General features: G+C 45.7%; 1 protein-coding gene across 1 annotated transcript; it reads left to right on the top strand.

The window, feature by feature from the left end:
- Positions 1 to 40,559: 40,559 nt before the first annotated feature.
- LOC144769486 (protein NDNF-like) lies at positions 40,560 to 116,138 on the top strand. Its single transcript, XM_078653613.1, has 4 exons — positions 40,560 to 40,831; positions 62,582 to 62,808; positions 103,103 to 103,227; positions 114,302 to 116,138. The coding sequence occupies exons 2-4, from the start codon at positions 62,618 to 62,620 to the stop codon at positions 115,711 to 115,713; spliced, it is 1,728 nt and encodes a 575-aa protein (XP_078509739.1). The 5' UTR covers positions 40,560 to 40,831; positions 62,582 to 62,617; the 3' UTR covers positions 115,714 to 116,138.
- The last annotated feature ends 28,041 nt before the right edge of the window (positions 116,139 to 144,179 follow it).

The following is a 144,179-nucleotide window of genomic DNA, read 5'->3' as shown; positions in this document are numbered from 1 at the left end:
GCTGATGAGCCGAGCGGCCCGCACGGATTTGAGCCTGTGACCACGGGGTGTAACACAGATCTTTGCAAGTAGGTACACATATTAATGCAGAAGGAAGCAAAAAGGGTGACTGACAAATGGATTGAGAAGGGGGCAGCAGAATGTGGGGTGCTGGTGGCTGTGCAGTGGAAGAAGCGACGGAAGGGAGGAGAGGTGAGAAAGGTGCTGCATTGGACAAAAGCACGGAGAGAGAAAGTTATTAGCCAGCGAGGGAATGACGGAGCCAAGAGAAGGCGAAGGGGGAAGTCACAGTAATGACTGAAGGTGAGGAGTGACTGCCCTGGCATGAGAGGAGCAGTTTTAACCCCAGTTCACCCCATCCCACCCAGGTTGGCCAGTATTCATGTAGTCCCTGCGTCTTGTACAGTGCCACATGCCACCTCAAGACAGCTCACAGCACTTTATTTCTATTAGTTTTGCTGGGAGTATTTATAGTGACCAGAGGTACCACTTCTTTAAAGTATACTAATGCCCGCGGCTTCTAAGCCCTATACAAGCTAACATCGAGAGGCTTTCATCAGAGGAAGAGAAAACAACAGAGTAATGTTCAGGACTTAACAGTAGCCCCATCCATTTCTGAAAAAGAGTGCCTTCCCCTTCTTCCTTTCTCGCATCACGCAGTTTTCCTCGCGCTGCCTATAACTCCTCTCTGCACTGTCCCAGACAATCCTCTGCCCCCCAATACATTTCACCCTGCTGCCCCTCCCCTCTTCTGTTGCTTCACTCCCTGCTAGTTTGTCTCACAGCCATTCTCACATACATGCCACTCTGCACCATTCCAACAAAAGTGACAAGTGCCTTGAAGCCTTCAGGGAGCATAAGGTACACCAAACAACTCCTCTACCAGAGAAAAGTACATTGAAGCTGCCTGCAGAGGGGCATGCAGAGAAAGCACTAGGCAGTCATACAAGTGGCAGAAAGTGCTATAAACATGCTGATATGAAACGGCGAATGACTCCGACGAGCACACAAGAGCGCCATGAAGCAGTTTCCTCACATTTTGCATTACAGAGAACCGATCTAACTGGGGTCGACGCCATGTTGGGAAGAAAGAAAGTTTTCAGTCTTGGTCTTACTTTTGACAGCCTCATATATTTGATACCTTCATGCATCTTGCTCTTTCCATCTCATCCGAACCTCTAGCGCTTGGAGGTGTCCTTTATCTGGCATAAAGCACTGCACAGATCACCCGCATAACACAACGACAGTCTTGGATTGCTTCCGTTCTAAATTAAGATATCTTGGGGTCAACACTAGCAGAAAAGTAAGTCGATCTCAGGCGCGATCTTAGCATGTCAGAACGAGAAGTAGTCGACAGTGGCTGAAGGGAAAAAGATTGAGACTGAAGGGTGGGGGGGATGAGAGATGGGGGTTAGGGGGCTGTGGGAGTGTGTAAGTGAAGGGCTGAAAGGGAGGACCCAGAAGGGAAAGAAAAAAGTGCTGAAGTGAGGAGAGTAAAGAAAGGGGAGGGGGAGGGAGGCGACGGAGAGCCAAGGGTTGAAAGAACAAGAAAATAAAGCGCAGTGAAAGCAAATCATGCAGCAAATCGTAATTAAATAAACAAGCGAGGTCCTCAGCGAGACCTAAAAAGCTGTTGCCACACCATGCCACACCATTGTGGGAATGAAAAAGAAAGTGCTCACTGAGTAATTAGAAGACACTGTGTCACGCCGCGGAGGGCCAAAAGTGGACAAGCAGTAACCAGGAGGGACTAAGAAGCCTCCTTTTCAATCGTAAGCCAGCGTTTAGCATGAAGAATGATGCCAGCAAATGAAAAAGATGGGCGGGGTTTCTGGAAGCATCTGAAACCGTATTAATTCCAAGAAGCCCTGGCATGGCGAGAGCAGCGCATGCGCGCTGCTAACGCTAAGTGAGACCTAAAAAATGGAGGTAAGGACTTAAAATAAAAGCCCATAGGAACTAATGTTAAATTAAAATAACCTATTTTCATTTTTTAAACATATATATATATTTAATTTAATCTTAAGACTGTATATATAAATACAACATAATTATTATTTTATTACAAAATGAGTTAATAACCAGCTTTAAATTTAATAATCAATGCAAGTTTAATTTAAAAAAGTATTTATTTATTTTAAAATAATTCTATACATAACTTTTAATAATTTATACTGCAGAGTAAATATATATAAATGTTATACTTTATGTAGTTGTTTAATTTAAATGTAAACAACATGTTTAAATTAATGTATTCAAAATCAATATATATTTATTTCAAAATCAATTTAATAATAACTAGTTTTAAAACCATTTGTTCTACATGTGAAATTGAAATTTCTAATTAATTTACATTCATATTTATCTTTAAAACATTGTTACTATATTTTTACATTTTAATAAACTTTTAACGTTTTTCCTATACTTTACCATGAGGTCCAGCTTAGAAGTCAGCCTGGGTTTTCAGAATTCCAGGATGGTACCTTTACATTCATAATTAGGCTCCAACCCTTGGATTCAGTGAATGGGGACATGTAAGTCAAACGCATTTGAGTAATTTTACACTAGTAAGTAGAGAATAGACAAAAGTAGTAAGGTTGCTCATAAGTGTAAGAGTAAAGTTACACATGTAGATTTGCTCATATATGTTTACTTGTGTGACTACCCCTTTTCTCAGAAAAATCTCACGCTTTAACTCTCTCGACGATTTATTGATACTTGTTTAATGCATTGCATCAGACACCCATATCTGCCTACAGACATTCACCCACATATGATCAGCCACCCACTCGTAATGAGACACCAGTCACCCACACAAACGGACATCCATGTATACCACTGACACCTATGTATTCTACCAGACATCTGTGCATGTTTCCAAAAACTCATGTCCCCATCCTGAGACCCATTCATACTCAGATGCATAATCATAAACTAATGTACACAATTAGAAATCCATTACAACATCATACACTCAGGAAAAATAAGAGAGCCATGCAGTCATACATCTGCGTTCAGACACTCTTGCATGATATCAGACTCTCATGAATGCCACAAAATACCAAGTACTCCATCAGACACCGGCACCCATAATCACACACCCTTGCTCAACAGGCACTTATGCACAAAGACTGACATGTGTACTATATAGCACCCAGACACACCACACGACTTGACACCCAGAAGACCCATCAGAAACACATTTCCCCACTCCCATGCATCCCATCAGAACCCCCATTTAAGCAAAGAGACGCCCTTACACAGAGTCTGCCATGCAAACAGTCAGACCTTCCCACACACCCGCAAATAGTCACAAATGGTATGCAACAGTTATACATACCATCACATAGGGGCAGATATCTGTACTAAAGTGCAATATGGAAATAAACACATGAAACGAAATATGGTCATATCTGTACTATAATAATGTATACAAAATATACAATTGATACGTTGTGACTAAAGAATAGAATATGCTGTAAACAATAATAAAACCTAATACAAATTTGTGAATAAAAATCTTGAGCGCGAGACAGCTCAATACATCTAAAGACATCCATACACACTATCAGACCCACAGACAATATAAGCCAAACATGCATGTCATTTAAGAAGCACACATCATCGCACACCCATGCATGTGATCAGAAACCCATGCATGATATCAAACATCCATGAATTACCATGATAACGACATCAGTAGATTGAACAGCGGACACCAAAGTACATCACCAAACACCTTTGCAGGGAGGGTGGATGGAGAGGCATGAAGTAAGGGTAGAATGGTGGAAAGAAAGGCTGGGTTGAATGTTGTTCTGGAGGCAGGCTCTGTGGCCGGGAGTGTCGCGTATTGGCTGGCCCAAATGAATCAATGGAGTCGGAGCTAGTGGTTATGCATCCATCTTTATTCCCTGCCAGGATGTAACTGGCTTACAATCTAATGGGAGTTCCTGTTCCTGTTACCGCCGCTTCTGCTTCCTGCTTGCCTGCTCTGTCCCTAGGCAGAGTCAGGCATGACGACACGACATCTCCCCCTTTTGTACAAAGTCCTGCTGCTTCTTACATTTCTTCAACGAGTCGTCTGGGCCTTCTCACTTGACGTCTGGGACGGACCTCTCGGTCTGGCGTTTGGCTGCGTCGATTGGGGCCGTTGATGATTCTAGGAGAGCTATGACAATGGGGGTCATTGCTATCACTTTGACTGGCGGGGTCACTCGATGTTTGACCCGAGGATGTCTCTCGACTGTTTGAAGTAGTGTATCTCTTGAAGTGCGATATATTTCTTGTTATTTGTTTGTGATCAGCTTTTGCTGTAATCATTGTGCCTTTCCTTTTGTGAACCTGCTATGGAATGTCCAGGTATCGGCTATCTGCTTTTGTTCGCCGGTCACCTCGTACTATGACCCAGTCTCCTTCCTGGATGTCGACGTCTTTGGCGTGTCGGCGTCGGTCTGCGTATGTTTTCATTTTCTGTTTCTTTTTCTTGTCGATTTCAACTAGCGTGTTGTGATCAATGGTGATGGTCCGTGGTTGGGACGTCGTGCTTATTGTGGGTAATCGCGTTCTGGGCGCTCTTCACAGCATTATCGTGGCTGGGCATTGATTTGTGGTGTTGTGCGGAGTGGTCCGGTAAGCCCTCAGCACTTCATTCAGGGTTTGTTGAATGTCTCTGCGTGTTAGTTCCGCTTGCTGGATCGCCCTTTTTAGCGTCCCCATGAATCGCTCCACCATGCCATTGGCTTGTGGCCATAGGGGAGTGATTTTCTGGTGTTTAAAATCGAAGTGTTTCGCGAAATCTGTGAATTCATGGCCGTTGAACGGGGGTCCATTGTCGGATTTGACTCTTGAAGGGACGCCCCATGCTGCGAAGATGTCATCTAGTATGGGGATGACTGCTGTTGCCCTGGTGGATGGTATCATGTGTGCGAAAGGAAATCTTGAGTACTCGTCCATGACGACCATGATGTACTGTCCTGACTGCAGTGGTCCAAAGAAGTCAACTGCGATTTGTTACCACACTCCGTCCGGGAGTTCGGACATTTGAAGTGGAGTAGGGGGTTCTTCGCGACTAACCAGTTGGCAAGTCATGCAGTCTTTTAGGGTTGACTCTACCATCAAGTCGAGAGACGGGAACCAGACTCGTTCTCTCAAGGTCTTCTTCGTGGCGTTTATGCCTCTGTGGCCTTCGTGAGCCAGGTTGATAATTCCCTGGCGTAGTTTACGTGGGATCACAATTCTCCCCCCTCTCAGGAGAAGTCCATTGTCACTGATGGAGAGTTCATCATGAATGCGTTGAAAGGCCGTGAGGTCACTGAGGTGTACTTCCGAGTCTTGAGGTGTAGTTTTGACGTGTCGCCAGGAGTTCGCACGTATGTGGGTCATGACTGCTTGAATGAGCGGGTCCGAGGCAGATGCTTCCTGAATGGCCTCTAGGGGAACCGTGGGAGGACACGCTGCATCGATGACGAAATGAATGTAGTCATCCGCTAGTGATTGGGCAGGCGTGGCACTGGGTAAGGGATGCCGAGACATATAATCAGCTGGATTCTCAGCCTTGCCAGGCTTGTGGACAATCGTGTAAATGTAGTCTTGAAGGCGCAGCCCCCACCGCTCAATACGCGGCGGCATCTTGGCGTTGGGGTTGCCAAATATGGTGATCAATGCTTGGTGGTCAGTAATGATGGTGAAATGTTTACCATACACAAACAGGTGAAAGTGCTCACACGCCCATACTACGGCCAAGCTTTCTTTTTCCGGCTGGGAGTAGGCTTTCTCCGTGTCCGTGAGGCTGCGGCTGGCGTATGCGATGATGTGGCGTTGATCAGAGTGTTCACGATATTGGGCTAGGATGGCGCCCAAGCCCACCGGACTGGCGTCAACGGTGATCTCTGTTCTCTTGTTTGTGTCAAAATAGGCAAGGTTGATGGCTGAGCCAACGGCCTGTTTGATCTCCATGAAAGCTCGTTCACATGCTTGTGACCACTCGAAAGGCTGACCTTGACGCGTTAGTTCTCGAAGTGGGTAGCTGATGGTGGCGTAGTCACGGATGTAGCGTGCGCAGTAGCTCGCCATTCCGAGGAAAGAGCGGAGGTCACTCACGTCTCGGGGTGTCGGGGTGTCGGCGAGCGCGGCTACCTTGTCAGGGTCTGGTTTCATTCCTTCACTTGAGAAGGTGTGTCCGTAGAATTTTAGGGTGTTTTTGTGGAACTCGCACTTGGTGGCGTTTAGCGTCAGGTTTGCTTGCAGTAGGGCGTGGCACACCCTGTCCAGTGCGGTGTCGTGTTCAATCCAATCCTTACCAAATACTAGTATATCGTCACTGTAGTTGAAGGAGTTTGGAATTCTTTGAATGATTCTTCGGATGGTTTCTTGGAAGATTTCGGCGGCTGATGAAATGCCGAAATTTAAGCGTTTATAACGGAACAGGCCTTGGTGTGTGGTAAATGTTGTAATGTACCTTGATTGTTCATGAAGTTCTAATTGGTGATATCCTTTGTTAAGGTCAAGTTTGGAAAATATTGTGGCGCCATTGAGTCTTGTGATCATGTCACTTATGTGTGGTCCCGGGTGGCGTTCTCGCTCGATGGCGGTGTTGGGTGCACGCATGTCCACACATAACCTGACTTTGTTGTCCTGGCCTTTCTTCGGGACTACTACAACTGGGGATATCCAGGGGGTGGGTCCCGATGTGCGTTCAATAATGTCCGTTTGTAGAAGGTCTTGGAGCTCGTCATCAACAGCTTGTTGTAGGTGAAAGGGCACCTTTCTGTGATGCTGGGCAACAGGTGTCACACTTTCGTCGATGTGTAACTTCACCTTGAAGTGGTTTAATTTTCCCAGGCCCTTGAAGAGTTTTGGGAATTTTGCCACGATGTCAGGGGCATCTTCAGTCATGTATAGCAGTTCCACTAGTTTTAGTCTTTCAGCTGTTGGCAAGCTGAGCAGGCAGTCGGCAACATCAGGCCCCTCTACCACATGGACACATGCTTGAATTTTCCTGTCTTTGAAAGTTAGTGTGGTGGGAAACCGACCTAGACATGATAAGGGTTTCCGAGACATCCATGTGAATATACGAACCGCCGCTGGCTCCAGTTTGGGTCGAGTTTTCATGTTGTAGTATTCCAGTGCGCAGATATAATTTAGCGACGCTCCTGAGTCCAGGACAAACTTTGCTGGGTGATCCCCAATCATGATGTCTAGCTTGGGGTATCGTTTCAAGCGGTCTGGGTCAGCCACCATGCAAATGTATTCATCACTGTCTTGCGACACAGCTGTGTGTGACGATGAGTCGCTGGATGAGGATCTGCGCTCTCGACGTGAGCTTGTTGTATGATGTCGAGAGTAGCGTGTGCTTGTGGATCGGCTTCGCGGTTGATATGAGCTTGTTGATTGGTCGCTTGATCTCGAGGAGCTGGAGGAGTGTCTCTCTCTTCTCGTTACGGCACGTGCGTGATGTCGGGTGCTGGATCGCGGGGCGGGAGACTGGCGTGTTGATTGTCTAGCTTGGCAGGCTACCTCAAAGTGGTTATCTTTCCCGCATCGATGACATCGCTGGCCAATTGCTGGGCATTGTCCCGAGTGAGGGTATTCTTGGCCACATCGGTAGCACGCAGGTGTGGATCTGGTGGACTTGGTGTGTCGTGATTCTCGTCTGGGTGACGTTCTCCGGGAGTTGTGATGGTGTTTGCTCGCCCTGTGTTTGCTCGCCACGGGTCGAGTGGTCTTGCGTGCTTGTACCCGGAGGGCGTGGTCTTTGTGATGAGGTTTGTGAGTTTCTATTCGCTTGGCATGATCTTCAGCTTGATCATTAATTCTCGTTAGTTCTTCAATTTGTTCTAGGGTGTACGATTTTTTTAGGAGTCCCCTGCGTAGTGATTCAGATCGGCATCCGTCGATGATGCGAAGTCGCAGTGCGTCTTCCGTCTTGAAGTTTTCGAAGTCGCAGTGCCGCGTCATTCTTTTGACACGCGTGATGAAGTCGCCCATGCATTCTCCTTTTTCTTGGGTGGCTAGGTTGAATACATAGCGTTCATAATCAACGTTGCGCTTGTGTAGGAAGCGTCTATCCAGGGCAGCTTTCACTTCGTCATACGTGGCGGTTGCTGCATCGGGCATTTCTTTAATTATTTGTGCTATCTCTTGGCCTGCTAGATTCCGCAGTGCCACCAGCTTACGTTTGGAGTCTTGTACCAGAGAGCCCTCCATGTAATCTTCAAAATCCTCGCTCCAAGTCTTCCACGCGGGTCCCATGGTGTTGCCAGGCGTCAGCACCAGCGGCTGTGGTTGTCGCATGAAGGGTGCTCCCACGGACGCTGCTTGATGCATCATGGTTGCGTTGGTTTGTGTTGGTGGACCCCCGCCTGTAGAGGAGCTGGGAGGATCGGTGTCAGACATGTGTTATTTATGAGAGGTTGCACTGCTTAGGGTACTTCTTGCTTCTAGGTGTGGTGAGGGTTCGTGTTCCCGCACTTTGTTTCAGTTTTTATGGTGTGTAGGGGCTGTGCCTGACTTCAAGATGGCCGCCGTGTTTGAGACGTGGGTTGTGTAGGGGCCGGCGCCTGACTTAAAGATGGCCGCCCGATGGGACACTGTCCTCTTAGTCTCTCTATCCACACGCTGCCACGCGCTTGCCTTGTTTAAGCTTCGTTTTGCAGCGGGACTCACCCTCGCATCAGTTTCTTCCCTTCGCGAGTGAGCGGGACCGTCGCGTCCACCGCGGCGGTGCTAGCGCGGGACCTGCGCGTCCACTGCGGCGCTGCTCGGCTCTTCGCTCGTTCGGCGCTGCGCGAGCACTCCGCTCGCTTTGTGCATCTGTAGGGGCAGCGCGATGTTGTCAGGCCAGGGTAGAGCTCTTGACAGTCGCTGGTGCCTGTTCTGCGTTCGTCGGTTTCACGCCCATTTTCTTTTTTTTCTTAGGCTGCCACCAGGAGGACTGCGGACTCGTCGTTGGGCTGCATAGTCAGCTGGGCTGCGCGACTTTGTTTGGGGTAAACAGATCCCACCCTCGTCGCCATTGTCGCGTATTGGCTGGCCCAAATGAATCAATGGAGTCGGAGCTAGTGGTTATGCATCCATCTTTATTCCCTGCCAGGATGTAACTGGCTTACAATCTAATGGGAGTTCCTGTTCCTGTTACCGCCGCTTCTGCTTCCTGCTTGCCTGCTCTGTCCCTAGGCAGAGTCAGGCATGACGACACGACAGGGAGGTAATGGGATTGTATTGGTGAGATACTGGTAGAGGATGTGGGATGTTGCAGGGTCAGCGCTACTACTAGTTAATGGCTAATGAAGGAAAAGGTTCAGAGGAGAGTAGAGGCTTGTGAACGGTGCTTCCTCACTGCGAGCAAGATACAATTTGTAGTAACGTTTTCCACAAATTCTGGTTTGAAACACTATGGACATCCTGCCCAGAAAGTGTTACTGATCTCAGGTTCAGAGTTTTCAGCCACCCGCCTATGGTTGCAATGCAATGGTACCCCTTATTGGAGCCTGTGCTCTCAAGAGATAAGGATAGCAAATCCTCAGTACCTCAGCAGCCAGCAACTCTTCCAATGCTAGCGAAATGAACACGGCTGCAGTCTGCCTGTACATTCCAGGCAGCCACGTGTGTTTTCTAGATATGTAGAAGACGTTTGGATAAAAGTTTCAGTATTCTTATAAATGCCCGACTTTAAGCTCCTGTAAAGACATGGGGCAGATTTACAAGTCCCTTGCGTCACTTTTGCATCACTTATACCATGTTAAAAGTGAAGCAAAAGTGGCGGAAGGGGCTTGTAAATCTTCCCCATGGTATTTCCCTCCTTCTCTCCTAGAGATCCAATGATTTATCTTCTATTTCATATATCGGCATCTCTCACAAGCCCTGTAGCGATCGCAGACTCCAGTTGCTGTACAGACAGATGGATGTGGACAGTCAGACTTCTTGGACAAGTCTATGTGAAGACAATTACGGATCTAGCACAATAGAGACGTGTCTTTGGCAGGATGTATATTGCTGTTTAAAAGCAAAGCTCTTTCCTAGTGGGATTATCGATTTTGCAAAAAGGTTTAGAACACATCAATGCAGAACTAGAAAAATATTTGATCCTACAATTTGTTTTTATTTGTGTTATCTGCTGGACAGAATCATATAACACATACCCTGAACATTTTTAGGAGGTCCATGGATATCAGAGGTTACTAGGCTAAAACTGTGCCAATCAGAGACATTTCCTGATGGTGTCCTTGGTATTAATCCAACTTCTGGACCTAAAACTAAGCCCCAAGTACACACTTTTGCACTTGACCCTCAGGGTAATGAAATTGAGCAGGCCGCGTCTTAGCATATAATCAGGGAGCTGGAGTCGGGCTAGAGACTCAGCCCTTAACAAGTTACCCATCACAAGTCATTAATTCAGTGCCCCGACAATGGCTGTTTTTTTTTAAAGTATCTTATTCAAGGACACACAATGTAATAAAGTACATAACATCTCAGCAGTAAATACATTATATTGACTCGTTCTGACTGCTAGTACCATTACATCTCAGTGCATAGAGAACTATTCTGTTCCTGAGGGACAAACCTCCTAGGGTATCTGTTTGTAACAGTCCTTAACCAGTCACTGAAGAACCACCCACAGAATGTTTGGTAGCCAGAGAGACTGTAAGGGGAATACTGCCTGGGGCGCAGGTCAACAGGTCTCAGGATTACCTCCCCGTTAGTTGCAGTCAACCTCCTCCCACTCAGTTCATCTCCTGTCTTTCCACAGTAACTTATTCATTGCCTCATTTAGGGGCATATAATCAAGCGACAGCGATAATTATCCCTGGCAGCGCTTACCGTGAATTTTCCTATTGCAGTGTATCGCTGGAATATATCACCATGCTAGTGCTGTATTAACAACGCTTAGCACAATGGTGATTAATATTCCAGTGATATCGGGGGAAATGGGCCAACATCGCTGGAAAACCAGTGATGTTGCAAGCAAAATGGCGATAACCTTGCTGATACGACCCTGTGGTCATATCAGCATAATCCACCCCCAATGTCATGTATACCTAAGTCTGGATTTTAGCAGACGTTAACATTTAGTGATAATGACTTGTTAGGGCAATTTCTTCTTTTATGACTACGCCGGCCAGGCCATTGTAAATATCACGAAGCTTCCTTTGTGATAATTTGTCATGAAGTTTTGTCAGGCACGCCTACTTATCATCTCATTAGCGAAGCGAAGTTAGGCGTGCTGGAAACGGGCGCTAAGTCAAGGAAACACGCGCTAGCGTGTCCTTGTTGATAAAGCAATAATGTTATCGCCGCCTTTTGCCTGAAAATGGACGCTAAAGCTGCGATAAGTTTATCGCCAGCCCTTGATAATATGCCCCTTAGTACTTGTTGCATTTAGCGCTACTGAAATTGAAAGAATAGATCTCCTTTAAGAGATTTACTCAGAAAATATAACCATTTGTACCACTTACTGCTGTTGGAGTGTCGGTCAGGTTTTCATTGTAGGGGTCTGCAGTATTAAACTGTTTCCACAAAGACTATGACAGGCTCCTACCAACAAGATAATTTACTCAAAAATATCCATTGGTGATGACTCCCTCAGCAACAACAAAGAAATATGGCAACTTTTTTAAGGCCTGATCCCACTACAAGTTAGAAGCAACTTTGAGATAGCGCACAACATAGATGACAACCTGGGAGTGGCAGATGGCCTGAGACTACCATGTAAAATATGGATTTAATGAAGGAAACGCAGGGAGGCTCTGCTGCTACATCACTATTCTAAACACAAACTCTTTGCCAGCTTGCCTGATTAGTCAACAGAGAAACAAACAATTGCAGTCATAGTCTCAGTAAACTCCAAGCTGCGAAGTGGGCAATGTGACAGCAGAAATAAACAAGCATTTACAATGCAATAGGTCTCACATTATTAAAGTTTGAGCTATTGGCATTGTAAATGACAATGCCTTTTATTCATTTGCATCGGTGCGTAAACAAGCACTTTGTACTTATAGTCCATGCTTATGAGAAGCAAGACTGGCAGTCTCTTTTACTGCCAGCCTTGCTCATCGTTAGCAAGGACTATACATTCAAAGTGCGTGTTTATGCACCAATTGCAGGTTTTAAAAACAAATGAATAAAAGGCATTATCATTTACAATGCCAATAGCTCAAACTCTTGCAAATGCGAGACCTATTGCATTGCACATGCTTGTTTCATCTGCTGTTCATGCTGTACAACATGAACAAAAACATTGGTATAGCCAGCATGTCTCTAAGGCACTACCTACTTACTGTCTTTGCTAGTGCTTTTTTTTTTGCTCACCAGTCTCGCTCATTGGCCACAGCAATTCCTGATTGAAAGACCGTGTAATTTTCTCACCTCACTCAAAGCAAAGCACACAGTGCACATTGTACATTAGGAAAGAGAACTAATTTGAAATAAAAGGACTTTGGGGATGAGTTGGTGGATGGATGCGTGAGTAGGTAAGGATGAGAGAATGAATAGGTGGACGGACAGGTGAAAGGTTTGCAGAGTAAATGGAAATCTGAGATGATGGATGAAATTTACTGATGGATAGGTAAGTGAAAGGATGGATGCATTCATGCATGCATAGATAATGAATGCTTGAATAGGTGGATGGTGAAAGATTGAATGATGGATAAAAGAATGAACGGATGACAGAATATTAACGTGCCTGTGGATAAAAACGCTGTATATTGTACAATTCTGCAAGTTTCCTTTGTACATTCCCGAAGGCTGGTGTTTATCAGGGTCTTATAGAGCCAAGCACAACCACAACTGCAAAAATTAAGAAAGATGGCACAATTACCCTTGAAAAGTGCAGAGTTGTGCTCTCACACTTGCACAGTCAAGTATTCCCCCCAGAGCACTCCCTCAACTGCTAAATGCTTGAGAGCGGTGCTTAATTTGTGAAAGAATGAGTGTTTGGGCCAAAAGCTCTTCCCAGAAGCCTGCGACCAGTGTTTTTAAGCAGTGAATCTCAAGGCTGCGTGCTCTGAAATCCACCTTAACGCCCTTTAATGCACTACCAGACACTCCCTTCCCCTTTATAGATCATTGCAGGTTCCTGCTTTCTCCCGTAATGACTTTCTTTTGCCCTGCTCTTCCTCTGCGTTCGGATTTGTTTATGTGGGAAAATAAGTGCCAGTCCCCAAAAATGAGTGACAGTTCCTCACACCAGCAACCACCAGATCAAATTAAGCAGTGCCTGAGTCAACCTACCAACCTTAGATACATACAGAGGAGGCAGGCACCAAGGCCATATAATCAGATTGTGTCAATCATGGCTGATTTTGAAAGTCCCTACTGCTGCCTTGTTCTCTTCCAGAATCTGAGCAGGAAGTGAACAGACTTGAGAGCCCCTCTAAGCATTGGGAACCATTTCCTGTTGAAGCAGAGTGGGTTTAACACTGGCTCTTACTTTTATAAACTACAGGGCCGTTCTTACCCTTCAAATCTCCAATAGTTAAAAAAATGGAAATACATTTGCAACTTTGTCTGTGACAGATTTTGCTCTAGCACAGCGCAATTTATATTCGCTTCTGTGTTGACCAGAAGTTACCAAAAGGTTTCAACTTGTGGTAATTTCCTGCACAAAAGAATATAAAGAGTGAGGTATTGACACGTAAAATAGTTACAAAGAACATACAGCAAATGCTCTGAATGAGTACATAAAATGAAAAACTATGGGGCATATTATCAAGGGGGTTTATCTCTGCTTTTTTGGCTTTAAAAGCCAAGAAAGCGGAGATAAAATTATCTCCCTATTACCAAGCTGTCGCTAACACCAGTTAGCGACAGCTAATAGGAGATAGCGACCATCTTGGGCCCCGCTTTGCATGTCAGTGATATTTATCACTAATGACATGCAAAGTGGGCGTGCCAAGAAGTTAGCGACTGGAAACAGTCGCTAACATTGCTATCTCCTATTACCAACTTTTGGAGATATTCGCGCTAAGCGCGAATATCTCCAAAAGCTAACACCTGCCCTGAGCAGTTCTTAGCCATGTTATCCAATGGGAGGTGAATAACATGGCTAAGAGCATTTGCTCGATAATGCATGAATATCGCTGACTTTTCAGCGATATTCATGCATTGCGGCCGTTTTTTATCGCATTTGCGATAAACCTTGCTAATAGCAAGGTTTATCTGCGATAAAAATCGCCGATTTGCGGCGATAATTTTTGTCTCTAAACAAGTTAGAGACAAAAATTATCTCTATTGGTTGGTAATATGCCCCATTGTTTTCAGCTACCTAGAGTATATGAAATGCAGACTGGAGGACTGCATGCAGAGTCACCCTGGCAGCAAAGACTAACAGGACACTGGACGCTGGCAGGCTCACTGTTTTTCATGAATGTCAGCAGCAAGACGCTGGTGGGATACCTGCTGTTAATAAAATGACAGCGAGACTGTGTGCTACAGGTTGTGTAAAACAAAAGCAAGGAGCTGCCACCATATTAATAGAATAAAGTGAGGTGTACGGCGGTGTAGCAAATAGAAACACAGGCGAATTCTTAGAGATGGACATATCCACGGTCTCACACACACACACACACACATAGCACTCACAAGGAGTGCAGGCACGCACACACACAGGCGCGTTCTTAGAGACACACATTTCCCCGGTCACACACAGCACTCACAAGGAGTACAGAGACAAGGAGTGCTGGGGCACACGCACACACACAGGCGCATTCTCGGAGACGCACATTCCCATGGTCTCACACACACATGCACAGGCGTTGTGCTCCAGGCCGTGCCGCAGAGCAGTATACTGCACTCTCCACCCTCCCTGACATGGGCGTGTCCCCCGGTGGCGGCTCTCTTCACTTCCACTAATGGGCCGTGAAATCTGCATTGTCCGCACACAGAAGGCGGGGGTCACAAGCTTTCATCACAGAGGACAACTTCCCCTCTCTGTGGAACAGCCTGAGCTTTGCTTAACAGATTAACCCGGAGGGGGCACAAATGAAACAGTCCCCTCCCACCCTGCCTCACCAGCCCCGGAGGTGAAGGGTCACCCTATAAACACCAAGGAACATGTGATGGGTCCCGGACGAAGAGGGCAGACGGGGAGATGGGGGAGTGTGCGATGGGGGGGCAGCCGGTGGGGGGATGGACAGGATTCAGGGTGAACAATACCCGCCCTCAGGTGTGCCAATCTCCCTTTGGGATCAGGACCCTCGCACCAACAGAAATAGACAGAAACCACTTTATTCCTCAAGCTTTCGTTGCAGTGTGGTCTGCCCTTGTGCTGCCCGTTGTAACACTGGCTGTCAAGCACGGCATTTCAGGACCGTATGTCTCCCACAACTGATGCAAAACGAGCCAATATCCAGATCAATTATAATTTTGTAACAAAAATACAAATATTAAGAACATTAACAAATAATAGGCGAGATGGAAGTACCTATGTAAAGTGTGTAAAGACATGTGAATAATATATTCATTTTATTGACAGCTGCAATAACTTATTGCGCTTCCGTGCAAAGGTTGAAGTATCCAAAAACGAACGCCACTTACGCTCCTTATGAAAACAAGCGGCACTTCAAGCGATCGCGAAAGCGATCGCTATTGTAAAAGAAAAAAATGCACGCAAGTGGTGCGCGCGCATGCGCCACTGCGAAGCAAATGTTTTCAATTATCGCGCCTGTGTCTGGGCACAATAATTAAAAACATTTGGGCTTGTGGTGCGCGTAACAGACACCAATAGGCCATGGGCGGAGCTACGCGACCGCCTATTGCCTATTGCGTGTTCTGTTACAAAACAACACGCACTACAAGCCCAATCAAAATGGACCATAGGAAATGAACACGCACGAACGTGTGCATTTCCTAGGTCCATTTTGAAAACCCGGACAAAAGGACTCTTGCTGCGCAGCACTGCTGTGCAGTGCAACGCAGGGCGTGAACCCTAAAAATACTCATAAATTAGAGTATATGAAATAATTTGGAATGTGTTGGATGTGTACGTCTGGGGGAAGCCCTGGGACAAATGACTGAAGTTGCGTAGAGGGCCTTATTTAGAGTTTGGGACATGGGTTACTCCTTCAGAACATCTTCTGAGAGAGGCATTGCTTCAGCATAAGCCTGTATTCCCAGACTAATGCTTATGCAGTAACTCTTTCAGAACTGCTAAGGGCATCTGCTTACATGAATTCAGGAAGCAATGCTCACTCAAAAGCTGCACCAAGTAAGAATGCGTCTGTAGAAGCAGAAAGTCACTGAACATGCTCCTTCCCTTCCCCGAGAAGGCACGCTGGCAAAAAAATGAAACATCCAACACGGGAGCGATTTGGCACACACTTAGGAAAACTGCAAAACCGGTGACATCGTACCCAAATGAAGAACAAGCAGGCCCGAAGAAGTCATCTCAGGTGGGCGTAACACATTGGCTGTCTTTGCTGTATCGTTTGGATTTCTGTATTTAACAAGAAAAATAAAAAGAACTGGAACAGTTTTGGAATTTGTATGGGACTTGTCTTTGTGAAAAATTTGAATGTGGTGCACCACTATTTGTTTTATTATTATGCTTTAACCATAGGTTTGCAGCTTGGGGCAGCAGGTGCTCAAAGTGAGTGCACACAGATACATATTGGACTATTAGTATTAATTTGGATTAGGACAAGGGGGAGGTGCTTTGATCGCTGGTCCGCTGCTCAGTTTTTCTTTTGTTGTATTAGATATATATTTTGGTTATAAAAAACAGAGGCAATTTGTCACTCAGATGGAAACATTTGGAAGAGTTTTCCAGGGGCTCCTCCTTATAATTTATTTCCTAGGTCTGAGGTTTTGGTGTATTACAAGGATGTTAAAGATAAAGGCTTGATGACTGAAACAAGTGCTATTAGTAGGGTGTGGTGAGTTAAGAGGCAGTTAGAGCTGATCACTGGGTCCAATGTATGACCTGCCTTATCAACATGTTCAGCAGCTTTTGCATTAAGTGCAAGTTTTCCAAATTATTAAGAGAATGCTCTGCCACTTTGAATTCTTACATTAAAACAAAATAGTGAGGTCTATTTGTAAATACTCAGGTGGGCTATCAATGCAGTTAGTAGACTGTGAAATGTTCATCAGGGCGATGGAAGTCTTCAAGTCCTGAACCAGGAGAATGTCTCCACTGGATGAGTTTCACAATGCAGGGGGCTCTTCTATAGTGATCTTCTCGAGCCATGTAAGCACAGACGCTGTGTTTCACTGTGATAATCCTATGCATTCTGGGCACTGTGGTCTTGGCTTGCTTTCAGTGACATAATTAGACTAACACACCTGATAGGATTGAGTTGTAACTGAAAAGTCCAGGACAGGAAACATAGTGTTCTTGATGACGCAGAGTAAATCAGACGACACAGCTTTATGGTCTGTTTATTGGGATGAATTATAGCCACATCGTGCCCGTGACAGGGACGCAGGAAAGTATGAATAGTTGTCAAGCAAGCTTCCATGAGGTAGAAAATAACAACAGTGATATAATTTCATGTTCAAAAATAAAATGATGTAAATACGACCTATGCTCAACTGCAGGTGCACTTGTCACTTTGAGGAAGGTGTTACGTTTATATTAATGATTTTAAGGTTTTTGGAGTCATAGAGATGTGAGCTGGTTGTTGAGCAGGCAGCACAAGTCTTAATTTTGATGACATATTTGTTTAGGTAAGAAGGGCTGGAGTCGGTCACAGCTGGGTACCCCATACTAAATCAAACATGAATGGGTGCAAACAAGATCGCTTACGTGTGACACTGTGTGCCAGTGTTATGCGCTTATGTACTATAATTAATAAGGGCCTAGCTTTTTCTAAATGCTCCATGCCCTAATGGGGAGAATCATCTACCGGAGGGCTGCAAGCAGGAACCTCCCATCAAACAAGAGACAAGATGCAAAAGAGTGGCAGAGTAAGCTTACAAGATATGATGCCGTGGCTTACACAACTTGCAACATGAAATTGTACTTTATAAATTAATCATTACCTCCTCATCTACCTCGCTTGAATTCATTGAAATGTGAGGCATTTCCACCTCCACACACGCCATCAGTCAGCATAAAGCTTTACCCCATAAAGTACCGCCCCACCACATCCTTTTTCACTGTGGCTTGCAGACATATCATCAGTAGTCTGCATGGCAGCGACTGCAGCAGTGTTTCTTAATTTCTCTGGAGCAGTCTGCAAGCATCACATCGCCAGGGGCCTACTCGCGCTGTGGCAGCAACATGGTGATCATAAAGTCTGCCGGAACAGCAGTACCTCTTCCTCTGGCAATTATGTGAGGTGGAAGGAAATTCCACTGCTACTCAAACATATATATTTGTTTTTTTTACAAAGTTTTATATAGCGCGATCTTGACCCGAATTGGGTATCAGAGCGCTTTACATAGCACCAATTGTATTACATGAGGACACAATCATTTTTGTTAGGCATAGGGAGATTATGTGATTTGCCCAGAATCACAAGATGTTCAGCGTCATTGTCGAGACTCGAACCCAGTTCCCAGACTCGAGATCGACCACCCTAGCCCTTAGGCCAACTCTTCTCCCAGTCTGAGGCTTGGGCCCTAATCAGTCCCAGATCATGCAGAGAGCCTGTTTCCACGGTATGGCAGAACTCCTTTAGTTGCTCCATGTTGCTAAATAAAAAAGCTAAGGAATTGCAGTGGAAGGAGGTAGGTCTGCCCACCTTTCTGCTATTTCTGCAAAAGACGTATGTCTTTTTTTTTTTTTTTTGACGTAAGACTTTATTTACATCTGCTAATTTTACACAGCATTTGCCTACAACCCGGAGGCCGGCTGCCAAACTTTTGATACTTTTCTAGAAAATACAGTTTCATCTAGCCGTCCATTTATGATGCAAAGCAATTTAACGATCTTACAGCAGATAACCGTACAAATCTTATGCATAATCCAAGTCCATCTTACTTTTTTATGTTAAAACCTTAACTCAACTTATGACTCGATAGATCCAGTAGGCCACAGACACTACAGCACTCCCAGTTCTAGACTCTACAGCGGCAAGCTAATCTCAGCACTTCTTTCGCGTCTCACAGTCTTCAGGAGAAGACGTATGTCTTTGAGAAATTGGAGGAGGTTATTCCTCATGATAGCAATGTGGATACCATCCCAGCTCCCTTGATTGGCCATACTTGGGTGAACCCAGAAAACTGTTCCACTGTGGATACAGGGAACAGAAAGGTAGATAGCAGCTTGATGAAATTCTTTGAAGCCAATAATCTGGTCATCTATGCTGGTACTTACATGCCTTTTGCTTCTCAATCTCATGTCAGGTTTTTCATGTCTTTGACAGTGGCAATCCAGGAGGGTACAGATTGTTCTGATTTCCTGGTACAGATGGAATAGGATGCAAAAACGTTGGCTGATGCCTTCTGAGACATTTTGAGACCTGCTTTGCTGGCTTCAGTGGTTGGGGTGCTGGCCAACGGGAATAATATGGCTGAGGGAATGGACACAGACTTTTCAGGGAAATCTGCCCGGTTGAAGATTCACTTTGAGGCAGGGAATTGTTTGGAGATCAACTGGATTGCATGATCACTAAATCTTTCAAGGATAGGAAGTATACTTTGCCCTACAAAGGAGTCTCATCATGTTCCTTGAATGAATGAATGAAGGAGCTTTTATAAAGCGCGTGGTTACCCGAGGGCATCCCAGCGCTGTGACACCATTTAAACTGTGAGGAGATCAAGGAAAGAAAAACGTTTTCAGTAGTTTTCTGAACTTGAGGTAGTCAGGTTCAGAACGTATGTGGAGGGGGAGGCTGTTTCAAAGTCTGGATGCATTGTATGTAAACAGTCGGCCTCCACTGCGTGAACGTTTGATCTTGGGAACCAAGATTAAACCTTTGTTCGTAGATCTAAGGACTCTATTGGGTACATAAGGTTGGATCCATGGGTGGATCAGTGATGAGCCCTTTCCAAAGAGTGACTTAAAGGTGATACACAGAACCTTAAATCAAATTCTTTCCTGGACAGGGAGCCAATGCAGGGTAGCAAGAGCGGGTTTTGCAGAGGAGCGTCTAGAAATGTTCAGCAGCATATGAGCTGCACAATTCTGTACTGTTTGGAGTTTTTGGTGGTGGCCTGGGGGCCCCCAGGTACAAAGCATTAGCATAGGCCAGTTGTGATAGAATAAGGGCTTGGACTAGCAGCGGTCTAGCAGCAAAAGGTAGCAGGGGGAGTATCCTTCTAATCATTCTTAAAAGGCCATAACAACTAGCTGCCACTATGTGTGATTGTTCCTTAAAATCAAGGCTGAAATCAAGCCAGCCCCCTAGACTTTTGATTTGTTTGTTTGGGACGGGGGGGAGCTATGCAGCTAGGCCATAGGTGAGGTAGTTTAGAGGAGCCAAATATTAAGGCTGTTGGACATGGAGCCCCAAAAAGGTACGATACCTTTCATGGCGTCTGTGATCTGTTGCAAATTTATATCTGTCTGATCTATATCGTCTGTGTTAATAACCCTTCTAACTCGGGGCAGGTATGCACTCCTACACTGCAATCGATGGTCCTTTTGGTAATTCGAGGCTGCTATATACACCGGGGGAAGAAGAAAAGAGAGATAGCCTATACCTGAACACCCACTAGGAAGCCAAACATAAGCTTGGGATCCACAAACAAAATAGAAATTATATGGTGGGAGCAAAGGCAGGCTACTAATCGTACTCAGTGTATATGTGTAATTACAATTACTCTCTCCAACTTTCACCTTCACAATTCCCTAAACACAGAAATCAACTGTTGTGTTGACTATTGGCACTGGCATCGCTTTATACTTAGTAATATTGCGTGTTTGGAAAGATCAGAAATATTCAGTGGCATTGGACCCTTGGAAATCTAACATTTCATTTCAAAGCCATGTTTCGTTCTTTACCTTCTCATATACATTCATACAAGCTGTTGGAGACAATGTACCAGGGGTCCCTTGTTCTTTTAACCCCGTGGGAGTAAACCCTTGATGGAAACGTACATGTTCTACCACAGTGCGAGTCAGCAGATGTCATATTTATAGCAGAGAATTAAAGTGATAATGCACCATAGTAAACACCTCAAACCACCCCTCACAACTTCCGATATAGGATAATGGCATCAATAATAAAATATCACTCTTATGTGTAACTGAGGGGAGCAATCTACGGATCCAGCAATTAGTAGCATTTGACGTATCATGGGCCTGATGCAACATTTGTAAAAATACTTTGTCGGTGTAAGTTTCTAGATGTTCTCCTTTGTGAGGGGCCAAAGTAAAAAAACATGTGTTCAGGGGGGACGGGTGTTGTCCCAATCAAAGAGCGTACAGGGTATTTTTCTTCCAAGAACCAAGATATCCCTAATACAAACATGAATGCAATTTCAATTATTGCTGCGAAAACTATTTTACTTTTTGTGGACCAACCCCGCTCTGGGCGCGGAGGTGCAAATGGTTGTTCTTCCTCAGTAATGGGACGACCAAACGGATACATTGTGTAACCAGAGAAAAAGGAATGCAACATGACTAATAGCAAAAGGCAAGAGTTCCCAGTGTCTGTTAGAGCCTCACTGGCAGACTCCTATTGTTCATCAACGCTGGCGCTTTTGAGCACCGGCGGTGGAGCTGTTTGATCCTGGCTCTTAAAGAAATCCCACGTCGCCCAGGATACCGTACCCCCTCCAGGGAAGCATGTTCGGTCTATCCTGTCCAATGTCCGAACGATGCACCAATTTTGCCTTTCCCTAAACTACTGCCAGTACCATGGGCAAGGTACACTCTGACTTGCGGAGTCCATCCCTACTAATCTGACTTCTCCTTTGGTACACTGTTACTCGGTCGGAGGCAAAAATTGTACCTGGCTACTCCAGGCACAGAGTGGATAGTAAAAAGGGTCTCAGACATAGAGGGGCCAGTAGAAGGGGGCTCTTGACTTGCCTTGGTCTCTGGGGGCACTGATGCATTTAGAACCTCATCGTTCTCAGCCTCTGCTCGGTTCCACATAAGCTTGGCATCCGAAAAGGGGATAGATCGTGGGACTTGCTCCCACTCCAAGTCCCCGATTCCTTCATTGACCCACTGATCATAGGGTAAGGGGAGAGGATCTCTGAGGCAATGCTGAAAATGAATACAATTCTTTCGGCCGGTGACTTTGACTACTGTGCGTGTGTTGCAAGGAGCACCTGGACCGGCCCCTTCCACCTCGCCTCCAAGTTCTTCTTTCTCTGAAAATTGCGGATTAACACGTAGTCATAGGGCCGAATGTCATGTCCTGGCCTTGCAAGTACTGGCGGAGGAGAATCCTGGATCTATTGGTGAATAGAACGCAAACTTTTAGTCAACTCATACAGATAGTCCACCAACAGAGGATATTTAATTTCTGAGAACAGACGAGGACGCGGGATGCCCCAGACATTTGCGGGCGCCCAAACACGACCTCATAGGGTAACAGTCCTGCTCTAGAATGTGCTTTTGTTCGTGTGGACAAAAGGGCTAATGGTAAAGAATCTGGCCACTGCTACCCTGTGCTGTCCTGAATCTTTGTCAATTTAAGTTTGAGAGTACCATTGCACTTCTCAACCAAACCTACGGACTTGGGGTGATTTTCAGCATTACATTTTTGTCTGATATCTAGTCCCTCACAAACTAACTGGATGACTCTCGTGTTAAAGTGACTTCCGTTATCACTCCAAATCAAACATGGCAAGCCGAAGCAAGGAAATAACTCCTTCAGAAGTACTTTTGCAGTCGCTATGGCTGTATTTGTTTTTTTTGGTGGGGTAAGCCTCAACCCATTTACTGAATGCACAAACAACCACTAACACATATTTCAAATTGTTGACTTGGTCCATTTCTATGAAATCAATCTGAAGGACCTCAAAATGGAAAGTGGGAGGTGTAAAATTACCAGGTGGTGTAGGGGTACCTTTACCTTGATTGTGCATCATACACACCCTACAATATTTGACTAAATGAACTGCGGTCTTGGGGATTTTGCCATACAGGGCCTAAAAACTTACAAATACCTTTATAACTGATATGAGCTGGACCGTGTGCGATGGTGACTACGGGAAGAACATATGCATCTAGTAACATCCATCTCTGTTTCCCTGACTTACCAGTCCAACACCCCTCCTCGTCCAAACGTGCTGTGCTTTCCTGCCATGTTGCTAAGTCTTCAATTTTTGCCTCACTCTGTATCTCCTTGACATTTTCCAGCGTATCCTCAAACATGGTGACCTCGGGCACCCACCTAGCTGGACCTTCTACAAACATCCTTTTCATCTTTGTTCAGGCTGTCTCCTTGGCTGTCTGGTCTGAAAAGGCGTTCCCCTTATCCACATCATTAGTAATTTTCTTGTGGGAGCTGCACTTCACTATCGCTAATTTCTTGGGGAGCGTCAAAGCTGACAAAAGCCTGTGTATAAGGGGTCATGCTGGATCTTCATCCCATGGGAAGTGAGAAACCCTCTCTCTGCCCTGAGCCGTCTAAAATTATGGGTAACCCTGTAGGCATACTGACTGTCAGTATAGATATTGACAGCCAGTCCCTCACTTAACTCACAGGGTCGAATAAGGGCAACTAGCTCTGCAGCTTGGGGCAACTGATAGGGAAATCGTGACATCTCAACTACCGTGTGTAGTGTTGTGATTGTGTATTGAGCTGTTGTAGTGCCATCTGATAACTTAAAACAAGAGCCATCAATATATAGTTCCCCTTGAGGGTCAGATCTAGGAACATCAGTCAAGTCTACCTGTCCTTTCGTCTCTTCCTCCATTTGGAAGATATAATCATGTATGACAATTTCTTCACTTTCAGAAGGGAGGAGTAGCAACGTGGCTGGGTTCAGAGTGCCACAGCTTTTGATTGTGACGTGGTGCAGAGAGAGCTAGCTCATAACCACTCAGACGTGCACTGGTGAGGTGCTGTGGCTTTGTCTTATTCAAAAGGGTATCCACAGCAATGAGCACAGTGACTGTGAGGTCAGCATCAAGTACGAACCCAGCCGATTGTCTTATTGAGATGGCCACAGCCACGACTGCTCTTAGACAGCTCAGGAGAGCTCTTGCGACAGGGTCAAGAATACAGAAAAATAAGCATACAGCCATTGCTTACCTCCAAAGGCTTTAGTTAAAACAAAGCATACAACCACAACCAGCCATCTTGTGTACGTACAGCACGAACGGCTTCATATAATCAGGCGTACAAAGCACAGATGCAGAGCAAAGCACAACTTGTAATTGCTCAAAAGACTGCTGGCATTCAAGCGTCCAAGGCAAGGGTTCATGCACATCTTTAGTGGTTAAAGCTAGCAGTGGCTTTGTTAGTAACGAGTAGTTAGGGAGCCATTGGCGACAATGGGGAGTAATGCCAATGAAAGCACGCCCCTCCCTCTGAGTTTTGGAGATAGGCATTTTAACAATGGTACTGATGCATTCGGGAGTCAATCGCCTACCCTCCTTCGACAGTAGGTGACATAAGTAGGTGACCTCTTGATGACAATATTGTAATTTGGAAAGGGACACTTTATGTCGGTGTTGAGCCAAATGCAGCAATATTTTATTCGTACTGTCTTTGCAACCCTTTCCAGTATCGGAAGCAATGAGAAGGTCGTCTACATATTGGAGTAATACATTACCTGAGGGAAGCATAAGGGAGTCCAATTGGGCTTTTAAAGCTTGACTATATATACCAGGGCTCTCAGTATAGCCCTGAGGAGCTCAACAGAATCTAAAGCTCCTACCAGCTAGTGTAAAACCGAACAGGTACCTGCTGTCTGGGTCTATTGGAAGGCTAAAAAATGCTTTTTTGAGATCAATGACAGAAAAGTTCATTGTCAGTAGAAGGAATCATCATCAAGAGAGCAGTAATGTCAGGAACCACCAGAAACTGGGGAACTACTATCTTGTTAACCCCAAGCAAGTCAATCACAAAGTGATAAACATCAACATTATCATCAGAGGAACCCGAAGGTGCCCTCTTAAGAATAGGGAGGATAGGAGTATTACACACATTACCTGTTGTCTCTTCAATCACTCCAGACTTAATCAAATCCTGTATTATTTACAACAAGGCTCGCTCCTGTGCTTGCGGTATTTTATACTGGGGAATAAAAGGCAAAATAGCATTGTCTTTAACATTGATCAAGGCAGCGGGTATCTGCAACAGTCCTACGTCCGTGTCACCCATTGCCCACAACGTGTGCGGCACATCTTTAAATTCAACAGGAAGGGGCGTGTCTTTGGACAGGCACTGTTTGGTGCTTGTTACATTTGGACCCATTGTCATATAAACACCTTCCGGGGAACAATAAATGGTATCATGCAACTTCTTTAATAAATCCAAGCATATAAAATTTTCTCCGCAATTAGATGTCAACAAAAATGGTGAAACCACTGTCAAAGAACCTATAGTCAGTGTAAGAGGCTTGGAGTTGGGGCTTACAACCGGTACACCAGAAAAGCCTACCAAAACATTATTATGGCCAGACAGAGTCGCCCCGGGGACCAGTGAGCGGGAAATAGAGCTATTCATTGCACCTGTATCCACTAAAAATTCCTTAGCCGTGCCATTCAAATCTGCTGTAACATAAGGACCGCACTGATCTACAGGTGTCTGAATTGGTCTCTCACTCCGTCCCTGGCTGTCCTAACTGTGGGACATCCCTGTCACCTCATCCATATCATAGTCATCGTGATAGTACTAACCACCCCTGTTGCCATCAAAGTAGTTACTGTTTGGACGATCCTGTGAGGCCGCACAAGGCTAGGTTCAGTCCTGTCCACTAGAACCTTGTCCTCTAGGGGCAGCGACTTTCTGCAAAAACACTGGATACTCGCTATGCCAGCGTCCCTCCTCCTTACAATACGCACATTGGTTTGGCCCTACAGGAGTAGCATTCCAGCTGGTCCGCCGAAGCTGCCGGTCCAAACCACCTCGTCCTCTACCATTCTACCTAGAAGTCTGCTGCAACAACACCTTCGTCTTCAATTCCTTATTCTATTTTTCCACCTTCTCCTTCTCCTCGTTCTCCCTCTGCTCATAATACTGCGCCACACTCAATATTTACAGTAGGGGAGGAAGTAGTCCAGGTACTCTCCGAAGCCTGCAACCTAGTCGCAATCTCATGAAGCAAGTTTGTAACAAACCTATTGACAAACAATTGGACGCCTCCCTCCACTGAAAAATCATGTCCGCTGAAATAAAAAATACCCCTTCAAAACAAATTAAAAAGTCAGATACACTCTCATCTTTCTTCTGATGACATGCAGTTAACTCTTCTCGGTGGAATGAGAGAGTGCATATACGTAATAATTCGACCAGGCAAAGCTAGTATCTCGGACTTTGGCTTCTCACCCAGACTTCCTTTCTTGGTCCCATTCTTTAATCTGATCCCAGGTACCTCTCAATTCCACAACGTGGTCCTCTGTGTGTACCTGCCTCCAGATATCAACAGGCACCAGTAAACCAAAGAACATTTAAATATTCTCGAGCATCATCACTGTCAATGAAGCAGCCTCAGTCAATTCTTTATAATATGCAGTGGGATTTTTCATAGGGTCAGGTAGCTGAGTCTTAAGGGGCAAAACATCAATCCTTTTCCATGGAGTATAAACCCATTGGAACCAGGCTTCCACCCATGGCCTGGTAACAGTATCATGCTGATCCCGCAGCTCAGGTGTTTCAGGGTGATACATGGGATGCATCTCCCTCCCCGGAAACTGGGATACCGTCTTCAGATTCTTTTCAAGCAGTCTATTTTGATACGCAACCAGTGTCGTGACATTACCAAAAACCTCACCAGGTGCCATACCAGAAGCATGTACATGATACTTAATATCATAAATAATTTGGGGTGCTACATTATTGAAACACTGCTCCGAGAGTCCAATCAAAGGCACCGACATGTGCTTGAGGGCATGCTGCTGCACAAACGGCTCATAATCTTTCATCCCACTCCACACATTTTCCACACTATAAATGGGGTTACGAGCCCACTGCTTGATTAGCCAACTTTTTCTCAGATTCCCCCACATAAGATCGTATCAACATCCATCCAAACCCGTCCTTGAATTTCGTCCAGTCCCTATGCTCAGGACCATGTACTGGTGTCTCAAGATTCTGTAACATCGGGGGATAGGGGAAAACAGTGGGAGTGATAACAGAGGTGCCGGGCAATAACGTCGTTGCTGGGTGGGTCGTGGGCATAAGAGTTGGTGAATGGGATGTCGAAGCAATAGGTGTTGCCAAAGTGTTAACAGTCGAAGTTGCCACAGACGGCGATGACAAAGACAGGACAGGAGGTGCCGTGGCCAAGGCAGACGGAGCAACAGTAGCAGAGACAGAAACAACAGACAGAAGAACCGGGTAGCTGGGGCTGTGGGGGAAGTACGGGATGTACCCTCTACAGGGCATACGGAGGTGGGGGTCGAGCATTCAACAATTCCTCCACAAAAGTATAATTCTCTTCTCGGGCAACATAAGACTTTTCACATTGCAATCTGAACTTCCTATCGGTACACTCTATTACCTTTTCTATTTTCTCTCTATCATGCGCTATGGCTTTCTGAGTCAATGCCTGCATTCTACCCTTCCAGTCCTCTTTCTCTGCTTTCATTTGTCTCTTTTTAGCTTCCTTCTGCCTGGTTCTGAGGGAATCAAACATCGACTGCCTACACGTTTTTCCTTTAGAAAATTAATTTTCTGTTCATCAAAACTGCCCGTCAATGGCCACTGCAACTCGGCATTGTCCCTCGTATATTTGTGCAATAATGTACTAAACATAAGAAGGCTAAGGCCATGTTTCACATACATGTCATAATTTGGGGTGGCTTCCGGAGGCGCAGGCTGACTTTCTTCCAATCGAGCGTCAGCTGAACAACAACGACAGAGCACAGAAACAGGCTAAAACACAGCATTTTCAAAAGAAAACAAGTTCACTATTCATACTAAGCAGATATTTGCAAATACTTTTATCAAAATCCGTTCTCAAATTTATCAAATACAAATCAAAATGGTACCATGTTCATAAAGAACTCAAACAAATTCAAGCGCTTCTCCAAAGACGGTCCTCATACCGTGTCAAATACAAATCAAAATGGTGCCATATCCACAAAGGACCAAAGCAAACTCACCTAGTGCACACAGGTCAAACAAGTTTATTCTCCACTGCTGACTCTTCTGACCAAACGTTCAGATTCAAGGGATTCGCTGTTCAGGACACCAGTAGGGATGATCACTAGACGAGGCGGCGCCCGGTCAAACAGACAGAGCAGCTGCGAGTACAAGACTCTCTTGTGCAGGGATCCCCTGTCCGCCCGTCCGACCCAACATGGCTCCGACCTCTTCACCCGTCCGGGGGCAAGGATGGGTCACTCGATGGAGTCCCTGTTTGGGTGCCAACTGAAGGATGTGACCCAATTACGGCCTCCCAGATCACTCGTGACCACCTATCGTACTTCTTCACAAATAAAGAGTCGGTCAGACAGTAGAGAATACAAACCAAAGATATTTATTAGAAATAGACTTGAGTGCAGTCTATTCTGACCACCCTCCTTAGATTGATGCAGAGGGACTGACCCTCGCCTACATGATAACATATAATGTAGATCTTCAGAATAACTAAAGACACTTGCAGACTGGAAATTTCCAGTTGGTAGCTGGTGAACAAAGGAGCTACAGAAGGATGGGTTGCAATTGTGCGACCGGGCACATGCTATCTCAGCGTCAAGGTTACTCTGCCTGAACCCGCTGCTCTAAGGGTGGGAACAGGCCTCTCTAGTGAGAAAGGTATGTGATGACAAAAGCAGTCTATTCATTAGCACAGCGAAGCTTAACCTTGGAGACATACAAACAAAATATCGCAGCTGCTTTCTGCTGAGGCAGACAGAGTGAGACAGAAGCTAGTTTTGATCATGGCTCAAAATGGCAGCTGAATACAAAATGGTGCAGCGAATGCTAACTTAAGACATGCAGTGCATAAAGAATTCGGCTAAAACATTTCTATCCCAACACTCTGGTAGCATATCTTCATCAGGATAGGATCTTTGTTCAACCTAGATGACTGGATGGTTCATTCTTCGAGTGGTCTAACAGGTTCTCTTACAGAAAGAGTACTGTTGGTTGCAGGGGAGCATGAGTTTCTAGTAAACCTGAACAAGACTCAGCTGTGGCCCTCACAGGATCAAGTATTCATTGTAACAATATTCCACTCAGATTTAGGATTGATGACCCTCCAAGACAAGAGAGTTCAAAAGATTCAGGGTCACATAACAAGGCTTCAGTCAATCAGTTCTCCTACTGTGGCAGACTGGTCACAGGTACTGGGTGATCCTGCCATAACAATTATTTTAGTACCTTTTCCGTAGTCCCAGATTCCGATATTTCAACAGATTGTTCAGGAGCTGCAGTTGTGGTTGAACTCTCAAAATCTATTGAAGAGTGCTCTGTTATCTCCACTCGTGCTGTTAATCATATCACCACATTCCAGCTCTTTGGTGGGAGTCCAGAATGGCCAGATTCAGGACCTTTAGACTTAAGTTCCAAAGCTGCTGTCATCCAAATGGAGAGAGTTGGAAGCTTTTCATTTGGCCCCTTGACCTTGTCCACCCTATTAATTGACATTTCAATTCTTATCAGGATGGATAATATGACAGGAAAATCATCTAGCAGCGCAAGCAAAAGCATTTTCTTTTTCAATTATTATAGATCAGATATTAAAATGGGTGGAGCAAGATGTGATGGCAGTTAAGCAATTCGGTCCATCTTCCCAAGATTTTTGTCCATACCCACAGATTTTTATTCAGATTTCTCACTCTCTTTTGAGACTTTACTGTGCAAGGGTAATGGAGAAGAGCGTTTAGTGGTTGCACTTACTTATCCTTGGATCAGGGATCGTCTATATGCTTTTCCATCCTGCCTTCTGATACTTAAATTCTTGATCAGAGTGAAGGATCAGGAGTCTTCTGTGATTCTTATTGCACCTCCTTGACCCTGCTCCTGCTGGTATTCTCTCCTGATATCAAGGAAATCTGTCAGGCAATGGTTCTTCCAATTTACCCTAGCTCCACTGGCCTTTGCCCTCTCCAACTCAACACCCGAGGCTGACACCTTAGAGGTTGAGAGGCACTGAGCCGAAGAAAAAGGGCATTTCTGATCTTTTAGCTTTGACTATTCATTCTTCCAGGAGGTCATCTATATGGAAATAATACACTAAGCATTAGGGTACTTTCAGCAAATGATATTTGTCAAGGGATTTAAACCCTCAGGAAGAGTATTTAGTACAGATCCTTTCTTTTCTTCAAGATGGGTTTATGTTGGGACTAAATGTTTCCACATTCAAAATCCAGTAGGCAGCCGTAAGGGCATTCAGAGATTCCTGGGACCATTTGTCGGGAAAGCAAGGTTTAGTCCAGTGGTTGTTCAGGCATTTTAATAGCCTGACACCTTCTGTAGAACCTTTGCTTCCTTCCGGTGATCTCCTTATTGTCTTGGAGGGTCTTAAGAATCCTCCTTTTGAACCACTAAAGCTGGTGGATATTAGGTTTCTAACTCTAGCTGGTTGCCATAGCTTCCACCGGAAGGCAAGGGGAATTGAGCTCTGTGTCTGATACAAAAGGGGGTGGTGATGGACGGAGCATCTGAACCAATCAAACACTCACACCCAGTCAAAAGATCTGGGTTTGATCCATCACCGTTCTTTAGCCCACTCTGCCACCCCAGTTCAGACATGGCTATATGCAAATCAGTCTGACCCTGTGCCTCATGGGAACAGTCCAGCCCGAACTGCCAAGCCATGCCTTCCCTGGACCGGAAACAAGCTTCCGGGGACCGGTTTCTGGCATTACAGCCGTCTTCAGCCCGGCTCGCTTGAATCCAGTGGCAAAGTGAGCAAGGGACTCACGTCTGAGCATACCCTGCCACACTTATGGTGGCCAAAGCGGTACAAAAGGGGGTAGTGATGGACGGAGCATATGAACCAATCAAACACTCACATCCAGTCAAAAGATCTGGGTTTGATCCATCACCGTTCTTTAGCCCACTCTGCCACCCCAGTTCAGACATGGCTATATGCAAATCAGTCTGACCCTGTGCCTCATGGGAACAGTCCAGCCCGAACTGCCAAGCCATGCCTTCCCTGGACCGGAAACAAGCTTCCGAGGACCGGTTTCTGGCGGTGGAGGCACAGCAGTGTGAGGTAGGTGGTGTGGAGGTAGTATATTTTAACCAAGCGGAGCCTCCCAGATGGCGGCCAAAGCGTCCCAGATGAAGTGATTGTTTTGGGGCCATCAGCATGTCTCTCCAATCGTCATCCTCCAAGGACCCAAGCCATCCTTCCCATCTGTCTCTGAGCCGGAGTAGCGTGTTGGGGGTGTTGTTTGTAAGGGAGTGATAGATACAGCAGATCCCTCTCTTCACCAGGTTGCCAGTCATGATCTGGGCTTCGGACAGGCTATATTCGGGTAAGGAGGTGCCCACCGAGATGTGAGAGTGAAGGGCGTGGTGCAGCTTCAGATAGCGATAAAGCTGTGAATTGTGGAGGGAGTACCGGTGTTGCAAGTCCTGAAAGTGCATAAGTGGTCCCCTCCCCAGACATCCCCCATCTGTGAAATCCCAATGAGATCCCATGCTTTAAAGCCAGATAATTTGGCAACCTCACGGAGTCAAACGCCCCGACAAAGTGGGGTATATTGAGTCAGTTTGCCCGACCAGTGGGTGTGCCGCAGAGAAGCCCGCCATGCCAAAAGCACCCCATGTGTGACCTCGGGTAGGGTTCTGGGAATGGTGTTCCCATACAGCATCCCCTGGATGTTGTGCAGATCTAGGGCGTGCAGTTCCAGTCAGTATGCCGGATCTGACCAACCACCATTGAACCAGTCTTGCAATGTAAGGAGCCGAGTAGCTAAATAATAAAGGTACAGATTTGTCATCCCCAGGCCGCCATCAAAGGGCGGGATCTGGCATTGGGTGAGGGCCAAATGGGGCCTCTGACCCCCCACAGGACCTTGATGGCCAAGCAGTCCATTTCCCTGAACCACGACCATGAGAAGGATAGGGGCGTATTATTTTATTTATTTTGAAGGTTTTATATAGCGCGAACAAGACTCTTGCGAGTAACAGAGCGCTTCACAGGTCATACGTGGAAAGAACAAAATAACATCACACGATCTAAGAGAAAACAGTAATACAAAGCAAATAGTAGCATAGATTAAGCTGCTCGAAGGTCAAACTATGGAGCGTAGACAACAGGATACACAACAATACAGAAAAACAGTTATAGAGTTCATGTGAATTTAGCCATGAGGATCGCTTTCACTTCTATTTTGAATGTGGCAGAGGAAGGGTTCATTCTTGTCTCAATAGGCAAAGCTTTCAGATCCTAGGAGCCATACCAGAGAAGGATCGGTAATAGGTTTTTTTCTTAGCAAATCATTGGGGTTTTAGCAGAAGAGTCTTGGCACTCCTTGAGGCTTTGCTGCCCGCAGAGAGCACTAGTTTCTGAGCTAGATAGAGTAGGGCGTTGTGGTAGAGGGTCTTGTGCGTCATACAAGCTATTTTGAGATGGATTCTGGCTTCAAATGGTAGTCAGTTGAGGGCTCTCAAGTCTGGGGATATGTGGGAGTTTCTCTTGGAGCCTGTGATGAGTCTTGCAGCTGAGTTGATTGTGGCTTTTAGCGGTGCTGTCGATGTCCTTGGGAGGCCGCATAAGGTTACCGCCCCATATTCCACGCGAGGGATTACAAGAGCTTGAACTGCTTGTTTGAAATCGTGTGCGGGCAGAAAGGGTTTCAGTTTTTGTATGGTCTTCAGGTGGAAGTTAGCTCCTTTGGTTGAGGCGCTGATATGTTTCTGCATGGGTAGGTTACTGTCAAGTGTTACCCCTAGCGATTTTGTTGAGTCCACAATGAGAGGTTAACCATTGAGGGCTGTTAAGTGTTTCATCCACTCCAGGATAGTGGGAGTTTTGTTAGGGGAAGCGATTAAGAGGAATTCCGTTTTGAGGGAGTTTAGTTTCAAATGGTTTTCGGCCAACCATGTTTGGATTTTTTTGTAGGGTGGAGTGGAGCGATTTGATGTCATCAAGTGAGTGGATCTTGATGTGGATTTGGGTGTCGTCTCCATACATGTGGAAGTGAATCTTGGCGAGGTTGAGAAGATTGATAAGTGGTTCCATAAAAATGTTGAAAAGGGTGGGAGAGAGGGAGGAGCCTTGCAGAACTCCTAAAGTGACTGGCATGGGGTTGGACAGGGATCGGTTGACCTTGAAACTTTGTGATTTATTATGGAGGAAAGAGGCGAACCATTTAAATACTGTTCCAGACATTCCCATTCTGTGCTTCAAGAGATCAAGCAGGTTGCCGTGTTTGACGGTATCAAAGGCTGAAGACAAGTAAAGTAGGATTAGTAGACAGGCTTTGTTTCGGTCTAGTATTTTTAGGGCATCGTCTAATACATGAGTCATGGCTGATTCAGTGCTGTGACATGCTCTGAGACCTGATTGGAATTGTTTAAGTAGGTTGAAATGATCAATGGGGTTGTTCAGCTGAATGTTAACCCATTTTTCCAGGAGTTTGGCAAGCATAGGAATGTTAGAGATCGGACAATAGTTATTTGGGTCCGAGGGGTCAGCAGTTGGTTTCTTAAGGATAGGCAAGACCTGACCTGATTTCAAGCTGTCTGGGATGGATCCTTGAAGGAGGGACGTATTAATGATCTTAGTCCAGAGTGGTAGTAACAGAGGAATGAAGTCTTTTAGGTTATTTGCCGGGAGCGGGTCTATGAAGTGATTGGAAGGTTTCAAGGAGGTTAGCGTCTTTAAAATGGTATCTTCACTGTAGGTGTTGAAGTGGGACCAAGTAGCATTGTTTTTTAGTTTAAATTTCGGGAGGTCGTAAGCTTCAGCACCAGCCCGGGGCAGTGAAGGGTTCTTTACCAGGTCTGAGATGGATTGAAGGTCTTTGAGTAGATCTGATTAAATGGACTCCGTCCTAGAGGCGAAGAAGGAGGCAAATTCTTCACAATTGGGTAGAGAGAGTGGTAAGGCATTAGGGAGATTTGGTAGGCTCTTGGTCAGGGCTTTGATGAGTTCAAATCGTTTTTTTGGGGCGGTTCTTGGCTTGGTCAAGAACCAGGGCAGAATCATCATTTTAAATCTGGCTATTCTGCCCATAGGATTCAGCTGCGGCGCCTGCCATTTGAGGAGATCAGCCCAGGCCTTTTTCACTAGCGAGGTTACATTGAGCGACCAGGCAAGGTCTGGGAGGAGGGCGATCCAGATCCCAAAGTATTTGAAGGACTGCCGTCAAAGGGGTATCGTAGACTGCCAATCAAAGCACTCTCGAGAGAGATGAAGGGGGACCAGGGCGGACTTAGAAGTGTTCAGGCGGAGGCCGGAGACTCAACGCCTGGAGACACAGGGGTCCTGATTGCACTGGCTCCGTTAGAAATAGCAAAATGTTGTCCGCGTAAAGAGCGATTTTGTCCTCCTCCAGGCCGGGCCATTTCCACCGCATAATTTGCTCATCCAACCGGATAAGGCAGGCAAAGGGCTCCATCGCCAAAGCAGAGAGGAGGGGCGAGAGGGGGCATCCCTGCCTCGTTCCCCTCCTGATGGGGAAGGGCTGCGACAGAGCTCCATTAACCAGTACTGGGGCTTGCTGCATACAATATAGCATCTTTACCAGTTTGCAGAAGGAGGCCCCAAATCCCATTTCCATCAACACCGCTTCCAGGTAGTGCCAGTCCACTGAATCAAAAGCTTTCTCGAAATCAATGAGAAGAAAGGACAGGAATGGGGTCAGTTGTTGGTGGTTTGCTAGGGCAAGGGGGAGACATCTGAGGCAGTGTCTGGTGCCCCGAGAGGGCATAAAGCAGCACTGGTCATGGTGGACCAGTTTGGCCAGTTACAGTCGTACGTGGTTGGCTAAGATGGAGGTAAACACCTTGAGCTCCCAGTTGATGAGGGAGATGGGGCGATAGTCGGAGCAGCGCTTCGAGGGAGGCTGAGATTTAGGGATCACCACAATGGTGGTCATATCAGTTTCAGAGCGGAACAAGCCCTTGTCAGTCGCCTCATGATACATCTCCAGAAGGTGGGGAACCAGCGTGTCATGGTAGATCGCATAAACCTCCTGCGGGAGTCTGTCAGGCCCCGGGGTCTTACCAGAAGCCATACAAGATATGGCTTTGTTGACCTCCTCATGAGTGATTGGTAGGTCCAGCGCCTCTGCCTCAGGCTCACTGAACTGTGGAAGAGGGATCCGTTCTCGATGAAGTCGCTCCGAGAGTGAGAGAGTGGGAGGCTGTGCAGAGCATAGGGTAGCATAGTATGCTGTGAAGCATTGGGCCACTGCACTGGGGATCGTTGAACCGCTCCATCTGGGGCTATTACCTCAGGAATTATGCGGTTGGCCATTGGGTAGGTGGCTGGCCAGTGAAGGAGCTTCCCATTTTTGTCTCCCCACCCATAGACTCATGCTACAGAGGATCTTCACAGCAGCTTGGCAGCCTCCAGGAAGGTCTGCTTAATATCATCCCTCAGAAATGCCAGTCTCCTATCCTGGGCTTCGGTCTCTCCTCCCGGGAATTGGCTTTCAATGAGGACGGCTTGAGCTTCTAGGAGTGTAAGCCGGGAATCTTGTGCAGTTCGTTTGAGTTTGAGCTGGCCCTTGGTGAAGCCATAAATGGCAGCCTTATCAGCCTCCCACAGGGTGCCAGGGGAGGGGACAGTGCCCTGGTTAGTGATAAAGTAGTGGCGGAGCTCACCGCCCACGGAGTCTCTAAATTCTTTATCCTGGAGAAACCAGGCGTTTAGCTTCCAGATCAGACGCAAAGTCTCCGGGAGGCCACCCACTCGCTTCGCCACAGGGGAGTGGCCAGATATACCTCTGGAGAGGATGGTGATATCCTGAATTTCCCGACAATTCAGGGCCGGCATGAAAACGTTGTCAAGGTGTGCAGGTGTGTGGTGGGATGCCAAGGCATGGGTATAGCGTTGGGCCATCGGATGCCAAAGTCTCCAGGCATCACAGACCCCCAGGGCGGCAGCCCAATTCAATAAGAGATTAGAATAAGTGATTCTAGAGGTTGAGGGTGCCTTGGCGGTATCAAAGTCAGGCTTCATAACTGCGTTGAAGTCCCCCCCAATGATGGCCATACCTGGGGGTAGGGTGGCAACCAGTGCGGCAACTTTCTTAAGTGTGGGGGCCATCAGCGAAGGTGGGGAGTATACGGCTAGCAGGTTCAGGGTCCGGTCTCCTATGGTCCCTTCCAAGGCAACAATGCTATCCTGAGGGTCATCAGTAACCTTGCGCAAGATGAATGGGAGGGCGTGGTGTACCAGGACCACCACACCTCTCGACCCCCGATTAAAGCCGGAGTGCCAAACTCCGCTATAGCCATATCTCGCCAAGAAGGAGCAGTTATTGCCTACAAGGTGGGTTTCTTGGAGCAGCAATATGTCAACAGTGTGACGTTGTGCATATCGCAGGACTGCTGTGTGCTTGACCCTGTCTAACAGTCCATTAGCATTCCAGGTCATTATATGGAGCGACGCCCTCCCGTCACGGTTGTCAGTCATGGGAGTATGAGCGTAGGATGAGACACCTATAGCGGGTGTCAGGTGCGGGTGAAGTGTTCCGCCTGTGTGAGGTAGTGGGTGTATCTCTACAGTGCTGGTCGTGTATGCCTTCGCCATGTTGCTAGAGAGGAATGCTAGTGTAGTGAACAAAGTGTGCGAACAAAAAACAGGGACAACGGCCCCCTTCCCCAAGCCTCCCCCCTCCCTATACTTCGGGAAACGGAAGCATCTGTCGACCCTAACAGAAGAGAACTTGAAAAGACACCAAACTAAAATGCTTGGGAACGGGGAATCGTGGCGAACCCCTCCTCATTGCAGGATGTTCTGTGATAGAGTACATCAAGAGGGATAAATGATGCCGAACTTAAATACAGTACCATGAACCAAGGGGATTGTTGCAATTGGTAGGCTAGTGTGGGTACAAGGTGGACCTGTGAGAAGGGTCGTGCTCCGGGATAGATCTGTGTCCGCTAGGTCCGGCAGTGACGGTCGGGGTGAAGTGCCCCCTGGGTCTGAGCGGTTGGAAGAGCCAGAATGATGTAGGGTGAGAAGATCAGTCTGGGGTGCTCCGGATGTTGGAAGTCGAGAGGGACCCAGCAGTGAGTCTGATCAGGCCCATCTCGGGCCTCGTCTCCTGCGTGAGTGGGTGCGCTGCGGGCGCAGCCCAGGGAGGCCCTGGCAGACACCCCCGGTGTGGTCTCCGGGGGATGGGCTCCGGGTGCTGAGCCGCAAAGGGCGCTCTTCCGTCAGCCACGTCCAGACCTCCTCAGGGGATTCGAAGTAAAGGGTGTGGTTTTGGAACACCACCCGGAGACGGGTCGGAAAAAGAAGCCTGTATTGGATGTTGTGGGCATGCAGCTTTTGTTTGACTTCTCCAAAAGAGCGTCGTTGGCCCTGAACTTCCCGGATATAGTCAGAAAAAATCATGATTGTCTGGCTTTGATATTTGAGGTGCTGCTTCTTGCATGCTTCAGCCAGGATGGAGTCCGGATCCATGAAGTTGAGGATCCGCACTATTATAGGCCTGTGGAGCGCACCCCGTGGCGATCTGGGGGCAAGAGATCGGTGAGCCCATTCGATGGCAAACCAGGGGGAGAGGGAGTCTTCGATCATCCATGAGAGCAGCCAGCGTTCAATGAAGTCAGACGTACAGCTCTTCTCCGAACCCTCCAGAAACCCCGCCAGGCGGGGGTTATTCTGCCTTGACGTGTTCTCTGCATCTTCGGCCCCTCTATGTAGCTAATCAGTATGGGTCTGAAGGCGGGAGGCTTGGGTTTTAAGTTGTTGGACATCATCCTCCACCGTGGAGATGCGGGATTTGGTTTCTTTGATTCGGGCCGTAGCATTGCTGAGGTTTTGACTGATAAGAGTCATGTCAACCCGGACTTCTTCAATCTTGCCCTCCACCGAGGATTGGGAGGTGCGGATGGCATGAAGGATAGTGGTCAGGTCTGTAGTGGTAGGAGCATCATTCCCCGCAGTGGCTCCTGTCGCACCGAGCTCTGTGATCATATATTGGTCCATTTTAGTTTGTGTGGCGGGGGTCTTCGGTGCCCCGTCTCTCCCCATGATCGCCGCTCAGCAGGTGAAGCCGGAACATCGAAAATTTCTAGCTCGAATGAGGAGGAAGTGGAGGGCGTTTGGGCCAGCAGCCAAGGCTTACCTCAAGGCAGGAGGAGAGGAGACGGCCAGGTCAGCAGTTGCGGTCTTCCTCCCACTGCTTCAGACCGCCAGAGGAGATGCAGGGTCCCAGGATCACACAGAACGCTGACGGTCCAGGGCTCTCAGCAGATCCAGCCACCACGCAGCTCTGGCGCTGGTGCTGGATTCGGTGAGGGCCGCCATTTTAGGCCCACGCCGGGTTGGAGCTCTGAGACAGGGTCCGCCGCGGCACCAAGAGGTCATCAGCACCACTTCCAGGTTTGGATCGGGAGCTCTGGGCAGCCTGGCAGCAGGATTGAAGGATGAGTTCTCATCGATAGTGGCTTATTAGGGAGCAGATGACGGAGTGGTCTGAGTGCTTCTAAAGTGCGACCCCCATTTTGACACTCCGGCCACACCCCCATTGTACAGCTCTTTATTCTCAAAGCACAAGATACATTTTGATAAACACCAATGAGTTGGCCAAACAATAAGTATGGATAAATACAGACGGAAATGTTAAAAAAATAAATGCCATAAAAGTGGTGGCCCTAAAAAATGGATTTCAATTATGTTTTTGGTTCAAATGTTGTTTGCTGTTTGGAATAATTATGAGGATGGCTTGACGCATATTAAAAATCTGAGCATTCAATTACAGTTCTCCTGGTTAATCTTGGGTAGATCTCACATTGTAATAAATTCCAGGGATGAAGAGGTAGTGCTTTAATTACCACCAGTAATTGCATTAATCTGAGTCCTTCCCTCACTTGAATTCATTATTTCATTTCCTTTTATCTCAATGCCAACTGATTGATCTTTGGCTTGACACAAACAGGATGTTGTGAGGGGCATAACTTTTGGGCAAAAGTTTGTGCTGATTGGTGGTGTCTGTGGAGATATGACTGCCTCACATTGTAATTAATTAAAGCTAGGGAAGGACTCACAGTAATGCAATTACCAGTAAGTAATTGAAGCCTTCTTAGCAGCTAAATTGACCTTTGTAAGAGTGCAGCAAATATTTAATTAGCCTATGAGACACCCCTGGTGGAGCCTTCTCCAGCGTCATTGCTGCACTATTTATAGCCATCAAGTGTCCCGCTGCAATGTGTCATGCAAGTCTTAGCATTTTATGAAGTTTATTTATATATTGTTATTTTTAAGACCATACCTGCAATGGTAATAAAAGCTACAATTCCCGTACAAAGGATATTTTCCGAAAATGAAAGGATTGGTTCAAAGAATCACACTGGACATGAGAGCACTTGGCCCCCATTTTGCACAAGTGTTATTGTTGTGGTTAAGAAGGTCTTTTTCATACTCCTAATTGCATGATCAAATGAAGGTAAATGTCAGCCTGTACACATCACTGTCATCAGGATGCCTACATTTGAGATTAATCTATTAAGGCCCATCATGTGATGAAGAGTCCCTTTTTACCAATAAGCATCTTGAGGCTTAAAGGCCCATACTTATAATGGGGAAAGTGAAACTACAATTTCCTTGATACTTAGGGCATTTGGTTGAACAGCCTGGAAATACTAAACATTGCCCTTAGGGCATGGGTGGCATCTGGCAGCTGGCGGCACAAGCAACCATGTGGCCTGGCTGTGCATCACCGGTTAATCCATACCTGCCAATTCACACGGTGCCAACATGTGGCACAGGATATCGGCTCCCATCACACGGTCTCACCGGTGAGGAGCAGATATAACACAGTGGTGAGGAAAACGAGCAGAAACCATTGTAAATAGTGGTTTTTGCGCTCGTTTTCTGAGGTTTTGAACTGCCGACGTCCAGTAAAGGGCGTGTAAAACGCCCAGAATATGGCACCAACCTCGGCAAACATTTTATTTTTATTTTTTGGGAGGAGGGGGCTTGGGGGCAGGGTTTAAAAGTGCCTACTAGGTACTTCAAGGCACGAGGCCCCGCTGCCTTGGTGAGATTGTTCTTCAAGTTGGCAGGTATGTATATCCTTTGTGGGTGGGGAAGGGAGGGGCGGCAGGGACATTGCGGGTGGGTGAGCGTCAGGGAAATTGAGAAGTTTTCTAATGTGTCCCATCGAAAGGCAGGGCTGGTTGGGGATGGGTGAGCCAACTGCCAGTCCTGGTCTGACGTGTTACTGACTCTCTGCCAGCCCCACTGCCCTCTCGGAGACTCTGGTCTGTTCGGAAAACCTCCCAACGTCCCTGTAGTGGAATGTCCTGGTGCCCGAGCCGAGAGAGAGAGCGAGAGAGAGAGAGAGAGGCCGGGCGGTGTGCCACACTGAAGGGTCAGCAAACAAACAATTCTGCCGGAGAGGCGGAATCTCTGCAGAGAGAGCATGTTTCTGTTTTTATCTCACGCAAACATGGTCAGGAGGCAACTTTCCCTGCTCTCGTGCGAGGCTGCAGGTGTGTCTGTTGTGTGCGCGCGCCTGGGTGCGGCTCTGTACTGCAGAGTGTCACGGTGCACGGGCCCCGCCCCCGGTACTGGTGCCACCTGGGCTATTAGAAGCTGGTTCCTAGGCACGGGTCCGGACTGCGGACAAGAGGGAGCCCTCTCTCTTTGCATGGCAGGGCCCGCCACAGGCACAGCACTCGAGCACACCTGGGAGAAAGACACACTCACGGCCTGCCAAGAATTTCCATAGCAGGTGAGAAAGCATTTCTGCACTTTGTCGCTCTGCACGATATTTCTGTTGCATGTTGGTACCGGTTCCAAATGACATTAGTACCGTTTCGCTAGAGCTTGTAGCTATAATTGGCATTTGTAGTTAACCAGGTGAATTTCTCTTTTCACAATATTTTGCAATTCTGTGAAAAGTTGAAATGATGACACATACCAAGAGACCAGATAGATCGTTTTATAAATCAACGAACCCTCCATAAACCTTTCCAGAGTAAGAGTTAGTTTAAGAGAACAGCGAGTCACAATTCAACATAAAGAGGAATACATTAAATGCGTGATACAGCATTAACAATCACAATCGCCTTAAGCCAGTTAGTAATGCAGATAAGATCACACCCATGGATACATGAACCCAAAGGTCGATTTGCACGAAAAGACAGTGAAGAAATGAACAAGAAAGGAGCTACAAACATGAAAAGAAAGCAGTAGGGAAGAGGCACGCGTATTACCAATATATCAACAGTAACTGTGTCATGGGCTCTAGTGCAAGGAATTAAATAGGCAATAATCAGCGTTCAGGCGTCTGGGCCCCAGTGCCACTGCACCTGCTGCACCAATGGAAGCTACGTCCCTGTATATTAGTAAGGATATGAACCTTCCAGTCACATAGTCCACAAGTCAGCCCATGTCGCTTTGATTTCATCTCCACAGTTAAAGATGCTGAACAGTGGCTTTTCCAAAGTGGCTAAGGCCTTAATTTGAGAAATCCATTCTTCAGTGGAGAGCCTTTCTCAATTTCCATTTCTTAAAGGGGCCAAGCAGTGGAAAAGAAAATTATCTCTTTATCCAGTCCATTTGATTGCGCCTTCAACAATCCCTGACTTCACCTTACTAGATCCCGCTAAAGGACACACCCTATCCCCATCTGGTATTTCCTTATTCAGTTCTAATTGCCAAACTATGCTCCAAACTCAAAGTGTTCGTATTTATATGCGGCTACCATGAATAGTTGTCCCCAGAATGGAGAATAACACGTGGATCTTTTTTTTTGCGGGTCAAAATCCCCATGGTCTATCCCTATTCAATGGACAAATATGCTTTCATTTATCACCTCTGAGGATGCAAATGAAAGCAGGGGTCGAGGGTGGACAGGGCATGCGGGCACAGCAGGGCGAATTCCTAGACCGGAACACTGTTCCGCCCAACACATATTTGTAGTCTTAATCTAAATGTTTCATTGCTGGTCTACTGCACAAACGTAGATGAGTTTATTTGCTCATATAGAATTCGTTTCATAAAATGATCCGCACTCAGATGCCAACAGGACACGTGCCACAAATGTACCTTTCTGTAATTCATGTTTTGGCCATCTGAAGTACTAAGAATGTTGAGCTTGCAAGCCTACATTTATAAGGTGAATTGAGAGTACAAGTCCAACATTGCTCCTGGTGTTACCTACAACAAGGGACCCGATTCAGCAGGCGTGGCTTAGACAACTGGACATAATACTCAATATGTTTCCTCTGAAACTGGACACAACGCTCCTGGTGTCACTCCCAGAGCTGAAAATAATCCTGAAAATGTCACCTCTTAAACTAGACACCATTCTCAACATTTGGCTTCAACAAGTGACACATTGCTCATTATCTGGTATCCAGTTGATGTAATACTCCAGATGTAGCCACTAGAACTGGATACAATATTTCAGATGTGGGCTCCACAATATGACACCACGTTCTGGGTGATTCCTTCAGAACAAGACACATTCCTTTAAATGTTAGGTTAGAGTGATTTGCAGAGCACGTGTCCTGGCATTAGTACGGTCTCAGCGTACTCTCCGAGTGTACGTTCAGCCCTAGCCTCCTGCGTTACTTCTCAGACCACAGTTGTATTTCTGTGTTTTTTAGCTGGATCATCAGCAGTGTGTGGGGCTAATATGATGTCAATGTGTACGTATTTGGTTTTGTGTATATTGAAAGCGGTTAGTGGTGTTTGATGTGTGTGTGTTGCAGGGGATCTTTGCCAATTTGAGTATGCGCCATGTGCCATGTGCCACTCTTGGTATGTGCCCTGCCAGGCTTGAAGAAGGTATCTTAGGTAACTGGGTGTATGGTGCCTTGGTAGGTTTCTGCAGTATCCCTTCTTCCACAACTGTAGAGTACTGGTTAAGTGCTGATTTAGCCTATTTTCTGTTAACTTAGAGTTTTACATTGTTTTGCGGCGAGTAAAGTGCTGTTGTGAACTCAATGATATCCAGCGTATAGTGCGTCTTTGAGTATGCTGAATGTTTATAAATTATTCTGTTTCATGCTTTTTGTTGGAAGTTGGTATAATTTGTTGTTATGAGTGATACTGTAGTGAGCTCAATGAAATCGATATACAACTGCATGGAATATCAGAACTCTGCTGGATGTGTGGTTGGTGTTTTGTATAATGGGTTCTACTAGATGTTGTGTATTCTTTTCTAGTGAAATGTTTTGTTGTATGCACAGTAACTTCAAAATATAGGTGCCCTCACGTATTGCCTGTTCGAGCTCAATTTACTTTACAATGTGTTTTTTAGCCCTGTAGTACAGTTGTGTGGCGCTGTAAGGTGGCAGCACCCTTCCTAGTTATATTATTGAATGAGATGCTATAAGTTACCTTAAAGCAATATACACTTTATATGCAAAATGAATTTACAGACTTGTGTGTTCTTGACTTATTAATCCATGCTGCTCTTTGGCGTGATGGACTTCTGTAAATGAGAGCAACAGAAGGTACTGGTATCTCTTGATTACTTCACTCTCTATTTGTTTCTGTAGAAGTGACAGGATATCTCTATAAGTGCCTAGAAACCTTCGGTCATTTGCTGGACAATGGAAGACACACACACAGGACAACATTTCTTCAGAGCCGCAGTAAAGAGACCTAAAATAATTCCTCAGCTGGCTCCATTGATTGGATATCTCTTTAATCTTTCCCTGGAAGAAGGTTATGTTCCATCTGAATGGAAAGCAGCTCAGATAATGCCTATTCAGAAAAACACGAAGGTTCCCTTGACTGAGTTGACCAATCTCCGGCCTATTTCACTTCTGCCTTTCTTGAGTAAATTACTAGAGAGGCATGTCAACAAACACCTCTCTAGTCATGTCGAATTGTCAGGCAACCTAGACCCCTCTCAATCGGGTTTTAGGCCTAAGTATAGCACTGAATCAGCTTTGCTAGTGGTCACAGATAACATCAGAATGACCCTAGACAAAGGACATTCAATGATTCTGGTGCTATTAGATCTATCCGCCGCATTTGACACCATCTCCCATCAGATATTACTCAGAAGGCTAAAAGAAGTAGGATTAAGAGATTCTGCCTTCCGCTGGTTGGCAAGTTTTTTATCTGGCCGTACTCAGACAGTGAATCTAGGCTCGTATCGTTCGGTATCCACTGAACTTACCAAGGGAGTCCTACAGGGCTCTTGCTTGAGCCCTACTTTATTTAATATCTACGTGGCTCACTTGGCAAATGTTCTAAGGAAATTTGAGTTTATTCCAATATCCTATGCGGACGACACGCAGCTTCTCTTTCCATTTGACAAATTAACTCCAGCTATCCAGGAGACCTTCTCTTCAGGCATGAACGCTATATCGCAATGGATGAGAAACAATTTTCTCCTGTGTAATGTTGGGAAGACCGAACTTCTTCTTTTTGGAGATGCCCCCAGGTTCTCCCAACTGGTGGCCCATTAATCTTGGTAAACCTCCCATTCCCCAAAATTCAGTCAAAAATCTGGTAGTCCGGCTAGATCAGGCCCTCACTCTTAAAGAACATGTAGCCCAGACAGCTGGAATTTGCTTCAACACTCTGGGTCTATTGCGACGTGTCTTTCCTCTTCTTCCAGACTTTGTAAGAAAGACACTGACCCAAGCTCTTATACTGAGCCGCTTAGACTACTGCAATAGTCTATTGCTCTCGGCTAATGAAGCATCAATTAATAAACTGCAGGTGATTCAGAACACGGCGGCGTGCCAGGTCCTGAATATGCCACCAAGATCTCCCTCTCGCCCCCTTCTTCTCAAACTCCACTGGCTACCAATTCGCCAGCGGATACAATTTAAGACCTGCTGTATCATTCATAAAGCACTGCTTAACCTTGGCCCTGGTTATTTGGCAGAAAAATGTATTCCTTATTATCCCTCAAGATCTTTGAGGTCTAGTACCCATCCCCTTTTGGCAATTCCTAGAATTAGGAGAGCGAAACTAGGAGGAAAAAATCTATCCTACCTCGGACCAAAATACTGGAATGACCTTCCCCTCTCTTTAAGAGAATGTCCTAATCACTTGGCTTTTAGGAAACTGCTAAAAACCACTCTGTTCTGTTTTTAATAAAATATCCTACATCCTCCGCTGCACAGTTATGACGTTTCCATAAAAGCGCAGAGATACTCCTCGGAGTCGATTCTGGCGCTATACAAACCCTCAAATAAATAAATAAAATAAGTTTTTATCCTTATCCATTACAAAATGCATGAAACACTTGCTTCCTAATACTATTAATAAAGCAAGACACCTAGGATTGTTGGTGTCAAGTGTTTGAAATAAAGCTGTGCTTTTTGAAAGGGCCTAGCCGGTTATCACGGCACTTTGCACTACCAGGCAATAGAGTCCTTTGGAAGGCAGTGAGCAGTCTAAGTGCAGACCTGCCAAAATGAGAAACTGTTTTAACCTCTGAGTTTAGATGTGGCGCCTTAGAAGAGGCATGACTGAGGATGAGAGCAGGGCTCTCAGCCCATTATAGCCTCGTATAAGTTGGAGGGACACTGGTGTTGGCATGGCCTGGGGATGGGGGCAGAGCTTAAAAGTTTTGCAGGTTGAGCTGCTTTGGAGAAACATGGGAAAGGGCGGGGTGTGACTGGGTGTCTCCCCCTACTTGAGCCAAAACAAAATGCTTCTCAACTGAAGCTACCACTATGTGTGTTAAGGGAAAATTGTAAAATGCAGTAGAAGCCCGTCCCCTGCCACAGTAAGGGGGTGGGCTGGGAGTGGGGAGGTGGGGATGAAGGAGGTGGGAAGGGTTCAGGGACAAAAAAAAAAAATAATAACAAAAAACACTTACCTTAACGCTGCTGTCCCCGCATCAGCTCTTTCTGCTTCTGGCTCTGGGCACAGGCTCCCAGCCTGCCCAGCGGCCAATCCTGAAGCTGTTCTCGCATGAGAGCAGCTTCAGGATTGGCCTGAGCACCAGCAACTTGCGCTCCCAGGCAGACTGGGAGTCTGTGCCTGCTCTGTCCAGCCCCAGCAACGCAGCTCGGGCTGGAGAGAGCTTCACTGCGCCGGAGGTGTTTGGCCGGCTTGAGACGGCCGGCCAAACACGTCATGGGCAGTGAAGGGTGTGCCCACCTCTCCCCTACCTGTAGTCCTCCCCTGGACCCGCCCCCAAGTCTCGTCAGAGTCTTGAGGGTGGGTCCAGGGAATTAAAATAAAATGATTTATCATCGTTTTATTTGCTGGTGGTGGCGGGGAGCAGCGCTCCTCTGCCCTAATGGCGCAGCCGCCACTGGTGAAATCCAGTGGTTTAAGTACCTCAAAACCACCCCACACAGCCTGAAAACACACTCAGTGAAAGGGTTTCCAGCTCACAAGGTGTTCACCATGTGATATTGACTCTTCACCGTATGACCGTGTGAAATGAGCCCATATTGTGAGACACACGGTGGCAATGTGTGGGTTGGCATGTGTGTAAATGGTACTTTACTCCCCTGTCACCAACGTTTATGATGTAGGTCAGTCAATAATGCCCCTCCTCCCATGTGTTCACACAAACAGCAGCTGGAGTGTTATAAAAATAAGTATTTATACTCCATGAGGTGAATGTGTTGACTGATGGCCCGCCAGTGATTCATCTGCCCCAGTACACAGTAAACACCCACTTTCCCAACTAAGCAGGCAGCGACAGAATAAAAACAGTCTTCAAAGAGAGACAGAGCACAGACCTTTCACAGTTATTTACAGATTAGCAACAAAAGGACTTAGTAAACAAGTGCACAAGTGACTGTTTGCCATTCTGAAGGCTGCAGGGATGGAAAGGTCAAAGGTCATTTGAAAATGTTATAAAGCAGACATGTTTGGGAACCAAGTCAGAACAATGCCATCAGTTCCAGAGAAAGGGCCCTCACGGTGACATCTGCAATAAAGGGTGTGCTTAGGACATACAACTGAGGAAAATTGCTCACTACTGGAAAGGGAAGGCTGATTCTGGAAGTCCAGAGACCCCCATCCCCGAAGTAGTTGCAGGGTCTCGTAGTCAGGGAGCTGGTTGTACAGACTCCCTGTGTCAGTCTCCTCTCCTGTCTCCTAGTGCTCTTCTCATGCTTATGGGGGCTTCTTGTGCAGCCCCTCTGCTAACAGCCAGCCACCCTCCAGCCCACACTCCCAAGTTCAAGAGCAAACTAGCTATCTTGCAGGGCACTTGAGGTGACAGCAGAGTCCAAATACCCCCCCCCCCATCTGGTCCTAAGGGGGCATAAGGAGGCCCCTGTCCCTGGAGAGAGCCATCTAGCCATATGCAGAGCTCCTGCACCCACCCAGAAGTGTAGCCATGGAAATGAGCAGATGCTCCTCTGTGGTCTCTCAAAAACAAGCTCTGGGGCAGCTTCTGCCTTCCACAGGTTTGGAGCCAAGCTGATTAGCAGGGTAATAGAGAGGGCAGGTCAGGTGTAAGCTACATCTACTTAAGACCCGACGTAAGACCCCTTTAAAGTTAAACAAGTTTCTGGGCACATCCCGGCCCCAGACCATTCTGTCAAGAAAGGAAGTTTTCAGCCTACACCCAGGGCCCTTTGTCCACTCTCTGGGAGCAATTCACATTTCACTACACGGAAGCGACCAACAGTCATGTGAAACTGAACGCTGGCAGAAAGGCCTTTTAGTTTTAGGCAAGAACATTACAACTTTCTAAAAGTGTAATTTACAAAATAGTAAATTGCAATCTGACTTAACCATTAAATTGGATCAAAAGCAAAACAGTCTGGCACAATATATGGGCAGAACACACTGCAACATTGAGCCAACAAATTAATATGGAAAGCAGAACCAAAAGGTCTGGCTAGCTATATAAGCCCATGCCAAGTTCGGAAAATATTTCACATGTACACATGAAACAAATATGATAACATGTCTTTAAATTCAAAAACTTATATTTCTTCAATATGTAGAAGTGTTTCTCTTTACTATATAAGATTGTATAAAAAGTAGAACATTCTACAACATGGGTGCTCGCAAACATTTTCCCAGGGGCCAAAACGTTTTGTCTTTGGTGTGACCGAGGGCCGCATTGATGCCAGCAGGGTGGCGGTCAGGGAGAAGGGGTAAAGTGGGTGTAGGGGATGCAAAGAATGTAGATCTAGTGCCTCAACTGAAAAATGTGAAACCAGAAAACCCACTTGATCAAATCGTGTAATTCTGGGGAATTGCTTTATTTCACTTGCCCTCCTTTTACTTCATTATCACATATTAAAGGACCTTAAAATATATGACTTCAAGATGTGCACTGTACAAAATCTTCTCCTGTGGTTGATTTAATAAACTATAATGTTGTCCACGTATATAGCAAACCCGGCCACCCGAAGTGTGCACACAACTACTGACTTGCCTCTTAGTTCACTATTGGCTGTGTTGTCAGGGTGGGGGACAGCATGAATACTTCTAAATCCATGATTGAAAGCTATACTTTTTTTAATACTTCTCAATGCACTGATATGAATGTGATGTGCTAAAGTACCACGGTTCTGCATGTTAATGAAATACACATTTTGAATTTGAACAGAATTTATCTGCATTTTTACACATTTCTTGCAAGATATCTTTAAATATATGACGTTACAACTCGGTCGTTAGACCGCGGTACGTTACATCTCAGTTATTACACCCCAAGTCCTTACAACAGCGCTGGAGGGCGCTGGACTTAGGAATAGTATTATTTATTATTGCAACTCCAGTCTATGTAACAGTAGGGAAGGTGTTGGAATAGTAAATCATTCTATTCCTTAGTGTATAGAGCCATCCAGCGCAAGTCGTAGTAATAACTTGCATTGTAATGACCGCGATGTAAACATACTGCGGTGTAACGACCATGTTGTAAAGGTCGTTTGCCGTTCCTAGAGTTAAGTTCTGCAGGACACCCTAGCTGCTTCCTTTTCTATCTTCAACTAAATTGTATATTAATGCATGACGTGTATTTTACATATTTTAATGTTTTTGCTGAGTAGAGTAAACAGCAGCCTGTTGCCGCTGTTGACAGGGTGGCCAGATTTAAACGTCAGGAGGGCCTTATGCGACCCCCGAGCTGTACTTTGAGTATCACTGTTCTACAACAAGAGAGAACACAAGATACTATCAGTTAACATTGGTTTGATTTTCTTAGTTATTTGAAGCCGATCACAACAGAAGATACTATTCAAACTGAAACTGGATGTAAGAAATATAGACTTGACATCAAGTTTAACTGATGAGCCCTCCCAGCCTGTTCACTTCCCTCATCACAGAAAATTGTGGGCTCAAGGAAGGTGAATTGTGGGTGCTGTAGACCTTGTTATACGGTGCCATGTAGTTGCACTCTCAGGCCTGGTAGCTGTCTGCATTGCAACCTTTAAGTGCTTCTCCCCGTTTCTACACCAATCATTGTATTGTAACATTTATACAGAGCTTCATACCCGGATGTGGAATGCTGAAGAGCACTTTCACTAAGGTAGCATGTTACACTGTGGGGGAGTGTAGGCTTGGCAGTGTGTTGTACTCGTTGTGATCCTCTGTGGGATGTGTTTTAGTATTGTACGCGAGCAACTAGAGAGGTCCTCTTATCTTGTCTAGGAGTATATTCCCTAGCACTGTGATGGAGGAGAAGTTGTGTGAGATAGGCACACAGTTCTAAGGGTACCATGTATAGGGCTAAGTTTACAAAGTTATAGGTACAAGAACAATAATACAGGATACAAGGATAAGAGTAAAGGTTATGTATACAGGGCTAAAGGTACAAAGTTATGGATATAGGTTTCGACATACAGGGTTCTGGGTGCAGGGCTAAGGATGCAAAGCTACGTCTGTGGGTGCAGGGTTATGGGTACAGGACGATGGTCAAAGCGTATATGGCTAGGGCTACAGGGCTAAAGGTGCATGGTTATTATTATTATGCGTTATGCGTTCTTATATAGCGCTCGATTACCCGTAGGCATCTCGGCGCTTGCCTTGGGAACCCGTCCTGGCTTTATCCCTGTGAGATACCCATACTGGGCATCCCCAAGGTGAAAGCCAGGCATCCCGCCGCGGAGGGGCCGTAGTGGAGATTAAGCAGGCTGATGCCCAGAGCTGCAGAGTGTGAACCCATGATTCGAGTAGGCACCGAAACGAGAATTATCGAGTCCGTGGATATTTGGGCTCAAGACCCTGCCGCGTCGGGAATTGAACCCTGGTCCCGGGTCTGACCTCTGCTTCAGGGTCTACCTCCTCTAACCAGTGAGCCACACTTCTCCACTGGATACAGGTTAAGGGTAAAGGTTATGGAAATGGGGCTATGGCTACAGGGTGCGGGGTATGGGTATGGAGTTAATGGTACAGGGCCCATTGCACAGGATAAAGTGTTATGTTTACAAGTAAAATAATGCAGACTAGAAGATACTGTAGTGAGGGCAGGGCCTTGTTTGCACACATTGCTATGTTAGCATAAGCTTATTAGAAGGTTAAACACCATTTTATTCTTTTGCTGCTTTTGCATACAACACTGCATATAACTATTGTTGTAAGTTAGGCTATGTGAATGTCTTCACATGAGATTGGTTTGTTTTTAACAATCCCTAGACTTACATCGTGACCCTAGTCTGCGCAGTGAGTGCTAAAGCCTCCAAGGTTATCATAACAATGTATCTGTTGTTCGGGCTGATCGGCTCATATTTTAGACATAACATGCAGACAGCTGCATATAACGAAGATTCTGGTGCCTTTAATAGTGCACTGTAGGCATGATTTCAGGCACTTGGAAGAAATCCATTTCCCAGAGAGAAAGCGCTTTTGCAGATCCTGATGTGATTCACTTCTGATGATCTTGGCGGTATGGGGTCCCCTATACAAGCCTAAGAGACCTTCTATATTTTATAAAACATAGTTCCTAGCTAGGGAGGGTGGCATACTAGGCACTATAAGTCCTGTTTCCACTATCATTCTAATATGATTTCTTCTTTTGTGTTTTATGGAATTGTAACAATGCTGACCATAATATTTCTAATCATATGTCTGCTTGTGTTAGCAAAAATACTGCATCTTAGAGCATAACGTTAAAATAAACCTTTTAACCTTTCCCGTGTCTCTTTTTACTCCTGTTGTGGACTGGTATGAGAATAACAAACGAAAGAGTGTTCTTGATTGCCACCATTCCATGTTCTGGTTGCCTAATCATTGGTACCTTTGCTGTAGGACGAAGAGCTAATGAGGCACAGATGCTAGTCAGTTAGGGGTTCTAGGTACTAAGGTGAGTTTTTGGGTCCACCACAATTCACTGAGGTCCTGGGTCTCTGTGCACATTCTGTGTAGGAGCAGAATCCCTGCAACATGGCGCACCTAACGTAGTGGTCTTATTTTGAGACTCTCGAGTAGTGCTTATATCAGTCCATGACTCCCTCACTATTGTTTCCAGTTGACAGTAGTGACGGATAAACCTACCTATAGTTAAACAGGTCATTGATAACTTAAAGCGGTTTTCAGTGAATTACCACCCAGTTGTGCTACATTACTTTGCATTGTTCTTGTTCTTTTCCTGGTCTTTGTGGCTGACGTTGACATCCCACAACATAGTAGGGTGGCCGTCCGCAATCATTTGCAGACGTATGGCATCACTGTGGATGTCTTGGCGGTTGTTTTTGTGGTGAGTGCTGCAGCAGCAACCCCATTTGAGTGCTTCTACTCATGGGTTACCTTTCCTGCGGTAGACGCAGGTTTCGGTTTGTTTCACGTTTACACTCCCACAGCCATGCCTCTACTACACCCCGTATAGGACTCTGGAGGTCCCTATTAATGCTTGGCAGCATCGCATTTGGTTTGATGGTGCCCTTCCCCAATCTTTAACGGCAGTTCGGTTGGGCCCTTTGTCTATTCCAGGGGCCACATGGCTGGTTTTGGCAGGTTACACACCACATCCGCGTTATAACACAGTCACAATTGAGGAGTTGCGTGTGCTCTATACCTCTTTGGTTAGAGTGCACCAGGCTCTAGTTCAATATGTGACCCGCAACGTCCAGGTGGGGGCAACTGGTGCTGCGACACGTCCAGTTGGACCGGCAGGGATTAAAATGAATCCTGTCATGGTTAATACGGTTATGGGCAAGCGCCCCCAAGAGAAGGATGATATGCCTTTTTGGATTGCTGAGAAATTTGACCAACTGGAAGCGGTATTTCCTAACATGACTCCTGTTGAAAACCACAGGATTCTCACCATTAGTTTTCAGGAAGACTTAATACCGGAGGTGCCCGATTGTGAAACCTGGGGCAAGATTTTTGCGACAGTCTATGCTAAGTGCTTCGCCACTCCTTCCATGGCTGTCTTACCCTCCATCATTAACCATTTCCAAGATGAACACGGAGCGGAGGCGGCTGTTGAATTGGGAATGAGACTCATGGGAGTGTTTGACGTAGTTTCCGATCTCATTCTTGCTAATGTCAAGGGAGATGCGGTGAGTTTCCAGGTGTCGAATGCTTTACAAGATGTCCCCGAGGCCGATAAACCCCGTCAGTTACCGAAAATTATTACAGCGGCATATAAGACCATTGGCCATAATAGTTTGGGTGTTAAGCCTTTTGCCAAAGCAGTGCAGAAGCAAACTCAGGCGGCGAAATCTGACAAACATGACCGCCTCAATGTTCCTAAGCAGAATTGGAATAAAAATAAAAAACAGGGGAATAGCAACAGAAACAGGGGTCCCGTCCTGCATCACCAATACCTGAGTCTACTGAGCGCACATATGATTAGCGCGACCGCACTACTATTAAGTCACCTGATCGTTTTTAGATTCATGATCAATGTTCTCCTAGCTCTTTGCAGGATACATCGGTCTCACCCACAGGACGGGGGCAGAGGTAGGGGTGCCCGACAAAGTCTTGAGCAGCCCCGCAAGACAGACGGTAAAGGCAAGCAGGACGACTCTTCACATCAAAGACCCCAGTTTCAGAAAAAGAAAGTTGCAGCTTTAACAGCGAGATATGCCACGGATAGTGAGAACACAGCTTCGGAACCTGACTTGGGTGCTGACGCTGCTAGACAGCGCAGTGGCAATTACCATAGTGGAGGAAGCGTTTCGTCAGCTTCTGAAGGTGACAGCAACTGACATGTTCATTGCTGTTGAGACAGCTGATACTAGAGTGGCGCTCCCTTAAAGACTTTATGAAATAGTCCTTTTAATTGAAGGTGACATACAACGTACTATAAAAGAGGTATTTTGGGAGAATCTAACAGCTACCTATGACATTTTGTGGGGGGATGTTGACTGGACCCCACCTTTTGTTTTAGCTGCTCCGCAAGGGGAGGAGGTAATCCTCCCTAGTTTCGCACACACTGTGCCTAGGGAGCAGGATCTGCATTTTGCAGAAGAGTGGGCCAAGGTGCTTGCACCGGCTTTCTACCGTACTCACTGTGGATGGGACAAATTTTCTCCCCAACATGAGATACCATTGTGGTCTATGCCACAGCCCCAACCTCAATATCCCATGCGGCGTGAAGCGAAAGCTCCCATGGCAGAAATCCTTCAACAATTGGAATATCAAGGTGTAATTAAAACCTGTGTGCCAATGATGAATAATCCTCTTTTTACTGTGACCAAGCCAGATGGCTCGTACCGTTTGGTATTGGAATACCGGCATTTAAACTCCCATTATCGGACCTGCGCGGTACAGAATACTCACAGTTCTGCCCTTGTGGATAGTCTTGTGCTAAAAGGTTTAAGACCACACTTGACATATCCAATGGCTTTTTTGGCCATAATCTGTCCTCTATTAGTAGTCAATGGACAGCTTTCACCTGTGGCGGCAAACAGAGACAGTTCCGAAGATTAGCTATGGGCTACAAGAACAGTCCTGGCGTCTTTGCCGCCCGCATAGTCTCTCTTTTGGAGGGACACGACCCAGATGCATGTTCGTATGTGGATGAAATTTATCTCACAGACGACGAATTATGGCCGCATCTGTGTCGCATTGACCACATATTTTGTATGTTTGCGGACTACGGTTACAAATTTAACTTTGCAAAATCACACATTGCAGAGTATACTGTGTTGTTCTTGGGCTATGAGCTCAACAATGAAGGTTGAGGTTTAGCACCTCACTTCCTGCAGAAATGCGCACAGCTGCGTGCTCCAACAACTCTGAAAAAACTACCATCTTTGCTGAGTTTTTTAAACTTCGGGCGTACTTACATTCCTGAATATGCCCAGCGTATCAAGCCTCTTTACGCTTTGGTACAACCTACTTTCAACAAATCGTGCTGGCTGCCTGCACATTCAGCCATCTTGCAATCTTTGCAGGCTGATCTTCTAAAATCTAAATTCTTACTGGCTCGTGATAACCACACCCACCTGGTGATAACAATTGTACCTGGGGCGGTGGGTTTCACGTACCTGACTTTTAATGAGGGTGACACAGTCTCTATTGCTTACAAGTCACACTTGTACACTTTGACTGAAATGCGTTTTTCCACTGTGGAAAAAGTTTTGACAGCAGTGCAGATGGCGATTCTGAAGGAACAGGCACTATCGCAGGGGAAACGTTTGTTGGTTGTTACACCGTATCCTGCCTTGGAGGCAGTGACGAAAACCAGTATACCGAATCCAAAAGCTTTGCACCCTCGGTGGATACAATGGGCCACATCTTTCACGCCTCCGGATGTCACTTTCATTTTGTATCCCTCTTTGCAATCTCAGGAGTCCTTGCAGTTTGAATTTGTTCATCCGGCTCCTCTGACCATGCGCCCGCTGGAGGATGTTCATTGTATCATGTACACTGACGATTCGGCGCAACCGGCGATGGATTCAAAACATGCGTATTCTTTGGCCTGCGCAATAGTGGTTGGTACTATGGTGAATGGAGAGTTGAAGTCCGATGTTGTGCATACACAGACATTAGGGAACTGCACCGCCCAATTGGCAGAGCTACGTGCTCTGGTGCTCACACTGGAGTACGCTGATCCTAGTGTGACTACTCTGATTGTAAGTGACTCTTACTACTGTGTTCAGTCTTACAATGACAATTTATTCTTTTGGGCTGAAAATGAATATCGTGATTCCAAAGGTAGCACAATAAAACACAAAATGCTCTGGGTTCGAGTGGCTGAGCTTAAAGAAAGGCTGCCACTCGTGTTTGTGATTCATACTCTTGGTCATCAGCGCATCGGAGTTCACGCTTTTGGCAAAAGTCTTGCTGACGAAACAGCAAAGACAGCAGTAGCGACATATGTAGTTGCAGCAGGTACACGTTCCAAAAGTAAGATTGATGATGAGATCTTGGCAGCTATTGCCGCAACAGAGAAGGGAAGTAATTACCCTAGAGGTTTCCCTTACAAATACTCTTATCATTTAAGTCCTGATAAAGTTCCCTATGTGAGAATTAACGATGTTGGTGACAGATTGTTTCCCAACGTGTACCGCAGTTCCGGGTCGAGTAGATGTGGATGTCTTTGGGGGCGGCAAGGAGGGCGGTCTCGGTCCTGTGTTTGCGGCGGAATCCAGACTGGGAAGGGTCAAGGATGGCGTTTTCTTCGATGAAGGTGGTCAGCAGGGCGTTGACAAATGTCTTGGTGACTTTGCCTGCGAAGGGAAGGAGCGAGATGGGCCGGTAGGTTTTTCAGGCCCGTTGGGCCAGCCGAGGGTTTTTTGAGGAGGGGCTTGACCTCAGTCCACTTCCAGTCATTGGGGAAAATACCAGATCGAAGGAGGCGTTGATAGTGTGGCGTAGTCAGGTGCTACGGTGGCGGTGGCACTGTGGAATATGTGCGGCAGGCAGGGAACCGCGGGGGCCCCTGAGTAGGGGCTCTTCATGGTAGTGGTGGTATTTTCAGTGGTGACTGGTATCCAGGTGTTGATGGTGGGCTGGCTGTCATTGCTGGAGGGGAGGGTGGTCTCTGGAGTCTTTTCACTGAAGTTGTCATAGAGGGCCTTGACTTTCAGGTGGAAGTAGGAGCCAAGCTTGTTGCAGAGATCCTGCGATGGCATGATGTCCGTGGCTTCGCTGTGAGGTTTGGTGAACTGCTGGATGATGTTAAAAAGTTCCTTTGAGTTGCTGGCGTTGGTGAACATTTTGTTCCGGATGAAGGTCCTTTTGGTGGCTCTTATGTGTTGGTGGTATTCTGTCATGGCGTTCTTGTAGGTGGTCTGATCTTCAGTGGTTTTGCTGTTTCTCCAACGTTTTTCTAGGCGTCTGCAGGAGTTTCTGGCTTCTTGGAGGTTAGTGGTGAACCAGGCGGTCCTCAAGGGGCTTTGTCCGTCGGGGTTGTGAGGGGTGAAAGCTTGTCTGCGTAGCTAGTGATCCAGCGGTGTAGTTCCTGGGCTGCAGAGTTGGCAGAGGTCGTGGTCGTAGGTGAGGGTGGAGTTGAGGTGCCCCTCTGTGACCTTGCTCCAATTCCTTCATGGTGGGCGTGGGGGGGGCTTGTGTACGGTGGTGGTGTTGAAAGAAAAGTGCACGCAGTGGTGGTCTGTCCAGAGGGTCTGCAAGGTGTGGTTAAAGTGGATGTTAGTCACTTCTGCGAAGATGGGGTTGTGGATGTGTCCCGCCTTGTGGGTGGAGGTGGTGACGAGCTGCTTTAATCCAAGGTTGGCAAGGTTGTCCAGGAGGGCGGTGGAGTCAAGGTCGCTGCGATTGTCTGGGTGGAATTTCAGGTCTCCGATGAGTATGTAGTCCATCGAGGCGATGAAGTGGAGAGCGATGAGGTTGGCAATGGTGGTGTTGAAAGAAGCGCAAGGTCCGTGGGGTCTGTAAGCGAGGGTGCCGCAAAGGGTGGTTCTGGAGCTTATCTGGATCTGGAAGTGAAGGCGTTAAGTGTTGGAAAGGGGGTCTCTCGTGCTGGAGGTGGAGATTCAGAGGGAGCTCTTATGTGCAATGGGGAGTCCTCCCCCTTACTCTTAACATAAACCCAAACATTAAAATGCAATAATCAGACATAAATAGATACGTATGGTGCACAAGGTTGACAAGACTTGACTGATATGTCAATTTCCCGGCCTCCTACAACCTTGTAGATTCTACTTATTCTTCACCTCTGAATTTGCTTCTGATACTGTGAAGCAGCCATTCTGTGGTGTGTATATAGTGCTGAAGAAAACAGCAAATTATGTAATGAACTGCAAATCAGAGGTCTTCAGAGAGTAGGCTAGGCTGGAAATAGTTTAGGGTTATTAAGTTGATGTCAGCACCAGAGAAACAGGGCTGAATCCCATTGAAATGTACAACCTGTATAAGGCTGCATCCAGCAAAGCATAAACGTGTACAAACATGCACGTCAGACTTTAGAGCACTACAGAACCATATGAATGGTGAAAAGGCACTAGGCAAATGCTACTAACATGCATAACATCTCAGGATAAAAGGTGGACCTGTTTTATTTTGTCAATTCCAGCTACACTTTCAAATCTGGTCCATAATGCCATAGTTGGGTGTGTTATATTTACACACAGTGGGGCTGCTGATAATTTCTTTCTGTAAGTAAATAACCACACCTTACAATGCGGCAGTCAAAGAATGAGTGAGTGTTTCTGAAGGATACACTTTGACGTTAATCAGGAATAAGAAATCATCATCTCACAAAGTGACAGATTGCCTACACTTCACAAAATACAGTTCACTGAATATTAACAGCAGAAATGTTTAGTCTGACCAATTAAAACTGCACAGGTTTTCCAAGGATTGTGATCTGTGCTGGCATTATTTTATTATTTGCCCATATCAGTATACCATTGAAGAATAGCTAATTATAGTCCATTTCGCCTTTGATGGCATATAGCAGCTACAGCATTGACTGGAAACTATGGAAATATTACTGTCTCACTATGTATGCCACACAAATGTACTGGTGGGCGGAAAAGCTTTCTTCTACATCATTATGCTTTTCATGAAAAATAGTGGCATTACTCTTGCAGGTTCTGCACATAAAATGGATCAAAGAAGGCGTTCTTCCCATTTATTGATTTAATTACAGCACAACATCAGGTGCGTTATCATACTAAACTCAGTGTACGGAGACATGCTCCAACATGCATATGTTGCAATGTCCCAGTGGGCAGACTGAAAACATACCTTTAGTCAGCAATGGGGCAGGAGAGACTTTTTGGATCTGCAATAATAAACATTTCATGAGCACATTGTCCTACCACAGACGGACTTTGGATCAATTGGCAAAAACGGTTGTCTCCTTGAAATATCTTCGCAAAAACCGGTTCTAATCTGCTTATTGAAATCTGCTGGAGCTGCATTTTAGGTGTGACTGCATTCTATCCCTTTTCCACAGATCACTTTCAGTAGCCTATAAAATATCTAATCCACCAAACCCAGATTGACCTAATCATATTAGGTCTGTCCAATGTTTAAAACACAGGGGCAGATTTACAAGCCCCTTGCGCCGCTTTTACGCTGCCGTTGCGTCACTTTTGTGATGCAGCGGCGGCGCAAAAGCTGCGCCATGGTGCGGGGTATTTACAATGTGACGCATCTCCCAGATGCGTCACGTTGTAAAGCCCTGCGCCAGAAGAGGCGTACCATCGCATGGGGAGGCGTTCCGGCGCAGGAACGCCTCCCAAAAGTGGCTGAGTGAGATCTACAAGATTTCACTCAGTCACTTTTGGGCACATGCTGCGTCAAAACCCTGTGCCTGCTTGAAGCAGGCGCAAGGATTGACGCAGCATTGTGCACATAGTGCCCCCATGATCACTGCTGGAGCTGCGTCGCACTTGCAATGCAACTCCAGCAATGCGCCGCTTTTACGTGGCGCATCTGTGCCGCTTTTGCCCCATGGTGCGCCGCATTGTAAATGCAGCGCATCAAGGGTGGCGGAGCTGCGGCGCACAATTACTGGCGCATCCCTGCTGATATGCAGGGATGCGCCAGTAATTGTAAATCTGCCCCACAGTTTCTTACCACCATACTGGCTCTGTGGATTACTGCCCTCACTGCTTAAAGTGTTAGTACTGCCCCAAACATTTCAAGTGTTATCCCCCCAACCCCAAAGTTCAGGTCTAGTTGTGCTCCTGACTATGTCTGTGGATGTGCTCCATGTGAAAGAGTCGAACACTGTCACTCACAGTGAAGTTAGCCAGGGTCTGACGTGGGCAGGCCAATAGCTCTATGCCCAATGCTGAAAAGGACAGAAGGAAATTGTGAATGATTGGATAGCAGGCCAGTAAAAGGAGAGTAAGCAATTATATTTCCAAAACAAAAGGTCAACTAATGACCCAAATGGGAAACCAACATGAGGAGCAAGATAATGACAGGAACGACAGATTTAGAAAATAAAATAATTTAAACAAAAAAAGAATGAAAGAGAAAAATAAGCAGCAAGGCGCTCATGCAGAGATATAGATGCCTATAGATGACTAGAATAAAGGTGCAAAGAAAACAGAAGATTAATAAATAAACACTCTGTGCTACAGACTAAAACGTGAGTCACAGGCCACCTGAAAGTACTGCACCTAGTACAGATGGATTAAGGTACCTACTGCAGAGACTTAGAAACCTATTAACTACAGGTTCAAATCCTAGTGAGCTACATCAGCGGGCTTAGACAGATAGTGTAGAGGTCTGTATGTCAACATGAGCTCTGCAAAAGCAAATTATTACTTTCAAAAGAGGAAGCTAAAAACCCTTGAAACATTTACACTTAATATGCTAGGTAAGGTCGTCGCAGTGCCGGCTTTAGGGCAGTAGGACAGATGCCTCCACACCTGGTGCCAAGGTCATGGGGAGATACTTCTGCATGACAGACTGAGCTGAGATAGGGACAGTCTGGAGAGATCTTTGATTGCACTTTTGTTTTTCGGGGGTTAATTAAGGGGACATGATAACTTTCCTGCTTAATGCACCTGAGGGAGAGATTTGCCATTTGTCTAGTCAAAATGTAAAACATTTTTTTTATTGTTTATGAATAATTAAAACCATTACAAAAATACACTCTGAAAAAACATTTTTGATTGATTACACTTTTCAATCAATGCTCTTGTAAAATTATCTGTTATAAAAAGTGCTGGAATGTTCGAGTAGGGCAGAGTTCCCGGAGTGGCAGTTTTCCTCTAGATCGTCAGAGTCTGTGCACAGATTGCATTGCAGGAAGGTTGAATTTTTTGTTGTTTTTAGTTTCACACAGGATTACACCGAGCCTTGCGTAGATGCCACTAGTTTCAAGAACTAGACTAACTTCCCATTTAGCTGCGGGTCACTTGGGTTGACGCAATCAAGCACTGCTTGTCTCGGGTCCTTATGCCTCGTTCGTTAAAGAGGCTTTTTCTGAGGTCTGCCCTTTCCTCTTTTAGATTAGTGCAGGAGCATGTTATATGTTCGATGTCTTCGTTTCCTTCTCCGCATAGCCTGCATAATTTCCCGCTGTTCTTTCTCAACCACGGTGGAACTTGTGGAATAACAGATAGGATTCCTAACCTGTGTTTTAAAAAGGATTCTTGTCGAACATTTGACTCAGGATATAGTTGCATAGGGGTTAATTCTCCTGCGGCAAAGCAGAACATGTGACATGCGGATTAGTATTTTATTTAGACCAATTTGTGGGTTATTGCTTTTGTCAGAGATATTTCTATTACTTTGAGTTCATGATGTAGCACATTGAGCTATGAAATGGCATAAAATTGCTGCAAGCAAATTGAAAGACATAGGTTTAGAACTGTATTGTTTTTCTGCTCAACCTTCCATTGTTATGCGAGTGCTAAAAAGGGTTCCTTAGACTAATAATACAATTTTATTAGTTTGATACCCCAATCATTGTGTTACATTGATAGGGTGGATTTAAAAACACGTTCTGCCTGATTTGCATTACAAAAGTTATGAAAACCTAGGGCAAAGTTTCATTTTGAGGCCTAATTTCCAGAGCAGAGTGTGGTAAAGTGGCACAGAGTGGAGTAGAGTGTCGTAGAATAGAGTGGCATAGAGTGGAGTAAGTTGTTGAAGCGTGGAGTGGCATAGAGTGGAGTGACGTGGAGTGGAGGGGCATAGAGTGGAGTGATGTAGACTGGAGTGTTGTAAATTGCTATAGAGTGGAATAGAGTGTCACAGAGTGGAGTGTTGTAGAGTATCTTGGCATAGAGTGTTTTGTTGTACAGTGGAGGAGCAAAGAGAGGTCGAGTGGATGACGTAGAGTAGTGGGGAGAGACCGTAAAGTAGAGTTGAGTGTCGTAGAGTGACATAGAGTGGTGTGGCATAGACTGGAGTGGCGTCGGTTGGAGTGGTGTAGTGTGAAGATGCGTGTTGTAGAGTAGATTGGAGTGGCATGTCATAGAGTAGAGTGGCATATCATAGAGTGCAGTGGTATCTCATAGAGTGGAGTGTCGTAGTATGGAGTAGAGTGACAAAGAGTGGCGAAGAGAGGAGGGGCATAGCATGGAGTAGAATTTTATAGAGTGGAGTGGGGTAGAGTGGAGTTGCTTCGTTTGGAGCATGAAATGGTGTGGTAGCCTTTACTTTCACAACGAGATTGCCATATAAATCCTCTCACTTTGAAGTCAGGGAAAGAAAAGTAAATATCAAGCTCCCTCGGAAGACAGAGCCTGACATGTGTCCGCTGTCTTTGAATGCACAGCAAATAAGAACAATAGAAGATAAGAATAAGAACAAACGTTAAAGGCATCTTTACAGAAAGCAAGCAGTTGTGGCAGAATACAGCAAATAAACGTTGCTCCACTGGAGGGATTAACTCAAGCTGGACAGCCTTAAACAAATAAAGCCAGCAAATAAAAAGCGTGCAACTGTGAGTTACAAAACACAAAGTCAATGGTAAGCAATGGGCAAAATCCATTTCCAGAGAAGCTTTCTGAATGTACATAAGAAGTTTTTAGCAAACCAGCCAGCTGAGCTGTCTGATCGGCTTTGATGTAAAAGTGAGAGTGTGTGGCAATTGCTATAAATGGGGCTGGAAGTGTTAGCAAGATAGTATCTCCAATATCAATGGATTCCTAAACAGCAGATTGGACATGCCTGTGGTACCTAAAGCCTGACGGAAGATCATCCAGTACATGTAAAGGAAGATGGCAGCTTTCTCCAGGATTTTCAGGTAATGTGATATTATAGAGACAGGCCGATTGAGTTAGCAATCATTCATGGTTTGAGAGTTGTTTTACTTATTAAGTCATCCAATCATGGTGTGAAGTATCAGGAACAAAGTATATTGGATAGCCTTGAAGTAATCTGTTTCCAGACCCACACTAGAGGGCATTAGGGACAAGGAAATCCCCAGTGATTCTTACATTCTAGGGGCTCTCGGGTGCCATTAATACTAAGGATTCCCTTACTGGGATGCGCAATCAGCCTCTCACAAAAGGAGAATCCCAGGGATTCTTTTGCAGACACAGCATGCATGTGCTCATTACATTGCCTTGACAGCTGGGGGGCCAACGTCCGACGTCATACACATCAGTGGAGTCTCACTCGCCCGTTACCTTCCTGCCTATGATTCAGGCCACTACCACATTTGAACGTTCTAACGTGAGACCCATGAATGGATGTATATTGGTAGGAAGTTTGCATTGTGAGAAATAATTGGCTTGTTTTCAATCTATTCCAGGTGCAGAAAGAGCTGTGTCCTTCCTCTTCACCGACCATGAATCTACACTTGGGAAGAAGCATTTTCTTCCACTTGATGCTTCAGCTGCAGCTGTCTTTTCAGGTGCAGCAGAGCCAAGATAGCAACAATTGGGAAGCACCTCCGAGACTTAATTTCCTGAAAGGTGTCTCAATCCTTCCTACCGATGTTCAAGTGACCAGGTTCCTGACTACAGAGAAACCAGCAAGGTAAGGGCCCATCGTCCCCATCTCTCATTTCATTTCTTCTCTCTCTGATCAGCTCCATCTCCTATTGGCTCCTTCGCTCCTGACTATGAATCAGACTCTTCAATGTGGATTTAGGATGACTGTCAGTTTACTTTGTAGCTGTCCCTCAGACTTGTATCTTAAACTAAAAGTTATTGGGACACTGCTGTCACATGAGCACTGTACCTTACATTAAACAGCTTGCCAGGAGTAAAGTGACTTACACAGTGGGTAATGCATCAGTTTCGGATAGTCTATGAAGAATACTGATGTGTAACATGGCCACAAAGTAGATAACGCTATGTCAAGTTACGTCTGTGCTGTGGTTGGGCGAGGAAGGCTGTCTGTGTTTGTTGAATTGTGTTTGAAGGCAATATGTTTCCCACCCACCTCAAGTGGGTAGGAAACATATTTAGGTCTTACTGACTGACAAGCCAAACCCTGTTGCAAAAAACTATTTTGCCACACTTCCACTGACCCTGCTGCTTCAAATGTACCATTGACATCAACATCACTGCTTGCTGCAAGCACCCACAGCCAGTTGGGATCCAGTGCATGTTTGGTACTCAAGTAGTCAGAAGTCTGGAAGGCAGCAACATGCTTGAATTCCCATTTAAAGAAAGGCCGGAGCCTTCAAACAGAACTCCTCCATCACCACAAATACAGATCGCCTTCCTCGCCCAACTACAAGCGGGAAAGCAGGGAATGAAGGGTGGGGTATCTGGTAATTGGGAATGAGAGAGGCTACAATGTTCACATTGGCTACAAAACAGAGATATTTTCCCTCCTGCAGTAAACCTACTGAAAAGATACATCTTAGAATGTCCACAACCAGCTGGCCACCTCGACAGGGAGGGACAAAGAGTGCCTGATCCATTATATAAAGATCTCCATGTCTGCCTGATTATTTAATAATAACTTGTTTTATATATATCGGTAAGCAAGATAATTTCCTCAGATGGACGGAAGGCCGAATTGGCCCTGCAACAATCCAAACCTATGATCCTTAGGTCATATAAGATATGAGGAGAGAATGTTTGCTTCCCACATCAAAGATCTTACCACTTATTCCATCATGTGGCGTTTCCACAAGAAGGATAGGCTTTGCTCTTGTTGTGGGTCATCCAGTGGTGGCTGCCAGCTATGTACGGTGGTGGGGCAGGCAAATGGCGGTGGGTTCTTACGGGCAAAACTACATTAATTAAATTCATGCCGACATGAAATACATTACCGTTTTAAAGGTAACATATTTAACTTTAAAACTGTAATGTAATGCATGTTGGTGATTTAGGGCATCCATACACATATATTACATAAAAAAGGAAATAAAAGTCACTTAACTTGCTGCAGGTCCTCGCTCCAGTCCAGGTGTTCTTCTATCTTTCAGAGTGGGCCCAGCCAACTCTCCTAATGAATCCTGGTGCTGCTATCATGCACTTAACCAGCATGAGAGAAGGATCAACATTGGATGGAGCACGCTTGCTCGCAACCCTCCAAGACAGCTGGGTTGAAAGGTTTAAAGTACGCATGTGTGGCTGGCCATCGCAAAACAGGCGGCCAAGGAGACATGCGCGCTTTAAACTTAAAGTGCCCTGCACATCACTCCTCTCTGCTGCTGCCACTCGGCAGTGGCCCCGCCCCATCCTGACACTCGGCTTGGGACGCTTGCTTGCTGAGCTAATAAAAAATAGAATGGTGATAATGTTTATTACCATTTTATTTTTCTTCAGGGGACATTTTAATTAGTGGGGCGATGCTCCTCCACCTGTGTTTGCATGCATGCCTGCATTCATGTGGTCTGATTTGTATGTGTACCTCCATGTACATAGTCTGTATTTGCCTCTCTTTGAGTGTCATTTGTATGTAAAGAAGATGCCTGTATGTTTGTTGATCTGTGAGTGCTTTGTTGGCTGTGAGTGGGTATTGGTGTTTCCGTAGTTTTCTGTGGATCCATGTATGAATAAACGTCTGCAGGTAGATCGCTTTTGCATAATTACAAGAATTCGCCAAATTACGCAAAATGACACATATTTATGTGAAATGCAAATCCATCATTCTGCTTAATACTTTATCACAAAATGCATAGTTGACTCAATTTTGTCTCAAGGATGCATTTAAATAAAAGCGTTGAAAATAAAAGGCACTCGTGCTCTGCTGCTCCTGTGGCATCCATTTAAATTTTTTACCGCAATTAGAACGCAATTACAGAAAGTGGCCTAATAGTGTAAATTCGAGGATTTCCAATAACAAGAGTCACGTGAATTTCCTGAAACTACACAATTAACACTGGAATAATGCAAATTTCACCCCGGCTTAGTAAAAATCCCAAGGGGCTCATTTATGAAAAGTGACGCATCGCTGCGTGAAAACAGCGATGAGTCACTTTTCATTGCGCCCTCCTTGCGACACCAATGATGCGGCTTAGTAAAAATCCCAAGGGGCTCATTTATGAAAAGTGACGCATCGCTGCGTGAAAACAGCGATGAGTCACTTTTCATTGCGCCCTCCATGCGACACCAATGATGCGTCATATTTACAGTATGACGCATCATGTTGCAAGGAGTTACAGATACGTCAGTATTTCTGACGTATCTGTAGGCGCAAAAGTGACGCATTGCTGGAGTGTGTCACAAAAGTGACGCAACTTCAGCAATGTGTCCTTTCACATGGGGCAAGCCCCGTGTGAAAGGGCTTGCGTCAGTCTTACGCCTGCTGTGAGGCAGGCGTATGATTTTGACGCATTTGAGTCCTAGAAGTGGCGCAGTGAAATCTCATAGATTTCACTGCGTCACTTCTATGACCCTTTCTTACGTCAATACGCCCCCCTTGCATACATTATACCTGGTGCAGGTATAATGTGGCGCAGGGGTTTACAAAGTGACGCATCTACCTAGATGCGTCACTTTGTAAATATGGCGCAACAAGGTGCATTTTTTACGCTACTTGTGCGTCACAAAAAGTGACGCACCGGCTGCGTAAAAGTGACGCACAGCCTCATAAATGAGGCTCCAAGTGTCCAGGCTCAGCCCAGCAGTGCAGAAGGGAAACTCTGTCTGAGTTCCAGGATTGGTATTCTTGACAACCAACTCTTCTTCCAGTTTGGTCACAGACCTGCAGTCCTACATCCTGCTAGATGTCCTGCTTGGAAGAGCTGTGAGGGAAGGAACCTACTCACATAAATCAGAGAGGGGTACTGGATATATCCCTGAAAGAGAATGTTGCGCAGAATAGATAACCACAGCCCAGCACCCCAGAGAGGTGGAACTGTACAGAAGGGATTAGAATCCCATAACAGCCATTAGGGAACCCAGGGGAGGTTCAACCTTCCAAGATCTTTGGTGAGTTCCCTTTATCCCTGATTCCCCACGTGCCCCTGGTTGCCCCCACTAGGGCTTCAAACATGCTCAGTCCTCTCTTATGGCCGGAATGTGTAATGAAGGGGTAGCTAGTGTGAAGAATAATCAATCCCACTGCTGCATCAGTCACATACATCCCATCTAGTTATGCCTGTTCTTATTGAACTATGAATGGTAGCTATATAATGAGTAGGCCTAGGCAGAATTTCAATTATGCCCGGGAAATTTTGGCAATTCCACATTACTCTTTGACACAGCATTACTGTTAATAATGACATTACGCTTACTCCTGTAATTAACAGTAATTTGGGAGCAAAAATCCTACTGGTAAAGAACATTTAGTGAGCACAAGCAGCCATTTGTGCTTGTTAGTCGTGCTCTGTTGCATTTAGCACTATTTCTCAGCGCAAAATGCATCCTTGCATCCATTTGGATGTGGGGGTGTATTTTGGGCCAAGAAAATAGTGCTAAACGCTGGGAGCAAGTTAGGGAAAATCATACCCCAAAAGCAGATTTAGCGAGCAGCTGCTCGTTTTCGCTACTCATGTTCTTTTGCATTTAGTGCTATTTCTTAACTTTGCGTGCCTCATTGCATTCATTTTAAATAGTGTTACATGCAGAATTACCCTGCACATGTAATTCTGCGTAAACTTGTGGAGTTTGTTGGTAAATCTCCATGATTATGTTGCACAAATTTTTGTGAGTTATGCCCAAACCTAATAATAAGTACACACTGAGCTTTCCCAGTGCTCATCTCCTCTAGTGCCCGAGGATCCTTATAAACATTATATATATATATAATGGAGGGCGTAAGGGAGGAAGAATATTGAACTGGCTGCCCATCCTCCCCAAGGTAAGCTACTTATATAAAGAGGGATGTCACCCATCCGATTTCAACAGGGGCCCTGTCCTATTCCCAACTAAAACTTGATTTTAGTTGGGAATAGGACAGAGTCTGAATAACCGGGTTTTCTTAGAAACCAGCGGTGCCAGGGACACACCCGAAGTCTTCGGATTCTCCTGTCTTGGAATACAGAGACACGGAATACTTCTGGATGGCGTCAAAGATCAAATTTATTAGCTGCAGCTAGTAACAGTAAACTAAGCAATACAACACGGTGTACAACTCAGGAAACTGCTCAATTTTCGTAGAGCAAGACATCTCTTTTTATACACCATATTCTCATTATAAATGTACACCCACTGCGCAAAATTCTGACCAATAGGACACATTTTCTAACTGAGTATCACATTAACAAAAACCCAATTTATAGTAACCCAACCCAAAAGTTAATTATTAGGACTGTCCCAAATTCAATTTCCACAAGCCGGACAAACCCATAATTGAAAGCACTACCCATGTAATGAAAAGTCGTAAGGAAAGAAACAATTCAGATGTTGAGTAAGATAAGATATGTGCAAGAAACTAAAAGTTAACGATATCCTGAACATTGATTGGCAATTTTAGACAACGATCAGCCATAGAAATTGGCTTCGCAAAAGGTCAGTTTCAGGTGACGGGGTCAGCGTCCTGCAGTTCACTCACAAGTCAGAAAAGGGCCTGTTAATGCATACATGAACAATAAGGCCCATGCAACTTTGTTCGTTCGGTTACCTCCACGGCCTACGTGAGGGCAACACAAAAATGGCGTCACGAACAACTCAAACAAAATAGAGTCTGGTTCGAAATCACGGAACCTCAGGCCCTCCTTTTGCCATTACGTAGGCAATGACCTAAACTCACATCAATCTGAATCTAGGTCTAGGTCTCATCAGGTCATCAAGGTGTTGCTGTAACATCATCTTATTATCCTTCACTTCTCTCGGGACTGGTCTTCTCACACAGATCGTAGCACAAAGACAACAAATGGCGGGACCACACTGGATGCATAAGCAACACGAGAAAAGGATTGCTAAAGCCATACCAAGAAACATCAGAATCTTCCATCCCCATTTGGACAGCAGTTCCCAAAACCATTCTATCAATGACCAGTTCCCTTCGTCTACATGTATAGACTCAGCGGACTTATGTAACCTCAAGATGACTTGGTACACTGTCGGGGCATTATCTGGAATGAAAACACAGCAACTAGACCCAATCAATTTACATACCCCACCTCTATCTGCAAGTATAATATCTAAAACAAAGCGGTTCTGTAATGTCATAAGGCGATCCGCTTGAAGCTCAGCTGTAATATTGCTAAGGGCACCAGCAGTTTCATTTATAGTGGGCTTGACCACTCTCGTAAGCTGACGAATATTTCTACTATTAGTCATAGGACCCCAAAAGGGCAGACAACCCTTAAAGAAATCTCCAACTTCTTGTGCGACAGTATCTTTCGCATCGATAACACCTCTACCATATCTTGTCTTATGGTAATTGAAAGCAGCTGTATACGTAGGGGGAAGCAAAAATGCCACATAACATGTGCCTGAATAATCAGATGGCAACCATGTATATGCTCTGTCGTGACAAACAAAATACGTGCCTTTAGCTGGCACGAACGGTTGAAATTTCTGGGATGTATAGACATATGTTTGAACGCACACACTCTTACCAAGCTGAGCTCTCGGATTCTGACCAATACCTTGCAGACAAAAATTACCTCGGTGGGGTACAATACAAATAGGAGGAGACCTTTTCTGTCTCTCCTTTTCTGTCAGACTAATACTATATCTCGTCTTGTTCCAACCAACATATGCTCGTACCTCATCTTTAGGGATAGCATTATACACATCAATATCTCTGATCATATCTACTATTCCCTGTATCAAGGCATTATTACCCGCATTATCTTTGACGGAACGTAAAGGAGATGCTTCATTCTCATAGATAAACATTGCTTGGAGTGCCCATACTGACCCATTAGGCGAAAAAGGCAAAACGAAATATGGCATTCCCTTATCGATCGTATGTGGCATAAGACCACAAACCCAGCAGTTCGTGGTATTTACTACTAACTGATGCTGATGCAACATCTGTATAAACGAATTGTTCACAAATTCTGATCTTCGTGTCTGTTCATGTTCAGGCAACGTATTAAATTTGTGTGGGGAAACAGTAGAAAAAGAAAGAGTAGTTTGGGACGGAGATGTAAGCATATGTTTTATGGAATAAACAATCCAATCTAAGATTCAAAAGCATCAAGAAACACAATATCAAAAAACATTTGCTACGGACCAATGTACACATTCTCATTTTAAAATCAGTTCTCTTAACACCCTCATCAGACTCAAAAGACTCCATCCTCTAACGTGCTGCTCACGGCTATTACCTTCTTCACTTAAGTGTGCGTCAAGATCGTACTAACGCCCATGAACCACAGACCTTATGTCAATACGCGGCTCACCCCTTAAGGCTGTACCGTGACGCTGCTGCTGAGTCCGGATGGTGAGTCGAAAAAGAAAAAAGAAAAATAGTCTCTTGATCTGACAAGGTGTAATTCACTACATAATAAAAAAAACATCAATCTTTATTTGTCCATAGGTTCAGTCTTTATCGGTCTTAAATTGTAGCGCTCTTTACCAGGCACAGTTTGCTTTTGAAAAAGGATTTCTGGATTCGTTGTGTCGAGTCTCAAGGGCAAAGGCACAGCAGCTTGCAGTATGTCATCATCCTCGCGTTCTGACTGAGTCCATGTCAAATCTAGGAATCCTTTCACATTCAGAGTTGGCTATTCCATCCCTCACCCACTTATCATACGGTAAGGGCAACAGAACTTTTTTGCAATGGGTGGCATGCACCCTTGTTTTTTTTACCAGCTTCTCTAACTGCAGTTCTAGTGTCCAAAAGGACCAAATGTGGTCCAGTCCATCTCGGTTCCAAGTTCTTGGTTCGTTGAAAATTCTTCGTAAGGACGTAGTTTCCAGGTTGAATCGTATGGCCTGGATCTGCAGTAGCTGTCGGCAAACTGTCATAGACCTGTTGGTGGAGAACACGTAATTTAGCAGTCAAGTCATGTAAGTAATCCACCAACATAGGGTACTCGATGTCACTGTACTTTTTAGGCCTTAGCACACCCCAAATATTGGCCGGACGACCAAAAACAATTTCATATGGGCTAAGTCCCACAGGAGAATGTACTGTCATCCTTGTTGACAAAAGAGCCAACGGCAAGGCATCTGGCCATGTAAGACCAGTGCTCGCTTGTATCTTAGCTAGCTTCAGCTTCAAGGTGCCATTATAGCACTCGACAAGTCCAGCAGACTGGGGGTGATTCGCAGCATGGAATTTCTGATTGATACCCAAACCCGCACACACTTTCTTCATGATCTGACCCACAAATTCACTCCCATTGTCGCTCCATACAATTCTCGGCAAACCATATCTAGGGAAGTACTCCTTGAGCAAAACCTTGGCTGTAGACAAAGCAGTATTATCCTTTAGGGGGTAGGCCTCTATCCATCTGGTAAAGGCACAAACAACCACAAGGACATACTTTAGATTGTTACATCTCTCCATGTAAATGTAATCTAGCTGTATCACTTCAAACGGATACGTTGGAGGAACAAAATGACCAGCTGGAGTTGGAGTTCCCTTTCCAGGATTATACATCATACAATGCTTCACCACATTCTCAGCACATTTAGGAATTCCAGCATTCTGCCATACTGGAGCCAACAACTTGCATATCCCTTTCGAACTAATGTGAGCCATTCCATGAGCCATAGTACCCACTGGGAGCACATACGCATATGGCAACAACCATCGCTGGTGCTCCGACAACTCAACCCAAAAACCTGTCGAATCCAACATACCCGTACTTTCACTCCACGTACTCACTTCTTTCTCAGTAGCTTCAGCCTGAATCAACTTCACACTTTCTATTGTGTCTTCACACATTCCACCAGCCATAACCCAATTAGCAGGGCCTGCAACATACATACGGCTCATCATGTCTTTCGCCGTTTCCTTCTCAATTTCATCTGCAAACGCATTTCCTCGACCTACATCATCCACAACTTTCTTATGGGCACTACACTTCCCAATTGCAATCTGCTTTGGGAGAGTAAGTGATTCAAGAAGCTCATTCACTAATTGCCCATGCTGTATTTTCGTACCATGGGGAAGTAAGAAATCCTCTCTCTCTCCACAAACGCCCAAAACTGTGGGCAACACCAAACGCATACTGGCTATCAGTATAAACATTCACTCGCTTTCCCTCTGACAACACACACGCTCTAGTCAATGCAATCAACTCTGCTGCTTGCGCAGAATTCTGTGCTATACGTGCTGTCTCAACAACTGTATGTAAAGTTTTGACGGCATATGCCGCAGTCGTCTCACCATTCGGAAGCTTGAAACACGAACCATCTACCCATAGGGTACCATCAACATTCGTAAGAGGAGTATCTTTTAAATCAACTCTAGCCTTCGTTTCTTCCTCTGTCCGAAGAAAGCAAACATGCTGTTCTTGAGCATCTGTCTCTACAGAAATCGGCAACAACGTACCTGGATTCAACACATTACATCTCTTAATATGAACATGGCTAGCCAAAAGAGTCAGCTCATAACCTGACAGACGTGCACTAGTAAGGTGCTGAGTCTTAGTCCTATTCAATAAGGTATCCACTGCATGTGGGACCATCACAATCAACGTATTATCCAATACCAAACCAGCAGACTGTCGGATAGAAACAGCCGCTGCCACTGTAGCTCTCAAACAGCTCGGCAACGCTTTAGCTACCGGATCTAACGTCTCCAAATTGTTGCGTCAATACTGACAATGCACAACCTTCTCTCTCGTGAACATACAACGTGAAAGGTTTACTGTAGTCAGGAGTACCCAATACCGGAGCAGAACACAATGCATCACGTAATTCAGAAAAACTTTTCTGACAATCGTCAGACCAAGGGAGAGGATACGGAGTATCTTTAAGAGTCAGTGCTAACAGAGGTTTCGCTAGCAATGAGAAATTAGGGATCCATTGCCTACAATACGAGGTGATACCTAAGGAAGCACGCACTTCTCTCTGTGTTGATGGCACACTCATTTGCGCAATCGCTTGAATTCGTTCTGGGGTCAACCTTCTTCCCTCCTTCGACAAGAGATGACCTAAGTAGGTTACTTCTTGTCTGCAATACTGTAATTTTGAAGGTGACACTTTATGATGAAGGTCAGACAAATGTTGTAACAAAGAAAGAGTAGCTTCTTTACAAATCTCTTCATCATCAGCAGCGACCAGCAGATCATCAACATACTGGATAAGAGTAGCACCAGTAGGCAACACAAAACCCTCAAGCTGAGTTTTCAATGCCTGACTATAGATGGAGGGACTTTCACAATAACCTTGAGGAGCTCTCTTAAACCGGAAGCTGCGGCCTCCTAAAGAGAAGCCGAAAATATCTCTACTCTCCTCGGCAATCGGAATACTGAAGAAAGCATTCTTCAAGTTGATAACAGAAAACCAGGCTGCCGAAGCAGGAATCAGAGTCAACAAAGCAGTGATATCAGGGACAACAGGAAACTGGGGCACCACAATCTTATTCACTTCTCGAAGATCGATCACAAACCGATACACAGGTGGCTGAGAAGCATCAGTACGCTTAAGGACAGGCAAAACAGGAAGGTTACACACATTACCTCTCGTTTCTTCAACTACACCCTTCTCAACCAAATCATAAATGATCGCCAAAAGAGCTCTCTCGCCATCACTGGATATTTTATATTGCGGAATACGAGGTAGCCTAGCATTTGACTTAAGGGTAACAACATAGGGTGGAATCTGCAAAAGACCAACATCATTGGGACCTGCAGCCCAAAGTGTATCAGGAAGAGAATGCAATTCCAGTGGAAGACAATCTTTAGACAAATACATCAGAGAAATCACTTTCTTACCCAAGGTAAGATGTACTCCAGAAGGAGAGCAATGTAATGTCGCATGCAGTCTTTTCAGCAAGTCCAAACCAAACAGATTCTCACCACAACCAGTCGTCAAAATAAGAGGAGCTTCCAATTCACAAGGACCAATAGAAAGGGGCAAAGGACTAGAAACCGGGTTACAAACTGGGGAGCCAGAAAATCCTACTGAAACGTTGGTCAAGCCAGACAAAGGTGCGCCAGGAAGTTTAGAGTGCATAATAGAACTCTTCGTCGCACCAGTATCCAAAAGAAAAGGTTCTGCCACACCTAATGTAATCACTTCAACATAAGGTCCACTCTGGTCTACTGGAACTGACACTACTCCCTCTCTTTGCCCATGGCTGTCCTAACTATCATTATAACCAGCACTCTCACTCTCGACATAATAATCATGAACATTGTACTGTGCAGACTGACCACTCGGAACATTCTGTCTGTTAAAATAATTCGCAGAATTCTGAAGGGAAGAGGAACGCTCATTCTGGGGTAACACGCCACGTCCCCTACCCCTAGGAGCTTGCTGGAAACCACCACGACCTCTCTGACCAGATACGCCATTCGCACGCTGTAACAAAGCCGGGCAACTATTCTTGAAATGACCTTCCTCTCTGCAATAAGCACACTGATTAGGACCAGGAAAGAATCGCGGAGCATAAGGCTCAGGCTTCTGTAACAATCTCTGAAACTGTGGAGGTTGCTGAAACTGAGGCTGATTCGGACGAGGCGGATAAGCTTGCTGCAAAATAACTTTCGTCTTTAGATATTTAGTTTTCTTCTCTGCTTTATCCTTCTCATCTTTATCCCTATTCTCATAATATTGTGCAGTAGCCAATATCTGGGCCGACGAAGAAACAGCCCATGAACTCTCAGAGTCCTTTAACTTATTAGAAAGTTCGGGAAGTAAATTAAAGACAAATTTGTCCACAAACAACCTTTGACCACCTTCCGTACTCATGTCCTGACCACTATGATCGATAAACGTCTCTTCAAACCTAGTGAAGAAATCAGACACACTCTCGTCTTTCTTTTGTTTGCATGCTGCTAACTTGTCCCAATTCACTCGCAAAGGAAGCATCATAGTTTTCATCAAATTAATAATCCTACCAGGTAATTCTGCAACTAAGGGCTCAGGTTTGGCACCTCCTACCTGCCGACCATCTGCAGCAACAATATTAGCCCACGTATCTCCTAATTCTTGCGCATGATTCTCATGACGGATCTTCGCCCACAAAGGTTGAGGGACTACATTACCCATCAACATATCTATATCAGCTAAATTCATAATACACGCATCAACTGTCTGAGACAACTCTTTGTAATAACCGGCAGGATTCTTACGGGGGTCAGGTAAGGTCTGCTTAAGAGCCAAGACCTCTGCTCTCTTCCAAGGAACATGTACCCATACTCGCTGAAAATGAGCCGTACATCCTGAATACCCTGATTAACATTAGCAACAACTTCCTCTCTCCATACAGGGGGAACCTCTCTCATGGGATACTGCTTCACTTTCCTCCTAACAGAAGAATCAGATTCGTACAATGTCTGAGGCTGTAATCTAGACCTAAAAACAAGTATTGTCTCCACGGCATCTGTAACATCAGATTCCACTATCGTCCCTTTAGCAAATTTGGACTGAACATCAAGCACTTCCTGCGGAATCGGACCCAACTCATTATCTTCCCATTCCTGACGGAGAAAAGTACATATTACATCAAAAACATACCTTTGCGTAGGCGGATCCCACTGAAAGAAAACATCCACAACCGCTGGCAAATTATACCTGGAAGCATTTAAAATCCATCTACGAGCCAACAAATCCAACACTGTCCGTTCCTCGGAACTAGGAAGCTGACTACGACTCTGCTTACGTTCCGAAACCGGGGTCATATTCAGTGACCCAAACAATGAAGACAACAGATTAACAACAGTCTCAGTCATTCGTTTTCGAGCAGAAGGAGAAGAAGCAGACATAAGAACAGGAGAATAAGTATTTTGAGGCAAAAGAGGTGTAGGGACAAGAACAGTGGAAGTCGGAGATGCAGGAGTAGAAGGCAAAGGAGTTTGAGGCAAAGCTGGCGACCCTAGAGTGGGTGGCGCAGTAGGAGGCAAAACCATCTGTGGAGCACCGGGTGGCTGAACAACAGCAGGAGGTTGAACAAAAAAGGGTAGAACAACCGGGGGTATAGGAGGCGCAGTAGCACCCTGCACATAAGGGGGTGGCAATCTCAGTAGATGAGAGATCAAAGGATCTTTTTCAAGATCTTCAATTACTTTCGGAGGAGAAGGCGGCAAGGCCGGATAACATTTATCAATGGCCATACAACGTTGTCTATCTGAAACTTCACTTGCACGCTCTTCTCCATCTTCCCTAAACTGCCTAGCAGCTTGTAGTACTGACATATTCTTATCTTTCCTATCTCTCTTTGCTTGCTTAATTTCTCGCTGTTTGGCTTCCTTTCGCCAGAGGCGGAAAGATTAAAAAATTGCCGGCCGGGTTTTCTTCTTAAATAGCGCAACTTCCAGATTATCTAAAATATTTAATTCGAAACTAGCATGTTGGGGCCATCGTTAAACACCATCTTTCTTCGTATAGCGAACCCATACTTCATTATAAGTAATAGGACTCACTCCGTGTTTTGAATAGAGCTCATAAGTTGGAGTTCCAACCGGAGGTATCGTACATGAATCCTCCAATCGGGAATCCCTGTTGCAACCACAACTAAACCATTTCCTAATTTTGCTAAGACCAGGCATCTTATAGCTCACTAATCTAGCTTCAAACTTCAAGGGGTTATCAACTATCGATACACTCGTAAATATACGAGCCCCTCGGGTTCGGCTATTGCAACAACCGAATCAAAACCAAGAACCAAAACAAAGTCGTGGGAGCGACCCACTTATCCTTAACCAAAATGTCTGTCACGCCACCAGAAGACCGTCTATCTTCTCGCTTTACAAAGGATCAATCAAGGGGCCAAGACAGGGCGACAGTCAGGGCAGCAGTCCTTCGTAGCTGTTGGAAAGCGGGAAGCCTCGCAGTAAAAACTTTCGGTCCACGTCGACATACAGGGGTCGATGAAGTGGTTGGCCTTCCTCCAGAATTTCCTCACGGGGTTCCTCACGATCCTCGGGCTTGGACGGATACCGCTGAAGTCGCCCCACCGTTGGGCGCAAACTGAAGAACCGGGTTTTCTTAGAACCCAGCGGTGCCAGGGACACACCCGAAGTCTTCGGATTCTACTGTCTTGGAATACAGAGACACGGAATACTTCTAGATTGCGTCAAAGATCAAATTTATTAGCTGCAGCTAGTAACAGTAAACCAAGCAATTCAACACAGTGTACAACTCAGGAAACTGCTCAATTTTCGTAGAGCAAGACATCTCTTTTTATACACTATATTCTCATTTTAAATGTACACCCACTGCGCAAAATTCTGACCAATAGGACACATTTTCTAACTGAGTATCACATTAACAAAAACCCAATTTACAGTAACCCAACCCAAAAGTTAGTTATTAGGACTGTCCCAAATTCAATTTCCACAAGCCGGACAAACCCATAATTGAAAGCACTACCCATGTAATGAAAAGTCGTAAGGAAAGAAACAATTCAGATGTTGAGTAGGATAAGATATGTGCAAGAAACTAAAAGTTAACGATATCCTGAACATTGATTGGCAATTTTAGACAACGATCAGCCAGAGAAATTGGCTTCGCAAAAGGTCAGTTTCAGGTGACGGGGTCAGCGTCCTGCAGTTCACTCACAAGTCAGAAAAGGGCCTGTTAATGCATACATGAACAATGAGGCCCATGCAACTTTGTTCGTTCGGTTACCTCCACGGCCTACGTGAGGGCAACACAAAAATGGCGTCACGAACAACTCAAACAAAATGGAGTCTGGTTCGAAATCACGGAACCTCAGGTCCCTGTTGAAAGCTGAATGGTGACATACCCCTTTACATAGAAGATCCTTGTAACAGATGCTTGGTTGCACCCAGTGCTTTATTTGTAAAACAATTGCTGGTGCTCATATGTTTTCATCGGAGGCCACCACCCACTTTCCTGGCTCCACCCACATCCTCTATTTGCTCCACCCACTTCCACCTTTGGGTCCAGTGATATATGCCCCATAATTTGGCCTAGATAAGGACTGATGGAGCAAAATAGTCTAATAAGGCTAATAAGTCAAAAACAAGGGAGGTTTTGTGCAGCGCACATCCTGAAATCATGTTTTTGGAAGGTTCTCTCAAAATTCGCTTGGTGAAATACAGTATTGGCCTATTATCACACCATTTGGTCGATCCTGAAAGCTAGGATTGACCTCAGATTGTCCACTTTCACACAATGCAATTCACCAATTATATTTAGGCTCATTTACATACGGAATGGCCATCCTCGATGCCTGGTAGGGTCCAGCCATGAAAATCCCTGCGTCAGACCCTGCAAAGCAGGCACACTCAGGAATGCTTATTGACATGTGCACCTGTCCCTGTGCCATAATCTTGTGCACGAAGGGGGCGGGCGCAGAGGACCACAGTGGTTGTGTGTGGGGGACGAGTTCCTGCACTCAGGCTGGAGGCCAGGCTGGGCGCAAGGTGGAGTCCCAGTTTGACAGTCCCTCTGCCCACAGGGCTCTCTCTCTCTGAAGCTCCAACCCTTCCCTGTGCCCTGGACGGATCCCACCATCCCTGAACAGCTGGATAGACGGGAGACCCTGAAGAAGGCCCACATGAGGGTATGGTAAGGGATAGAACAGAGCAGACCCTAGAGGAAGGTCCATGTGGGCATACTAACGTGGGATACCCTAAAGGGCATAGATTATGAGGTTGATAAGGGATATACACTGAGCAAGAGGGAGACCTCCCAAGAGGGGCCAAGTGGAGGGTATGTGATTGAGGTCTCTAAAGGAAGGCCCGGATGAATAATGAAGAGCTGGTGGTAGGCAGGGAGTGTGATAAAAGGGATGCTGCAGAGGAAGGAGAGTCCCGAGGAAGACTCATATAGAGGTGCAGTAAGAGAGGAAGAGAGCCCTCAGAAGAAAGGAACCATTGCTTTCACTGACGCCCTGCAACTGCTCTGTTCATACCCGCCCCCTACACTTGCGCCCACAATGTATCCATCATCGGCACGGACAGAGTCAGCCACGGGCACCCTAACCTCTAGGCCTGGGCAAAGCACTACGCTACGCTCGCGTAGTTTGCGAAGTTTGCGCAACTTTGCACTACACGAGCTGCACGTAGCACAGTGCGAACACGCGTAGCGTAGTGCAGCGGTAATTTTTTGCTTGCTCGCGGTCCTCAACGTCAAGTTGGCGACCTCGAGCAAGCAAAATGACATCTTGGTGAGACTTTTTCCTCATTCGCGATCAGCAACATTAAGTTGCCGATCGCGAGCATGGAAAATAAACCTCCCTGAGAGATTCTCAACGCGGGGAGGTCTGTTTTCTCATTGCGAGTGGTCGCGTATGCTCGCAACCGCTCGCAATGAGACACTAGCAGTCCGTGTTGAGAAAGCTGCCGCTCGAGGAAAAATCTCCTCGAGTGGCAGAAAACTACAGCTCGCACTGTGCAAGATGACGTTTTTAATGAATGCACAGTGCCGGATGCTTGTCCGCACTGTGCAATCATTGAAAACGGCATCTTGCACAGTGCGAACATGCTACTATGCAGTTCGCGTAGTGCTATGCGTAGCTCGCGTAGTGCGAAGTGCACTTTGTGTAGCTTCACGAAGCGCTACTTCTCAAACTACGCCCAGCCCTACGGTAATCTCCCCATCAAAGGGCCCCACCAAGAAGTCTGTCACTGTGTCACATGGTCTGTAGGGACCTTGTACTAGGGTCTGTGGTACCTCACGGCCTCTGAATTGGTTCAGGTGGTGTGATTGGGCTTCACCACGTGCAAGAAAAAGCAGTGTTGGGTTTTTAATACTTACTGCAGATACTTACTGCAGTCGGTTACTGCTGGTGGCACTGCCTTTATTAAGAGGCCTGCTGCACTGCTGCTTCAAAGTGCCCGCCTCAACCTTGTGCTAACTGATGCTACTCTTCCACTGCAGTGCGGGCGTTGTCCAGCGTCCGTGGAAGGAAAAAGGTTACACACTGCACACTCTGCCTGCCGTAGCCCCCTACCCTCATAGAACCAAATGCAGTCCAATTAGTGGCCCGCCCGCCGTTAAGACTGAAACTGAAAGAAAATTGATTTGCATAATTGAAATGGATTTATTATCGGGCTTGCTGCACTCTCTCAGCAGCACTGCACAGTCAGCAACACTCTTCTTCACTGAATGACTTTGGAGACTGTCTGAGACTGTAACCGAGTGTGAACAGCACTGCAGTAAGCCAGCAATTATATTTAAGCAGACTGTAGTGATGTAAGTTGGCAGTATAGACCCGGCCCTGATGAAAAGGTGCCGGTGCTAACTAAGCACCAGAAAGCACCGGAACAGAAAATAAGCACTGGTTGCACCTTTAGTTTCACATCCGTATCCATCAATGTGTCTCAACACCTCCTTCTCTTTTCCCAAGGTCCACCACTGTTGCATGGTTGATCTCTTTGGTCCCATTTTGGGTGGGAGGTTACTTGGGCCAGAGAGAATCCCGAGGGAGGCTCAGAGGACCTAGGGGCTGCAGCATTTGTGGTAGTCCCCCTGTGCAACATTCTCGATGCCAGGCAGCTCTTCTTACTCCCTTCATCCGGCCCGTGAACTGACCCAGCTCGAAGCACAGATGGCCTTTGAACACGCATGCGCAAGAGGGTGAGGCTGCACCTGGAAGAGCCCTGACCGCCCGAACAAACTGAGGTGAAGTTGGCATGTGAAGAAGCAGAGATGTATTTGTCCGAAGGAGTTTGCCTCACCCCCGGGGAGATTACTCACTGAGACGCATAAATCACAAATAGGCTTCTCTGAACTATAATGGAACCGATGAGGACCTAGCTCTGTGTATGGTCTCATGCTAATTCTTATGTGTGACAGTGTTACTGTCTGTAGAATTAAAGGCATCTGAGCGTTGGGCTATTGAGCACTGTTATGCACACTGAGTGTCTAGCTCACACAGCCTCCCCCTGTAAGCCTTGGACCGCTCTTCAAAGCTATCCTAGGTGAAGTTCTGTTTTGGGTCCAAAATTGCAGAGGCTCTGAGCATTTAGAGCTAATTGGTACAATTAACAATATTGTAGACCAGTAACCATTTTGTGCCCTAAGCCTCTGACAGTCAGTTCCCACAGGTGCTTATACCAACCATGGCCAAAAATGCCTAACTTGCGCCCTCAAATTTCCTCTACCATAAAACGTCTAAATCAAAGTCTCAGCAAAAAGTGGAGAGAGAGGGAGACGTGCAGTGATCAAGCCGTTCTTGCATCTTTTTCTGTGTGGTGGCTCTGCATCCTCAGTAGTACAGATTCAGGTTGTAGTAAAATATGCAGAAGACAGAGGTTTGAGGGCATGATGGTTAAAAAATCACATCAGGTATGAAGCCGCTGGCGGCACTTGATTCTTTTCTTATTCTTTCTTAATGTAGGCAGTTGTTAATATTCTGCCTTGTTATTACTAAGCAAACTTCTGCTCTTCATCTAAATTAACATCAATGAATTATTGTATTTGCCTTGAGAGGTTTGATGTAGGCTTCGAGTAGCTCAGCTGGTACGTAAGGCGATCCCTTTCTATTCTGATAGTTTTAATCCTGCATTTATATTTGGAAAAACAAAACTACAAGTATCAGAATAAGAAGTTAGTTCTAGGACTGCAGGACCTTCTCATGCCCTACATCTTATTGATATTGCTGTTTGGTCCTTACATACTGCACAGTCTGTGGCAACTTGGAGGATCTGTACTTGTGAGAAAATCTGGAAAAAATAAAGATACAAACCAAAGTGAGTAACTTGACTTTGTTATATTTATTGTCTATTTATTTAGCAGCTTTACATAGAATTCTTGAGTCAAAGAGAGTATTAGGGTGCTTTAGAGAAGACCTTTGGAGATTACATTGCAACTAACAGGTGTGCCACTAGAGCACACCCAGTTAATGCAACAATGAACATACCTTAGAGCAGTATATAAGTCAGCAGAGATTAGCCTTTGTTCTAGTAGATGAGGATAAAATGACTTCCTTGTTGGTTCCTGAGTGTTACAATTCACCTTTCTTCTCTGTCGGCCTACTGTGTTGTAGTCAGTGTTCTACAGCAGTGGGGGCTGCCATTATTATTCTTATGTGTTTGTGGGAGCTGATATTATATAGTCCCATGTCTATGTCGGTGACCACCAATTCCAGTTTTTGATTTAGAAAAAAACAGGCTGCCCTACCCCTCTGTCTCCCTGTGGAGGCTGTGGCATAGTCTGCTTCGGCAGAGGTGACTGTCTCTGGTGCCACATAGATGCTGCAGGTGGTGCTGGACTACAGAAGCACTTATTGGTTACTGAAGTATGGCAGGCTTTTGGGACATAACAAGCTCTTTCTTCAAGATTCCACAAGTGTGATGGGGAAAAGAGGACTTCCTTCCACATACCACTTTTGTTCCAAGGAAACATCCATAGGCCATTGATTGGCACTTACATTCAACTAGTGGCTGAATGATCAAAACGTGAATGGCACTTAAAACAACAAGTAGCTAAAGGGGGCTGACCTCTTGTTCTCTCCTGCTTGGTCTGGGCGGCTCCTTCTGGCGTTTGCTGCTGCTCATCGCTGGGACCCTGCACTGCAACCTGTCAAAACGATTGGTACTTCCCAGGAGGCTTGTACATATAATCCTGCATTTATATTGAGAATCTCAAAAGTACATGTACCAGAATGCACAGGAATATGTCAACAATGCACCTTGCCGTGGACCGACTTGAGAGCCATGTTAGATGTATGAGGCGCAATGTTTCGATAACCCTAGCACAAGTATTCCAAAGAGACTTTTAGAGGGCGGGCTCTTGTGAACGCTGCCAGCTGTTACGTTAACACCTACTCGATTCACTCTGATAAATGTTTTGAGAAAACCTTTGATCGAGAGTCAGGGCATCACGCCAAAGGAGGAAGAGCAGAACCAAAATATTTACTCACCCATCCCACTGTGAAATTCCTCGTTAATCACTAAAGACGACATGATTGATGCACAAATGACATGTTTGCCTTATTTATATATTGTGCAACAACTTCGTGTGAAAACATGTCAAATTAACTAATACCTGAGATTATATCAGTTAATACATCTATGTTAGAAACGGGTTCTCGGCTCTATGGCCACATGAGCGTGACACGTCAGAGCAAACATTCAGGCTCATCGGTACATGGCTGTCAACTGGTCCCTTGAAACCTTAAGTAGGTCCTGGCTTTGTAGTTAAAAGCATTGGGCCTCATTTATGAAAAGTGACGCATCGCCGTGTGAAAACAGCGATGCGTCACTTTTCATTGTGCCCTCCATGCAACATGCTGGATGCATCATATTTACAGTATGACGCATCACGTCGCAAGGAGTTACAGATACATCAGTATTTCTGACATATCTGTAAGCGCAAAAATGACGCATTGCTGGAGTGTGTCACAAAATTGACGCAACTCATCAATGGGTTATTTCACATGGGCAAGTCCCATTTCAAATGTGCCTGCATCAGTCTTACGCCTGCTGTGAGGCAGGCGTAAGATATTGTCAAATTTGCGTCCTAGAAGCGACACAGTGAAATCTCATAGACTTCACTGCGTCACTTCTACAGGGCTCACTTGTGTCAGAACATCCACCCTGCATACATTATACCTGACGCACGTATAATGTGGCGCAGGGGTTTACAAAATGACGCATCTACCTAGATGTGTCACTTTGTAAATATGACGCAACATGGTGCATTTTTACGCTGTTGGTGCATCACAAAAAGTGATGCACCGGTGGCGCAAAAGTGACGCAAGGGCTCATAAATAAGCCCCATTGAATGCTGGGACGTTTAAGACATAAATATGAGTTTCCAAAGAAAACTGGTAGTCCCAGAACGATGCTGGCTGAAAAGGGAAAACTGCCTGAAGACATCACAGAAGATATGGGACCACTTGGCAACTATACCCGGAAAAGTGTTGGCAGACAGGAGAGTAATATTCTTAAACGTCACAGGAGGCTTATGGCCTGTTTGGCATCTTCAGACAGTGTTGGCATTTTAGTACTCTGGAATTTGGGGGCCAACGCTAATAGTGGGCAAAGTAAGACTAAATGATGGCCAGCGGAACGCCATCAAGAGTATGTTTAATGACAACAGAAATACCTTACAAGACCCTCAATTCAATTTGCTATTATTTAAAACACCAAGGGGCCTATTTACAAGTGGATATCGCCACCAGAACGTCCCTTTTAGCGACGTACTGGTGACAATGTGCCCTTCTCCATATTCACAAAGTGACTTTTTGTGGCTTAACGCCTCCTCTTGGTAATAAGGCCCCTTTACACACATTACTTAGCGTGAAAGGGGCGTGCAATTGGTTAAGCTGTGGGTGTTTCACTGCAACACCTATTGCTTTTGAAGCTGCCCCAGATTTACAACGAAGTGTAAATCTGAGGCAGTTCGAAAAATTAACGCCGTGCAAGAGTAGGCGTTATAATGGCAAAACGAGGAGAAATACTTTTATTTCTTCTCATTTTTGCTTTTTCTACGTGTGCTGCATAGAAAGAGCAAAATGCCATTAATGATTGTTTATGTGCAGGAAGGTATACCTTCCGCGGAGCAGAGTTTTTTCCTCGCTCGCGTTCACCAACGTCAAGTTGGCGAGCGCAAACGGGGAAAATCAACCTCCCAGCGAGATTTTTCACCGTTCGTGATCGTCAACATCAAGTTGGCGAGCATGGAAAATAAACATCTCTGCGAGATTGCTCAACGCGGCATGGTCAGGTTTCTTATTGCGAGTGGTCGTGTATGATTGCGACCATTCGCGATGAGAAACTGCTTGTTCGCATTGAGAAAGCTGCCGCCCGAGTAAAAATCTACTCTAGCGGCAGAAAAGAGAAAGAAGGGACTGCTTGCGCTGTGCATGGTGCCGTTCGAAATTATTGCACAGTGCGGACAAGCATCCCCACTGTGCAATCACCATGAACAGCATTTTTCTATGGAACTCCGCGTAGTGCGACAGAGTTTATTTTGCACTTCGCCTAGCTCCGCGTAGTGTATATCCGCGAACACCGCCCAGGGTTAGTGCAAGCATGCCTGCGTTGGTGCTAGGCAGTTAACTTTAGCACCAACGCTAGGGAAAACACAGGGGTACATCCAATGTTCCCTCTAATTGTTTTCCTCTGTGTGCGGCAGCGGAGGGTCTCTGTACACTGCAACCATGGCTATGTGCCCCAGGAACCAGACCACGCTTGTGTGCAGCGCCAAATGTCACTCTAAACGTTTACTTAAAAAAGTGAAAAGATGGTGCATTTTCACACATACAGTGCCACGTTAAGGGTCTTAAGGCCGGTTTGCAAATTGGATAAACACACCATGACATGAATTGGTTACACAGGCAAGTACACTTCAGGTTTAGAAAAGCACAAGACTCCAACGGTGGTACCATCATAAGATTTGACTAAATATTCTTAACTGGAGCACTGTTCATTGGGTGGGGAAATGTTGCAAACCTATACAATATCACATATGCACAATAAGTTACACAATTACATAACATATTTACAATTTGATCTGAAAGCTGCTGAGTAATGCTGGGCTATCCCGCCAGAGATAGTTTGTGAAACTCTGACATCCAGGCAAACATTGACAGTTGGAGAGGGCCGTTGAGGCACGTCAAGTGGCATCACTAGATGGGTGACAGGGTTGCTTCTCCTGGCGATCCTTGCCATTTTTCCAGTGCTGATAAACTCTATCAAGGTCAACTTTCCAATTCAGGAGGTAGGCCTTTGTCCTCATCAGCATATCCAAATGCTTCTGCTCTAGTCTATTCCTCAATTTACTCTTGATAGTATTCATGAGGCTGAATCCTCATTCACACTCTGCACTAGATGCTTAAAATGTTGCGCAGTCATCAACAAGCGGAGACACCACACTATACTGAGCAGCATTGCGTACAGTGAAATTCAAATAAACAAAAGAAGAGAGGTTGAAATATCAAAAAAGCCACATAGAAGGAGCGAAACAACTAGTGGAACTCACACCCTATTTGGGTGGAGAAGAAAGCCCTCACACACCCACCTAGTCAGTGTCATGCTTCATCATTGGGCCCCACCAAAGAGGCCGAGTGCCTCTTTGGTGTGCTGCGACGCCAGAAGACTGCGGAGCTGGTTGTGTTAAGTGGGCGTGTTGTGAGATTAACTAAAAATAACAGGTGTCTAAAGGGTATCTACAAAAAATGTTATTAATGATCCCTAGGACACGGATAAAAGGTTTATGTGTCTGAATTTTATTGCCAAAGGTAATGGATGGTTAATTCAGAGTTAAGTATTAAGTCAGTCAACATGTTCCAGCCTTACGAGAGGTTTCAGTTTACCTAGGCATTCGTCAGGACAGAAAATAAACCCCGGCGGTATGGACTCTCTAATCGTCCACCCTAACCTGGGAACGTGAAAGATAAACTCCATAATTAGGAGTATTTTTGGAATGAGCATCGCGCTCTTCCACTTTTTTATGCACTTTATCACTTTTTGTTAATTTTCACTTTCACGTCCCCAGGTTAGGGTGGACGATTAGAGAGTCCATACCGCCGGGGTTTATTTTCTGTCCTGACGAATGCCTAGGTAAACTGAAACCTCTCGTAAGGCTGAAACATGTTGACTGACTTAATACTTAACTCTGAATTAACCATCCATTACCTTTGGCAATAAAATTCAGACACATAAACCTTTTATCCGTGTCCTAGGGATCATTAATAAAACTTTTTGTAGACACCCTTTAGACACCTGTTATTTTTAGTTAATCTCACAACACGCCCACTTCACACAACCAGCTCCGCAGTCTTCTAGCGTCGCAGCACACCAAAGAGGCACTCGGCCTCTTTGGTGGGGCCCAATGATGAAGCATGACGCTGACTAGGTCGGTGTGTGAGGGCTTTCTTCTCCACCCAAATAGGGTGTGAGTTCCACTAGTTGTTTCGCTCCTTCTATGTGGCTTTTTTGATATTTCAACCTCTCTTCTTTTGTTTATTTGCATAAAACCGGGGATCAAGAGAGTGTTCCTGTTTTTCCCTGCCTCTCCCATTGTTATTTTTGTACAGTGAAATTCACCATGTCTTGAAAGGTGCTAAATAACCCACCCTTTACATGTTCTGCCTCCACATATTTATAGTCTCTGTATTGTCGGACAACATCTTCTGGTGTTTCACAATCACCCGGGACCAAGACATTTTTATACTTTTCAACAAGTCATTATATATTCTCAGTCCCAAAATCAAAATGAGATTGTGTTGCTATTGCCTGGATTACAAAACTTGCCCATTCTTTCAGTTCATCTTCAGGGAATCTTTTTTGATGTGCTCACAAAGAAGGGAAACAAAAGACAAAACAGGCCCACTGTCAAACTCTTGCCTTTCCTGGTACAACAACATCATATCTCCTACATTGCTGCTCCAAAAGACAGTGTCCCCCAAATACTGTTTCTTAATTTGGCCAATCTTTGCTCTTGCATACTGTACAGCTTCAACAGTAGTCAAATAACTTTTTTGGAACAGTTTGCACAAATATGCAAATTCATTCAGAATGTCATTAAGTACTGCAAGGGAAATATGGTAGTTTGAGTCAGATAGTTTTTTGTAACAATATTTAGCAACTGGATCATTCTCTTCAACTTTCTCATGCTCAAAGTACTTAAGAACAGCCTTGTAATTCCGAATTAGTGCACCAACTGCAAAATGCCTTGAAAGCCACCGGACTTCATTCAATGGTCGAAAAGAGACCACTTCACAATCAGTGACCGATGCCATTTCATCCAGCTTGGACTTCCTTGCAGGAGATCTGGAGAACAAAGTGTAGACAGTCCTCAATAATGTCTCCATCTCTTTGATCATTGGAACCCTCTTCCAGGCACCATCAACTCCCAAATCTTCTCGATGAGCGACACAATGCAGAATGGATTGTTTTAGGCGAGTAGCAACACCATTATTCTTACCCAGCATCACAGACGCACCATCGGATGTGAACATGACCATTTTCATAATGTCCAGTTCATTGGCAGTGTAGAATTCTTTCACAGCAGTAGTGATAGCCTCAGCATTACAACTAGTCAGCTTCACTATGCCCCAAACAGTGCTTTGTGCTCTGTTGAGGTTACACGTCAGAACTTGAAGTACGGATGAGGATTTTTATAACAGAAATATCAGTGCTCTCATCAATTATCAATGTGTGATACAAAGCGTTGCGAAGTTCTGCCATACCTTCATAGTGTATCACGCTATTGATAGCCTCAAGGAACTCAAAGGCATAGTTCTTGCTCTTCCTGCTGTCTGGTATCTTCACATACAAAGCTAGGTGGTCATGGATGTCTTGTACAGATAACATTGAAGTATTCATCTTGACTGCCAGCAACACATTGTTGTTGAGAATCTTTATCTCCTCAGGCAGGGATCTTTGTCGTTCAACTACTTCCATTCTATTTGCTTTGTCAGTGGCAGTTTCTGTCAGCATTGCCCACACTACAAAACCAAACCTGGCAGCAGCACTTATGTTTCTCAATATCACCATGGCAGACTCGTGAACTTTGCTAATTAGATGACGTTTCAGGTAATCCAGTTTCCAGCCATCACTCCATTTCTTCCCTGTAGAAAAGTCCCCAACAATCTTGGCTTCGGCACATGCTTTGCAAATCAAGCCCACGTCTGGACTGTATTGAAATAGTTCCCTAAGTTGCTCGCAAACCTTGCTTCGTGATTTCTGTGTCTCAGCCTCCACAATTTCTTTCATCCACTCTTCCTTGAATACAAGGCAACATTTCTTCCTTCGTGGTGTAGCATCACACTCTGCAGAAGGTACAGCTTTGCGCTCGAACATATTTGTGATAACTGGGTTTAGCCTGCTATGCCACAAAGCCTGCAAAATAAAGGAACATGGCTAAAGTTGATGCCTATGCTCATGATTGCAACCAGTCACATAATACGGAGGCATCCCCGGCAAAACGTAGAGTGTAATTACCTGGATTTTTCTGTCCACTGCCCTGCCCTTTCAAACTTAAATGTAGCACTGTCCGTAGAGCCTGCAATAGAAGTAAAGATTGCTTCAACAGATTGTGAATTTGTGATACAGCAATATACCATGTGCACCATAAGGGAACTCTACCAAACAATTACCTGCTCTGCTTGTACTCACGTATGCCCGTTCAAATGTGTGAGGTACTGTCTGCGAAACCTATAACACAAGAAAACATGGGTAAGGTATGTTGTTATACTACAATGCACAAGATGCACCACAGTTTAACTCTACCAAACAATTACTTGCTCTGCTTGTACTCACGTATGCCCGTTTAAATATGTGGGGTACTGTCTGCGAAACCTACAACACAAGAAAACATGGGTAAGGTATGTTGTTATACCTCAATGCACAAGATGCACCACAGTTTAACTCTACCAAACAATTACCTGCTCTGCTTGTATTCACGTATGCCTGTTCAAATGTGTGGGGTACTGTCTGTGAAACCTACAACACAAGAAAACATGGGTAAGGTATATTGTTATACTACAATACACAAGATGCATCACAGTTTAACTCTACCAAACAATTACCTGTTTGTTCTGCCTGTATTCAAGTCTGCCTGTACAACTGTATTTGTAGCACGGTCTCACAAACCTGCAAAAGAAAAGGGGTGCAGATTGTGAATCTATTTACCCAGCACCCCCCAAATCCAATGTGGAACATAAACAGAATGCCCTTGTCTTTGTGGGTACTCACGCCTGAACATTCAAATCCAAATACCTTACAGGCTGCAAACCTGCAATTGAGGACAAGATGGTTAGCAAAGGCTCCAAGAGTTATAAACAATGAATGGGACTGGCCCAGATACTCCAATAGGAAAAACGACCAAATAGTTACCTGGGCTTCCTGTTAAGGCAAATGGGCTCATGCCCCTGTGCTTCATTATTAGCATCCATTAAGCTAAACTTATCTGCACCTCCCCACACAATCCAACCGCTCTCCTGCATTTTCTTTACCTTTTGCCATGTCAATGTTTTAACTGTCAATGTTTTTATGTGCTAGGACAAAAATCCTACACCCTCTCCTCCCACATGGATGCCCAGCAGGATTGTCACATACATTCTTTCACTTTGAATTGAGAGAAAAAAAAGAAAACACCAAGCCCCTCTGCAGCGAGAGCATGACATCTGACCTCTGTCATTGAATGCACTGCAAATGTAACAAGATAAGACCAAGATGTAAAGGCCTGTTTACAGAAAGTGAGTTTGTGGAAGAATATAGTAATCAAAGTTTGGGCAACCGGAGAGACAAAGTCAAGCTGGACATCCTAAAGCAAATAAAGCCAGCAAATAGGAAGCATGAAAAAGTGAGTTACAAACCCCAAGCCAACGATAAGCAACGGGCAGAATGCATTCCTATCTCAGCTTTCTGAATGTTTCCAAAATGTCTTTAGCAAACCAGACAGGTTAAGGCTTTCAGCTAAAAAAATGAAAGCTGGCATGAAAACAACACATTGCTGCAGGTGGGCAGGGACGAAGTTCATTGACAGACCAGGGGATGACAGGAACGGGCAACATTGCTACAAGTGGGTAGGGAAGTACTGCAGTCACAGATCAGGAGGTGGCAGAAATGGAAAACCTTGGTGCAAGGGGCAGGGAAGAAAAAAACTTACTGGGGTAGAGAACAACAACAGCAGTGAAAGTGGCTGGGAAGGGCCCATGGTTAGCACTGAGCCCGCAGTTAGGCTACCGGGTGCTGGCTTCCTGGGGGCGCCGTATTTGCAAGTTTATTATGTTCTTTAAAGCACCTGCTGCCATGTTCCTTTCCTCCAGCAATTACCAGGCCGCACAAAAAATGTCAAGTTAACTCCTGTGATTAATGTTCTTCCAGGAGAGAGATTGGAGTTTTGTATAGTTCATGTTTTGACTTATGTGAAGGTAGTGCAGAATGTTAATATGCCTGTTGCAAAGAATGTGTACCATGTAGATTACAGAGTGCATATAATGTAAATAGATCAGCAGGTTACTGCTTTTAAAAGAGACATCCTTTTGTTACTTGCAATTTATAACCTAAAGTTGTAATATAGAATAGTGAGGCATTAACTTTCATCATAGAACTACATACACCCGGCAAAGTATACATTAGAGCATAGATTAATGTTGCAAAATGGGTTAATTTGGGTAGAAATTGATTCATATTATTAAACAAAACTCCCAACTATGCTGTTTCTTTTTTTATCGACTCTGAGTCTGTGCTTCTCCACACCAAGCACTCCTAAACTATACGGTCTACCAGTATGGATGACATGCAATTCCTACACTTTTAGTCCTTTGGCTTATGTAGCATTTCCTATTCGCTGATTTACACACTTATGTTTGATTGTCTATGTGTAATGTGTCTATGATGCAAAGTGCCTCTGACATCCTTTAATGTTATGAGTGGCGCTATACAACTAATTCAATGTATCTGAGAGAGAGTGGTTATTGGGACTTGGTCACTGTTAAAGGGTGCTCCTGAGAGAATCCATGGTGGAGGTGGTAATTGGGGGGGCCGCCAACTAACATTGTCGCACTAAACACCTCCAGCGCTAAAGCTGGCCATGGTCTAGCTGTATTATTTTATTAGTAAAGCGAGGCTGCGGGGGAGATTGTGCCCTTTTATTTAAGTATTCTGGTTAATCGCAGCTCGTGAAGGGGCTGCAATTAACATGTATACTTAAATAAAAGCACACAATCTCCCCCTCAGCCTCGCTTTACTAACAAAGCAATACAGCAAGTTTAAAAACACTGCGTGTATTTGAAGTTAATGTGCCTTGTTTGCAGATTTGCTGTATTGTTTTGGTAGTAAAGCGAGGCTTCGGGGGAGATTGTGTGCTTTTATTTAAGTATCCATGTTAATTGCAGCCCCTTCACGAGCGGCGATTAACATGGATCACACATGGGTGTATAAAAGAAAATAGGACATAGGGGGTTGAGGTTAGAAGAAGCTTCACAAATCATTGCTCTGCCAAAGAGTGCTTCCCTTTTTAGGCATACATGGTGCAGTGTGCAGAGATGTAAGCATGGTGCATTGATCCTTTTTATTCAATTGAGGTTGGCAGCCTATTGGAGTCCTATTCCTTGCTATTTGCATGAAGTGCCACCCCTTGCCTCCCAAACCTTTCACAAGCCCCTTGCTACACCCACGCCCAGATATGAGCTGCCACAGCAGACTAACAAGTGAAGCCCTTGCCAGTAGGTAGACTGGACTTTAGATAACCCTATGTCTGTGAAAAGGTTCCCTCAGACTACCAAGCTATATTTTCAGTGGGTGGGTATGAAATGCTAGTACACCTCAGAGGCAGCTCCTGCTTGTCATATGCAAGAGACCTGCCTAATCTAATTCTTTTGGGTACCCGCGACCCCTAATCAAGCCAGGCGTCAGCCTTGCAGAGGGCGGGGTCTGAGTTGGTTTGCGGAGGCCGGTCAGCACCAGTCTGGCTCTCGACACAGGAAGTGACCAATGTAGCCCCTGAGGTATCTTTATTTTAATGTCCTAATGACATGATGTGCTTTCACGCACAGCCCATGCGGTGATACATTCCTCTTTAATTTCACAGCTGGTTATTATAAAGGCACACATCGCGCACCGGCTCGTTTGCATAGAATGCAGTTGAGTATGAGTGCAACAAATTGCACTTTCTTGTGGCCATTTTGCACTGCTGTGTTTTGCTGTTGTGTGTTTTTTTAATGTGACACTTTGGATCAGGCACAGGCAGGCAGTGCTGCCGTGACTCACAGAAAGGACCAGGTACCACGATGTGTTGAAGCTAGCCGGCTGTACTATGTAGGCCGGAAGCGTGCCGCCCTTGTTCGGAGCCCAGCTCACTCCACACCTGCAGCCTGACTCCAAAAAGAATGGGCGGTGTGGAGGATAGTTAGAACCAAGCAGGGGCTCGCAGCAGCTCACGCAACTGCGACACATTCACCTGCATTGCCTAGTTTCCAGAGGGCAGGCTGTTGGCCTCTCATAGCAGCTTTGAGGCAGACTGAACTGTAAATAAACACAGGAGGCAGGGTGCCAGCTTTCTCCTAATGGACCTCTCTCTCTTCACACCGCCTGAGAGAAGTCTGGGGAAAAGGTCTACAGGCATCATTCAAGGGCTGTCAGCTGGAAAAGCTTTGTATTTTAGGCAAAACATGGGTTTTCTAACACCCTGGACACATTTATTTGACAAAGAGAAATGTACAAACTATAGCCTTTCACTGTATCTGTCAACTGACATGACCCACGCATGTTCGCAAAACTGCATTTATTTCATGAGGATTAGCAGTATCTTTTTTTAACTTGTTTTTTATAAAGACTTTTATTTACATCTGCCAAGTATACACAGCATTTTGCCTACAACCCTGAGGCCGGCTGCCATACATAGTGAGAATTCGAAACAATAGATACACAGCTATTCAGCCGACAACCTTCGGTCCGGCAGCAATCTATTGACATTACATCAGCAGATATGATAATAATTCCTGAAAGAATAAGAAACCGTCTTGCTTTTATATTTTATACCCAAAACTCAACTTGTGACTCAACAGGTTTGGTAGGCAGCATTCAGTTTAGCAAATAATTATCTGGTTTCTCACACCGGCAGGTTAGACCGGCGCTCACTGTGTCATCTCCCAGTCTCTGGGGCCCCTTAGAATAACTGGCTGAACTACCCGTTGATCCCTATTCCGTCCCATCGTCAGTATTGTTAGTCAGTGACTGGGCCACTCAGTCTATGTCTTCCTCATCCTCCGAACTGTTAATGTCTTCCTCTGGTAGAGGTGCACACAGTTCTCCCCGGTAGCTGCTCCAAGGCAGCCATATCTTATTCCACTTTCTAGGGTTAGCTTTCATTTTATACACTGCTCGCTCAATCACCAGAAGCATATCCATGTTTCTGCACCACTGCGCCAAAGTCGGTGTATCTACCGCCCCCCACTTCTGAGCTATATCTCGTTTGGTCATCATGATGCCCACTATGTAAATGTAGGTGTACTTATATAGCGCAAACCTGTCACCCAAAGGGCATCCTGGCGCTTGCTTAGGGACCCCGTCCTGGTATTCCCCTGTGAGAAACCCCGGCAGGGTGTCCACAAGGTGAAAGCCAGGCATCCCGCCGCGAGGGGCCGTAGTGGAGATTAAGCAAGCTATTGCCCAGAGTTGCAGAGTGTGACCCCGTGATTCGAGTAGGCACCGGAGCGAGAATTGTCGAGTCCGTGGAATTTAGTGAGCCCGAGACCCGCCGAGGCGGGGAATCGAACCCTGGTCCACAGTGATCTCAGCTTCCGGGTCTGCCGCCTCTAACCACTGAGCCACGCTTCTCCACTATGGCCCATTGCTGTCCCTGGCGCGTTAGATCATTCTGTCCCCACACATTCAGCAGGCACACACGCGGGTCAGGTGTAAGGGATACCTCTAGAGTCTGGGAAATGGTACGCATTACCTGCCGCCAGTATTCAGCAATAATCGGACATGCCCAGAGTGTATGCAACAGTGTTCCTTCCATCCCACAGCCCCTGAGACAATACGGGTGGTCAGCCCTGTGTAGTTTGTGTAAGGTGGTCCTTGTAAAATAGACCCGGTGCAGTATCTTGAATTGCACCAGTCGGAATCGTGCCGAGACACCTGCTTCCTTCGGGGATGCCATCGCCGCATTCCAGTCCGTCTCATCTATATTGCCTAATTCACCCTCCCATTTCTCCCTTAGTTTAAGTCCCTTGTGGTATAGCGGGGCCAGCAGACTGTGCGTACCCAGTTGCGCTCTGTCCGCAAGATAAGCTGGGTCATCCTGTGGGGCGTGCAGCCATTGGTTAAGAACTTTAAGGTGCGCCGCCCAGTAGTATAATTGTACATTTGGTAAGGCTATCCCGCCGTCGTACCAATCTCGGTTGAGCTTCAAATGCGCTATACGAGCTGGGCGGTCGCCCCACAGCAATCCCGTTACTGCAGCCTTTACTTTTTGAAAATAAGAGGGTGGTACCAGGGTTGGTGTATTTTCCAATACATAAAGAAGTCGTGGCAGCGCCATCATTTTAAACAGCGCTGCCTGCCCCAATAGCGTCAGGGGAAGGGCTTTCCAGTGCCTCACGTCAGTTCTCAGTCGGATGAGTGGCGGCAGCAAATTCAGCTCAGAAAAGACCGTGGAGTCACGGGTGACATGAATCCCCAGATACTTGAATGAGGTGTCTGGCACTGTTAACGGGCAGCCGCTGGGAAGATTTGGAGATGGACCCCTTAGTTCGTAGATGACCGACTTCGTCCAGTTTATTGTATAGCCGGAAGTCTGTCCGTGGGTTTCACACAGTGTCAGGAGCACCGGAATACCTTTCTCTGGGTCCGATAGATAAATTAGCATGTCATCAGCATACAGGGAGACTCGGTCCTCCCAGTTGCCACCCCAGCGTATTCCTCTCAATAACGGGGAAGTTCTAATGACAGTGGCCAGTGGCTCCAGGACTAAGGCGAATAATAGAGGTGAGAGCGGACATCCCTGCCTCGTCCCCCTCGCCAATGGTATCTCACAGAATAAATTTGGGGCCAAAGCCCTTGTGTGCCAGCACCGCAAAGAGGTACTGCCACTCCACCATGTCGAACGCCATCTTGGCATCCAATGACAGAATGGCCGCCGGTTCCGTCAGCAGCGGGGCTCGTGCCACTGCTCCGTGCACTCGTCGGAGGTTCAGTGCCGTGCTCCTATGTGGCATAAAGCCCGATTGATCCGGGTGGATCAAGTGCGTGAGGTGAGGCAGTAGTCTGGTAACCAGTAATTTCGCTAGGATTTTGGCCTCGGCATTGAGGAGAGATATCGGGCGATATGACGCACATTCAGTGGGCGGCTTGCCCGGTTTCGGGATCGCCACAATGGTCGCCATGCGCTGATCTAGAGGCAGAACCTCCCTCTCAAGACTTTCCTTGTACATGGCCAGTAGGGGTGTACTCAGCGTTTCTGACATTGCCTTGTACCACTCAATAGGGATCCCGTTGGGGCCCAACGCTTTGCCGGAGTGGAGTGCATTTATAGGCAACTGTATCTCCTCCGGTGACAGATCAGCTTCCAACTCATCTACTGCTTCTAGTGATAGTGTTGGAGTCGGTACATCTTGGAGAGTTGCTATCGCCGCCCCCGTTGTTACTTCGACTTCCGGGGTGTACACCTTTTGGAAGTGGTCAGCCAAAGCATTTATTATCATTGATGGGCGCGTGTGCAGTTCCCCGTCGGAATCCCGCAGCTGCAATATATTCCTACTACCTCCCTTTTTTTTGTCCAACCAGGCCAGGAGTTTACTCGCTTTATCCCCAATATCATAAACCCTACTCGCTGTCGCTTCAATGTTCTCAACTGTCCTTCATTTAAGATGGTCGTCATGGAGCTGCTGACAGAGTTGAAGCGTGTGTAGTGTGTCTACCGTTGGGTTTGCCATGTGGGCTGCATTCGCCGTGTTAAGTCCGGTCTCCAGTTCTAGTAGTTCCCGTCTCTGTGTGCGCTTGTGTCCCGCTATGGTCGTAATGGCCTGCCCTCTCCGAACCGTCTTATAGGCCTCCCATAAGGTCGTGGGAGAATCTACAGAGGCCGCGTTTTCTGCGAAGTAATATCGGGTCACCTTTTTCAGTTCCTTACGGACGGACGGTATCTTAAGATATTCTTTTGCGGGCCCTCTCTGAGCTGGATAGGGTCAGTGTTAACGGAGAGTGGTCAGAAATGCCCCTAGGTCTAATCTGTATGTAACTTATGGTGAGGATGCCGTCACCCAGGGAGAGAAAATAATCGATATGAGACAAACTATTATGGGCAGTGGAGTAATAGGTGTACTGTCGGTCCTCAGGGTGTAAATTCCGCCATATATCCACCAGCCCCTAAGCCTCCAGGAATTCACTAAACCTGGAGGGACCAGGTGCCTGTGTCCTGGCCGGGAACCTATCTTGCGTGTTATGTACTACTGCATTGAAGTCCCCCCCTATAATAAGGTCGCCTTCTGCTGAGCAGCAAGTGAATCTTATTTAACAACCAGCCGCCTACAGCGCAGGGGGTGTTACAAATGCCACCTGTGTAATCTGTAATCACTTTGGCCCAAGAGCGCAACTTCGCGTATACGACGTGCTTTCAAGTAGCCTCCATTTATGCACATGCTGAGCAGCAAGTGAATCTTATTTAACAACCAGCCGCCTACAGCGCAGGGGGTGTTACAAATGCCACCTGTGTAATCTGTAATCACTTTGGCCCAAGAGCGCAACTTCGCGTTTACGACGTGCTTTCAAGTAGCCTCCATTTATGCACAGCAGACTGTCCAGCATTATTGCTGCCCTTGTTTTGTTGCGCCTCTGAGGACCCTGCACAAACTACACAGGTTGGTTGCACATTAGAATAATACTAAAAACAAGCATTAGAAATGCAATCGGGCTCGGATTTATTTGAGTTTGAGCTAATGGCATTGTAAATGCCAATGTATTGTTGCTATGTGTTATGGAGTGTGTTCATGTGGTGTGTACTGCCAGTGATCTCCTTGTGAGTGTGAGAATATTGCACCGTTACTGCCTGTGATGTCCTTCTTGTGAGTGTGAGAAGCTTGCACCTCTGCTGCCTGTGGTCTCCTTGTGAGTGTAAGAAGCTTGCACTGCTGCTGCCTGTGATGTCGTTCTTGTGAGTGGGAGAAGATTGCACCTCAGCTGCCTGTGGTCTCCTTATGAGTGTAAGAAGCTTGCACAGCTGCTGCCTGTGATGTCCTACTCACTACTCTACTCTACTCACTACTCTACTCACTACTCTACTCACTACTCTGCACTCACTACTCACTACTCTACTCACTACTCTACTCACTACTCACTACTCTACTCACTACTCTGCACTCACTACTCACTACTCTACTCACTACTCTACTCACTACTCACTACTCTGCACTCACTACTCACTACTCTACTCACTACTCTGCTCACTACTCTACTCACTACTCACTACTCTACTCACTACTCACTACTCTACTCACTGCTCTGCACTCACTACTCACTACTCTACTTACTACTCACTACTCACTACTCTGCACTCACTACTCACTACTCACTACTCTACTCACTACTCTACTCACTACTCACTACTCTACTCACTACTCTACTCACTACTCACTACTCTACTCACTACTCTACTCACTACTCACTACTCTACTCACTACTCACTACTCTACTCACTACTCACTACTCACTACTCTGCACTCACTACTCACTACTCTACTCACTACTAACTACTCTGCTCACTACTCTACTCACTACTCTACTCACTACTCTACTCACTACTCACTACTCTGCACTCTCTACTCACTACTCTACTCACTACTCTACTCACTACTCACTACTCTACTCACTACTCACTACTCTACTCACTACTCACTACTCACTACTCTACTCACTACTCACTACTCTACTCTCTACTCACTACTCTGCACTCACTACTCTGCTCACTACTCACTACTCTACTCACTACTCACTACTCTCCACTCACTACTCTACTCACTACTCACTACTCTACTCACTACTTTCTACTCACTACTCTACTCACTACTCACTACTCTACTCACTACTCACTACTCACTCCTCTACTCACTACTCTACTCACTACTCACTACTCACTACTCTACTCACTACTCTGCACTCACTACTCACTACTCTGCACTCACTACTCACTACTCTACTCACTACTCTACTCATTACTCACTACTCTGCACTCACTACTCACTAATCTGCACTCACTACTCTACTCACTACTCTACTCACTACTCACTACTCTGCACTCACTACTCACTACTCTACTCACTACTCTGCACTCACTACTCACTACTCTGCACTCACTACTCTGCACTCACTACTCACTACTCTGCACTCACTACTCTGCACTCACTACTCACTACTCTGCACACTCACTCTGCACTCACTACTCACTACTCTGCACACTCACTCTGCACTCACTACTCACTACTCTGCACTCACTACTCACTACTCTACTCACTACTCTGCACTCACTACTCACTACTCTACTCACTACTCTACTCACTACTCACTACTCTACTCATTACTCTACTCACTACTCACTACTCTACTCACTACTCACTACTCTACTCACTACTCTGCACTCACTACTCACTACTCTACTCACTACTCTACTCACTACTCACTACTCTGCACTCACTACTCACTACTCTACTCACTACTCTACTCACTACTCTACTCACTATTCACTACTCTACTCACTACTCACTACTCTGCACTCACTACTCACTACTCTACTCACTACTCTACTCACTACTAACTACTCTACTCACTACTCACTACTCTGCACTCACTACTCACTACTCTACTCACTACTCACTACTCTACTCACTACTCTACTCACTACTCACTACTCTACTCACTACTCACTACTCTACTCACTACTCACTACTCTGCACTCACTACTCTACTCACTACTCACTACTCTGCACTCATTACTCTACTCACTACTCTACTCACTACTCTACTCTACTCACTACTCTACACTCACTACTCACTACTCAGCACTCACTACTCACTACTCACTACTCTGCACTCACTACTCTGCACTCACTACTCACTACTCACAGTACTGGTAGTACTGGTGGTGGTGGTGGTACTGGTAGTGGCAGTACTGGTGGTGGCGGTGGTACTGGTAGTACTGGTAGTACTAGTGTTGGAAGTACTGGTGGTGGTGGTACTGGTGGTGGTGGTAGTGGTACTGGTAGTACTGGTAGTGGTAGTACTGGTAGTGGTAGTACTGGTGGTGGTGGTACTGGTAGTACTAGTGGTGGTGGTGGTGATGGTGGTGGTGGTAGTGGTAGTACTGGTGGCTGTAGTAGTGGTAGTACTGGTGGCTGTAGTAGTGGTAGTACTGGTGGTGGTAGTACTGGTAGTACTGATGGTGGTAGTACTGGTAGTAGTGGTGGTGGTTGTGGTACTGCTAGTACTGGTAGTGGTAGTACTGGTAGTGGTAGTACTGGTGGTGGTGGTACTGGTAGTACTGGTGTTGGTGGTAGTACTGGTGGCTGTAGTAGTGGTAGTACTGGTGGCTGTAGTAGTGGTAGTACTGGTGGTGGTAGAACTGGTAGTACTGATGGTGGAAGTACTGGAAGTACTGATGGTGGTGGTGGTACTGGTAGTGGTAGTACTGGTGGTGGTGTTACTGGTAGTACTAGTGGTGGTGGTGGTACTGGTAGTGGTAGTAGTGGTAGTACTGGTGGTGGTAGTACTGGTGGTGGAAGTACTGGTAGTGGTGGTACTGGTAGTGGTAGTACTGGTGGTGGTGGTACTGGTAGTGGTAGTACTGGTGGTGGTACCGGTAGTGGTAGTGCTAGTGGTGGTGGTACTGCTGCCCGTAGTACTGGTAGTGGTAGTACTGGTGGTGGTGGTACTGGTGGTGTTAGTACTGGTGGTGGTGGTGGTACTGGTATTGGTAGTACTGGTAGTGGTAGTACTGGTGGTCGTGGTACTGTTAGTACTGGTGGTGGTGGTAGTTGTAGTACTGGTGGCTGTAGTACTGGTAGTACTGGTGGTGTTGGTGGTACTGGTAGTGGTAGTACTGGTGGTGGTGGTGGTACTGGTGGTGGTGGTGGTACTGGTAGTACTGGTGGTGGTAGTACTGGTGGTGGTGGTACTGGTGGTGGTGGTAGTGGTAATGGTAGTACTGGTGGTGGTAGTACTGGTAGTAGTAGTACTGGTGGTGGTGGTACTGGTAGTACTGGTGGTGGTGTTAGTGGTAGTACTGGTGGTCGTGGTACTGTTAGCACTGGTGGTGGTGGTAGTGGTAGTACTGGTGGCTGTAGTACTGGTAGTACTGCTGGTGGTGGTGCATGTATCAATGAGTATAATTTTTCCTAATGAAATAGCCATTGGTATTACGTGAGACACACAAGACATTTGTGAATTCCCATTGTAACAAAGGGAAGGCTCTGTTTTCCCTGATTATTGCGTATTCATGTTTTTTCCACAAACTTTACAATAATGATGACTGCATGTTAACTCTGCGAGTCAGGCTCGACAGCACGTGTCACGAAGGTCACTTTTAACCCTCATCATTTATTCAACCAGTAGTCTGCATGTCAGCACTTATTAAAATTCGGAAAACAAAGCTTACAGAACCAGAATCCAAATGTTTTATAATAAAACGGCTTTAAACCCCGTTTTTTAAACCACAGACAAAAATAGTGCAGCGCAGCGTGCGAGGAAAAGAAGGAAATGGCGCCCTTTGGAAATGAGAGTATTCAGGAAACACAAGAACTACAGTGTGGACGAGCATGTATGAGTCATCTTCTGTGAGCCTCGCCTGCTGCCTCTCCTCTCGTCATTTTACATTGAACGCGCTCACCGCTCAGACCATCTGGATTGCATTACACGGGCACTCTGACAGCTCCTAATTAAGATTAATAGTCTGCCGTGCGCGTAACCGCACAGAATATGCCAACATGGCCGCCTAACATTACATATGCCCTATGGCATCAAGACTACTACAAAAACAGCACCGCGACGACCAATCACCATTCAGATAATAAAAAAAAGCTCGCGCACTAAGGAATGTTTCTTTCCCAGAGCCCTAAAGAAACGTTTTTTTTTTTTCTTTAACAATAGGAGCTCGGAGCTCCGCCCCACTTCGTGGTGACGTAGGCCGAGCCCTAAAAAGGGGATATGAAAAACTTGTTACCGGCCAAGCCCCTTTAATTATGCTGGCTGCTGTTCCCACTCTTTGTTCCTGTCCGCACCAGAATTTAAAAGAAAGAAATTCCAGTGGGCAAACTCGCTTCAGCTGTGGAAATTAGCCAGCCTGGATTAGTTTTCCGGCCCCAGCCTGACCCTCAGCCAAGGCCAGGCAGGAAGCATGTCATTAATATTGTAATAAATAATGTAACCCAGTTTCCTTCTCAGCCTCAGTGAAAGCAGTTCCCCCTTCTTCCCTCCATATATTTCTCCCTGTTAGTAACAAGAGTAAGGCCTCCCAAATAAAATTAGCATTTTCAATCCTTATCTCCCAGCTCACATGGAGGCGCTGTCTGGAAGAGTATAATTTTGTTACAACAAATATCTAGATGGGCCCTTATTTAGAGGAAAAAAGAATATATGGGATATGCCTTATTTAGAATTCTTTCTTCGATTAATATTCACGCTTAAAGTCTGATGGTCCTTTTAATAATGGCTGTCACTTCGGATTTTTAGCTATTAATTAGCCCTGCATAGCAGAAGGAAATGCTAAAGAATTTTGTAAAATTGAAATGATGAGGAACAGACTACTCCAAAAAAGCGGAGAGAAAAACATTTCCTTAATGAGGATCAGAGATTGATTTTAGATGCTCAACTCAAACTTTTCCTTGAGCAAGGGGATCCAGTGTTACTAGAGTCCCCGATAGTGAGCGAGGGTGGGGTTAACAGTAGGAGCATGTCTCACACAAAACAGAATATACTAATTTAAGAAAAGATGCAGTAAGTAGCTGTTTGACTTGGAAGGAGCCCTGGCAAGGAGTGATTTTCATTTCACCTGAATACTTTTCTCCTCCTGTTACCCAGTATTTTGAAACAAAAAAAAAGTACTTTACACAGTACATGGGAATGCCCTCCAACTTCAGGATAGACTGGAGTCAGAAGCTTTTTAGGTGGCAAATAGTGGGATATGCATCAAAGGCACCTATAGAGCCAGGAAAATATCAATACTATAAGTTGCAGATTGAAGATGAAATGCTAAATGTTGATAAAGTAGGCAGCTTGAAGTAATTACTAGAGAGGACCCGTTTTTACACTACAGACAGAGCATATGACCAGAGTGCAAGAAGAAGGGGGACATACCTGGTAGAAAATACATATCTTCAAAAAATCTTGGTGTTTCCTAAACCTCTTTCCTTATCAAAGCACTCCTACTGTGTGTGTTTAGGTGGCGCTACACTAAACAAGATTGAGAACATTTCATGATCAACTTGTGATACACGTGACAGAGACCAGAGTCTGCCGTTCCTGACTGCTCTAATTGTGTGACCAGAGTCTGCAGTTCCTGACTGAAATTCAGTGACCAGAGTCTGCAGTTCCTGACTGCTCTAGTTCTGGATGCACAGAGTCTGCATTCCCAGACTATTCTAGTTCAGTGACCAGAGTCTACAGTCACCTGACCTCTCTAGGTCTGTCTACACTCACATGACTGATCCAGCTCTTATGTCTGGACTCTTCATTATGTGTGGTTAAAAAAGGTTGTCAAGTCATGGAAACATATTTGGCAAATTAATATTGTATTATTTCTCACTTAACCAATTAAAGTTTTTATTAAATGACTTATCTTTTTATTTTGTTACAAATATGATTGGAATAACTTAATCGGCTTCATCCCACTTAATTTCAGGGAGAAAATTGGAAGTACTACCGAGGTCGGGCTTGTATCCTACTACCGGTAAAAAAAAAAAAGTGACATGATGGGGAGCCACGACCAACTGCCAATTAGGTCAAGGGAGCCACAGGTCGAAAAAGTTTGGGAACCACTGGCCTAATGTGTTGCTTCCTGCTACCAGAACAGAGTAATACAGACCTTTTGAGAGGCACACAGAGGCCTACAGATGTGGATGCATTATGAACAACCCGTTCTGCAACCTTATAACCCACATCTGCAAGTGTGTGCTCCCTCAGGTGTTCACTCTGCAGAGTGACCGATCAAAAAACACTGTTCCTTTGATAGTTCTCTTACATTTTAAGTAGTAACATCCAGATAGGTCTATTAACAGTCAACATTTTATGTGTGTTTAATAAAAATAATGGACTTGAATTTTAATGTTTGGCTGACATCATCAACCCACAAAGTATGCTGCTGTAACTCCCAGTCAAAGTCATGATTGGAAAGTTTGATAATTCTCTGTGGTTCACTGACGTTTCTTGAATATGCTGGCATTCATATTGAAAATATGCAAGCACTGAAATATATCTATTTTTCCCTTATCATAGGTACTTCTTTCTAGTGACAAAGAGCCTTACACCTGTAACGGTGCGTGTCACCCCATGTGAATCACCCCTCTCCTGGAGATTGAGCTTCCTACAGATGCCTTCAGACGCCTTCCGAGGTGGCTCAGGTACCCACCCAATAATGCCATTATTATAAAAGAAACTTTTCTCAAGACTTTGGTCATTTATGTTTATGTGACATGACACATCTTTTGAAGTGTGTCTTTTTGTTTTGTAAGATCAAAGCATACACCTTCTTATTACCCTGTAAAGGACTACTGGACAGAAACTGTAGACCTGTTTTTATCTATTATCCAATTGCTGTCTCCTTGTGGGCAATTGGACAGTGTTGAACATGTTACAAGTTCATTTCATACCTGAAATAACCAGGGCCACTGGAATAATGTGGAATGGAGGGACTACATTTTGCCTCAGGGTTTACAAGTTCAGTTCATATCTGATATAACCAGAGGCACTGGAATTATGTAGCAGGGAAGGACCAAATTATGTGTCTGGGTTTGCTAAATTATGCAGCAAGAAAAGGTCAAGTATGTGGCGTAAAGCAGCACATTTTATCGCACTATTATGGGATAGTTGTGTCAGTTTTCACATGTTAACACTGTCTGAGCAAAGGTTTCACCTTATTAGTACCATAGTAACATACAAATACAATAGTAAGCAACTGAAAGACAACTAGTCAACCTTTATGCAGGGTCTTCCACTGGCAGCAAGATATGTCACAGCTATTAAAAAAATAAACTGTTAACAACTGCAGATTATGCAGCAGATGAATCCATAATTATACGAAAAACAAAGCTTTAGTGTTAGAAAAGCGACCCCGGGGGAGGCAGAAGAGGTCTGACTGACCACCCCTAGGTCCACCTCTCCTTCGAGAAGTAGCCGAGCGTTACGGAGGGGCCTCCTGAATGAGGGCCCTCTCCGAGGATCGTACAGCCAAGTAATCACAACACTACAAACGGATACCACACAAGAGACACTGCAAGTTCTTAAGCTTTTATAAGCAGAAAAGGTTGCTGGTTCTTGGCAGTATATACAGATGGATTGGGGGATCCGTAAAGTCTCGAAAAGGGGGGTAGGTAGCGGGACAGTCTATCTCGGGGCGGAGGAAGGGATACCCTACGCACAGCTCTCAATCCTCGAGCTGGGGGGTTCCGAGGGGTTCGAGCCGCGGCAGCGCCAGCAGGCTTTCAGATGGTTCAGCAAGGTAGGCCGCGGCAGCGCCAGCAGGCTCTCAGATGGTTCAGCAAGATAGGCCGCGGCAGCGCCAGCAGGCTCTCAGATGGTTCAGCAAGGTAGGCCGCGGCAGCGCCAGCAGGCTCTCAGATAGTTCAGCAAGGTAGGCCGCGGCAGCGCCAGCAGGCTCTCAGATGGTTCGGCAAGGTAGGCCGCGGCAGCGCCAGCAGGCTCTCAGATGGTTCAGGTTACCGGGGATGAGTTCGTCTGGTGTCGGCCGTGACAGCGTCAGCAGGGCTTCCAGTCCAGGATACAACTGACGTCCTAATCCAGGGCTGGCCCAGATATAGGACTGGAGTCCTTTGATGTCCGGACCCTCGCGCCTGGGGGTCAGAAGGGCCGGGATGATGGTGTCCAGACACCCAGCAGGGGGGTGGAGCCAGTGCCCAGGGAGGCCGGAGGGCGATCGAAACCAGGCGTCCGGGGACGGCTGGAGGCCCATCGAAACACCCTTTTCTCCGGGATCTGTCGAGTGGCCACTCGACCACCTGGGTGGATCTTGGTGCCTCGATGTCTGGGCTTCGCTGGGGCCTGGGCCGGAGCAGAGGCCACGTGGTCGTGACGTGGTGGGCCCAAGATGGAGTCGGGCGCGGCCTCATGCTTAGGTCGTGAGGGGCCCACGATGGGGCCAGGTCGGTAGTGGGGGTCCGGGATGGTGGCCGGACCAGCAATGTTGGGGCGTGCAGTGTTGGGCAAAAGGGCTGCCCGATGCTGGGTGGAGGGCCGATGTCGTTCTGGGCTCGCCATGCGGAAGGAGTAGGACCACGCCATGAGGCCGGGTCCAACACGCGTCCCCCCCAGCTGAAGGCAGGGGAGAGTCACCCATCTTCTTGGGGATTCTCCTCGCCGAGGCGGAAGAATCGGGACAGGCCGTCAGCATTGGCGTGGTCGTTGCCGGGGCGATGCTCCACAGTGAAGTCCATCCCCTGCAGCGAAATGGACCAGCGCAGCAGTTTCGGGTTTTCTTCCCGCATCTGCATCAACCACCGCAGGGGCCGGTGGTAGGTCTGTACTCGGAAGTGGGTGCCGAAGAGGTAGGGCCGGAGCTTCTTGAGGGCCCACACCACGGCGAAGGCTTCCCTCTCGATGGTGCTCCATCGCTGCTCTCTCGCCAGTAGGCGTCAGCTGATGAAGGTCACAGGCTGGTCGATGCCTTCGGAGTTAACTTGGGACAGGACCGCCCCGATGCCGTGCTCTGAGGCGTCGGTTTGGACCACAAACTCTCTGCTGTAGTCGGGGGCCTGGAGCACAGGGGCGGTGCACATGGCAGTCTTCAGAGTTTCAAAGGCTGCCTGGCACTCGGGGGTCCAGTGCACCTTCTGTGGTAGTTTCTTTGAGGTCAGTTCTGTGAGGGGCCCCACAATGCTCCCGTAGTTCTTTATGAATCGCCGATAATATCCGGTGAGCCCCAGGAAGGCGCGGACGGCGGTTTGGGTGACCGAGGGCTCCCAGGCCCGGATGGTGTCTAGCTTTGGTTGGAGGGGAGCCACTTGGCCGCTCCCCACTTGGTGTCCCAGATAGGTCACGGACCCTTGGCCTATCTGGCACTTACTGGCTTTGATGGTGAGTCCGGCCCGCCGAAGGGCCGTCAGGACTGTCCAGAGGTGGGTCAGGTGCTCATCCCAGTGGAGGCTGTACACTGCAATGTCGTCGAGATAGGCGGCGCTGTACTCCTCTAGACCGGCCAGCACTTGGTTCACTAGTCTCTGGAAGGTTGCGGGTGCGTTCTTCATGCCGAAGGGCATCACTTTGAAGTGATAGTGGCCATCTGGTGTCGAGAAGGCCGATCGCTCCTGTGCACCAGGGGTAAGGCCAATCTGCCAATACCCCGCCGTGAGATCGAAGGTGCTGAGATATTTGGCGGCCCCCAGGCGATCGATCAATTCATCCGCCCTGGGGATGGGATGGGCGTCGGTCCTGGTGACGGCATTCAGTCCCCTGTAGTCAACACAGAACCGGAGCTCCGGAGCGGCTCCGGGGGGGGCGGCTTTAGGGACGAGGACAACGGGACTGGCCCAGGGACTGTTGGAGGGTTCGACTACCCCCAGAGCTAACATCTTGGCCACTTCGGATTGGATGCAGGCCCGGACCCGGTCGGGCACTCGAAAAGCTCGGTGTTTTACAGGCGGGCTGTCTCCTGTGTCTACATCATGGACACACCACCGGGTGACCCCCGGAGTGAGGGAAAACAGATCCGCAAACTGCCCCAGCAGCTTCCGGCAGTCCTGTTGCTGCTCTGGGGTCAGGGAAGAGGAGAGCGTGACCCCTTCGATGGAGCCGTCTTTCTCGGTGGTGCTGAGGAGATCTGGTAGGGGTTCGGAGTCGTCCTCAGCTCCGTCATCGGTCGCTAGCAGCAGGCTCAGTTCAGTGCGTGCAAAGTGTGGCTTGAGCCGGTTAGCGTGCAGAACCCGGAGGGGGTTCCGGGGGGACTCCATGTCCACCAGATAGGTGACTGGGCTCTTGCGCTCCACCACTTTGAAGGGCCCCGTCCATTTGTCCTGGAGGGCACAAGGTTCGATCGGGGACATGACCCAGACCTGCTGGCCCGGCTCGAATTCGATGGACGAGGCGTTCTGGTCATACCAGCGTTTCATCTCCTCCTGACTAGCCTCCAGCTTGGCCTCGGCAAGTTCCCGGAACTTCCGAGTCTGATTGTGGAGGGTCAGGAGGTACCGGTAGACATCGGGTGGGGCCTCTCGAACTGCTGTCTCCCAGCCTTCCTTGACCAGGCTGAGGGGGCCTCTGACCGGGTGTCCGTACAAGAGTTCAAAGGTGCTGAACCCCAGGGACTTCTGGGGTACCTCTCGGTAGGCGAACAGGAGGCAAGGTATCAGGACATCCCATTTGCGCCGGAGTAGTTCTTCTAAGCCCTTGATCATCCCCTTCAATGTTCTGTTAAATCGTTCCACTAGTCCATTTCCTTGGGGATGGTACGGGGTGGTGAATTTATAGGCGACCCCGCACTGTTGCCATAGGGACCGCATATGCTTCGAGATAAAGTTGGAGCCTCGATCACTCACGACTTCTCGGGGGAAGCCGACTCGGGAGAAGATGCTCATGAGGGCTCGGCCCACCACGGGGGCTGTGATGGTTCGGAGGGGAATGGCTTCGGGATAGCGGGTAGCATGGTCAACCAGGACGAGGATGAAGCGGTGCCCCTGCGAGGTTCGAGGGTCCAGGGGCCCTACGATGTCTATCCCCACTCGCTCAAAGGGGGTAGTCACCACGGGGAATGGCTGGAGCGGGGCTTTGACTTTCCCCCCGCTCTTCCCGCTGGCTTGACAGGTCGGGCAGGTCCTGCAGTGGTTAAGCACATCGGTGCGCATTTTTGGCCAGAAGAAATGGGTCACCAGGCGGCTGTAAGTTTTGCCCTGCCCCAGGTGCCCGGCGAGGGGCACATCATGTGCTAAGTTCAGGAGGAAGTCTCTGAATCGGAGGGGTACGACCAGTACCCGGCTGGCCCCTAGTTCAGCAATCTTTTGCTCACTGTAGAGAAGGTTGTTGTCCCAATAGATCCAGTGGGACCCCGGGGGTCTCCAGCTGCTTGGATAGCGGCTTGCTGTCGAATCCCTTCGAGGGAGGGGCAGGTTTTCTGTTCCTGCCGGAACTGTTCGCGGGTGGGGCCACCTTCTTGGCGCCATTGGGCGAGTTCTGGGAGGTGGTCGAGCTCGGTGAGATCTTCTTGGTCGGGCCCTTGGGGGCCGTGTTCGGCGTCCTCGGGGACGACGGGCGGCGGAGGGGCGGGCCACTCCGGCTCCTCGGTGGGAGCTTCCCCCGCTGTGTTGGGGGCTCGGGCGGTCATGGAGCGGGTGGTCGCACAGACCCACTCGGGAAGGCCTAGCATCCCCAGGTGCTCTCTCCGTTCGACGTTAGCCCAGGGGGAACATTCTAGGTCGTTCCCAAGGAGACAGTCCACGGGGGCATCGTCGCGGACAGTCACTTTCAGCACGCCCGACACTCCCCCCCACTCGAAGGGGATGCGGGCCATCTGGCACAAAGTCTCGGAGTTATCTGCGGACGGGACTGGACACAGGACGTTAGGAAGGATCTGTTCCGGGGTCACCAGATGGCAGCGGACCTCTGTCACGCTGGCCCCAGTGTCACGGAGGGCTTCGGTCCGGCGTCCATTGATGGTGACCCACTGGCGGTATTTCTGGGTGTTGCCGGGGATCGGGCCTCGGGGATCAGGTCGTGAGTACCCAGGCATGCTAAGGTCATGGCGGCGGGCTCCCACTCGGCTTGCTCGGGGTTGTCGTCCTCCTCCTCACTCCTTTCTTCACCCAGGGCAGCGGCTTCGATCTGGCGGGTTGGGAGACCGGTGGTGCCAGGTCGCTGATTCATTGGGCAGAGGGGGTCATTCGCATAATGACCCAGTCGCTGACATCTGTGGCACGTCACGTTCGGGCGGGGCCCCGGTCTGGCCGGGGGGCCCCCTCTCTGGCCCAGGGATGGCGACGTGGAGGTGGGGGAGGACCCCTGGGGGACGTCTCGACCCCGGCTCTGGCCTACTCCGCCGCCTCGTGGTCGGTGGTTCCCCGGGGATCCCCGGCCATAGTCTCCCAGTGGACTCCGGGGAACTCGGGTGCTCACCCATCTATCCGCCTCGACAGCGAGTTTTCGTGGCTCAGTCAATTTGCTGTCGAGGAGGTGTTGCCGGAGTTCGATGAAGCAGTTATTGGACAGATGTTCCCATAGAATGAGGTCGATCAACTGCTGGTAGGTGGTGGCCTGGCAGCCTCTGACCCACCCCTCGAAGGCTCTGCTGTAAAAGTTCACGTACTCCACCCACGTGGTACCGGGGATTTTCTTGCAGTCTCTGAATCGCTGCCGGTACATCTCGGGGGTGAGTCCGTAGCGAGTGAGGAGGGCGGTCTTCATGTGCTCGTACGAGGTCATCTCAGTATCAGGGAGCTCCAGCAGGGCGTCCCTTCCTTCGTTGATAAACTTCCCCCACAGGCCGGCGCCCCAGTCCTTGAGGGGTACTCGATGGGCGGCCATGGCGACCTCGTAGGCTTTGAACCACTGTTGGATGTCGTCGTTCTTATAGTACTCTTTGACGACATCCTTGGGTATGTGCACCTTCGTGTCCACCGGCGGGGGTGAGGTCTTACCCCCGGCGATGGCAGACTCGTTTGCCTTGGCTTTCAGTTCCATTTCTTTGAGGACGCGCTCGTGCTCGAGCATGAGTTTTTTCTCCTCGAGGGCTAACTTCCTTTCTGCCAGTTGGATTTCTCCTTCTTGTCTGAGTCGAGCAAGATCCAACTCGTGGAGCCGGTTCCTCTCTCGTTCTCGGGCGTCTTCGTGGGAGAGGCCCGTGTCTGGGTTTGCGGGTCTCCCTCCCGCTGGGTTCGTCTCGGCCTCCGGGCCGCCGTTCGGGCCCGGGTTATCTTCACTCGGGGGTGGCGCCTCGCCGGCGTCCACCCAGGCCTGCAGGGCCGATTTAAAGTCTTCTTTGGTGCTTAAGCCAGTGGTAGCGATGCCTAGCTCTTTGCAGAATTGCTTTAGCTCCTTGTGACTGTAGTCTTCCATTTTCTCTTTCTGGAATTCTGTGTTCATGGTCGTAGTGGGTTTTTCTTGGTAGTGAGTGAATTACTCTCTGTACGATCTGCGTGGGCTCGGATCCCACCGCTGCCACCAATGTTAGAAAGGCGACCCCGGGGGAGGCAGAAGAGGTCTGACTGACCACCCCTAGGTCCACCTCTCCTTCGAGAAGTAGCCGAGCGTTACGGAGGGGCCTCCTGAATGAGGGCCCTCTCCGAGGATCATACAGCCAAGTAATCACAACACTACAAACGGACACCACACAAGAGATCAAGTTCTTAAGCTTTTATAAGCAGAAAAGGTTGCTGGTTCTTGGCAGTATATACAGATGGATCGAGGGATCCGTAAAGTCTCGAAAAGGGGGGTAGGTAGCGGGACAGTCTAGCTCGGGCGGAGGAAGGGATACCCTACGCACAGCTCTCAATCCTCGAGCTGGGGGGTTCCGCGGGGTTCGAGCCGCGGCAGCACCAGCAGGCTTTCAGATGGTTCAGCAAGGTAGGCCGCGGCAGCGCCAGCAGACTCTCAGATGGTTCAGCAAGATAGGCCGCGGCAGCGCCAGCAGGCTCTCAGATGGTTCAGCAAGGTAGGCCGCGGCAGCGCCAGCAGGCTCTCAGATGGTTCAGCAAGGTAGGCCGCGGCAGCGCCAGCATGCTCTCAGATAGTTCAGCAAGGTAGGCCGCGGCAGCGCCAACAGGCTCTCAGATGGTTCGGCAAGGTAGGCCGCGGCAGCGCCAGCAGGCTCTCAGATGGTTCAGGTTACCGGGGATGAGTTCATCTGGTGTCGGCCGTGACAGCGTCAGCAGGGCTTCCAGTCCAGGATACAACTGACGTCCTAATCCAAGGCTGGCCCAGATATAGGACTGGAGTCCTTTGATGTCCGGACCCTCGCGCCTGGGGGTCAGAAGGGCCGGGATGATGGTGTCCAGACACCCAGCAGGGGGGTGGAGCCAGCGCCCAGGGAGGCCGGAGGGCGATCGAAACCAGGCGTCCGGGGACGGCTGGAGGCCCATCGAAACACCCTTTTCTCCGGGATCTGTCGAGTGGCCACTCGACCACCTGGGTGGATCTTGGTGCCTCGATGTCTGGGCTTCGCTGGGGCCTGGGCCGGAGCAGAGGCCACGTGGTCGTGACGTGGTGGGCCCAAGATGGAGTCGGGCGCGGCCTCATGCTTAGGTCGTGAGGGGCCCACGATGGGGCCAGGTCGGTAGTGGGGGTCCGGGATGGTGGCCGGACCAGCAATGTTGGGGTGTGCAGTATCGGGCAAAAGGGCTGCCCGATGCTGGGTGGAGGGCCGATGTCGTTCTGGGCTCGCCATGCGGAAGGAGTAGGACCACGCCATGAGGCCAGGTCCAACATTTAGAATCTCATAATCCCAGAGGCTCCGGATTTAGCACAGCACTTTATTTGCTGCGACCCTGTATTTTCCCCTCAATTAGGCCCCTGCCTCTGTAAAACAACCTCCATCATTAAAAAACATATTTTAAGTGCAGTAGGAAGGCAGTGTGAATCTTGTTTAGGCAGTCTTAAGAGAAATACCATGTTACATACCATGTCAGATGCAACAATATATTCATTAAAAGTGACATAGGTGTACAACAGAAGTGTTTGAAATAGACATTAGATTTCAAATTAAAAATAATTATACAATAGAAACCCCAAAACAGAGAGTTGTGCCTAAATTATTTTTTCCAACAAATGAGACGTTTTGTGTATAATGACCTGACTTGATTGTATCCAAAAAGGTAGGATAGTCACAACCCACAAATGATTGAAGAAGTCTATGTATTTGTCATGTTATATATAATTGTCAGGTTGCACTAAGCTTGTGTGCAGGATTCAATAGAAGCAATGTACTTTTCTGTCTCTAACTACCCCCATCAAGAACCAAATATACAGAAGAATGAGATGTCCAGTGGTAGAGGCAGGGAGGGTGGAATGAGGCAGAAGAGGGAACAGAGACACAGAATTCCACCACTGTTCCCTCATAACTTGTAGTAGGCAAAAGAAAACCTACAAGACAAAAAGGTATCTTAAGTGTCTTGACATTCAGACAACTAAGCATAACTGTGGTTGTGAATGCACATACCTGAGCACCATGATGGGTAATTCCTGAAAACAAAACACACAAAAATAAGTAACTCAAGCATACATGGCCATTAGTGCTTCTCCTTGAGTTTAAGATAATTACCTCAAACTTCATCACTACACACACTGTAGACAAGAACGAGTTATTGGTTTTACTTGACTGTTTTAAAACTGCAAAATAGCCAATACCGTTAATAACTTTTGCAGTATTTTCCCTTATGGGCACACTTTGGTTCCCCCTTGGTTACACGTAATAGCAGCTTTAGGATGCCATTGCTTCGCACAATCACACATAATACATTTGTTTGTGTAACATATTATATTAGAAATACACTGTACATTTTATTTGTTATTTAGTGACTCTTCTTGGGATTTAGTCAGAATACTTTGTACAAGATCGAACAACATGGTATACTGTTTCCTTGTGCCCGGTCAGCAACATCTCCTGACGTTTTTAGACATAACACAGTAGCATATCTGCAGTTTTCGAACAAAATAGTTCTTCTCTTATAAACTGTGTCTCAGACCCTTGGAGAGCAGAGGGAAGAATTCCAGCAGAGAAACCAGTCTTGGAATTGCAGCAGCAGCCTTGCATAAACTGTTTAGAAGTACGAAGTGGGCCACCTAACTACACACGAGGTGTGGAGTTCGGTGATAATCCCAGAGATCACTAATATATCTCTGTACTCACATAATGAGGGTACCCCTAGATAGCTATATTAGTTACTATGGTTGGGCTTTCCATTGTAGACAGTCTTCTAGTAAAGTTGATTACGTTGCTCAGTGATATTTGTCTACTGATCGCAGCACACCAACTTCAAAATTGACTACGATAGTTTCAATAAATATATTGTAAACTTTCTTCATGTCTTTTTTGTATACTATGGGCAGGCACAAGTGAGAATGAAAGGTTTCTCAAGAGAATTTGTATCCACGGTTCCCTTGGGGACTAGAGGTTCATGGTATAGGTTTGCCAAAACCTACTGTTACTCCGGTAGGTTAGGAGTTCAGGTGAGGCACTGTGAGCTAGTCGGATTTAGGCATACTGATGCAGTAGAGAGTTTACATTCAGACATCCTGTTGTCCCAAGGCACAGTTCATTTTCTATACAGAATCCCAGCAAAAGTTTTTTGTTTCCCAGTCTTGGCAAGGATATGAGTTTACCTTATGAACGACATTTTTGCAAATGTGATAATCCCCTTCTTGATTACCCCCTGTTCCTTCACAGGGTAACCTAGAAAATAATCCCTTGTCTAAATAGTTCAACAAATGTTCAAGAGAACAGTTGAAACTTAATTTTCATCCACTTTAGGATACTTTTCTGCAATCAAAAAGTCCATTCAAAACAATCCTTTCAAGATCAACGAGTTCTTGCAAGAACATTCAGGATCTATATAGTGAGGTCTTACTATAGCACGATTACCTAGCAAACGGCGACATGTATCATGAGGACGGTTATATCTGATAAACCAGGATGGTTGCTATCTTCCTGGGATATGCGAGAGATTAGCTTAAATCCAAACAGTGCCATCACTCGTTGATGGCTGTTAGACTTTCCTTTGTTGAAAGGCACCCTGCCACAAGCCAATTTAGAGTACTACCTCCATGGGTATGGGCCACACAAATCTAAGCATCCTGCATTGCTTCCTGATGAAAATTCCCTGTCTGAGGTGTATCTAGAATATGTAGAATACCCACAAACCATACTTCATTGAAGAAGGCAATGTATTTATATTTCAGAAAAAGGAATGTTCAACCCCATCTCATGTGCAACCCAAAACCCAGAGCACAGGCCTTATGATGTGAATAGAGTGCAATTATGGTGGCAGAAAGGTAAACCTCATTTGCCTTCCCTGGAACTTCCCTGGAAGGGGAATGGCAGCTAAAAGTATTAAATACCACAAAATGCCTTGCAGCATAACCACATCTCTCATGTGGAAATGAAATCTAGTCAATTATAAAATAGATTGGTACCACACTAACGCTCAACTGAAATATATGCAGTGAAAAAGGGTATAGGCTGGGCCTGTGAGCTTGGCAGCACTGCACCTCTGTGTAGGGTGCACAAATGTATGCCAATTTAACGTAGTCTAAGAAGGGATTATGGTACTGTTTCGCATCCTGCAGGGTGAACAGATATATGTTATGATAGACTGTTGCCAAAGGTTCAAAGCAAATTTTCTCTCCTAGTTACCCATTGGCACATGCTAGCTTAGGTTGGCTATGTTTATGTATAGTGTTGCTTAGAGTATGACCTGAAAAAATGACCACTTTGGTGAACAGATCTTGGCCTTGCTCAATACTTTTATTTTCTTGTTGCAGAGGATGCCAGACATCTGAATTCCATGAGACACCCTAACAGCCAAGCAATTTGGACACCCCAAGAATTATTTTCATATCAAGGCAATGGAGAGGAGTCCTATCGTACGGATAGTAGCTCCGCTGGTCTTTACAGACTGGACATCATCTCAATGGAAAAGGACACAAAATATCAGCTGTTCACATCCACAAGTGCAGAGACCCAGGCACATCCCCTACAGCTGCCCCTGGATCCCAGGGTGATTGTGACATCTGTTGGGCTGAGAGAAGTGACGCTGGCCTGGAATCCGAGCCCAGCGGGCTCTGGCAGTGGCATTGAGTATTGTGTCTTTGTGAACAGGCTCCATAACTATAAAACACTGTGTGCAATCGAGGCCAGGTCCAAGATAGGAACTGGGGAGCAGGGCCACAGATTGGCATCAAGCTTAGGTTTAACTGACGCTGGCATGGAGATGACTACCTTGAAGCGCAACAACGATGTGTTTAATGAATCCAACCCCTCAATCAGCATTCCAAGGAGCTCCCATGATGAAAACAAAAGAGCAGTGTGGGCTCCCAGAAGTAAGCCAGACATTAAGAGACTCTGTGTGGGTAACCAGACCAACGCCACAGTGTTCAGCCTCAGACCTGGAAGACATTATTACTTTGATGTGTTTGCTCTGCATCCTGAGACAGGAGCTAGCATGGCTTACACTGGGACCTTTGCTGAAACTAACGCCAAAATAAAGCCTCGCGTCTCCGAGCTGAGAGCCGAAGAGATGACAGACATTTTTCTCATGAGTAAAGCGATAAAGGCGTTGAGATTTCCAGCCAAAAGTCTGAATGGACGAATAAACCTTTTCATTCATTCCTGTCTCCATAAAGCTCATCTGCAAATCACTCTCGGTCAGGAAACTATGGTTTCCCAAAGCATTGAGGGAGCTCATCTGTTTGACCTCATTGTAGACCAAGAAGCTGTCTACACCATTCTACTGAAAGCCAATCACAAAGGTCCTAGCATAGTCAAACTCTTACTGACAAGCAAGCCCCAGAACCTCCCATTCACTTCTCTTCCCACTGACACGCACCTGAGAGTTTCTGATCATCCAGAAGCATGCTCTGCAGTTACGGTCGGGTGGAGAGGCTCATGGGGGGCCACCAAGTACTGCATCTACCTCAGATCTATCGAGGGGAGCCTTGACTTGCGATTGATCAAAAAGCACCAGAATAGCTGCTTGCGTCCAGACTCAAGGCCCAAGACTGAAGTGGTGACCTGTCGTCAACTACAGGGATCAGAACTCCAGGGAGCACCGACAGAGGAAAAGATCAAAGGCCTGAAATCTGGGAAGGTGTACCTCATGGACGTCTACATGTTTGGGCGCAACAATTACACTCTAAAGTATCCCACTAGAATTGTAAAGACACGGACATGCTGAGGGACTGTGGGTCTGATCTGCTGCTGATCTTGGAGAGTAAATTGATGCAAAGTCCATTTTTTACTTTTTGAACTCGCTTGCCACATAATAAACAGCTTGGATGTGGTAATAAGTGATAACATTACTCGCTGCTTCCTACTTGCAGCTGCAGACTTTTTCAAAGCTTTGTAGCAAGTGATAGTGTAACAGATTTGCTGTATCACAGTCCAGAGAATTTTTCAACAGGATTATACAATGGTGGACAGTCAGATTGTGCGACAAAGCAATGTTTATGCATGTGCTCATTGTATGAGAGGGTCAATGGTTAAATGGAAAGGATAACACATGATCTGTGGCAGGACTCACAGGTTAAGTACAAAACAGCAGGTGAAAGTGCTGGCTATAGTCAGATGACACATGGCACATAAAATACAGAATTAACCATTGCTTTATCGGTGCACCACTTCATTTCTATAGAATGTGACGTCAGTTTTGGTGGTGTCCAGCCCAGCCCATCTGGAGTGTCCTGCATTTTGTACTCTGTTTACAACATCACTCAATCAATAGGAGATAACTAACCATGCATTGTTTAGAGGTTCCTTCCTCATTCTGATTTAAAATCGGGGTCGTTGAGATTATGTGCCTCTGTGGACACTACAAATTCCACATAGCATATATGATCTCCCATATAATATTTTAGCAATAAAGAGCTTCTAGCTCAGCTGTATCAAAAGCTAAATACAAGTAAACAAACATAGGGGCATATTGTCAAGCCCTATCACCACCGGAGTGTCACTTTTTTAATGCTCTGGTGACGTAGCACCATTTTCGATATGTACAAGGAGGTAAACCACTTAGCGTAGCTTAACGCCACCTTGTAAAAATGCCCCTTTCCGCAGCTGTCCTCTGCGACAAAGGGGCGTGCAATGGGTGATTCTGTGGCCATTCCACCGCAACACCCATTGCTTTTTGACGCTGCCCCAGATTTACAAGGAGGTGTACATCTCTTTCAGTGCCAAAACTGAATGCAATGCAAGAGCAGGTGTTAGAATGGGGCACGAGGAGAAATGTTTTTATTTCTCTTTGTTTTTGCTTTTACTATGTGTGCACAAAAACAATCATTAAATAATGACAATTTGCTACTTCTATTTGTGCTGCAGAACACATAGAAGTAACAAATAGCCATTATGGATTGTTTATGTGCAGGAAGGGACACCTTCCTGCACATACACAATCATTCCCTGCAACACAGGGCACCCTTACACTATGGTGCAAGGGTGCCTGCAGTGGCGCCAGGCAGCCAATTCTAGCACCTGTGCTAGGGACAACACAGGGGTGCACCCTATTGTAGTAAATATGGCACATCCCATCATTTTAAAAATGTTTGACTGCGGCGCTGCCAAATTTGGCGAAGCTCTATGCTCCAACATTTCCTAGTAAATATGCCCAAACTATGTACTAAATGACGCTGGTAATTTACTTCGTCCAGTTCACAAGCTCAACTTTGTATTCAGCTGTAGAAAACCAAAGGTAACACTTAATGACATTTGTGACAGAGAGGAAGCTATCATTGAAGAGAAGTAGAATCTGTACAAAAGGGTTATACAGGGATAATAGTAATTGAGAGATGGGGACTGGGCCAATGGTAATTGACAGACTGCTAAAATTTAGGCCGTTTTCCTGACTGCAGATAATAACATTCAACTAGTAAGAGAAAAAAACAATAATTTACTACTCAACATTATTTTACTCATTTGAACTACTGACTGAGAGGAGTAAAATCAGTGCAATGTTGCAATGGTATTTGAAGGGTAACACTGAGTGATGCCAAGCATAAAAGTATACAACAAACACGCTTTCTCCTAAATACATAGATAAACCTTCACCTACTGATTAACTTGCTTTTTTTTATGCCAACAGTGTGCTGCATATGTGTTCCACTCCTGCTATAGCAGTTGGGATTGTGCTACATAATTCCAGGAGTCATGATTATTATAATTTGTCATCGGTTATTTGGTAACCCTATGACATTTCATTATTATTATTATTATTATTATTATTATTATTATGATTATTATTATTATTGTAACAATAATTATTTTAATGTTCCCTGTAACCCCGATGTGCTAAGTCTCCCTTAATGATTAACCCTTGGCAAAGCACTGCGCTATGCTCGCGTAGTTTGCGAAGTTTCCGCTACTTCGCAATACGCGACTTGCACGTAGCACAGTGCAGACACGCGTAGCGTAGCGTAGTGCCGCGGTCATTTTTTGCTTGCTCGCGGTTCCCAACGTCAAGTTGGCGACCGCGAGCAAGCTAAATGACATCCCGGCGAGATTTTTTCCTCGTTTGCGATCAGCAACATCAAGTTGCCGATCATGAGCGTGGAAAATAAACCTCCTGGCGAGATTCTCAACGCGGGGAGGTCAGGTTTCTCATTGTGAGTGGTCGCGTATGCTCGCGACCGCTCGTGATGAGAAACTACCAGTCCGCGTTGAGAAAGTTGCTGCTCGAGTAAAATGCTACTCGAGCGGCAGAAAACTTCAGCTCGCACTGTGCAAGGTGCCGTTTTCAATGATTGCACAGTGCCGGATGCTTGTCCACACTGTGCAATCTGTGAAAACGGCATCTTGCACAGTGTGAACAGGCTACTACGCAGTTCGCGTAGTGCTACGCGTAGCTCGAGTAGTGCGAAGGGCAATTTGCGTAGCTTTGCGTAGCGCTACTTCGCGAACTACGCCCAGCCCTACTTAAAAGTCTTTTGGAGGGAGAGGTGGCCAACATTCTTAAGGGCCTTAAGAGCCCAGCACAGAGCACTGAATTTAATCCTCTGTCTAATGGGCAGCCAGTGAAAATCATGGATGCTCTGAAAGATAGAACTGAATTTGGGGAGATTCAGCAGCACTCGGGTTGCAGCATTTTGGAGCATTGTTACTTACTGAATATGCACTGCTGAGCACCCACGTACAAGGTATTGCAATAATCAAGTCTCGAAATTACCAGAGCTGAGATTACAGGTGTTTTCCACTCAAGGGGAAGAAAGGGACGGATTTCCTTAATACCTTCAGGGTAAAGAAGCAGGGAAAGGTTACCTGGTTTACATGGGCAGCAAACACCAGCTTGGTTTAAAAAATGACCTCTAGATTCCTCACTTTTTGACAACCTATACTGGAGGGCCACCATGCTGTACTCCAAAAGGAGATGCACTTTCCAAAAGCATTACCTCTGTTTTTTCCGAATTAATTTTCAGGCAATTTATCAGCATCTATTCCACAATGTTTTTCATGAAGATAACGCCTGGCAACTATATCTGGGTTTAAGAAGATCAGCACCACTATCTGAGTACGATCTGCGTATGAGAGAACTGAAAAGCCAAATGATCTAATGAACTCAATGAGGGGAGTGATGTATACATCAAAAAGATTAGTACTCGGCGAGGACCCCCTGAGGGACCCCGCAGGGAAGTGCAAAAGGATCAGAGGTAAAATTTCCCAGAGTCACTACTTGCTCACGGAGGGATAGAAATGAGCTGAGTAAACTTTGACTCAATCCCTGATGCCTATCTGTTTGAGATCGCTGACCAAAAGTGAATGGTCAACCATGTTGAATGCAGCCGAGAGATCAAGCAGAATGAAGGCTGCTTTTCCCCTATTATCAACAATGGCCCTGGTTTCCTCAGTTGCATCTGTAAGAGCACATTCTATGGAATGGTTGGGTCTCAACCCATGTTGAATGGGAAGAATGGTGTTTTTTCGCTTTCTTGAGTGCCCTTGAGGCAAACGCAACTACTCTCTCTTCCACATCGTCTACTTGGGAAAGTACTGCACCCAACCCCTTTGAACTGGCATCTGTTGTCAGGATTGTCTATTTTTGTGTCAAAATGACGTAAAGTAGGCATCTTATTTATTTCTAGCTTCATGGTCCTACACGCTACATCACACTCATTTGACCATTCAAACTGAACCCCCTTTTTCAGCAGTGTTCTGATGGACTTTACCACACTTTCAAACCCCTTTATAAATTTCGAGTAAAACTCTGCTAGTCTAAGGAATTACCTTACTTGCTCTTTATCACTTGGGATGGGAGCATTCACTATGCTATCCACTAATTCCAATTTGGGTTGTATGCCCTCCAACGATATGACATAACCTTGGCACCTGGTAGACATTACTCCAATCTTGAATTTCTGTCTCTTCACAGCGAGACCCTTATCTGAAAGTTTCCTCAAAACACTTTCCTCAAAATGTCATCATACTCACACACATCCTTACCATTTATGAGAATGTCATCCTGAATAATAGAATGTTAGTTAGCTCCCCAAAAATCATCATCATGATTCTCTGAACACAGCCTGTAGCCACGGCTAGCCCGAATGGCATAGTAACAAACTGATAAGCATCCAGTGGTGTTTCAAAAGAGGTCAAATTCCTGTCCTGTGCAGATGTACCTGGTGATATGCTGAGGAGAAATTTAAGACACTCAAAATCTATGCTTCTTTCAACATGGTAATAGATTCAGCAATGTTGGGGAGTGGTTGGGGGTCCACCCAAATCTACTTATTGAGAGTTCTGAAGTCCACACATATCCTGATGGACTTACCCCTATCCTTGGGTGCCAACACCACAGGCGCCAACCACTCAGATGATTCGATCTCTTCAATAACCTTCAAATGCTATAACCTGTCCAAATCTTCTCTAAAAGGTTCAAGCATTATATTGGGAATCTTGTGTACTTTGAGCACATACTGCTTGGCATCCTTCTTAAGTACTATACGATGGTTAAAATCCTTGAGTGACTCCAACGCATCCTTAAATATCTCCGGAAATTCTTTTTTAAAGTTTTACCCTCCTACATGATCATGTGCATTGTGTGCATTGGGATTAAAGATAATCCACATGTCTCTCTGATGACTCCAAACTAGGAGGTTGTCTCCTCTTTTGGCCTCTTAGGTTTTACCTATGGCCTTCCTGCTTTTGAACTCAATTCTTTTTACCACCTAACCCAACACATCAATGTGTGTAAAACCCTAGCTAACAGGGTTGATATCTGGAGGTAGTAATTTCTTGTTTGTGAAACGTGTCATCCCATACCTTGTTCCCAATCATGGTAAATGGGAAACCAGAGTCTGCCAAAACCACACTTTTTTTTCATCCATTATTGACCTCACACTCGGGCATGACCACTACCCCAGCATCCACTTCACCATCATTGTTTTTCACATTCAGGACCAACGTCCGTAGACTAGACCTTCTGTTATATTCTCTACACTCTCTACCATTCAACTTTCCAGTGGTTTTGCAGACCCTCACATGCCTTCTAAGGGCACACTTGTGACATGTAAAATTCTTTGCATCCCACTTTGGACTACTAGATATGTGACCACAACTCCCACATCTGTAACATATAAGCTTATTAGTGTCAGATGAAGTTTTAAACTTCCCTCCAGGAATCACTCTAAAATGTTCCCTTCAACATCTTGCTGCATTTCTCTTATAGCTACTTAATGAATCCTGCTTGGAATGAGAATATTCTTAGGTACCATAACATGATTTTTCATCTCCTTCACCCAGGGGAATGTGTATACTCCTTCTATAATTGCAATTGCCTCCTTAAATGAGTGATTTCTAGACAGTAGTTTGTCCTGCACCCTGCTACTATTGGTGCACCTCACTAATTGATCCCTCACCAGAGAATATGTTAATTCAGAACATTTTGTTTCAACAAAGCAATATATTTGCCCACTTTCTGATAAAGTTCCTGTGCCCTGGTGAAAAATGTGTGTCTCTCCAACACAACATTAATCCGTTGAGAAAAGTATTGTTCCAACATTTTCATGGACATCTCAAATACATCTGAGGGTTCTCCATCACCATCGCCAGTAGGTATTTTGTCAATATTTTTATAGACATTGCGACCCTCAATACCAAGATTGCATAATAAAATTTCTATGGGCAGAACATTTTTCTCCACCAGTAGACAGTAAATAGGAAGCAAAACGTTTTTTCCATCCTTTCCATGGAAGCATGGGCTCTCCTTTTTCTGATAAAAAAGACTGGGGGCTGTGACATGTTGCTGATATACATTTTAACGGTAACAGCTGAAAAACAGTTTGAGAAATGTTTATCTTAAAGTTTATCAAGGTGCTGTATGTTGTAGCTCTAGTACAATACCATGCCCCGTTGCTCACACAAACCAGCTGAGCAGGTGCTAATTTCCTGTTTCACGCTGCTGATGCGCAGTGAAAATCGTAACCTCTACAACTTGAAATGCACATTACCCCAATTAATATGGCAGCCACACGTCATGCTCGATGACATCACGAATGTCAAGCATAATGACAAGGCCGTCCTGCCGTCAAACGTCTTGTTGTGCCGGATCCAGCACAGGCTGTTGAGCCGATTATGCCTACGATGAGCTGGTGCCTGCTGTTGCCGGCATGAGGCAATCAGCTGTTGGGCCGCTCTTGATCATACTCCGCTGAGTATAAGTCAAATATGAGGGAAAATAACACATTCCTCCAAATTGGCATAATCCCGATGGCGGAAACGCCGTCCACACAGGATTATGGGAGTTTCCGACTGGCCGATGGGCTCCATCATAATGCGGCAGTCAGAATTCAAAACAGGGATGTCAGTCGGAAAGTCTCTGACCTGGGGTCAGAGGCTTTCCGACCGACATCCTAATGAGGGCCTATGCCACAGTTAGAATAGAACTAATCAAAGTGTTCTCATCTATATATAAGTGTAAGTAATATACAAGATGAGATTTCATAAGATAACAGCATGTGGTAATAGGTGACTTCTTCTGATGCTGATGATGGTAAATGAGCACAGATATAACAGGCCTTAGCTCCCATGGCTTATGTGTATTCCTGTACTGACCTAGATTAAACTTTTGTTGAATAATTCTCCCTATTGTAAGTGGCAAAGTGGTTCTCAGTTGCTCTTCCTAATTCAGATATATGGGTGTTTTTGTTCTTTAAGTCTTACTCAGTTGTCAAATAAAATCCTACTATCACTACAGTAATAATATTTATTGTTATTACGAAAATGTAACACATCTGTATATCTACACGTATTTCTAAGGCAATACATGTTCTCTCTGGAAGCAGACTAAGGTATGCAGTTAGATTTGAAGATGCAAGTTGTTTTTCTACAATAGCTTCTTTAAATGATTTATTCTCAGCAAAGCAATATTAGACAATCCTTAAACCTACTCCATGTTCTTCTAATAATGTTATCCCTAATATTCTACTGCGTACTCAGGCCTAGGTTGAGCTTCTGTAAAACAGAAAGATAAAATAAAAAATAGTGTCAGTCTTTTTATTTTTCTTGTACTTTTGTCTGTGTAAATGCAGTTACTTTTTGAAAACTTTCTTTTTCAGCAATGCTTATTTTGGGTGATATTACAGGCATTCAAATATCCAAATCTCACATCAAACAGATAATCAATTAAGGCATTATGGGGCATATTATCAAGCCTGGGGATAAAATTATCGCCGCTTTATCGGCAGAAAACTGCCGATAAAGCGGCGATAATTGGCTTGATAATATGCTCTATGGAATTCCAATCGAAGCCCATGTTAGATGTGAAGACATCTAACATGGGCTTCGATTGGAATTCCAATCACACTCTGTTGCTGCCGTACTGCCGTGACCCCGACGTGACATGCTGTGCGTGCTAGAGCGCGAGGCGAAGCCGGCTGCTGGAGCGGAGCCGCGATGAGCTGCTGCGAGCGCCGAGTGCCGAGCGTCGAGGCAACAAACCCCAAACGAGAGGAGCGAGGAGCGAGATGACCGGGGCCTGTGGGACCCGTGAGTCCAGGCGGTGACCTTGCCCTTGCAGAGTATAGAGCTCTGAGAACTGGGCTAGGCCAGGTTGTTACGTGTGGAGGAGCCTGGACATGTGAGACCCGCAGTAATCAAGCTCGCAGGAACACGAACTTGCGTGCACACTGCCCCGCAAGCTGAATAAAATAGCCACAGACCGGCCACAGACCAGCGTGAGTGTGTAAGATTTGAAAACATTCCCCCTCCCCCCCTGCCCGCCTGAGTTTTACCTGTATTGCGGAGGTGGAGTGGGGGTAGAGGAAGCAGGTGGATGCTGGTGGTGGCATAAGAGGAGGGTAAAGAGAACAGACTTCTTGGCCAAAGCAGTAAAAGGAGTATTCCCTCCTGGCTATACCCTTATTAACCCCCATAGACCCTCATGAGAGTCAAAGCTGAGGGCGTGGAGGTAGGAAACTTGGACCAATTGGCAAAATAAACCAGCACAAATAACTTTACAAGGAGAAGTGGAGAAGGGCACGGGGCACGAGTGCAAGTACAAGGCACAACAGAGGTAAGTGGAAATAATTTTGCATTAGTATTCAAGTTTAATTCAATTAAATTAAATTAAATTGTTTTTAATTAGAAGCACTTGAGGGAAGTGCTTAAGGACTAGAATGGCCCCACAGAAAAACAAAAGCACTTTAGGAATAACAAGGAAAGCAAAGTCTAACGGCGAAAATAGACAAGACGACCAAGAGAGCTTGACATCACCAGGGGGTCAAGGAAAAATCCAAATGCTCTCAAAAGAATAAAGAGAAAACCCCCAAAGAACTGCAACATGGGGGAAGTAAGGGGAGTGTAGCATCCCATACAATTAAGGAATTTGTGGGAAAGCACTTTAAAATGGTTTTTTCACCGGCTAAAGCCATGGCTACCGAAGAAGAGGAGGATTCATGGAAAGGGGGCACGTCTTTGATCTTCGATGATTGTTTGGTAGACTCAATAGACCTGGTTGATCGATCAGTACAGTCTCTGATAGGCCAAAAGGGGACAATAATGTAACCGCGACTTTCTTCTTCTCCGCGGTTGTTACGACAGACGTCAGAGGAGGTAGTTAGCCTGGGTTCGAGGCAAGCAAATTGATGAAAGAACCCCAAACCCAGATGGAAGTCTCGCTAGAACAGAAAAGCTGGTTTTAACGAGAAGCAATGACCTTGGAGGTCTGGACAAAAATGGCGACACAAATGGCGAAAACCAGTCCTTTGAGACAAACTTGGAGTCGTCAGAAACTCCAGCATCTTCAATCTTGGAATTGATGCTAATGGTGCAAAAATTGTTACAAGGATTGTTAGAAGTAACAATGCTAAACCATGATATTCTGAAAAGCCCAAAAATGCACCTGTCTAAAATTGAGGGAGAATTACAGGGTATTAGGAGTCAAATGCCCTCAATGTTAAGACCTGTCTTAGATCCAGTGGTTATGGGTCTAGGGAGGGAAGGGGACGGGGAAGGTAGAATTGTTAACCCCCCATCAGTAAGTCATGTTGTGTAGTCCACTCGGGTGGACAAGAAGTTTATGTGTCAAGATGGCCAATGCTGGTAAAAAGAAGAGGCAAATTTAGGAACTAAGGCTTATCAAAAAGAGTAAGAGTGGCAAGATGGGGGGGTGAAAAGAAAGTTGAGCAAAAGAGCGACAAAAAAATGTGAAGAAAGGTATGAGTTAACAGAAGTAGTAGTACAAGATCCTAAGTCCCAGCCCCATAAAACTATGAGGGAATCCAGACTAATTAGAACAAGATCAGAGAATTGGGGCTTGAGGCTAGCGAAAAAGGAGAGTGGTTGTAAGAAGCAAATCCACCAAGAAAAGGCGATAAAAAACTATAAGACAGGTGGCCTCTGAGCAAGCGAGTGCGCCCGCCCGAAAGGTCACAGCTAAAAAGAAGGTATATTGGGAAAGTAGCCCTGAAGAGGGACGCAGAATTAATATAGAACCACATCAGGGGAGGCTAAGTCTGGAGAAGAGATGGATAAAGGGAATAAGTGGCTCTACTTTGAACAAGTAAAATTGGGAAGGGGTGGGAAAAAAGCAAAAAAGAGGGCTTTTCTAAATAGGTCCCACCTTCTCAATATATTTGCGCACTGCTCAAATTTAAAAAGCATAGGCACAGAAGACCTGAGACAGGTGGGATTCCAGTTAAATGGTGATGGTAAGGAGGTTACTAAGGTACAGTTCTATTCGGCTCTGGTCATAACTGCAATAATAAACGCAGAGCAGGAGACCCAAAAAGAGGGGATTAGACTTGTGCCCAAAGAAGAGCTAGTACAAGGTCTTATGGTGCCTCAGCAAAGATCTTTTTTAAAGTACCATGCAGAGCTTGGCAAGAGACCAATGAAGCTACCAGGAAGGGAAATGGAACAAGGGCGGGAAAACTTCAAAATAGTGATAAAGAATTCGGACCTAGTGGAGTCCTGGAAAAATTGGAGTAATATCGTAAGCCCGGCAGGCCCCTCACAAAGCTATAGGGAGGAATCTGTAATAAATGATCCCCTAAGCGATGTAGAATAGGTAATGGGGCAGCCACGGAGCACATATATGGTCTCTTGGAATATAAATGGGTTGGGTACCCAAGTAAAACAGGAAGCTTTGAAAGAACTTGCAAAAAAGTGTGAAATCATTTGTATACAAGAGACCTGGCTCTGTGGAGAACCCCCGGTAGTGGAAGGATTCCATCAAATTTATCGACCAGCAGAAAAATCTACCTCTGGCCGCCCAGCAGGGGGCGTGCTGACTTTGATTTCAACAAATTTATTGACGAAGGTTTTTCAGATACCTGTGACATCTAAGTGGCTTTTGGCTTGTAGAATACAAACATCATTTGCTGATAAAAAAATATGAAAATATGCTGATCCTAAATGTGTATATGCAGTGGAGTTCACGGAAGGAATATGGGGACGAATTGTTATATTTTAAGAATGATATGGATACACTTTGTGACAAGTATGGAAATGATTTGATGTTGTTATTGGGAGATTTTAATCACAACTTAAACCCAAAATTGTCTGATCAGTGGTATACAGAAATTCTAGAGGCTTGTGAAGTAAAAAAAGCCGAATTTTTGGAAATTAAAATACCGACTGATGCGGCTAACCTGGGCAATTTCTTAGCGACAAAAAGTTTGTTTTGTCTAAATGGTAGGACAACGCAGGACTGCCCTGCCAAGAAAACTTTTAAATATGGAACTCAAAATTGCGCTATAGATTATATTTTTATGTTAGCATGGAATTTTAAGTTGGTAAAAGATTTTAGGATTGACCCCGCAGAATGCAGTGATCATAAAATGTTAAAATTAGAGCTTGTAATAGCCCAACATTTAGCACGTGATAGAGTTATTCTTCACGAGATGGATTATCCAAAGCGGATAACCACCCGGTTAACTGAAAAATACATCGAGAGGCTAACTAGTCTGCAACAAAAGGTGCAATTAGGTTGCTTGTGCGGCCAAAACTTACCTTGGTATGTTGAGAAAATAACTCAAGTAGTGAAAAGCATTAGTGTGGAATTAAGGTATGATGTAAACATCCATAAGAACAATGGAAGGTCACAAGTAAAGCAAGGAACTTGGTTTAACCAGGACTGCTTACTAAAGAAAAGAGAAGTTAGACGAGAAGAGTGTAGCCTACGGAAAAAGTTTGTGCAAGCTAAGGCGGAAAACCTAGTAAAAATAAAGAGGGAATATTCCGCTCTAATTCAAAATGCCAAAAGGACCTATAAAGAAATGTGTTGGGGCAAATTATTGGAAGCAATCGAATCCAAGAATACACGGCAGTTCTGGAAGCTAATTCAGTCAGCTACGGAACCTTCGGTTGCTCCCATGATTTGCGTAGTGGAAGAGGGGGCGTGGGCAGAGTATATACAGCAATTATACGCCCCTGGGAATGGGACTGGTAATGAGGCACCAAGGGATTGGAGAGGCCTAGTAGAGGACTTAAACCAAGAATGCTCAATAACAAATGTCCTTAGGACAATAAGGAGACTGAACTTAACCAGAGCTGCAGGCCCAGATAACTTACCAGCCCTGATATTAAACTCAAATCAGCCCTGGTGGACGGAATTGTACGCGAAAATGTTTGCTTTAATTTTAGACCAAGGTCCTATGCCCACAAACAGGAAGGGAGCTATAATAAGACCGTTACATAAGAAAGGGGATGTACATGCCCCGAAGAATTATAGGCTAATTAACCTATTAGATATAGGAGAAAAAATCTTTTCTAAAATAATTCTTAGTAAGCTAAAAGTTTGGGTGGAACACAGGTCTATCATGCCGGTTGAACAGGGTGGGTTTGTGGTAAATAAATAAATAATACCCTATTTTTGACTAGGCATATAGCATAACAGATAGCTCAATAAATAAGAGTCAAGATTCGAGGTAGTAGGAGTTTCTGCAGGTTTATTACAGCATAAGGACAGGATCAGGACAACCTGCATAGGATAGGATGACCCAGCAGCTGCTGGGGCCGGGTCTGGGATGAGCGCGCTAACTTTTAATAACAATACATGAACTTATATACATAGCGCAAACACATAGCATTACATTGCAGTAGGCGTAGCAGTGGGTGGAGCAGAAGGCGTGACGCGTAGCAGTCGCGAAAGATAACAGTAAAAGTAGGTGTAACTGGGCGTATACATAGACATGTGGTGCAAACGTAACAGAATATGTCATGAATGGGGCGGAAACATAGGAGGGGGCTACCTAAGGAGCCGGGACCTCTAACCTAATGGTGCGCGTAAACTGGCAATGACGTATTACTAGGAGAAGCTGGGGGCTATGAACTCTGTGCTAGGAGCAGAGACTAAAGTCTGGAGGGTCGGAGCGACATGTACCTAAACCCTATCTGGTATCTGATGTTTAGGGAACATGTTGATATAAACTAGAAGTCAAGAGGGGAAAGGCTAACTTGATTCTAAGACTGGACCATGCATTATTCTACATGTAGTGCGTGATGAAGAATACTAAATGACCATTAAATACAGTATTTCTCTAACATGGAGACGAGAAGGCTAGACAATGACGGAAACTATTGATGCAGTTCAGTAGCTTAGGAATGCAGAGAAGGAGGACTGAACTGATAGCTGGAACTATAACATACTTTTGGCAGACTCAGAGGCAGAGCCAGGCTGCACCGGGCACTGCGAGGCAGGAAGTAAGTGAAGGGTCGAGGATACAGGTGGGGGCTGTATCGCTCCTTAGCGAGGACTTCAGGAGACAGGAGCTGAATCTGTGGTCCGGGCCCTTTTGAGGCCTAGGAACGGGGATTTTATAATGGAATAACGTGCACACGGGGAAACGTGGCAACATTACTTTACATAGGCCTGATATTCGTAGTATTCACGAGGACTGGAAACTGGCATATTAGAGGTGGACACAACTGTAATTGCGTCATTAATCGGACATGGGGAGTACATATGCATATTGGTCATGCACACATAACATATGATGGATGAGGCGTAGGGACACAGAACATGACAAAATTTACTTTTCCACATTCCCTCCTTGTCACTACGTTTCCATCAGGAAACATCAATATTCATGATACCATCTATCATTTCATACAGTATCATTTGCTCGTCTCGAATTGTCTTGGAACAGGATTTAGAACGGGGCTTGGGACTAGGAATACAAGAGGTAGCACACATGCTGCAAATCGCAGGGCCACATTGTATACAGAGACAGCAGCTAAATATGATCGCTACTGCAATACTTAGAAAGGACAAGATTTTCCATCCCCATGCGGAAATCATATTCCAGAACCAACCGGACCATGTCCAGGTGCCTGGATCTTGATGTAACAGATGGGCAATATTATGGAGTCTGGTTATAGCTGAATAAACAGACGGCGCGTTATTTGGAATGAAAATGCAACAACTAGATCCGAGGACTCTACAGGCCCCGCCCCTATCGGCCAGTATGACGTCAAGGACAAGACGATTCTGTAAAACGACAATTCTCATAAAGGATTGCTCTTCAGTTAAGTTACCTAGAGCGGAGGCAGTCTCATCTACTACTGCTTCAAGGGTTCTTGTTAACCTACGGATTAGCTTACTATTTACAACTGTACCTAAATAAGGGAAAACACCTTTATCTATATCAATGAATTGCTCTGCGGCAGTTTCCGTATAATCGACAATCGGGAGATATCTCTTGTGTCTAGTGTGTACTAGGAAGGAATTCCTATGGTAATCAGGTGGGGCTAGAAAAACAGGTGGCAGTAGGAAGGCAATGTAACAGGTTCCCTCCCAATCGAGGGGCAGACGAACATATGCGGTTTGACCACAAACAAAATAAGAATGACGTGAAGCCTTGAAAATAGATTTCCCACTGTCACTATACTTGATAACAGTAGTACATTCACTATGTCCTACGTGTACAGAACCCTTATTTCGGACACATAATTCGCCTTTGACTGGTAGTACTGAAATAGCAGGTGAGTCTGGAGTAGTATCAGACTGAACATTCAGGACCATGAAATTCGACGAATAATTACCTAAATTATACACTTCATTTTCTAGATCTAAACCTGTTCTGTGGGGGAGACCTTGCTTGTCTGGAAAACATGTACTGTTAAGAAAAAACATATCTGTTGAGGATGACGTTAACGTGGACCATGCTCCACATGAACCATTATGTGAGAATGGATAAGGAAAGAGTGGCAGAACTCCCTTCGGTGTCTGGAAAGGGGGGAGTCGACCACACACCCAACAATTAGTGGCATTGCTGGTCTGGTGTGAATAATGTAACATACGGATAAATGAATTATTACGCATAGCGAGGCGGTATGAATATTCGTGAGGAGGCAGATCACTAAACGTGTGCTCTACTGTAGCATTAGCAGACTTATTTACATGAGGAACTGAGAAACACAGGAAAAATGCGTAGCTGGTGCAGGAAATCATTATGCTGATGAATAATATGAAACTTAGAAAAACGATACATTGAATTGAGTTTTGACTGACTCTCTCACTATGGGGGTCTATTTTATACATGTCAGAAACAGTCTAACCGTTTCACCTAGGGGAGGACTTATACAATCAAACTGACTGACTTATTTTACTAGACCGTAGTTTTAGCTTATACTCCTGTTGCGGAGTTTTCTCTAACAGGGAAGGGGTTGTAACAATGTCTTTTGCGGGACAGTCCTTTAAAACAATGTCTTGGCAGTCTTTAAAATCCTGGGACTCCTTGGAAATGTTTTTAGAAACGGGTTTCAATCCATTGAAAAGTTTTACATGAGAAAGGTGGACCCACCCCTTCCTGCCTTCCAGCTTGACGGCAGTACGGGTGGTCAAGAGGACCTGACGTGGCTCCTTCCAACGAGGTTCCAGCGGACTTGATCTGTCAAAATTCCGGACCATCACAAGGGAACCTGGAACGATTTCATGCGGTGCCACCTCGGTATTGTCTGGAAAGGCGGCAGCAACCTGTGAACGACATGAGTTGAGGGCAGACATCAAGGAAGCTAGGTAATCTGTCAACATATTACATGAAACATCGGTAATACTTCGGGGTCTAGGAGTACCCCACATGTTAGGGGGGCGGCCGAATACGACCTCATACGGGGACAGACCTGATCTGGAATGTGCGACCATGCGCATATAAAATAGAGCAACTGGCAGAGCTACTAGCCAGTCCACACCTTTTTCTTTACAGACTTTTGCAATACGGATTTTCAGGGTCTGATTATGTCTCTCGACTAGACCGGCTGCTTCAGGATGGCGTACACAATGGAACTTCCACTGGTACCCTAACAACAGGGAAACATGCTTCATTAACTCTGAGGAGAATGGCTGACCGTTATCAGAATATACGACTCTAGGGAGTCCATACCTAGGGAAAAATTCACGAACCAACTGCTTGGCAGTGGTCGCGGCTGTGTAATCTGGGACTGGATATGCTTCTGTCCACCTGGACAAAGCGCATACTACTACAAGGACATACTTGAAACCTCGACATCGCTCCATTTGAATATAATCCATCTGGAGGACCTCAAAAGGGTGGTCAGGGGGCTGGAAACCACCTTGTTCCACCGGGACACTTTTACCTGGATTAAACTGACAACATATCATACAGGTACGGACTTTCTGCTTGGCTGCAGCTCGTAAATGCTTGTTGAACCAAATGTTCTGGATACTGTCTAACATAGCTTTTTCTCCTAAATGTGCTGGACTATGTGCGGTATTGATAATGACTTGAACCATAGAGTCGGGGAGAAACCATGTGGCTCTACCCTTCGTTAACCATCCTTGATCTGTCTGGACCCCTCCTTGTTCGGACCATTTCTTGATTTCCTCGGGAGTAGCATGTAACTGGATATCTATGACATCTTGAGTAGGGTCCTTAACTGTCATGCATGTAGTCGGATCTGGAGTATGTGTCTGATTAACTGGAATGTCTAGAGTCTGTGCTGTAAGCTTGGCTGTGCGGTCTGCTAGATCATTACCCTGGGAAATAATGTCAGTAACTTTCGTATGTGCTTTGCATTTCATGATAGCAATGGATGTCGGTAAATGTATGGCATCTAACAGAGCTTGAATAAGGAGACCATGCTGAATCTTGGTTCCATGAGAAGTCATGAAACCTCTCTCCTGCCAGAGCACTCCGAAGTCGTGTACAACTCCGAATGCGTAACGTGAATCTGTGTAAACATTAACTTTCAGGTTCTTGGCGTGTATACAGGCTTGTGTCAGAGCGACTAGCTCTGCTGCTTGAGCGGACAGGGTATCAATACGGTGTGTTTCAATAACTTCGGTGTCAGTAGTCACTGCATACGCGGCGACTAGTTCTCCTGTACTAGTTCTCATACATGAACCATCCACATAAAGTGTCAGGTCAGGATCTGGTAACGGAATGTCTGTCAGGTCTTGTCTTGGCTTTGTCGTAATGTTAACTACTTCCACACAGTCATGTGGGTCAGGGTTCAAACTGACTGATGGTAACAGTGTAGCAGGATTCAGGACGTTGCAGCGTCTAATTTCTATGTGTGGCTGGAACAGTGTCAATTCATAACCTGTTAAACGTGCAATTGTCAAGTGCTGAGTTTGTGTTCGGTTTAAAAGAACTTCTACTGAATGTGGGACTTGTACTGTCAAGGAGTGTCCTAAAACTATGGAATCACTTTGTCTGATAGCTAGTGCTGTGGCTGCAACTGACTTGAGGCACACAGGCAACGCCTGGGCGACTGGATCTAATTTGCTAGAAAAGTAAGCACAGGGCTTGTATTGTCCTGCTTGATCTTGTGTAAGAACATATAATGCTGTACCTTCACGTTCAGTAACGAAAAGTGTAAAAGGCTTACTGTAGTTCGGTGTAGCTAGAACTGGAGCTTGGCATAGGGCTTTCTTTAACTCGTTGAAACTAAGTGTATGTTCAGATGTCCAAGGGAGGACAGTCGATACGGCTGCCTCCTGTGTCGTTAACTGTATCAGTGGCTTGGCTAGAAATGCATACTGGGGAATCCATTGTCTGCAATAAGAAGTAAGGCCGATAAAGGCACGTACCTCCTTCTGGGTTCTGGGCTGGGGAAGACTCGCTATTAACTGGATACGGTCGGGTGTCAACTGCCTACCCCTCTTGGACAGTAAGTGTCCTAAGTAGACCACTTGCTGGACACAGAATTGAAGCTTCGAAGGTGACACCTTGTGCCCCATCTCGGCTAGGAAATACAAAACAGTAAGTGATGCTCGCTCGCAAGCACGTTCAGAACGGGCTGTGATCAGTAGATCATCGACATACTGGAGCAGGGCAGTGTCAGTTGGCATGTGAATATTGTCTAGTTGTCTCTTAAGTGCCTGACTGTAAATACTAGGACTTTCTGTGAAACCTTGAGGAGCGCGTGTGAACATATAGCTCCTTCCATTTAAACAAAATCCGAAAAGAAACTGGCTGTCTGGATGAATAGGAACACTAAAAAATGCATTCTTGAGGTCAATGACAGTGAAGAACGTGGCTTCGGAATCAATGGCTGTCAATAGGGAAGAGATGTCTGGGACAACTGGGTACTGCGGAATAATACATTTATTAAGCTCTCGTAAATCAATCACTAATCGATATACTGGGGGTGCATTTGGATCAGTACGTTTCATGACTGGAATGATCGGAGAATTACATATATTGGAGTCAGTTTCTACAACTACTCCTTGAGCGATGAGTTCGTCAATAATTTTGGATAAGGCTGCTACAGCCTCAGGGGGCAATCTGTACTGTCTGATTCGGGGTAACACTACACCTGGCTTGAGAGTCACACGATAGGGTGTGATTTGCATGTAACCTACATCAGTTGGACCTTGCGCCCATAAATGTTGTGGAACATTAGACAATCTTGAATCAAAATCTCGTAATACATAGTGACCCTTAAAGTCACGTAGGAACAATCGTATTCCCTCTGGGGAACAGCATATGACGGCACCTAACTCTTTCAGTGTCTTAATGCCTAATAGATTTTCTGGACATGACTTAGTAAGTAACAGATCAGTAGTGCGGGACAATGGACCTACTTCTAGAGTAACTGGCTTTGAGATCTCATTTATAATGGGTTTTCCTGAAAATCCAAGGGAAACATTTCTTGAGCCTGAGAGCGGAGCCCCTGGAACTTCGGCATGACTAATTGTGGTCCTACTTGCCCCTGTATCGATCAAAAACTTTCTGTCTTTCCCTAATACTTGACTATGAACATAGGGACCTTCTTGATCTACAGGTATCTCGATGAGAGGCAAGCCTACCTCCCTCTCTAGGCTGTTTCATGAATATGGCTGATACTCTGGATACTCGGACTGTGCATACTGGTACATCTGTGATGTGACATGCTGTGTTGCAGCAATAGGCTGCGGTACTGTAACTGTCTGTTGTGCATTCTGTGACTGAGGAGTCTGTGAAACTTGTTCTTGTCTCGGCGGACGTGGTCTTTCTTTAGTCTTACCAGTAGCTATGTTGTGTTTCAGAACTGCACACTCGTTTATAAAATGACCTGGCTGTTTACAATAATTGCAGTTCCCTTTAACGGGAGCTGCAGGATGACTGGCTTGATTCGGACCCCTCTTCTGACTGTCTTGAGGAACAGATTGTGCAACTAGCACTTTCATTTTCGTGTCTTTCATACGTTTTCTCTCGTGTTCTTGCTCTTCCCTAATTCTATTCTGGTGATACTGAAGCATCTGGAGCATCTGGGACGGAGTATTTGCTTGCCAGGTGCTTTCAACTTTCAAAACTCGATTTTTAATTTGTGGACTTGAATTCTCGACTAATTTAGTAACGAAAAGGTGAGGGTATGACTCACTACTTGTCTTGAGACCACTGTTGATACTGAAACATTTTTCAAATCTAGAGTAAAAATCACTAATATCTTCGTCTTGTTTCTGTTTACAGGCTGAGATTGCATCCCAGTCTTCTTTTCTCGTTGTCAATAATCGGGGTAAAACTTGAATCAATAATTCTGGTAATTCTTTACATTTATCTCCAAGACCGGTACCTGGTACTCGTGCCTTGTCTTCAGCTTCTAGAGCTGTCCAATCGATCTTTTTCTCTCCCACCTCCCATTCTTTTTCCTTTAACTTTTCATACACCCCTGCGGGTAACAGGACCTTTAACATTTTAATGATATCTGGGTAAGTATATTCTCCCATACGGAGCATGTCTTTTAATTCTCTATGGAACCCCGCTGGATCTTTGTCATGACAGGGAATTAATTTCTTCATTTCAAGAAGTTCCATCTTTGTTATTGGAGTGTATACAAACACTCGTTGCATTTCGCCACCCGTTCCTTTAACTGGGTGGACTTCTCGTAACGGATTCTGTCTGTCTATGTAGAATGATTTACTTTCTGGGGGTGAGACATGAACAAAATGCGGGTTCAAGAACGTTCTATATTTGTGGCGTTGTTCTAGAATGACACTAATTAAATCGGTACCTAGACCTCTCCATCTGTACTGGAGTAACTCGTTCAGGATATCATGTAACGGACCTGGATCAGAGTGCTGACCCTCATACAGAGTAATGAGGTGCTGAATCATATACATACCCGCCAGTCGCTGCTCGGCTGGGGGCATTTTCAGGAACATTTGTGCCACTATTTCGTCTGGAAAAGTGGTAGAATCAGTAATCCATCGGACTGCTGATCGGGCTAGTTCTTGTTCATGCATGGTACTTAACTCACTATAACCGATTCGTGATTTCAGAATATGATCGGTAGCTTGGAATACTTGTTCTAGAGAACCTTGTTCTGGTGCTGAATGATGAAAAATAGACTTGTGTTCTAGGCGTAAATGGCGATCTGGAAATCTAGATTTTCCTACATACGCTATTCTGGCGGGATTCTCGTCCTCTTCTTCTTCGGGATCAGAGATACTTTCTTTCTCGCTTACTTGTGCTGCTTTACGCTGTTCGTGTATCCTTATTATCTCTTTACGGATTTTCTTGTACATACTCTCCATAGCACCGACGGTCTTGTGCTTACCCTCGGCTATATTATCACTCCACCTTGTCAGGATTCTCATTTCGGCGGAATCTTTAGACGGGTAGTCTTGTTCTCTTATTAGACAATTGATCAGGAACTTTAATATCATGAGCTGGATCTCGGCTTTCCTTTGAGACATAGTCTCGCTAATACTTTCTGGATCATCCCCTGTACGGATGAAACGATATATTCTGTCTAGATCTTCTTTCATATTCGGTAAGGTGACTAGATACTCGGCCACCTTTCTTACGCGAAATGAATATAAAACCATATTATCCTCGCCTGGGACTGGATCATAGACACATTCGGCAAGGGATTTTCTTATTTCTGCAACAGACTGATACCTAGGCGTACGCTGTGATGCTTGTGCATGTAATTCGGCTAACGTTAAACGCTTGTGTGGCGGCGGGGTTTGAGGAGGACCTCCTCCTGCAGCCCCTAAACTGGAGTCGTCTACTGAGGCTCTACGTCCTGGCAGAGTGGGAAATGGAAATGTAGGCTGGACTTGTATGGCGGGCTGGACCGGGGGTACCGTAACAGGTACTCCGGTGTCTGGAGGAGCGGGAAGTGCCTGATTTACAGGGACTGGCGGAGCGCGTACAGGATTTGCATATTCTGGGACTGTGTCGTCCAAATAGGACGAAATAAAAATATCAGCTGCGGTCGGTTTGTGACGTAGCTTGGTCGGAACTAATGGTGGCGGGAAATTACTGGATGCCTCCGGGGTCGCTTTTGGCAAGCCCTCGGCAAGAAGAGGATACATTCCCTTAATGAGGGCATGCCTCTGTCTGTCTGACTGTTCGGCTTTGACTCGTTCACCTATCTCGATTAATTCTCTTTCTTGGGCTCGTTCTTGGGATTCTCTACTTAACTCTGACTTTCTGACTTCCTTTTCGGTTCTTCTATGCGCTTCTTTACGCCATAACTCGATGGCATCTTTCTGTGACTGTCTGGCTTTCTTTTTCCATAATGCTTCTTCTACTCGCATGATACATTCGGCATCCCATGTACCCGATACGGGCCATCTATACTTTTCTTCTAACTGTTTGGTATACTCTACCCATAAATCTAGATACAATATGGCGCTTATGCCATGTTTCTGATACATAAAGTGACCTGGACTGTCCCTAGGCGGGACAGGAACTGCTTCTTCTAATAAACCCTTTCTAGTTTTTAGCTGACGTAATCTTGAAAAGAGCGGCATTGTAAACTTGAATCGGAACACAATACAATACACGAAGAACAATAACAATTGGGAAAACAATTCAGGCATACCACGACATTGGAAATACATTAAACAATATCATAACATAACAGTTCGAACAGAATATTACCTGGAATACTGAGAACAGAAACAGAACAGAATTTCTCGAGAACGGAACAGACTAGAATTACTGGATGCACTGCTGAAACAGTACGGAACATACCGGTCCCATAAAGGGACGCATCAAGACCCGTATCCACCTAGGTGAACACTTCGTTTGTGAGTCTGGGCACCACCAACCCACGGACCAGGAGTCAATTTAGATTGGTCCTGTCTAGATACTACCCCAGCAATGGTACTCACCGGGCAGCAAGAACGGAAGGCCTCGGACGGGACTGGGCTGACGACGACGGACTTCGGACTTCAGTTACGGGTGGGCCTCCGGATACCTCGGACCTTGGACTCTCGGCTTGGGCTCTGGTCGGGACTCCCCGCGTTCCTCCACCGTCTCGTTCGGATGCTGGACCGCCTCCTCCGTCTCCTCCGTGGGCCTGAGGGATACTTGAGCAGAAATATCTGCCGGTGCGCAGAAGAGTTCCGTCACGACTGCAGAGGGTCAGGGGGTCGGCGTGGCTTCACCGACGCGTGGGGAAAGGGCAAGTCCCTATTCGGGCGCCATTATGTGGTAAATAAATAAATAATACCCTATTTTTGACTAGGCATATAGCATAACAGATAGCTCAATAAATAAGAGTCAAGATTCGAGGTAGTAGGAGTTTCTGCAGGTTTATTACAGCATAAGGACAGGATCAGGACAACCTGCATAGGATAGGATGACCCAGCAGCTGCTGGGGCCGGGTCTGGGATGAGCGCGCTAACTTTTAATAACAATACATGAACTTATATACATAGCGCAAACACATAGCATTACATTGCAGTAGGCGTAGCAGTGGGTGGAGCAGAAGGCGTGACGTGTAGCAGTCGCGAAAGATAACAGTAAAAGTAGGTGTAACTGGGTGTATACATAGACATGTGGTGCAAACGTAACAGAATATGTCATGAATGGGGCGGAAACATAGGAGGGGGCTACCTAAGGAGCCGGGACCTCTAACCTAATGGTGCGCGTAAACTGGCAATGACGTATTACTAGGAGAAGCTGGGGGCTATGAACTCTGTGCTAGGAGCAGAGACTAAAGTCTGGAGGGTCGGAGCGACATGTACCTAAACCCTATCTGGTATCTGATGTTTAGGGAACATGTTGATATAAACTAGAAGTCAAGAGGGGAAAGGCTAACTTGATTCTAAGACTGGACCATGCATTATTCTACATGTAGTGCGTGATGAAGAATACTAAATGACCATTAAATACAGTATTTCTCTAACATGGAGACGAGAAGGCTAGACAATGACGGAAACTATTGATGCAGTTCAGTAGCTTAGGAATGCAGAGAAGGAGGACTGAACTGATAGCTGGAACTATAACATACTTTTGGCAGACTCAGAGGCAGAGCCAGGCTGCACCGGGCACTGCGAGGCAGGAAGTAAGTGAAGGGTCGAGGATACAGGTGGGGGCTGTATCGCTCCTTAGCGAGGACTTCAGGAGACAGGAGCTGAATCTGTGGTCCGGGCCCTTTTGAGGCCTAGGAACGGGGATTTTATAATGGAATAACGTGCACACGGGGAAACGTGGCAACATTACTTTACATAGGCCTGATATTCGTAGTATTCACGAGGACTGGAAACTGGCATATTAGAGGTGGACACAACTGTAATTGCGTCATTAATCGGACATGGGGAGTACATATGCATATTGGTCATGCACACATAACATATGATGGATGAGGCGTAGGGACACAGAACATGACAAAATTTACTTTTCCACAGGTTCAAAGAAGGCCACTCCACGATAGATCATTGTTTTGCACTGTGGGCATTGGCCAGGAAATCGATGGAACAAAACTGCAAATTATTTTGCTGTTTCGTCGATTTCCAGGCGTCGTTCGACACAGTGGTTCGAAATAGCCTTTGGGAAGTACTAGAAAACTATGGAATGCCACAGGGTATATTGAACATCTTAAAAGAATTACATAGTGGTAATTGGTCCCAGGTCATTAGAGACACAAAGGGCTCACTAACCTATAAAATTCCAGTAAAGAACGGTTTGAGACAAGGGTGCGTTTTGGCACCCTTGCTTTTTTCAATTTTCTTAGCAGACCTCCCAGCGGTCTTGGAAGTTGAAAAAAGTGCGAGCCCACGAATGAATAGCAATAAAGTGTCATGTCTCTTATATGCCGATGATCTTGTGATTTTGGACCAAACTGAAATGGGCCTCCAAAGGAAGTTAAATGTGTTCAAAAAGTATTGTGATAAAAAGCTCTTAACCGTGAATATGGAGAAAACAAAGATCCTATGTTTTGGAAAGAGGTTAAACAATTTTAATTGGTTTCTAGGACAGGATAAATTAGACGTAGTAGGTGAATATAAATATCTAGGCCTTTGGTTTGACAGCGCATTAAAGTGGAATACCCACTTGGAGGCACAAATTGCAAAGGCGTATTCATCGGTCTGTGGTCTGAAAAAATTTAATAAAGATTATGGTGATATGTCACACAGACCGATTTTAAAGGCTTTTGAAGTTATGATCCACCCACAAGTGCTTTATGGAGCAGAAGTGCTTTACCTGAGTGGTAAAAGAGGGTGGAACCGGGAAGAAGGTAAAATCCTGAAAATGCTGCTGTCTTTACCAAATAGCTCCATGATCCAAGCTATTAGAATGGAGGTGGGACTGACAGCATGGGACGTAAAGATTCAAATGTCCTTAATAAGATTTTGGAACCGACAGGAGTCTGGTGGTGATGAGAAGGTCTCAATTTGGTGCAGAGAGGAAATTCAAGTAAGCAGCTTACGCTGGGCACGAGATGTGAGGAAAACCCTCCAGTCGGTAGCCGCGCACTTAAAATTGAGCTTCTCTCCACCATCGTTGAATATAGTTTGTACTAAAAAAATGCTTCGAAACCAAGGGCTTGAACACTCCAGATCACAAGACATGGACTATCTGAGGCTAGAAAAATCGGTGACCTGGGTAAACAATGAATGGGAAAAGGAGGTCCGGTTCCCATACCTGGATCTGCTGCCCAATAAATGGCTAAGACATGACATCTTGAAGGTTCGGGTGGGCCTAAATCCATGGAAGATTGAAAGAAAAATAAGAGTGGCCCTGAGCCAACCTGACGGTACTTGTAAATGTGGTTTAGGAGTAAGAAATAATATTTTACATATACTGCTTGACTGTACATGGATTTTAGCAATTCGGAAAGCATTTTTACGTCCAATTTTTTTAAAATATGAGGTGAACTCACGTGCTGACGCCATCGACCTCCTTACAGAAATGTAATTTTTGGATATTACAATTGCGTTGGGGAAGTTTCTGAAAGCGACAAGAGAATGTGTAATGGAGGCAACAAAGGAGGGTGGGAGAGTTTAAAGTTACAGAGCATCCCAATTTTATGTTTTATGGTTTTAATAGTGCTGTAGTTGTGTAAAATGAATTGTGGTTTTAAATATTTTATCACTATGTGTATCCATTGTTCTATGTATGGTTTATAGACTATTGTCTAAATAAACTTTGTTATTAATCATGTCTCTGTGTCTTCACTGAAAGAGCACAGTCCTCCCTCTCACTGTAAAATAGAAATTGCTCTTTACCTGTAATCTGGCATGCCAAGTGCTGGGTCACGACAAATACTTTCTTTTAGATCTAGGAAGGGTTTCAAGCATTTATTGTCCCATGGAAGTGGATCAGACACAGCCCTGTGTGTCGGACTCAATAAAGGCTTAGCCACTAAAGAAAAGTTGGATATTCACTGTCTACAGTAGCCATCCATTCCTGGAAACATACTGACATTTTCTGTGTTTGAGATGGATTTTTGTGAAGAATTGCTTCCCCTCTCTCTGGTGACACCTTTCTAGCTCCTTTTTCAATGATGTGTCCAGGATATTGTACTTCTGTCTGACAGTACTGCAGCTTTCCTGGGGACACTTTATGTCCATTTTCAAAAAGGTGACTTAACAATGCAATGGAATCTTGTTTACAAGCTTATTGGGTCTCTGACGCCAAAAGCAAGTCATTGATTTATTGAACTACTAACCATCTATAGGGCATCTGTAATGATTCCAGATTCTTTTTGAAGATCTGGTTGAAAATCGATGGACTCTCTGTTTACCCTTGTGGGACTCAGCTCCATGCCTAAAATCCTCTGCTGAAACAGGAATGAAAAGAGGAACTGACTATTTTCATTCAATGGCACCTTGAAAAATGCATGGCAAAGATCAATGACCGTAAAGCAGTCTGCAGTACAAGGGATCTGAAACAATGTTGTGGCTAGATTTGATACCAAGGAATCTCATTAATTTACCTTAGGTCCTGCAAAATCCGATATTTCCCATTTGGTTTCTATAAACCCATGATCGTAGAGTTACATGGACTTCTAATTAGGTCCCTCAAAATTCCTTTCCATATCATATCTTCTATTACAGGTGTAATTCCTGAAATTGTTTTTGGAAACAAGTAATGAGGTGGGGTTCTTTGAAGCACCGCATTTGGCTTTAAGGTAACGTGAATGGGTTCTACTCCTTTAATGAACTCAATATTTTTTTATGTGAGTTACCATACTTCTGGATTCACAGTTTCTTTCGAATCAGCAGGTAATTCTTCAACACTCATTAGAGGGAACAACCCTACAGATACCTGTTGTCAAATCATCATTTATTAGTACTTCAACACCATCCGGTGTGTAATGCATTGCACAATTTAACTTGCACAGTAAATGTCTTCCTAACAAATTTACAGAACTCTTGTCACAAACTACAAATTGATGAATATCTTCAAATGTTCCTATTTTTACAGGGACCTTTTCTAAAATTGGATTTGTGATCTGTCTATTTGAACCTCCTTGTATTAGGATCTTCTTTCCTGAGAGGGGTAGGTCTGGGACTTCCACAGTTCTAACAGTGGATCTGGTAGTACCATTATCTAGAAGAAAAGATACAGGGTGGCCATTTAACTCACCATCTACAAATGGTCCACTCTGGTCTACCTCTAAGACTGCGCCAAGTATGATTTCTTCTTCCCCTCTCTGGGCCCATCATAGAGAAGTTTCTGAAACTGAGCTATCACTCTCGAAAACAGGACATTGCTGGAAAGCATTCTGACCTGTATTTAGGAATTGTTGAAATGCACTTTGATTCATACTCAAAATTTGGGTTTGCCTTAGGCATCTCATTTACATTAAACATTGGGTTTCCCATACTTTGTGGGATCATCTGAGCCTTTGGAACCTGTATCAATTGAACTTGTTTCTCCATTGGTGACTACATTTGTTGTACTGGCATATTTTGAATATGAACTCCTCTCTGCATTGTCACCTTTCCATTTACATTATCAGAATTAAATCTACATTCCGGATTTCAATGTCCAATCGTGTGACAGATGTGACTAGGAGTCATCTTCTTCAATGCTGAAAATTCCATTCCAGAACTTGGATCAATAGGTACTCCTCTACCTCTACTTTGTGTAACACCAAATCCTCTAGAGTTTTGCTGAAAACCAGTCTGTGGAACAACACCTTGCATACCTCCTGGATTTTCTACAAAATAAGAATTTTGGAAACCTTTCTGAGCCAATTTCATCTGTGCCAACATACATTTCTCTGTATTCTTCATCTACTTAATTTCTAATTCATTGCTGCAATATTTTGCATACTGAAGGATCTCATCAAGTGACTTTTTCTGCCAACAGATTACACTTTGTGTTATATGGGTACTATTCTATGGTCTCAATCCTGGCACAAACTGTGACATACAAAATTCCCATATCCTTCTATTCGGGGTATTCTCTTCCACTGTGCTGCTGAAACACCTGCAACAAGCATTTATAATACCCATGAACTGTTTCCTTTGTTTCCTGTGTGGTTCAATTAATTTTCAACCATTCAAATTCTTTTGGAAGCACTCTGACTTTAAGCAAACTAATCACTGTTTCACATTTTTCCATAACTATGGGAGCTGGTGCAGTTATCTCTTGATGGGCTCAACTTGTGGCCATTGTACTGTAGTCTTACAATCAGCTCACACATCATGTGGCACCACAATCTCCAATAATGTATCCAAGTTAGTCCACAACACTTTTGAATTTTCCGAAAATATTCATTTTTATGTGTACCACTGCACAGGTTTGCCTTTATTTGTAAATGCTGTAAGATCACCTCTGCTCCCAGGCACATGTACATATACTCCTCCTGCTACTTCCCAAAGTGGATAAGCTGAAACTACCTCTTCTTCTGGCTCTTTATGGTCCTTTCCTAATTCTGACTGTTTCTTTTTCTTTTCATATTTATTTGTCCATTTGTTTTCTAACTTTTCGAAATCACTCCAGTAATTAATGCATTTTATTAATTTGATAATGTGCATCCGCATTCCTGCAGGATGCATGTTTTCAATTACAACATCATCCAAATGTATCCTATAACTCTTCTGGTAAGAAGAGCCTTTTGGAATATCCACATCATATTTCTGAGCTAATACTGTTGGTTTCTCATGTGTAGTTGCAGCTTATCTAGTAATTTCTTTACAACAGTAAATCACTTATTTTCTTGATATTTACTCAAATATTCTAATTCCAAACGTCCCCTAATAATTTTTACTCTTGTAATATTTAACCTCTCTTTCACTGGTATGGTCTGGTCATTTGCATTGAGCCTTTGATCTTTTTAATTCCCACAGCTTCCTCAAACCTTGGTGGAAATTTCCATCTTCAAACATGTTTGTTTCCTCTTGGTGTTTAACAACACTTTTTCCCCAATCACTTAGTGCTTGAACTGTCTGAGGTGGTTTCCACACAACAATCTGTGCATTTTGAGAAGTTGTGATAAATCCTCTTGCAGGTAATCCTCCTACAACTCCTTGTGTCTCTGGAGTCAAATTAATATTCACTGGAGCATTTGCAACCAGTC

The sequence above is a fragment of the Lissotriton helveticus genome, chromosome 7 (assembly GCF_964261635.1).
Source record: "Lissotriton helveticus chromosome 7, aLisHel1.1, whole genome shotgun sequence".
NCBI lineage: Eukaryota > Metazoa > Chordata > Amphibia > Caudata > Salamandridae > Lissotriton > Lissotriton helveticus.
This window is presented reverse-complemented; position numbering and strand designations above follow the sequence as displayed.

Coding starts and splice junctions, on each gene's coding strand:
- LOC144769486 (XM_078653613.1), top strand. CDS start 62,618: ATGAATCTACACTTGGGAAGAAGCATTTTCTTCCACTTGATGCTTCAG. Junction 62,809..103,102: donor ACTACAGAGAAACCAGCAAG/GTAAGGGCCCAT, acceptor CCCTTATCATAG/GTACTTCTTTCTAGTGACAA. Junction 103,228..114,301: donor CGCCTTCCGAGGTGGCTCAG/GTACCCACCCAA, acceptor TTCTTGTTGCAG/AGGATGCCAGACATCTGAAT.